Below are 142287 nucleotides of genomic sequence, written 5' to 3' on the forward strand. Positions count from 1 at the left end.
GGATCTGGAACAACACTCATAATATGTTATGAGACACGAAACTTATCTGTTGGATGAATTGAACGGAGGGTTTGCACAAGCACACTGCTCTATGAGAAACTCCTCAACAATACCCCATTCACAGCAGGGCAGAGGAGACTGAACAGTTGTCACCCCAGGCTTATTTCCTCCCCCTTTTAGCAGAGAACTAGCTCAGCTTGTCTGAATTAGTCCACATAAAACAGGCTGATGTCAGTGGCTAAGCTTCAGAGGCTTCTTTTTACAAGGGCACTTCCTGACCAGGAAGATTTCATAATTTCATAATTGTCCAAGTGTTTCCATTCGGCCTATAAAATGAAGGGCATTATAAGGGTGTGGTGCTTCTGGAACCTTCTCACATGTGCCCAGTCCATCTGTGCCAGGCCTGAGCCCACCTCTAGGTGTGCTCTGTGGCTTCTCTGCTGGTAATTTCTCCCTAATAAACATAATTGTATACGTATGCCCTGAGTCACTTTACTGATGGGTGGTCCCTGCCCCTTGTTCATGACAGTGGCCCCATTCAGATCCTCCCAGCCCCAGAAGGCTATCTTGGAGGACAGCTCCAGAGTCTACGGAAGACTTAGGACAAGAAGAGGGAGGGATACAAAGAAGGCAGAGAACGAACCGAGGGAAGTAAAACCCACAAACGAGAGAGATAGAATAGTTTTTTGGAAAGAATCATGCAAAGGGTTTAGAAGAATTTATTCCTGATCTGATACATCTGACTGACAGGCCAGCCAAATGCATTTCGTTTGATTCACACAGCAGTTAATTAAGCCAACTGTGAACGGGACCTCAAGCTGCAGGATGAAACTCTCCTACAGTATTGACTCAACCATGTACCCCAGGGTCCAGGATCCCACCAGCTGAACAAATCCCACCAACCATGACGGATTTGTACTCTAGAAAGCCAGGTGGCTTTCCCCTTAAGTCTCCATATTGACCTTTCCTCTTGGCCCGAGGCATTAATCCAGATGGGCAGGGTGTATTAGTGACTGCAGATCCCACTTTCTCCTGTAAGGAGGAAGCCTAGGCAGATTCTGTCATCCATAACAACCCTGGCCTGTGAGCTGAGGCTGCCCTGAATGCCTTCCAGAGCCGAGGTGGTGTCGTTGGTCACTTCAGCTGAAATCAGGGACAAATTTTCACACCACCTTTTCTAATTGGACGATTCCCATTGCGGGGAAAATGCCCTCAGGGTGCACATACATAGTGAGTCTGAGAAAACACCGGTAGCCTCATTTTGAAGAGCTCTTGGCAGTTGTCTGAGGGCTACAGGAGCCACTGGTGGTGTTTCTTTAAGCACTCAAAGGTCTCTTATGACACCCCCAAGATACAAGTCACCTACAGGCCTGATAGGATGGAGACAGGTGCCTGTATCCAATAGAACCATGAAAGATTAAGTCTTTCCCTTCTCTGAGTTTCCCCAGCATACTTGGAGAGGTGTGTATAGCCTTTGATCCCTGTTGGGGAAAGGGAGACCTCTGCCCCGCCCCTAAGAATCTTTCTCCTTAAAGGAGCTTCAGTGAGGACAGAGGGGGATGGAGGGATCAATATCATGTCTCACTGAAATGCAAATCAGAACTACTATGAGGTATCACCTCACACCAGTCAGAATGGCCATCATCAGAAAATCTACAAATAATAAATGCTGGAGAGGGTGTGGAGAAAAGGGAACCCTCTTACGCTGTTGGTGGGAATGTAAATGGATACAGCCACTATAAAGAACAGTATGGAGGGTCCTTAAAAAACTAAAAATAGAATTAGCATATAACCCAGCAATCCCACTACTGGGCATATACCCAAAGAAAACCATAATTCAAAAAGACACATGCACCCCAATGTTCATTGCAGCACTATTTACAATAGCCAGGTCATGGAAGCAACCTAAATGCCCATCGACAGACGAATGGATAAAGAAGTTGTGGTACATATATACAGCAGAATATTACTCAGCCATAAAAAGGAACGAAATTGGGTCATTTGTAGAGACGTGGATGGACCTAGAGACTGTCATACAGAGTGAAGTAAGTCAGAAAGAGAAAAACAAATATCGTATATTAAAGCATATTTGTGGAATCTAGAAAAATGGTACAGATGAACCAGTTTGCAAGGTAGAGAACAAACGTATGGACACCAAGGGGGGAAAAGGGGGATGGGATGAATTGGGAGATTGGGATTAACTTATATACACTAATATGCCTAAAACAGATAAATAATGAGAACCTGCTATATAGCACAGGGAATTCTACTTTGCTGTACAGTAGAAACTAACACAACATTGTAAAACAACTATACTCCACTTAAAAAAAAAAAAGCACGTCTCATTGATTTACTCCTGGTTTGCTGGTTTCCTGTGGTGGCAATCTTGGTGCTTTATTAACATTATTTTTGTAGACTTTTTAATTCTATCCTGTTTTCTGATGGATTCTTGGATGAAAGACTCAAGTAACATACACTGATTATCAAGTGCATAATTTATAAGCAGAAATTTAGGTGTATAACATGTAAGAGACACAAAGGACTTGAAGCAGTGTAGGTAGACAGATGTAAGTTAATAAAAGTGAGCCTGTCTTATTATGTCAGTTTATGACAGATAACATTAAAACCTGGAATAACTGTGTGCCTACTTTTAAAGGAATTTTGTGTTATTTTAACTCAGTGCTTAAATTTGGGGCTCTGGAATGAATTAACAATTTTCCGCTGAAATTAAACTTAATTATGCTTTTAACTTAGGAGAATTTGCCCCCAATGATGTTTATGGTTTTTTCCTCTTCTGATCTTTATGTTATAAGCATTTTCAAATTTAAAGTATAATGAATATGCGTAATTATGTGATCAAAATTTTAACTGCTAACATTTTGCCATGTTTGCTTCACTTATTACTGTTCCGCAAATGTTTTTGAAAGTGAATTACAGATATATTGACATTTCATTCCTTAGGTTTCTCTGAAAACTTCTCTGAAAATATGACATTTTCCCATATAACTAGTAAAAAATTATCACACTTAACAAAACCAACAGTCATTCCTTAAACTTATCTAATCCTCAGTAAAAACATGTTTCTCAAGAATAAATTACTCACCTAAGGTGGGGAAACATTGTTATCCGGGACATAACCTGAAGATATAATATTTATATCTCTAAGAATCTATAATAGTTTCCCTGTGAAAAGAAACAAAATAGCTCCCTTACACATAGGAAATGATAAGTGACAGAAGTTTTCATTTTTTCCAAAAACCTTTAGACAGCATCAATGGAAAATTGTAAATTTCATTGCTATTGTCTGAATGTGCATCAGGATGGACAATATGTCCAAAATTCCCAAAGGGGACTCCTTTTCTTGGGAATTAGTAGGAGTCCCTGAACTGGAGACACTGCACATCTTTTCTCTTCTTGTCAGATACACACCAGTGTGTGAGGTGTCCAGATCATCAGTACTCAAACCCAAATCAAAACCACTGTCTCCCAAAGAAAGTGACTTCCCTACCTTATCAAGACCCACTGAGGATGGCTCTGGCCTGCACTGCTCTGTGCTTCTCTGTTCTCACAGCTGTGGTCCTTGGGGTCTCTGGGAAGCACAGACACTCCCATCAAGGCCAACATCCAACCCACAGCTACCTCCCGCTCACCTCCCGCTTCCTGGGTTCCCTGTTTCTTACTCTCCATTGGCTTTCCCAACACAGGCATTTGCATACCTCAGCAAACAACATTTGCATCTGTGTTTACTGTGGCTATTTCTACTGTTTTGGGTAAAATCATTTCTGTGGTTTTGGCTTTCAAAACAAAGGGAAAAGGATGAGGCAGTGGTTGATATCAGGAGCACCTGACTCTGTCCTTCCCATCTGTGCCTTGATCCAAGTCACTATCTAGAACCAGATTGGGACTCTCTCCTCCTTTCATTGAAATAAACACACACTCTGACCCTACCCACATCACTGGTTGTATTAAGGGCTCTGTCACTGCCTTCTACTGTGTCCTGGGATATATGGGATCCTTGACCCTGGGGAGCACTGCTGTGGCTTTCTGGGCCAGGAATCTACCTGACACCTTCAATGAAGCCAAGTTCAAGCATGCTGGTGTTCTGCAGTGTCTGGGTCACATCCTTCCCTGTCTATCACAGCACCATGGTGGCCATGGAGATCTTTTCCATCTCGGCCTCCAGTGCAGGACTACTAGGCTGAATCTTTGCCCCCAAGTGCTATATTAGTCTTCTGCTGAGTCCTGATAAGACCATCTTGCCAGGGATAAGGAGTAAAACAGGTCCTAGAGCCAATAAGCATTCCAAAGATTTAACTCATGGCTCTCAAATAGACGAGTAACAGACACATGAAGATGAATCACCATTTTTATAACGACAGTGAATCAAAGCCAAATTTATAATTTCTCTTTCTCAATTAACAAAGATTTTTTTCTATGTTCTCTAGTATACCAGGGGCACAGCCATGCTCAGTCAGCAGTTCCTGAAACTTCAAGGTCATCTTGGATATTCTGCTCACCAACATTAAATCTATTATCTATTTATAAGAACTTCATTTTACCCTCCACTTCTTTTTTTTTTTTTTTTTTTTTCCGGTACGCGGGCCTCTCACTGTTGTGGCCTTTCCCGCTGCGGAGCACAGGCTCCGGACGCGCAGGCTCAGCGGCCATGGCTCACGGGCTCAGCCGCTCCGCGGCATGTGGTATCTTCCCGGATCGGGGAACGAACCCATGTCCCCCCCATCGGCAGGCGGACTCTCAACCACTGCGCCACCAGAGAAGCCCCACCCTCCACTTCTTGAATGAATTTTCTAGCCTATGCACTGATAGTTGGTACAGTCTGCCAGGTGGTCTACTATTTTAATTTGGTCCCCAAAACCATTAGGCAGCATCAACAGGAGTTCATGCTCATCCTTAACTAAAATGGTCTTTCACATACTAATTTGGGGACTTATTCTGCTATCTCTTCTTCTAATATATTTAGTTTTATTTTTACCTTTTAACTATTCAGTTTATCCGGTGCTTGTTTTTGTGGTCTGTGGAGGAAGCTACACCATCCCTTTTCATGAGAGAGAACTGGAGGGCATGTGGTTTGTTACCTGCCCTGAGTGAGTTGGGTCTACATGACCAGAAGGGTCTAAAGTGAAAGGCTGAAGAGGGTTTGGGGCCTAAAGCCCCAACTCTGGGGAGGCCCTACATGATGACAGGGTACTTTATAAGTTGAAGATGTCACAAGCAAGGAGGGAACAGAATCTCAGCTTCCTGGGAGCCTGGGAATCCTGTGGGGTCTGTGCCATCCAGGGGCCAGTTATAGGACACACAAGATTAGAGACACACAGAGGCTCATCAGAGGGAAGAATTTCCTGCATGTCAGAGCCACCCAGCATGAGAGATAGAGGTGGGAGAGATGGGATCTGCCCTGAGCTCACACTGCCCACCATCTGGAGTGACAGGAACATGCAGGACGTGAGGGAGTTGGAGGGAGTCTCTGAATTAGCCCAGGGCAGGGAGGATGAAACCTCACCAGTTACATTAACAAAGAGAATTTAATATAAAAGCATTAACCAGTTATGTGTTTTTTATTGCTGCGAGAGCAAATTGTCACAAATTTGGTCACTTCAAACAACACAAATGCATTCTCTTTCAGTTCTGTAGGTTAGAAATCCAACACGGCTCTCACTGGGCTGTGTTCCTTTCTGGAAGCTCTAGGAGAGAATCCATTTCTTTGCCTTTTCCAGTTTCTAGAGTCTCTCACATTCCCGTGCTCCAACACTGCCATCTCCCGGGCCATTCCTCGGTGGTCACATCTCCCTCTGATTCTCTTCTGCCTCCCTCCTCAACTTCTAAGAACCCACATAATTAGATTGAACCCACCCAGATAACCCAGGATCAGCTCCCCATTGCAAGGTCCTCTGCCATGTAAGGTGACCTATTCTCAGCTTCCAGGGATTAGGCTGTGGACATCTTCGGAGAACAATTATTCTGCCTACCACACCCAGCAACTGAAGAACTAAAAAGGCAAAAAAAAGAATGCTCGAACAGTTATATAAAGCAGCTTCCTCTCCCTAGGGCTGGAGGAAGAAATGGGGGAGGCTAAAGATATGAAAATATAGAAACTTGGAAGACGGGCCCTACAGGGAAGGAACCCAGAACTCTTGAGAAGGGGGTGCCTCCCTTGGGCAGCAAGAAAAGAATTGCTGTCCCTCACAAGGTGGAGGAACCTATGTTTCTGAGGCAGAAGCTATCACTGTGTGCTGGATTTGTAACTCCAGTCAGAAGGTTGTCTTAACAGGGAAATAAGGCACACTCCATGGGGCTGTGGCCCTATATGCTCCTGATGAGATCTCTGGCCACTCCTCTCCAGGCAAGGATAGTGCTTTAGGCTGTCCTTTTCAGGTTACAAAGGTGCCCTTTCAGCCAACACTGGCCCTACCACGTGCTTGAAACTAACCTGTGTTGTTTCATTTGGTGGACATTCCACACACCCAGGTAGCTGACCCTGCTGAATAATGCCTTGCGGAAATAGAGGTTTTAGGATGAGAACTACTTCTCCTTACTGTGAGGGACGCTGCCATTGGGGAAAGGCCACAGTCAGGACAATGACATTGGGACTGGTGCCCAACAGGTGCCCTCCAGGCTCCCCGGCCCAGCCACGTGGTAGCAGTAAAGAAGTTTAGAAGACAAGGGTGGACGGGGAAGGAGATCACCACACACCAACTAAAAAGCTGTGGACGCAGAAGTGCTTGAAGAAAGCAACCAGCAGGCTGTACAGACTGCCTCCCGCTCAGGCCAATTGTCCTAAAGAGCCTTTCCAATGACAGTGTGGGGGACTGAGATACGCAACCTGGAGCCTGGGGCAGAAGGAAGTTGACACGCAGCAAAGGCAACCCCTGGTGTTTTGAGTGGCAGTTGCCTGACAGTCACGGCTCAGCATACCCCATGTGAGGGCCAATTCACTTGGCTTCTAACTGGGCATAGGTGGACGATGAGAGACCAGCTCCCCTTGTGTTGCTCCTCCCTGGCACATGTGTTATGGGATAAAGTGGGCCCTGCCCAGCAAGCACCTGTTATTAAATGAAACTGGTACATCCAAGAAAGAAGTAAACCAGCCATCAATGGACTCTCTCACCTGCATGAATGGGTGAACCTCAGACGTGGGGTCTTCAGTACACCAAGGTACCAGAGGATGCCTGGGCCCGACGCACAGTCAGCCCAGTTATATTAAACGGTCCACTGTGGCTGGGCAGCCACAGGAAAAAGCCAAAGCATGTAGAAAGGAAAAAACTCTGCCCGTGGACAGAGATGCAGACAGGTGCTTGTCCTGGAAGACACCCACTGAACACATCTTGTTACATTTTCACCAACTTGCAGTCAGTAGCCAATGGACATCAGTGTAGCACCTGACAACCGAACAACCGGGATCGAATCCCAGCCCCTTAGGGACAAACACTGTGGCAGCAGACTGCACAGGACCCATGCACTCTGTCCATGACCCATGGAAAAGGATGCTTTGGCAACGAACATCATTGGAACCGACATGCTGACCAATTCTGCATCACACAGGTAAAGACCACAGCCACCTGGATACATCCTCACAAAGGGCATGGCAATGCCAGCACCTGAGGCCAAGGAAGCCTGGCTAATGTGCCTGACTGGCAGCTCCACCGGCAAGTGACAAAGGGAACTCTGGGGTGCACGGTCCAGTGCACTAGACCTGGCCAGTCCTGGCAAATAGACTCTAGAAACCCTTTACCCTTGTCCCAGGGGCACCACTGGGTGTTGACTACAGTGAGACCCTTTCTGGGTACAACACAACAATTCCCACTCGCAGAGCAAACGCAGGCCATACCATTTGAGAACTCCTAAATGTGCTGCTACATTTTTGAACTCCCTGAACACGTCCAGTCAGACGGTGATGCCACCCTCATGGTCACGCGTGCCAACAGCAGACAACTATCTGGCACTCATGGGACCTTTCACGTAACGAGCCTTCTCCCGCTTCCCTTTTCCCCTCCTGTGCCCCCCTTCAGCTCTGCTCTGCCCCCACAGGTCCCGTAGCCTGGTTTCCTGAAGGCAGTAGTGATGGTCTGGGACGAGGTTGCCAAAACATTCTGAGATGACAAGCCTGGGGCTTCCCTTACCTCATGCCTATGCTTGCTGGATCAGGCAATTGTGGACATCGCTGATAATGAGCATGAGTGTGAGGTGACAGCTCCTAAGGTGGTCCTGCCAGCATGGCCACCACGTTCAGGGATGCCACACAGCAATCTCCTAGGGATGAATCCAGCCGGAGTAGGAAATGGCGAGGACTTCTCAAAGCGTCAAGTCCCTGTGCTGCAGGGACAGGTCATACATATACTGACCGTGCGGCCGAGAAAGGACAGCTGCTCCGCTGGTGGGGAAGGGGCACCTCGGACTCCTGAAGGTCAGAGACGTTGGGGAGGGGGGCATTAGCGACTTGGCTCTCACCTGCAGGACACCTGGCCCAGCCTGTCATCTCAGAATGCTTTGGCAACCTCATCCCAGACCATCACCACTGCCTTCGATCCAAGTCCTGGACACCCGCTCTCGGGACACTCTGAACTGAGGACTATTGACTGGGGAGGCAGGATGGCCTCCACCAAAATGACAAAATAAGATTAATTTTCTAGATGCTGATATCATCTCCCTTAGTGTCATCTTATTACTGCTGGTGCCCTGTGGTCTCCCTCTACTGTCAGAACAAGAACAAAACCAAACTTCTCTTGTGTGCTTCCTACAGACCATAGCTAGTGCTCTACACTGAACTGATTGCTGGATCTGTCACCCCCCACCTGGTCCTGCTGACGGGACCACCTCCCCCTCTCCCGGTCTCTTGCCAGCCCTCCTTGGATCTGAGGGGGCAGGCCTCATCCAGGGGCACATGCAGAGGTGGCTTTGGGAGAGACTTGCCCATCTCGAAGCACCTCCTGTGCATGTGGGGAGAGGGGAGGTGGCCCCGACTCCTGGGCTCCAGCTCACCCCCCAGGTGGAGCTTGTGCTCTGGAGTGAGGCTGTCTAGGTTCGGTCCCCATCCTGACCTAGCCGCTTAGTCCTGTGTTTCTCCAGGAGCAGAACATATGCTCCTCCGCTCCAGGTCTCCTCCTCCTTCCTGGATGGCAGAACAATAGTGCCTAGCAGCAACCTTCCTTACACACAGCGCAGAGGACCCAGTTAGGGGAAGGACTTGACCGAGGTCATGGACAGATCAAGGCCTTGGCAGCCTGGTCCCCATCCCTGGTTCTTGCTCACGGTGAGATAAAAGCCAGAGCTCACTTCTGCACAACTCTTGACCAAGCCAACCAGGAAAGCCCCGACCTGCACTAGGACCCTGAGCTGACCTGAACCTGACCTTGACTCTCACTCTCACTTCAATCCTAACCCCTAACCCTAACCTGACACTGACCCTGACTCTGACCTTGACCCTAACCCTGAACTTATTCCTTCCCCAGTGCCCACAGGAGGGCAGTCCCTGCCATTCGCTGACCCCACAGTAAGCAGCCATCCCTCTGGGAGCCCCGACAGGTGTGGCCATGTGGCCCTCACTCAGGTCCCTGCTCGGGTTACATAGCGTTGCTCAGACTGCTCTCTCACCCCCCACCCCGACTCCTTCCAGCATCTCTGGGGCTGCAGTGGGCAAAGGGCCGCCCAGACTGTGCACTAGCTCCCAGCACCCTCAGGGGTTACTTGGTCAGAACTCGGATCCGCTCCCCATTCTCTCGGCCTAGCATGCACAGTGAGCCGTGTGCCTGGCGAACTGGGGGGAAGCAGGCACCCACCAGTCACACACCAGTAACGTGATGAGGCCAGGGAAGGGGCCCTGGAGAAGGGCTGGGGAACAGGGAGACTCCTGCCCCGGGACACGGGGCTTCATGAGAGCTGGGCCTGCGAGGATGGAGCAGCCTGGGACCCAGTGGAACTGGAGAAGGACATTTCTAGGGGACAGAACAAGGAGGGGCAGGAGCTGGAGAGCAGGAGGTGGCAGCAGATAGGTTTGACTGTTGAAGGGAAGTAAAGGGTGGGGGGGAAGCAGGGGTTGAGAGGTTGCATGAGCGACTGCATGCAGGACCAGGACTGCATTGGGGGAGAAAAGTGGGGGGTTGGGCCGTGTGACTCGGACACATCTGCTCACTGAGAGGCCATTTAATAACTCTCAGGTGTCTCTGTCTTTCTCAGCCCCAAGTCCAGGTCCTTGAGGGCAGGGCCAGTGTGGCTCTTTGTGGCCTGTCAGAACGCCGTCAGTGAAAAGCATCTCCCCTGGCCTCTCTCCTCTCTGGCCCTGGTGATCATGAAGTCCTGATTGAGATTGACTGTGAAGAATTTTACCACTTCCTCACGATCACTGCTGAAAGCAGAATTCTCATCCTGGAGAAGAGATGGGGACCAGAAAGACAGAGCGCAGAGGCTGCTTTTGACATCATCCGTATCACCCGAGGCGCTAGAGTTCCTGGTTCCCAACCAGACTCACAGAGTGGATACCAGTGCTCTCACTGCAGCGAAGGGGCTCCTGCAGCAGCCGGGGGAGGCCATCACTGGAGCGGGGACTCGCCTGCCCGCAGGTGGCCATCTCCATCAGCCTCCCCAGGCACCCACACGGCAGGGGGTTACCTGGCTCCAGGTATCTCTTCTGTAAATGAAGAACTGACCTCAGCTGTCAATTCGCTCACTGTCTAATTCGAAGGCCCCTGCTGGCTTTATGGTTGTGCTGAAAGGGTCTGACACAACAGCCCGAGCTGCCCCGGGAATCTCCTGAAGCCCTGTCCAGGGGCCCCAGTTCAGTAGGTGTTGGGGAGGCCCAGCAAGAGGATGGGTGAAAGGTCCTGGTGAATCTGCACTGCGGTGAGCGTGCACTGATCCTGATGGAGCCAGGGAGTGTGCGGTGCTCTCTGGAGTGAGGCTGCGGCATCGCACCAACTCAGGGCTGCCCTTGGGCAAGGCTGTTGTCACTTGTTAAGGGACAAGAACTACCTGACAACTGTTGGAGAGCTGCCATAGTCCTGGGTGAGGTGCATGCCCACGGCAGCCTGGATATCCTTACCCTTCCTCAGTTCAACCCTCTTCCAGGGACTCTGCGGGGACACCACAGGAGTGTCTGGCAAAACCAGAGCCCAGGACCTTCCTCCATTCAAGCTGCCACATTTGGCGGAACAGCCAGGGAAAGCTCACCCCCGCCCCTTCCTCTGGAGGCGGCAGTGCATGGAGGCAGCTGAGTCTCTCCACTCAATGCCCCACAGTATCTCTGAGGGTCCTTGGATTGCCCCCTGCTAAGTCCTTGGGGATTCGGCCTTGGGCCCAGGCTTTCTTGGAGCCTCCCTCAGGGTTTTTTTTATGGAAGGCACACCCAGAGCCAAGATGTATGACCCAATTTTCTTACAGTCCAAGGCATGGGCCTGGCAGCTAGGCCCAGCTTGTCCTCCAGGGCTACGCCCCTGCATAAATCCACCCTCTCCCCATGCTTTGCCCTTGGACCACTTCAGAACACAGTCACCCTGCCTACCGTCACACATCTCCTGTTAGGGCAGGGGGAGCCCCTGCAGGCCACCTGCCCCAAACTCCTCCATGTGGGGAGGAGAAACTGAGGCCCGGCAGGGATGAAGCTGCCCCAAGACCCAGTTCTGTGTTTTTTGGTTCCACATTAGAACCACTATTTAAATAAAGTCCTCCCCTCCCAAAGGCAAAGGAGCTCCCAATGCCTCCCTCCCCAACTCCTGTTGGGGTCCTGAGCCAGAGGTGCTTATCGGTCAGGGCATAGGCCAAGCTCGTGCCTCCGTTGTCCCTCCTGCACGCAGGCCCACAGAGGTCATAGGTGTGTAATTCCCTTGGCACCTGCTGGCAGTGAGGCAAGAAAGGTGTTTCCTCCCCTGCCCCCAGCCTGCTCCAGCATGGCCATGATATGCGGACTGTAGTTCAGAGACCCCCAAGCCCACGCTCTCAATTGCATACCCAGCAAGGGGAAGGGCCTTGCCAGAGGCCATCCAGCAGGTCAGGGCGGAGGTGGAGCTGTTCCTGCCTTGCAGCCCTGAGAGGCCAGCTCTGCCCTGGGGCAGTCGGGAAGAAGGCAGGTCCACAGGAGACAACTCATGGGAAAAAAGCCCAATAAACGGAGCTGTCACTAGCAGCTTGGCGCCTCTGACCAGGAGAGGAGAAATGGAATGACACCACCCGAGACATAAGAACTTCAGTTACAGCCCAACAGACCAAAGTCAGACTTACGGAAGGACGCCAGAAGTCAGCAAGATGGATGGATGGCCCTTTACAGACAATGTAGTCCACCATTTTACAGATGGCAACACTGAGGCCCAGAGAGGCTCAATAACTTGGAGGCAAGGATGAGGCAAGGAGAGGCCAGGAGCTCCTTGCCCCCAGTCCATGAGCTGCTGCTGGTCAAGAAGGTCATCCAAGGCTGGCCTAGAGAGTGGCAGGGGGAGGGGAAACCACCAGCTCTGGGGCCACACCCATCACCCTCACCCTCCTCCCAGTCAGGACAGCAGCAGCATCTCCCTGCGAGAAATTAAATGCTCATCTCCCCCAAGAGCCACCTCCAGGGCTCATCCTGCCTTCTGTCCTGTGGGCCACAAGGGCCAGAGTGGGCCACGCTCACTCCACGGGAATTCCACGGCAGCCCCTCTCAGCTCTGCAGTTTGTCCAGGAGAAGTTGAGCTACCACGGCTCCCTGGAGTTCTAGCGGCTGGGCAAGCGATGCAGCCTCATGTCCTCCTTCTGGATGTGCTCGTAACAGGACTGGCGGGAGAGAGGTGAGGCTGAAGCCAGCTGGCCTGCCCGCTTCAGCCACATGCACAGGCTCTAGGGCCTGACACTGGGGTGCACCCACCTCCCGGGCCTGGACCACTGTGTCTCCAACTCAGCCCTCAGCCACAGTCTGCAAGGAAATGGCTCCTTCCCTCTCCTATTGTGCTCAGGGATGCAGCCTGGAACACACTCAGCCCTGGGGATCCGAGGGCCGGGATGCACTGTGCCCACCTCCCCCCACCCAGCTCCTTTTAACAAGGGCAAGAGCAGTGGCTCTGTGAGGACCCTTCCCATGGAGACACACAGAAGCTGTGAATTTGAGCTCATCCCCGTGATGGTGTCTGGGGTGAAAGGGGTCTGCCCCAGTGGCCAGGGCATTTCTGCCTGGCCCACCGCCTCTGTCCCTCACCTCCAGGGCCGTGAGCAAGAAGTCATACAGGCCTCCTGTGTGGATAGGGGCCATCATATCACGGATCAGGTGGATCTCGGCTCCCAGGTGCTGGATTCTGGAGAACCACCGCCACCACAACGAGAGGGAAGAGGGGACCTATCAGGGACAGGCATCCAGCAGCTGGGAAGGAGCTCTGGCCTGGGTGGCTGGACACCTGGTCCCTGCTCTGAGTTTGGCACCCACAGGACCCTGGGTGGGCCTCTCTGGGCCTCAGCTTCCCCATGTGTACCAAGAAAGGCTGTGTCCATAAACCCCCATGTTCAAAGACTTTGGAGTATGTCTTGGTTGGGGGTGGGCAGGGTGGGAAGGGAACCTCCGGCAGCCCACCCCCAGCTGGGGCTTACTGGGCACGCGACACCACGTAGATGAGCAGCGGCAGCAGGTCGTCCATGGGCAGCTTGTGCTCCTGGCCGAGCATCCGCGACACAGTGGCCTCAATTTCCCCATATGTCCTCTCCAGCACCTCCAGCTTCTCCCGGGGGTCCACCGTGGTGCTGCAGCAGGGTAGCCGGCTCCAGATCAAGGCCCTCAGGTTCAGTCCCAACCAGGGGCCCCAACACTCCTGCCACCCACACCCACCCTCCCTGGGGTGTGGACTCACATCATCTTCTGCAGACATTCCGTGGCTGACAGGAAGCACTTGTCTCTGACTAGGGAGTATCTCTGCGTGGTTGGGGGAGTGGGTTAGATGAGGCCGCAGCCCCCCAGCTCCGTCACCTCCTCTTTCCCAGGGTCAGGGCTGGCCCCCGAGCCCCTCACCACCCACCCCCTTCCCCATCACTGGCTTCAGGACAGCTCTGCCCAGAGGGTTGAGTGACCCAGGGAAGGTCACAGATCCACTGTAAGCCTCAGTCTACTCAACTGTAAAGTGGGGTAAATGGTCTCCAGGAGGCTGGGAGGATCAAAATGGAAAAAGAAGATAAGAATCGTAACAGCCAATGGTCACTGGGTGCCGCCCAGTTCTATGTCAATGGTTCTTGAGCCCCAGGGCTTGTTGAAACACAAATTCCAAGTTCACTCCTTGAGTTTCTGACTCAGTAGGTCTGGGATGGGTTCAAGAAGCTGCTTTTCTAACAGGCTCCCAGACAACGCGGATGCTGCCGATCCAGCAAACACACAGAACCAACAACGCCCCTCGTGTTCTGGCCCACATCACCCGACAACAACCACAGGAGGTAGTGCTAGTACGCATCAGGGACTACTTCCACAGATGGGAAAGCTGAGGCACGGAGATCAAGCATCTCACCCAAGGTCGTACAGCCAGTACAAGGGTGGAACCTAAGCTTGAACCTGGTCACTGTGGCTGTACACTCATCCACATGGGAAATCAGAACAGTGCAGAAAGCCTGCCATATCCTCCCTCACCCGCCTATGCAGCTTCTGACCAGTGACCATGAGGCAGAGAGCTGCTCGGAAGCCTGGGCAAACCTGGGGGCCCAGCTCAGGCTCAGACCTCCCTCTCCTGGGCAGGTAATGGGCCCACACTCTCACCTGATTGGTCGTCAGCGTGAGGTCCTTGAGGGGCCACAGGTGCCTGAAATTAAAGCAAGGTGGGAAGCTCTGCCAGGACCAGGGTGCGGAGTCTGAGGTCAGAGGGCAAATTCCCTGCACCTCCATGTCCCCCAGGAGGGCTGAGCAGGGGAGAGGGGCAGGGGATGCACAATGGCATCTGGGAACGCTTGTGTGAAGCCCAGGCAAGAGGAGGGCAGGAGGGATTCCCTGAGAGGGCAGCCCTCCATGCAGCCCCAAAACACGAGTGGGACTGGAACACAATGAGGAGACAGAGGGGCAGTGCTGCAGGCCAGGGGACCCTCCTGGGCAAAGTCCTGGGGGTCAGGCCAGAGAGCTCAGTGGTAGAGACTGCTCCAGGGGCTCAGTGAGCGGGCCCAGGCTGGCGAGAAGTAGGGATGCCACGCAAGGCAAGTAGAGCCAATGGAGCAGGGAGACCAGCATGGAGGAGGCGGCACTGAGGCAGCAGGAGGGGTGGGGAGGAGGGACTCTTGCAAAGCCATGGACAACCAGGTCTCTGGGCTGGTGCCTGGTCAGATACAGGAAACATTCACCACATCGGAAGGGGAAACAAGGTTTTTCGGCAGGAAGGGGAATGGGAAGCGCCATCACCTTGAGACAAAGGAAACCAGGTGTGGGAGGAGAGAGTGCGTTCATGCCCTCAACACTGGTAGTATCAATGGATCAAAGGGGCATGAAGGAGAAAGAACATTTTGATGACTGAGGGCGGAAGGGAGGCTCTAACCTACTTCCGGAACAGTCCTCAGTTTCCCCTTGAGGATCTCCCCTCTCCCACTCTCAGTCCAAGAGCTGGGAGCAGGCGACCTTGCCCCAGCCCCAGTGGTAGACATTGAGGCCAGCCTGGCCAATCTGGGCCACAGCCAGCATTCAGGGGCACATTCAAGACCCCAGCCAAGCCAGGGAGGAACTTCAGAGGCTCTGCTGGAGCTGCTGGGAAGGAGACACCAGCTCCCTGTGGGGCCTGAGCTGGGAGAATATAAACCTCGAGTGGCTGGTACCATATTTGTCGCCATACGGGGGAGCCAGAGAGCCCAACAGAGAATGAGAGAAGTTGCTTCCTTTATCATGCAACTGGACACCCAGATCCAGCCACACCTGAATCTAGCCACACCTTAGAACTTCATGGGTACACGAGCCAATTAACCTCCCCGCTTTTTTGCTGAAGACAATTTGGGTTTGTACCCTCTGCTACACAAGAACTCTGGCAATCGTGGCATGGTAGGGAGGCTTACTTCTGTACATCCAGGAACTCAAGCAGCTTGGTGTCGGGGAAGAGGCTAAGGTTGGCAATGCCCTGGCTGTAGAGGCTGTCCTCCCTCTCATGAAGAAGCAGGTAGAGAGTGAAGAGCTCCGAGTAGAAGCTGGGCAGGACAAGGGGTAGCATCAATCTGTGCACCTGCAGGTCCCTGAGTGAGAGCCACCAGGACAGGTCAGGGTCAGCAGGGTGGGCTTGGGGATCTACTTGGGCTGCCCCTCAAAGAGTCCACAGAACTCCTCGTCCCACCACAGTGTTCCTGCCTCCAGCCTCCTCCATCCCGGAGAAAACTCTTCCCAGCCTGTTCTCAGTCATTTCACAACCAATTGTCATCTGTGACTACCTCACACTCTCACTTGACTTTGAGAACCAATAGGGCAGCTGAGGCAGAATTTTGATCCCCATTTAATTGAAAGGAAAACCAGGGCCTTGATAGATGAGTGACCTGCAGCAAAGCTCTCAGCAGCCGTTCCAAGCTAGTCCAGTTCTGCCTCCTAGTTTTCTGTGCTTCCTAGGACTCAGGGGGAAGTTCTCCCTAATGTCTAACCCCATTTCCCATGCCTCCTGCAATGCAGTAACAGAAAGACCTCTCTGATCAGGATCTCTGGGCCTGGAATCTGAAGGCAAATTGTAAGGTTTGGTCTCGGGGGACTGGGGAGACAGATTTAATGACCCACTTAATTCCTGCTCTGTGTGACCTCAGGCTCAGCCCCTGCCAGGCCTCAGTTTCCACATCTGTGCACAGGGAGAAGGAGGTGCCTGAGGCAGTGCTCACCCTCCATACACCCAAGAGATGAGGGTGGGATAACACGTTTAGAACAAAGATGCACTTGATGCACTGTGGCAGTGCCCCTCCCCAGGTTGCTCAAGGAAGAGAGGTCATGGATCATTCTGATTCTTGAATGGTCAATGAGCAATATTTGGTCAATAGCATGAACCCCTAACACTTCCCAAGAAATACCCTTTTCCCCCGAAGGAGGGCCCAGAAGCAAAGGTATACGGACTCCCAGGACCCGAGCCTGGCTGCTTTCACCAGGGCAGAGAACCCCACAGACCTAATGGGGGCAGTCACCTTGTCTCTGCATCTTGATCTTCCTCTGGGACCTGGCCCTTGCACTGTAAGGCAACCTGCAGCAGACCCCTGCAAACCAAAGGGAGGGGCAGCGTGGCTGCCATCTCCCACAGGATGGGAGTCACCAAAGGCCAGGCAGGTGGGCTCCACCCCCAGAACCATGGAGCCTGAGGACTGCAGAGCCCAGTGGCCCAAACCCCAGCAGTGAGGAGGTTGGGAGTACGGGATGTCTGCCTGAGTGTCCTGGAACCCTACCACAGCACTAACTGCAGCATCTAAGGTTTCAGTTTATAGCGTTTGACGAGGTCACAGCTCAGCTGGGACAGGACGGGAAATGGTGTCTGAGCCCAGGTCAGGCTCCATTTGCAGTGGGGTTAGAGTTCTCCTGGGGTCAGGGCTAGCCCAGGGCCTGGCTGGGGCTTGGACTCTGGCTGCAGTCAGGCCTTGCTATCACCTCCCCACCCTCTAACCCCTATGCTCACCAGCTGCATATTAACCAACCCACCCTCTGTTTCTTTCTCAATCCAGACCCAAGGCAAAGGCACCCCTCCTACCCAGGGCACCAGGCAGAGCTGATGCTTGGCAAGGGGAGAGCTTCCCCCACACCCCGCCCTGCAGTCACAGTGCAGTGCTTGTCCCCATGTACCACCAAGCTCACCTGTAGGCGGCCCAGAGTTCCTGGGCGTGCTGCTTCACCTCCTCCTGCGCCAGCCCCTGCAGGTGCTTGTTGGCCCCAATGCCTGAGTATGTGGCCTGGAAGGTCAGCATCAGAGTCCGGAGCAGCTTTCCCAGGGGATGCAGAGAGTTGCTCAGGGCCTGGGCAGGTGCAAAGGCAACAAAGAGATACTCAGCACCGTGGGCTGGAGCACAGCATGCCCACGCAGGACCCCACTTCTTCAGTGGGAGCACCGAGGCACTCTCAGCAAGGGCCCACAGGCAGGCCTGTCCCCTCTGGTCAGCACCCTCCCCTGGAGCCCTTACCTTCCTGAGGCACTGCTGCAGGGCCTCGGGCACCCGGTGCTGCAGCAGCTCCTCCAGGATGTCCTCCATTCTGCCTGCGTGGTCCTCGGGGTGGGTCCTGGGGCACCACACACACACACGTCTCTCACCCACGCCCAGGCCTGCCCTCTCTGGGAAGCCTTCCTCCCCTGGCCCACTCAGAGACCCACTGACCCCAACGCTGAGCTCTGGATGCCCTATGGGTACCCACGCCCACGCATGCCTGGGCCTCACCTCTCGCAGCACAGGTACTCCTGGGACTTGCGCAGCTCCCTTGAGCTCTGCACGTGGAAGCCCAGCAGGGCCTCCTGCAGGTCTCCAGGGCAGCCGGCTTGAACAAAGTCCTGGAAGGGGCCATAGACGCCCTGCCAGCGGCTCTCCACGGGGAAGACGCCCAGGCCCAGCTGCCTGCGATGGAGGCAGTGGGGGACATGGATAGGGATGGAGCCATGCTGGGCAGGACCCTGATCAGCCCTTGGAGAGGTGGGGATATCCAGCCTGGCCCAGAGTCAGGGCCCAGGTGGGGTGGGTGGAGTGGGGGATGCAGAGTGGCCTGACCTCCAAGGCTCCAGGAGGAGAAACGGGAGGCAGAGAAGGGTCAGAGAGAATCTACTCCACGGTAGAGAAAAGAGACAGGGGCACACAGAGCACTGGAAAAGAAACAGAAAGAGCTGGAGAGCTGAAGGCCAAGTCCAGAGAGTGGGGTCTTGGCCTAAGAGAGACCAGGGCCCAAATCCCAGGATGCCCTCGCCACGGGACCCCGCTCTCCCTCCTACCACACCTGGGTCCTTCCTGAGCTTGATCCTGTCTCAGCCAATAGGCTTAGGGGTCTGGCCGTGTGTGTGTCTGGTGCAGTGTCTAATGGAGCACTGCTCTCCCATGTCACGCTCATAGATTTTCCTACACCTGCACCCGACCCGGGCTCACACCCCTAGGGTTTGCCATCCACTTCTAGCTCCTGCTGTCAGGGAAAAGAAACACGCAGGGACAATGTGTCAAGTAAACAACATGTGAAATGCTGGCTGGCACCATTAGAACCACCACCCACACCTCAAAAGACATAGTAAGAGGCACCACTTGAACAATGGTTTTCCAAGGAAGAACTCTGTCCCCATAGGGAAGAAGTCCATCCTCTTCTCAAATACCCCATGATAGGGACAGTGATTCCACTTAGTAAGTTTCCTTCTTTACCCTGGCTGCCAGGGAACTCAGAGCCAGGCTAATGCTTGATTATAAGGCCTATCTGCACCTCCCTTTCTTGTAAGCTCAACTCACACTTTAATTTTCTATCTTATTCTTGTTTGTTTTGTTTCATAAACTGTCTTGTACCCTTCCTAGAATAAAAGCAGGGTCTAAGCAAAGCCTACACATAGTATTTTTCTCCAGTTTTGTGGCATATGGAGTTACCGTCACATAGCCCTTAATTCCAAGAGTCTCTGACAAGGGCTATGTGACCTGAGCTCTCTGAACTCTCCAAAGAGCTAAGAGGAGGTACAGAAAAGCCGTTCTAATGAGACCTGAGTCTTTAGGGTAGAAACATAGACACACACAGACACACCCCCCAGAAAGGCTTCAGAATACACAGGCCAGACGGTCAGTCTCTCACCTCTTGCGGGTACTGCCTGGATCTGGAGGGAGGGCAGCTGTGTCCAGCACACCCTGGGTATGCAGTCCTCTCCCTGCCCCACTGCCAAAAGAGCCCTCCAGGGTGAAGCCATTAGGGAAGGTGACCTTGCCCTGGAAGCCGGGAGACAGATGCAGGGATGTCTGTCCATCTATCTGTCCAGCTGCCCTTCCATCCCATCATGACAGGCCTCATGCTTGTCCATCCCGGGTCACAGAGGCTAGAAACTGATGGATGGCCTTCCCACCATCCATTCAATCTGCCCCACCCCAAGGGGCTCATAATCCTCCACCCCTGCAGGAGCCCCTGCCTGTGCCCACCACCAAGGGGCTCATCTCTGAGGCAGGAAACGGCAAAGGAGACAGAGAAGGGACTCACAGGTCAGAGTGGGGAGGACCACCACCGGGTCCAGAAGTAGGCAGAGGCCTCGGGAGGACATGAGGCATTGAGGAGGGGCAATTCCTTGCTGCATGCGGCTGTTCCATTCACAGCATTCCTAGTCTCCATCCACTAGATGCCATAGTACCCCCCAGTCAAACAGCCCCCACATTTCCAAAGGCCCCAGCAGGGATACAGAGGGATACCTTCTGTGAGGTCAGCTCAGGCAGAAACATACTGAAGGACAATGCCTCCAGGGGCACCTGCCCAAGGCACTGATGGTGGTGGTGGAGGGGGTGGATCCCTCTCTTGGGGGCCAGGAGGGGACACAGCCAGGAGACCACCAGCACCCTCTGCACCCAAGGCAAGCCTACCTATCCCCTCTTGACTCACACCCGATCAAATCATACCTCCGCAGCAGGGAATCGTCACTGTATCCACCCCCTAGATGTAGTGGAGATGGGAGAGGCCCTCCCTTACCTGCTCCACCTACCCTCAGCCCTAAATCCAAGCAGGGAGATTACAGGCCCCAGCCAAGGTCTCAGCAGGGAGTGGAATAAGGTCTCTGTGGCTCTCACCTTCCCCACGAAGGTCAGGTCCCTGGCGAAGGTGCCCTCATACAAGGAGTCATCTTCAGAGAGAAGGATCCCTGGGCCCTAGGGAAGGAAGCGGGGAGGGTAGGAGCAGTGGGTTAGGAAGGGCCAGAAGACTGGCGGTGGGGAGGGGAGGTGGGCAGTGACCCATGGGCAGAAGGGTCCTGAGCCCTGCCATACCTCCCAGGACTGTGCCTAGGTGGGATGCCAGCCCCTGGCCTTCTGAGCACTGAGCACAAGGCCCATGGACCTCGACCCTGGGTTACCTTGACCGACACCCTGGGACCTGGCTCCTCCCCTCCAGCAGCCTCGCTCAAGAAGCCTCCTGGGGGACCCTTCCTTCCCATCTACAGCTCAGGAAGTACTGGGCTTTTCCTGAACCATCCCCACTTCCCTGTCACTGACCCTGGGGACCGTGGAGCTGATCAGGCTCCTGTGCTGCACTGGCTGCCAGGAAGCTCAGAACCAAATGGGATACAATTCGTGTTCTACTTATTTCTGAATCTATCTTATGTGCCTATTCTTACCTTTTCTTCCTCCTTCAATCCTTTCCAGGACAAAGTATAGATAAACAAACAAGCCACAATATCAGTAACAGCCATCAGGCCAGAGCCGCACTATGAGCCAAGCACCTGGCAGGGTGTGGGTGAGGCAGGTGAGGGCTATGCCCGGGCACGGGAGACCTGCACTCAACAGAATGCGACAGTGGGCAGGTTCTCTGACCTCTCTGAGCCTCACGTTTATCACTTTTACACTAGAGACAATAACATGACCCCAGGGCTACTGGGAGGATCCCATGAGATCATGTTGGGAGGCTTAGCCCAGAGCTAGACACCCAGTTAGGGGTCTATAAACATGGGTGGTAGAGGCTGCTGGCATCCTCATTACTATGCACTTCATTGTTGCTATTTTAGTGAGTCGTTATGATAAGTAGTTCACCTGAGCTGCTGATGGGAAAACTGAGGCTGGGAGGGGCAGGGACTTGGCCAAGGCCAGGGTAGGTAGGTGGCAGAACTGGATTCCTGCCCAGGTTCTGGCTCCCTCCAGCACGTCGGAACCCCGCTTCCTGCTCCATCCACCCCTGACCAGTCTCAGTTCAGCTTTGGAGCCCCCAGAGCAGGGAAAGGGTAGCTCAGGACACACGTGGGTCACTGCACTCACCACTATCTTGTCTGCCTGGAAGGTCCCCTGGTAGCAGACACCCGCCTGGGTGACCACGACCCCTGGGCCATGGCGCTGGTCAGCCTGCCACATGCCAATATAGCGCTCACCCCTGGGGGAGGAGAGAGTAGGGCCAGAGTTGGATCAGAATTGTTCCCATGCACCTTCTGTGTGTTCTGCTGGCATGGGACTGGGGTGGGGGCAGGGGTCAGATAAGGAGCAATGACATGGCCTGAATCCACTCAAGTCAGACATAGGGCAGGTGAGGTGAGGACCTGCAGGAGGAACGAGGGTGGAGGAGGAAGGGAGCCTGCCTGGGGGAAGGCATCCTGGCAGGCTTCCCGGAAGAGGTGGCAGGAAGGACAGATGGAGTAAGTAAGGGTGCCATTTAACATATGCAAAGCCATTGAGGCAGGAGTGTACGATAGATACGTGGGGGCGTTCAGTGGTCTAAAAGGCTAGGGGGTACACAGGTGGCATGGCAGGCATGAGGTCAGAGGAGCAGGCAAGGCCTCAAATGTCAGGCCAAGGACACTGGGCTCTGTCTCAGCCCAGAGAGCCTGGAAGGGCTGTGATCCTTTGATAGGACCAGATCAGGGGGCCAGAAACTCCTCTCTGAAAGCGCAGGGAGGGGCCAGAGTTGGGGGGGCTCCTGCAGTCAAGGTCGGGGTCCCTCATCCTGAGCCTCAGCAACAACCGAGGGAATGGAAAGAAAGTGAGGGGCTTCAGAGAGACTCTGGGGGACAGACAGAACGGACCCAGTGACGACAGGGAACCCGGGCCCTGAGGCATTTGGCCTGTGAGGCCCCTCTGCCCCTCAATCCTGGTGCGGGGCTGCAGAGCACTCGCCTGTCGCCGTCGTCCTGGACGCCATAGCCACTCCTCTGGCCCCTCTCCCAGTGGCCCGTGTACCTGCAGGGCTGAGGGGTCTGCGGGGTGCTCTCAAGGACCCCAAATCCATGCCGCAGGCCTTCCTGAAAGTAGCCCTTGTACACCTCGCTGGTGCTGTACCTGCGGAGGGTCACCAATGGCTGGCCCTGCTTCCCAGAGGACGAGCCTGTCCCACGAGCCTGTCCTACCATCAGGCCAAGGGTCACTTACTCACAGATACCATAGCCGCACATGCTGCCTTCCCGCCAGTGGCACTTGTAACAGTCAAACTTATCCTCGGAGGCCTGGGGCACCAGGCGGATGCCAAAGCTGTCAGTGTGGGTGGGCAGGGAGGGAAGTCAGCACTGGGGCCACAGCCCTGGCCCAAGACACCTGTCACACCCCCTCCACGCCCAGGAGTGTCCCTGCTCTTCCAAGGGGCCTTCTCAGACGATGGGGAGAATCTGAGAGGTGCTGAGCCCCATCTTGTTCCCAAGGGCCCCTCAGGACACCTCATCTCCACCCCAACCCCCATGCACTCTGGGAGGGCCTTCTGGCCCTGGACCACTCCCTCCATGACCTGCCCCCCTCCTCAGGCCTAGTTTCCCCTTTAGGACAATGAGTGGAGCTGGACCACATGGCCTCCAAGTTTCTGCTTGAGGTTTGGGAGTGTAGGATGGGGCCCAGCTGGTGACAGTGGAGAGGGGTGGAAACCACTCCCTGCCTGCCCACCACACAGTCCTGTGTCAGCCCCAGCCTTACCCGTGCTCCAGGCCCTGGCAGAAGTCCCCCACGTGATTCCGCCCGTCTGGCCACTTCAGGGTTCCCCTGTAACACAGTCGAGGTCCACGGGCATCAGGTCCATGGGCATCAGACCCACCAGACCTTCAACACACACAAGACCCCCAGCCAACCTCCGCCGCAGACTCTCTCCGAGGCCTCGATCCCCCTTGGACTGGACTCTCTGCCCCAACTCGGTCTTCTTCTCCGAGCTTTATGACCCCACATGGGCTCTCAGCCCTTCTCTACTCCTGGCACAATGGCCCCAGCAGCCTCACAGAGTGTGCTCCACACCCAGCAGGGAGAGATCTGGAAGCATCCAGGTTGCCTTTTTCCCTTGACCAACAGGAAGCTCAGAGCTAACCTTCAAGCTCAAGCCAAGTGCTAGTTAGTGGGGTTTCTACCGTCCTTGTCTCCTCTTCTGACACAGCATTGCTTTTTCTGTGTTTTTGTTCACAAGCTTCCTCAAGCCCTTTCTGGAAGCAGGCAGGGTATCAGAAACGAGTGGAATGCTTGCAAGCGTAACCTTGGCGAGTCCTTTCTGCTTTCTGGGCCTTGGTTTCGCCAGCTGTAGCACAAGTTGGGGCCATGTTCTTCAAAAGCCTATCTGCCTGTGGGGTCGTGTCGACCTGCAACTGAGGCCAGGTTCACCCTAGAACCTGCCCTGAGGCCTGGGGAAAGTCATGCCAGTCTCTGGGCCTCAGCTTCTGCACCTATCACCTAAAGGGGGTGATAACACTCCCCCAGAGCATTCTTGTAAGGACTGATGAAGACAGAATGTCTGCAAAACATTTCTACCACCACCAGACAATGCTATGTAGACATGAGAGTTTTCTTCCACCCGCCTGAGAACAGAATGGTGACCGTGGGCCCTGCAGGTCAGCTTCCTGATGACTGCCCCACACTCGGTAGCCTCACTGCCATCAAGACTGTATCTGGCACAAACCTACAGTGGGCCAGGTCCTGTCCAAGAGGACTTAAGAGAGACTGTGGGGGACAAACAGATTTCACCACAGGCGGGTAACAGCCTTTGGTTCATGCCCCGAGGCAATTAGGTCCATACGGGTCCTGTCTGCCCCTCGGACTCCCAGGAGGATCCCTGCCTTGCTTGGCCCAGAGCCTCCTCGGTCACTCACTTGCCATGGGGCCTGCCACCGTACCACTCGCCCTCATAGGTGGCCTGGCTGAAGCGGCCCTCCGCACGGAAGGTGTATGCTCCACAGCGGCAGGTGGGGGGTTCAGAAGGCTCCAGGCCCGCCCCCAGCACCGGGAAGTCCTTCTTCCCACGCAAGGTCTGGCACACAGCCTGGGTGACCTTCCGCTGCCAGGCCACCTGCGGGGGTACAGGGAAACACAGGACAGGCCACTGTTGCTGGAGGCAGCCCCTCTAGGAAGCCTCCTGGGGCGGCATCAGGTATCACCCTACCCACACCCACTCTTATCACTTGCAGGGACCTCCAACGGCTCCCGTGCTGCTCCCTGGGGCCTCACTCAGACCTGAATACTTGTTTGCAGCTTCGGGCCTGCCCAGAGAGGCCAAACAGAACCTTCGAACAGGCCCCAACCCTGGCTTCACAGAGAAAAACACGTGTTCTCGTCGGCATTCTGATGCCTGAGCCTAGGCTGACCCCTGACTCACTCTGACCATGACTCCAGGGGCTTGACATTCCCAACGAGCCTCCCCTTACCCTCCTGTCGCCTTCCCTCACTCCCCTGACCCCACTCCCCGGACTCACAGTCCGCCCACACTCACCCGGCCCTGTGGGTCCTTGGAGCACAAGGAGAACTCTTCCTCAGGCGTGAGGAGGTGAAACATGCACCTAGACAGATGGAGCCAATGAGTGGGCTCCCGCTCTGTCCAGGAGGGTGCCGAGGGAGGGCCCAAGTCAGAGCCCCGGGGTGGGCAGGTTACACGGGGTAGAGGGAGGGAAGGCCTGGGGTGTCACTGGATGGGGGTGCTCACCCGTCCTGCCCAGGTTCCACCCACACCAGCTTCAGATCAAAGGTGTGGACACTGTGGCCCTGGAAGAAAAGGGGGCACAGGTGGGCAAGACGCTCACCTATTCTCTGGTCTGGCCTTGCTCCCAAGCAGCAGCTCGCTGGCACACCGCTGGGTGTCCCCAGCATGCTCAGTGCGGCACGCCCAGCACTGAGTCCCACACCACCCCTGCCGGCTCCCCATCTCCAGGGCAGGTCCTCCACCTCCCTTCCCACCCGAGGGCCTGGCCAGACACCCAGGACAAGCCTCCCGCACCCCCGACATTCTGCTCCATCAGGGCCCCCAGAGTGGTCTTCTGGAAATGCAGCATGGATCTTGTTAGCCCCTGCTGGAAACCTCTCTAAGGTCCCTACGGCTGAGCCTGACCCCTGAGACCACACAGACCACTCCCCTCCACTGCCTGGGCCTCCTCCAGTTTGCCACAAATTCTCCTCAGCCTGAACCTTTGCATGTGCTCTTCCTTCTACTTGGAATGTCATCCCTGCTCTGAGAGATAGACCAAACCTCCCTTCCTCTGGAAGCTTTTGCAGAGTGACCTTTCACCTGGCAACAGACACAGGTGGAAGCGGCACCAGGCCCAGGCCTGAGGGGGAGGAGGAGTGTGCCAGACACGGGCCAGGACAAGAGAGGGTCCAGCACAGACAACAGGACGTGCCAAGGTCCAGAGGTGGGAAAGGGCTCAGCACCTTTTAGTGACAGTATCTCGTCAGCATACCTGGAGCACAGAGGGTGAAATTGGGAGTGGAGGGAAACTCAAACTGAATCAAAACCCCAAAACCAGGCTTCAGGAGACACAGGTTTGGATGGGCAAGTAGCATCCCTTCTAGGCCTCAGCCTCCCTATCTGCAGGGGAGCTCCAGGCTGACACTCTAGGGGGATACAGAAGGCAGTGCTCTGGCTATCACAGCGGCAATATAAGTTCAGGGGGAACTAGGCACAGCCAAGGTTATGGGCCACATAACAAATCCCAAACCCTAGTACTGGCTCCCTCCTGACTTCTGTAATGCCGAGAGCCCGGGCACTGCTGCTACATGGAACTCCTCTCTAGAAGCCTTGCATGTGCCCTGAATGGTTCACGCAGCCCTCCTCAGCCACTACGGGCCACTTATGACCGTTGTCTGAGGTTCCTCTCCTGTTGGAGGAAGACAACTAGGAGTTGTCTGCCATCTGCTGAAGCACAAACTGACAAGTGTCCCACTTTACAGGTAACGAAACTGAGGGGAAGACATTTAACAGGGATACCAGCTGTGGAGAGTTGAGACTGGAAGAGCCCTGCTCCATAGCCCACACTCCTTCAGGGATGGCTCCACCTGCTGCCCCCACCCTAGCACTCTGCCTTTCTGCCCCCATCACCTCCCCAGGCCCAAGTTCTTGCTCCCAGCCACATGTCTCTTTCCTACTCCTTTTTTCAACCAGCCCTCAGACCCCCACTGTGACCCCACGACCTCTGGCCAGCCCCACCCTACCTGTAGCAGGACAAGGGCATCATCAAAGAGCAGCACACGCTCTGCCCTCAGCGGGGTGACCGTCACAGGTATGTCCTGGCTGTCTTGCAAGAGTCGGTGAGCGGGGGTACAGAGCACATCCTGGTGAGGCGAGGAGGGAGGTGCAAGGCTCAGGGACCTCTGTCCTGGATGCTGCTGGCCACTCCACGGCCCGCCTCTGCCCCAGGCACCTCCCCCAACACTCTGAGCATCTCCTGGAGGCTCCCAGGTCAGCGATGGGCACTGGGGCTCCAAGGTGGGGGGGTTCATTCCTGGCTATACCCAGAAGGACAGCACAACTTCTCTTGAAGCCTTACTTTGTCCTCCTCCAACCCATCTCAGGCCACGGCCCCAGTCAAGCCCCCATCAACTTTCACCCAGGGTTCTACAATCCCTGCCTCTCTCTGGCAATTCCTGTCCCCTTCACTTGTCCTCCTAATTCTCTGCTGCACTGGGCCCCAAGCCTGTCACGTCCTGTGAGAGCACAGGGGACTTTCCCTCCTGCAGGGGCAATACGGGCAGTGACTCGGGGGTGCAATCATTCAGTGACATCCCAGGAGACAGGGTCAATTCTGCTGACCACGCTTCCCCAGAGCCAGAAGCTCACATCCCAGGCCAGGAGGTGCTCAGCAAATGGATGAGGATGGCTGGACAGGGGAACGTCACAGACACCTGCTTTAGCCACTGCCCCCCGACCCAGGTGGGGAAGCTGAGGCATGGAGCAGGCAGCAGGCAGCTCAAGCTACCCAACGGGCCCCTGCCGGATGGCAACCCCTTCCCTCACTGCCCCTCAGGCCTCGAACTCACCCGTAGCCGGCTGCTCAGAGTGTGCCAGAGGGCCTGCGTGGCCATGGCCTGCTCCAGCTCCTGCCTCATGAAGGACTGCAAGTTCCCAAAGACGGTGGCTGCATGCACCAACAGCTCCCGGGTGGGGTGACTCTGTAGGGGACAGAGCAGCCGGGGTGGGGTATTATCAGAATCCTCTCCCACCCTGTGATGACTGCCCCAGCCCTGGCCTGGCCCCAGCCGGTCAGGAGGTCTGGGTCTAAGTCTAAGTTTTCCCTTTTCTCCCTGCCGGCCCCTCCTCTGGCAGTAGGAGGATGCTTCCAGGGGATTTAGGACCATTCGATGACTCCCCCAGCTGGGGCTGGGCCATGTGTCCTCACACCCAGTACATGATTCTACATTTGTTCTCTGGGTCTCTGCTGGCTCCACCAGGGCAGGGCCATGTACCTCAGATACCCCAGGGCAAGGACATATCCCTTCAACCCCCCCAGAGCAAGACCATGTCCCCAAGGCATGGCCAGGTCCTTCTCAAACCAGGGTTCCTGAGTAGGCAGGTTCCCTGAGCCAGAGGCCTGTTTCTCCCATCCCTCAGCTTCCCCACGGGAGACGGGCCTGATAACCAGCAATTACCCCCTACTCCCCATCACCCCTGCTACCTACCTCCCCGACAGTGTCCCTGAGGCTCAGCAGGAGGAGCACGCACTGCTGCACATGATGGGTGAGTGGCTGGCGGAGAGCCTGGACCAGCGCGGTGCCCACCGAGCCCTCTGAGCTCATGCCCGACAGGAACTGCTGCAGCGCCTTCCGCTGGCCCTGCCAGTACTCGCTGAGCGGAGGGAGGGCCGCACACCCCTTCACTCTCCCCTCCTCTGTTCCCACACCTGCCACCATTGCCCCCTTGCCCTGGCTAATCTCTCAGATCCCAGGACAGTCGCAGACCCCAAACCTCTCTCCCATCAGAAAAACAGTGGCTGAGTGACCCTGTTGGAGATTCGGTAGCAGTATCTCAGAGATGAAAGCCCACCCTGAGTAGCAATTAGGAATGCTCCCCCACCCCAGGGTCACTCCCGTGAGTTGGTATATGGATTCTGCTCACAGCCTCACTAGGCTTCCCTTCCTCTCTTCAGTGTGGAGCAGCATGCAATTGCTAGAGCCCGGATTGCTCAGGATGAGTCCCGGGCCGTGACACTCACTGCTCTGGGGACGTGGCTTCCCCAAGCCCTCCCTCCCAGACACCCCCAACTCAGAGGCCCACTGCAGTATTCCATGCTCACCTCCTCCTCTTTACTGCCTTCTGAAAGGCCTGCACTGCCACACAGCTTGTGTAGGACTCGATGTACCTGTAGGTAGCACAGGGGACACCCAGCAAGCCCAACGCTCAGCTCCAGACCCAAGCCCCTGCCCTTCTGGTGTCCCCAGATCCCACCCACTGAGTGGCTGCAGCCCTGAGGGCCTGGCTCTGGGCACTGGTGACCTTGAGTCTTAACTGACCCAACTAGACAATTCTAACTCAAAGTCTCTTTTCCCTGGGAGGCCACCAGGCTCAGATCTGGGGTGCCTGAGCCTGTCACCAGGCTAACATCCAAACCCAGGGCTGAACCCAAACCTTTGCCAAAGCCCTGACCCACGTGAGTCCCAGTGCCGGCCCCAGCCCCGCTTCGGCTATCTTACTCCAGGTGGACTTGCAAGACACGGTCAGCGCTGTGCAGCAGCAGCAGGGATTCCAGACTGATGGAGTCCGGGTGGCGCAGCCTCTCCTGCAGTGAGTGCAGGCTTTCCTCCGTCACCTCCCACAGCTGCTGGGAGCTCCTGTGCAGCTGCTGCAGGAGCTGTAGGCACTCTCTGCCCCAGGGATCTGAGGGCTCTGGAGCTGGGGCAGGAGCACAAGCACACTGTGAGGGGAACAGGGCCGCTCCACCTTCCAGGGAGCACGCAGAGGCCCTGGGTGGTCACCGGAGGGGCAGCAGCACCCCTAGCCCTGGAGCTGCAGCTAGGGTCTCACATCCCTGGGATCCTTGGGACAGAACTGGAAGCCCATGTGCCCCCTTGAGCTCAGCAAGGGATGGGCAGGCTACAGCAGTGGGCAGCACCCTTGTGGATTCAACAGGGGCACGTGTCCACCTCCTCACTAAACAGGGACAGCACTGATGACCTAGGGCCACCAAGTACAAGAATCCCCCCTGAGCTTCAGAGCTTCCTCAGGTCCAGAATGTGAAGCCCATAGGGTCCTGTAGTCTCCTGCCATTCACAGATGCACCAACAGAGCCCCCAAGAGGAAGGCACCTGCCCAAGGTCATTTTGTAAACCGGGCATCCTGCCTTCCAGTCATGCCCTGGGTGAAAGCAAGATGAGAATTCAGGCAGAGAATCCAGGCCTGTGCCCTGGGAGGGATGGAACATCGTCTCCGTTCACAGAAGGTCTGGGCTAGAATGGGGTTCACAGCCTGGTTCCCTGGGGTCCCTTTGAGAAGGAAGCAGCCAGCAACTGGGGGTGAGGGCCCTGGATCCATCCGAAGACACCCACACCAAACGTCACCGCTCCCATTTGCAGCGGAGAAAGCTGTAGCTCAGAAGGTCCAACAGGGAGGACTCCTGTCCCTAGGATGGTTCCTGCATCCCCCACCCTCCCCTCAACTCACCGGCCTCCAGAAGGGGCTGCAGGACAAAGCTGTTGATGCGTGCGAGTGTGGCTGAGAAGACCTCCTCCAGCCGCAGCAGGGCTGCCTCCTCAGGGCTGCACATGGCCAGGGTGCCAGACTCAGGGCCTGAGAACCAAGCAAGATTAGAGCGAATAGCAGCCATGGGAGCAGGGTGCCCTCTCAGGCTATATGCCCAAAAGGCCCATGACCACCCTACCTCAGAACTGAGCAAGGAGCCCATGTCACCCCAAAGGGGAGTTTCTGAACTGGCCAGTGACCCCTGCTCATGCTCCACTTGGGCCCAGCTGAGGGGAGCCTGAAGGAGTGGGAAAGAGGACTCAGAACTGCCAAGGGAAGCATCTATTTTTTACCCAAAAGGCAGATGCTCCTTAAGCCCTCTGGCCTGCTCATTCCTCTGCTCAAACACCCACCATGGCTCCCAAGAGCTCAGAGTAACATCTAGTAGTGCTCCAACCTAGTCCTCTCTCCACTGACTCTCTGGAAACAAGGACATACTCTCGGAGGAGCACAGCCTTTATCTCAAGGCCATGGCTCAGGACTCCCTGTCACCCAATAGGGCTATGTAGGAGGGGTCTGGGAGAAGTGGGAAATATCCTGCTGGAGCCATGAAGGATGGGCAAGAAATAAAGAGGCAGAGAGGAGGACAAGGCATGCAGGTGGGGGAACCATGAGAGCAAAGGCTCATGGGCATGAAGGCCCAGGCTCTGCAGGTGGCCCACCAAGAGCTCCCTAAGTGGCTAACAGAGAAGCCATGGAGGGCCTCAGAGTGGGGGAGTGATGGGATTCAAAGTCAGACTTGGGGACATGGACTTGGTGACAGTTTCAGAGGAGATGATACCAAGCCATGAGAGGGTGAGGTGAGTGTGGGCAGGAGCCAGACACTTCATGCCCCCCTGCAAGCTGCAGGACGGGTTCTACTCCAGAGGTGGGAGCCATGGGGGTGGGCAGGTCTTTGGACCTCCTTCCCTGGAGAGCGGGACCCTCCAAGAAAGCAGGATCACCTGAGAACGCAGCCTCCTGACTGGAGGGAGGGGGAGCAAGGGGCCTGGGTTCGAACCCATCCCCATAGCCAGGCTGCATCCTCCAATCAGACACAGCCCTCTCCTACCAGACCTGGCAAAGGAGGTCATCTGCCCAGATTACGTGACTGTACGTCTCAGGGTTGAGAATTAGAGAGTCTTTTAACCCCAGACCCTCAGACTCGGCCTCTCTCCGACTCTGACACTCTGAGGCTCTGAGTTGGTTGACCTCGGTGGGGCTGTAGACATAATATGAGGAGATACAGACAGACCCAAAGGATCAAATGAGAAGGGGTATCATCCCTCCCCACCCAACCCCAAAGACACCAAAGGGCATTCCAGGCTCCTGACAGAGCCTACAATTCCCAGAGAATTGGCTCTGGGGCAGAGTGAGATGAGTGCCTCAGATCTCTGGCCAAGGGCCCAGGCCCAGGACATTCCTGCCCCACCTTTCCTGCTGTTGTTGCTTCAGGAGGGCGAGGCCTTGGGAGGGAGAAGCAGGAAGGAGAAATGGCTGGACACCCAACTGCAGGCTTCTCTTTCTGCTGGCCCCCTGCAGCAGCCCCAGCCCCCTGTGGAGGACTGGGGTAGGGTTGCTCCAAGTCAGCTCAGAATACCAGGACAACACAGCCAAGGAGTCAGAGGTACAGCAAGTGCGGCCTGGGCCCATCTGACCCTCACCCATATCTCCAGAAACTGGTGGAATGGAAAGACCCTTTGGGAAGTGACCTTTCCACCCTCAGCTGGCAGTCTGTCGGGGTCTGAGCTGAGAGGTGAGGACACCAGCTAAAGGTGGAGGGGGGAGGGTGCAGCCAGGATGGGAGGTACAGACTAGGAACCAGATCAGGGTGAGCTGGGGACCTGCAGCAGATAACTCACTGTTGGGAGGCCTTGCACATCAGATCCCCGACACTTACCTGGGGCCCACCCCAACCAATGCCACACCCAGGGCACTCCTCTCCCCCTTAGGCTTCCTCCCCTTGCCCCCATGGGGCTGGCAGAAGCTCCCCTACCCTGGACCCATGGCTCACACCTCAGTAGCTCCCACAGGACCCCCTTCTGACCTCTGCCCAGCTATTCGGCCCTGGCCATGCCCCAGCTTATCCAGATCCCTGCTCTTCTCTGGGCTTCAATCACCTCCTCTGTGAAATGAAGGTCTGACTAAATCACAGCTTTTCAAACTATTTTAGTCCTCCCTAAAAAGCATAAACCGGTGGAGGGGAGCTCCTCTGGGTATGGGGACCTGCTCTTCAGTCTCCCTTATCTCTCAGTGCAGCCTGGGGCCCCTGACGATGAGTCTTACCGACACAAACTGGCAACACTGGCAACACAGACTGGCCAGGTCTGTGGCCCCAAAAGGATCTCTAACCCTAGGAAACCGAGTCACACTGCCCAGAGGAAAGGCCAGAGGTTAAACATGGCTGGTGAGACGGCGGGTGGGGAGAAGACTGCAGTTGAGGCTAGACATCTGGTCTGGTTGGCCCCGAGAGCCTCCGCTCCCAGGCTAGGGAGTTCTGGGGCTTCATCCCGCAGGCAGTGAGGAGAGTGTGAGGGCAGGGGCCAGGCCAGGCGTGAGTGCGCCTGAGTGTGTATACTGGCGAGGGAGGAGGAAGAGGTGCTGAACCTAACACCACAGGGACCCTGCAGGAGTCTCCCCTTTCAAACCCCAGTCCCACCTCCAACCCACTCCTCTCTGGTTAAGGGCATGGCTTCCTCACGCTCTCACTCCAACCAGCTCGAAGGTTCCTTAGTAGTAGACTGCACATGATGTACATATGGGGAAACTGAGGCCCAGAAGGGCATGGGAGGGCCCAGAAACACTAACTGTAGAGCGTGTACAGGGCTCAGACCCAGGCCTCTGGCTCCCAGTCCCACCAAGCTCACCTGAAAGGCTGCCACAGCAAGTACCTAGGCTTCCCAGGCAGGCTTCATGTTCACCATGGGGCGGGGTGAGGACAGACTGGCTAGTCTTGGCGTGTCCAGGTGAGTCAGCTGCCAGTCCCCGTGGCAATCTAACCAGCCGCCAGACCTGCTCTCTCTCTCACGCGCTCTCTCTCGCGCTCTCTCTCTTTCTCTCTCTTGCATTCTAGGCCTCTGTCCACGCTGGGTCCCTCTCTCCCTTGCCTCCTCCAAGGCCTGGCCCTTCAGGCCCCTGGGCCACACCCTGTCATGGTATTCACTCTGTTATTTCCTGGTCTGGACAGGCAAGGAAGTGCTGCTTGCTGTGGAGGCTTTTTCCTGGGCTGCCTTGGAACCCCTTTGATCATCCAGCAAACTCAGTGGTAGGCAGAGGAGGGAGGGGCTGCCCAAGGGAGGGGGGCGCTGAACTGTCACAGCTGACGGGTCCCAGCCTCCACCTGGGCCTCTCCCCCCACCCTACCCCGGCACCCTTCCTCTGCCCTTCCGTGGCTCCAGGCTTCTTGTCCTAGACCCCACCCCCACCTTCCCAATCTCTCTGGTCGCTCTTTTCACAGCTTTCCTTCCTCCTCCTAAGTAGTCACCGGAATTTCCCAAACATGGGATCCACTTCCCACCACCAGGCATTTGCCCATGCCTTCTCACTGCAAGCAATGCTAGCCGGCGTCACCTCCTCCTGGCAGTCTCTCAGGCTGGCTGAGGCCCCGCGGGGTCACCCCACAGCCCAGGCCAAGCCCCTGGGCACTGCCCACGTGTTTGTCTGCCCTCATGTCAGGCACGGGCCCAGGGAGGCTGTCCCGTGGTGACAGGGTGACCAAGGGGCAGGGAGGACGAAGCTGAACCCCGCTGGGAGGGAGGGACCTTCGGACAAACTCGGACGGCCCGGGTGTGAGTGCTGCCAGGGACCGAGGAGTCGTGGAGGGGCGGCGCGCGGCGGCCCGAGGGGACGCGGAGACTAAAGTCCCACCTGGAGCGAGGAGGGGCGGGGAGCAGAAGGGCTCTACCCCAGACCCGAGACCTCCAGCCCTCCCTTACCTGTGCGGCGCGGGGTCCCATGCCGGGAAAGCCGCCGCGGTAGCTCTCTCGCGGACGCCCGCCCCACGTCGGCCCCGCCCCTGCAGGCCCCACCCCGAAGGCCACTCCACCCCCACCCCCCCGTCCCCGCCTCGCCTCCGGGTACCGCTCCGAGTCAAGGGCGGGGGCCTGCCTGGAAGTAGGCGGGGCTTGGCGTCCCTCTGCCCCGTGCACTAGGGCTCTCCTGAAGTCTCAGTCTGCTGTCTTCCGGGGTCTGAAGTCTCCTGGGACACGGTGGGGGGCTGGGAGAAGGAGGAGAGGAGGTGGGAGCTTGACCCGCCCTTCGCTCCCCCCAACACACACACGCACACGCTCTTGCTCACGCCCAGGAGAGCCTGGGTGTGTCTAGGAAGCAGTCTTGGTTTCCTCGTCCCGGCGGGGTCTTTTCCAATCCCTCTCCCCTCCCCTCCCTTCCGCCCTCATTCTGACTCTCTGCAGGCCTAGGTAGAGCCCGGTAACCTTCCTCCGCCCGCACCAGTCACAGGGGCCGGCACAAGAGGAGCACCAGGTGGGTTCATGAAACCTGTGGCCGAGAGTAGGGTAAACCGAGGCTACCCGCGGTGGGCAGGGTGTCCGTGGCCAGCGGCCACTCCTGAGTGACCTTGGGGAAGTCCCCTGCCCGCACTCCTGAGTCTCAACATGGCCCAGTAGAGCGTGAAGCCAGCGGTTGTCTGCGCGCCAGGGCCTCCGACCTTGGCAAAGGTGGCGGAGAAGCCTTGTTCCAGCGGACCTCCCGCCAGGGGGAGGGCCCACGGTTCAAGCCTGTAACAAAGGAGTCTGCTGCCTGCCTCCGGTTCTCCATTCACTTACTGAGGCACGCGGATTCCAGGGAATGACCCACGTCACTTCCCCTTTCACGGCTGACAACACTGAGGCCGAAAGGCCCCATCCATAGACAGGCAGTGGAAATGCAGAAAGGATGGCCCACCAATGCTCTACTCAAGTCTGAGCTGGTGGGAGGCATGCCCCGTCCTGCCAGGCTGAAGAGAGATCCCCAGTGGAGTACACGGCGGGTTGCAAGCATTCCTTCACAGATGAGCAGGGTCTTGGCGGTTTTGTGAGTGGCCTGGCACATTGCGGTGGGCAGACAAGAGGTCTCTGGGCCTTGGGAGGAAGGGCCAAGGGCTGAAGAGTGCCCATAGCCACAGGTGGAGAGAGCAAGGTGATCCAGGAGCGTATGCTCCCACCACTTGGCAACAAACAGGGCAGGCAGGCCAGGCCCTGAGCAGGAGGGATCTAATCTTGTGCTGGGTGTCTCTGGGCCAGCCCTTCCCCCTCTCTGGGCCTCAGTTTCCTTATCTGTACCTGTAGCTGAGGGAAGGCAGTGCTGCCTGGGCTCAAGCAGGAAGAGAAGCGCCTTGTTGACTTCCTCCCCAGAGCCTAGATTTCCTGTTCAGCCACATCTAGGGGAATTGGAAGGCTGAGGGCTGGTCTTCCCTCACTCATTCCCCACTCACTGGGTAGCGTCACAGCCATTGCCAAGCCGTTTTACACCTGATAAATGGGGCATGACCTGCCCAGCCTCTCTCCCAGCGTTGTTGGTAATTTGTAGTGCCCGGTAGTGCCCAAAAGACAGCCTCCACTTGGTCCACCTGCCCTTGACCCCCTGCAGTACAGCCCAGGGCCCTTACCCAACCCCACCACAGATGTGCACACACCCACCTGCACCTCTCCTACACCCCCTGCACACATACATGACTCCACAGTCACAGGAATATGGTGGTGTGTACACTTACCTGTGTCACACGGACCCATCTGCTGTTGAACCCACTGGCAGGGCCTCCATATTGCATAACTTGGGTGGCAGCTCTGTACACGTGCATGTGTGCAGACTCACACTGCTCCATGGAGTGCGCACTGAGAGACCCAGGCATGCAGAGGCCAGTGCAGAGTGCATGTGTATTCCCACGTACTTGAGTGCCCTGGGACATAAACACATGCTGATGAACACACAGGTCTCACCCAGGCCCAGCTCAGCCCCAGAGCTATTCTGGGCCAGGCCCGAGGCCAACAAGGTCAGAGACTGCCAGCTCCCAACAGGCCCCAGCCACTGTGTCACAGGCCTAGGCCAGCCAGCCCCCAACCCCAGCCCAGGCTGAGTCCAAGATGCACTGGATCTCAGCCTGGCTCTGTGACTAGGGGGATCCTCGCTCCCTACCCCCTGCTTCCCCAGAGCTGAACCTTGAGCTCTGGGGTTTCAGGCTCCAGAAGAGAATGTCTACAGGATCCCCTGGCCCCTGCCAAATGACTCTGCCCACAGCTTCCAGCCCAGAGGCCCTGGAGGCTGGACTGGATCCCTACAGGAAACCCAAAGGAACTAAAAATAATACACAAGGGACAAACAGGATTCTGCAGGCCAGCGTTCATGCCACCATGCGTGGAGGGAACACTGTCTTCCAGGGAAGCCAGGCTGGAGAGCATGGGTGTCCAGCGCTCCGCCACCCCAGACCTGATGGGCCCAACTGGGAGTGGGGTGCAGGAATATATGGGGACCCTCATAAGAAGTAGAAACAGTACTGGACAGTGAGCAGAGCTCTGGGTTAGGAGCTGAAAACTGAGTTTGAGGCCCCAGTTCCTGAGTGACCTTAGGTAGGACACAACACCTCTCTGGGCCTCAATTCTTCACAAGTAAACAGGGGGAGGAATAAAAAGGTGGAAAAGGCTTTAGCTTTCAGGATGTCCCTCTCACTATGGTGTTTAACACTGGAAAACTGGAAACACGCAAATATTCGAGAATAAGGAACTGAATGAACCAAGTATAGTTGGGTTTCATACAATGTAATTTCACACTGCCTTTAACAACAGTGACAGCAATAATCATAACGACTTGCATTTACTGAAGGCTTGTAATGTGCAGGTGCCATGATACTGTAGTTATACCCATTTTACAGATGAGGGATTGAAGCTTGGAGAGGTTCAGTAGCCCACTAAGAGCTCACAGCTGTCAATATGACCATGACCCATAAGTCTCCATTTTCAGCTTTAATAACTTCATAAGTTATAAAGTATAAAACTACAAATTTACAAGAAACATAATTTGAAAGTTTCATTCCTTATATTTTCTTTATGCTAATTTCATCATGAATTTTGGATAACTTTAATTTTTTTCTGTCAAGTTTTGCCATCTCCAAAGGGCAAAAAAGGAAATTTAAATAATTAAACTTTCAAATGGTGTCTCTTGTAAGTTTGCAGTTTTATACGTCTGAGGTGATTAAAGCTTAAAACTGCACTAAGCCTTTTGGGCCATCTTGTTATTTTAAGTCAGTCTGACTCCAAAGCCTGCATGACAGTACTGTGTTTGGGGGATGTGGGGATCTAGGATGTTGTATTGGGAAAAAGCTCTGGGAAAAAGGTATATGATAAATAGCATACAGTGACATTGCAGCTGTGTTCAACAGCCTGCTGGGAGGTAAAGCACACTTGGAGCAGAGGCCACATCAGGGGACACTGCGGACACACATGATTGTATTCCCTTTCAGATTTCTTCACTGGGTTTTCCCTACCTTTTGGTTGGAAAGAAGCAACGACACCCTCCCCTCCTGGGCTGAGCTGTCCCATCAAGGAGAGCCAGCTTGTACTCATCACTCCCATAATCGTTAGATCATATAATCCTCCCATCAGCTCTGTGATGAGAGTCTTGCCCTCTGCATTCCATAGGTGAGGACATCAAAGCAGAGAGGAGTAATGGTTTACTCAAGGCCACTGTCAGGCTCACTAACCTCAGCCCAGTCCAGCCAGGCTTCTCTGACCCCATTGTCCCTGGCTGGTCAGTGTGGCTCTCCTAACAGATGGCCTGAAGAAATGGCGGGCAGAGAGCTGCAGCAAGTGGTTTGCCTGACGAGGGCAAGCCTGGGGAGTGTGGGGTGGCCCAGCCCACCCAGTCCCCATTGCCTGACGAGGGTAAGCCTGGGGAGTGTGGGGTGGCCCAGCCCACCCAGTCCCCAGACTGCCACCCACTGTCAAGGGTCTTCTCGATGGACCAGCTGTCCTTTGCCAGTGGTTTTCTCATTTTCCTGCCTGCCCTGTCATCTCCTAGCCCTGACGCCTGTAGGTATCCACAGCTGGCCCCCTCCTCTCTGCTGCAGCCTGCCTTGGTCCTTGCCCATCTACGGCACCACCAGGCAGGAGACGCAAAAGACTCTGGATCTACAGGGTCCCCAGTTCTGAGGGCAGGCCCAAGGCCCAAAGCACCCCAGCCTGCACAGGTCTCCACTGGTGCCCTTGGTGATGAGGAATGCAGGGGTCCAACACCTGGGCTGCTTCTCAGATTAATAATAATGGAAGGAAGGAAGGAAAGGAGAGAGGGGGAGGATGGATCAGAGGAGTCTCCCTATCGCAGGCCTCCCCACTCCTCTTCCAAAGTCCTCCCCAGGTCTCCACAGCTCCTCCGAGCCTCCCTCCCTCAGTCCCTGGGTTGTCAAGGCTCACTCTGAGGTCAGGACCAGAGTGCAGTGTGAGCCAGGTTCAGTGTGAGGTCAGGGTCATGGCTCAGACTGGAGTGAGAGTCAGAGCTCAGGCTGGAGCAGAGGCTGAGGATCAATCAGAAGCAGAACATGGTCCTCCAGCCCTTCCAGGGGGAGCCCACCCTGTCCTGTGGGGTCACAGATGCTGGCTCCTTCAGGAACCTTCCATCACACCCGCAGCTGGCTACTCTGACCATGCCATCCCCTGTTCCCCCTCTCCCTCCCCCCTGCTCTGGTGTCCAGGGTGACCAGAGCTGCCTCTGGGCAGGAAGCCAGCCCAGAAAGCGCAGGATATCCCCGAGCACCTGTCACCATGGCAACCTGCCTGCCATGCCATTCCCAACACCCCCAATCTGGGTCCAGTACAGTTTTTCAAATTCAGAACGTCAGAATGGGAAGGGCCTCCTAGATCAGCAGATTCCAGCCCCTCCCTTTTGTCCCAAATGAATAAACTGAGGCCGGAGTGGGGAAGGGAAGGTGGGACCTGTCGTTCAAGGACCTGACCCCATCCTGCCCTCCCTCCCACCCACTCCCGGCCCTATGTCGGTCTCGGTCGGGTTAGGGGAGTGCGGAGTCTGGAGTGTGATCTCCGCAGCGGGGCGGGCCCTCCACCCAGAGTGGTGTGGGAGCGGGCAGCACAGGAACCAGACACCGACAATGAATAAATGATGCCCACTCGCAGCCTGCCTGAGACCAGATCGCCACCGCCGAGCGCCGGCTGGCCCGGGGGTTAGTCACCGAGCCAAGGCGGCCCGGCAGGCATCCCTCGGCTCCCCTTGACCTGCTGCCGAGCTGCGCGGAGCGCGCGAAGATGGCGGGGCAGCGGCTAGGCGCGGGGCCGCTCTGGGCGCTGGGCGGCGCCGCCCTGGGGGTTTGCCTCGCGGGGGTCGCCGGGCAGCTGGTGGAGGTGAGGCGGGGCGGCGCGGAGGGGCTCGGGGTGGCTGTCACCCTCCAGGCAGAGGGTTGGGGGGCGCCTTACTGACCAGCAGCTGATTTTTCCCTTCCTCTTGCCCTAGAGGACCTGACTTAATGGGGAGACACAGCTCTATCCCACGTGCTTCCAGGCTGTGGAGGAGACCCAGCCCCCAATCTTAGTGTCCTTGGTCGGATGGGAGGGCACAGCCTCTGATTTCAGGAACATTATTCTGATGGGGGAGACTCACCCTGACCTTAGGGATTCCCGGTCTGATTGGAGATACAGCCGGGCATCAGCGAGTGTCTGATGGGGGACACTCAGCCCCTATTCTAATCTTTGGTCTAGTGAGGTCGAAGGTGGTGGGTGGGAGGCAGGAGGGTGAGGACATCCTTCCTAGAGCAGCCATGTGTTGAGTTAGACTCCATGCTGCACACTAGGCCCTGGAGGGGAGGGGCAAGCAGGGCAGGGCCCAAGGACTCAGGGTCTCACTTGGTCCTGGTGATAACTGGGAGCTAGCAAACGTTTCTGAGCGGGCAAGAGTCATGAGTCCTGGTTTGGAAGGAGAATAAATCAGAAGAGGGCACACAGTTGGGAGAACTGTAAGGAGCTGCTAAGATCGCCCGGGAAGAGGTGAGGAGGACGGCTGGGGGGTTGGCCAGGAGCCTGGCTGGGGCCAGGGAGGGAAGGGTGGGGGCCATCTGCAGCCTCCTTGGCTGGCCCCTCTGTACCCCATTCCTGCTAAGCCAGGAAGGGGAGTCAAAGAGGCTGACCAGACCCAAAATTCTGGAGCATTAGGCTGGAGGGAGAAGGCCCAAGAGGCAGGACAAGGGAGGAGTGGGGTCAGAGCCTTGTAGGCAGTGGCAGAGTGGAGACAGCAGGGAAACAGAAGTGTAAGAGACAGCCAAGCACCCAGGAGAGCCCTCAAGGGGCAGGTGCTGCGGGACAAGATGGGAGAGGGAGAACAGGGCACTTGTTCCGTGGGGTCTGAGGGGACACAGCCCTGAACTGGTGGGTCTGAGGTACATGGAGACAGAGCCCTGCACCCCCTGTTCCTGCTGCTGACCAGGGGGTGTGATCAGAAGGCTAGGCTGGAGTCAGATGTCAGCTCTAGTGTCCCTGTAAGGGGAGCCAGGCTGGCTTGAGCCCCATGGAGTGTACTTGGTCCCCTCACCAGCTGCCCTGAGGCCTCAGGCGCAGAAACTGAGCTGGTCTGGCTGTAGGAGAAGCCTGAGCGTGGGGGTCAACTCACTTCTGAGCCAAGGATTCTTCCCTCAGCCCCCAGGAAAACATCTTCTCCCAGCCCATCAAGGGAAACTGCATTTCAAGTCCATCTGCCTGCCATCTGCCTACAGCCTGAACGAGGCCCTGGCTGAGTCCAGGCGATCCAGGGAAGCACCAGAAAGATGAGCAGGGCTAGGGTCCATGGCACCACCCACCCCACCCACAGGTATCACCCTCCATCAGCCTGTGAGGTTCTGTTGGAGGCCAGGCCTCCAAGCTTGAGTTCAGACCCCTAGCAGTGCCCACAAAGAGATGCCCAACTGTTACCTGTTTCCCTCTACCCAAGACCCCTATCAGGGTGTCTTGAACAAAGCTGGAACAAGAATGTGTAAGAAGTGAGCTCTTGGCTGCCCAGGCTCTGAATCTGAGACCTTTACCGTGGCCCTCAGAATCTTCCAGTTATATAACCCAACTGGGCTAACACACTGAGCCTTAGTTTCAGGGAACCCTGCCACTGCCCAGACCTTGGCCCTGACTCTACAGATGGGTGCCCAACCACATGCATGTGTATCCAACCGCACGTGCCCTATACCCACAGTGCCCAGCCCTAACCCCATATGTGTGCCCCAACCCCACACACATGGGCCAGACCCCACAGACATGTGTCTGAGCCCGCAAATGGGTCCAGGCCCCTGGGATGATGCTGAGGAAGGATATCTTGTCAGTTTTACCACTCAGGTTGTGTAGAGAGCTTCCCAGACACTGCTGGAACCATCCCACTCAGATGGAGAAACCGAGGCCTAGAGAAAAGAAGTCTCCTACCCCAGTTTGCCTTGGTTAAGAGAAGAGCCAGGAATCATGTACCACTCCTGGGCACACAGATCCTCTGGGTTACCTGGGACAGGTTGCTGATCCTCTCCAAGTGTCCCCAATACATGCTGAAGGGTGGTGTCCATTAGATGAAGAAGTACCTGGCTTTTGGTAGGTGCCCCATCCATGCTTATGCACCAGAGGAAAGACTGGACAGATGGTTGAGCTGCGGGTTGCTTTTCCTTCCCAGAGAGCTGGAAGAGACTCCTCATGTCTGTCCTTATTTGGTTAATCAGGGGACAAGGCACTGCACAGATGCCCCAGAATCCCCTCTCCCTCCAAGTACTAACCCCCATCCACACCCCTCAGCCAAACTTGGTGACAGAGATAGGGTCATATCCCTCTCAGCCCCACAGGTCATGTATAGGTCTTGCTCCCACCCACCAGAGCAGGGCCATGTCCCCTCAGACTCCCAGGACAGGGTGGTGTCCTACTGGGAAGGTGGGAAGTGGCGCGCTGTGCTCTGCTCACGATTGCTCCAGCCGTGCTTACAGCTTTTGGCCTCCAGGTGTCGCTACTGCACTTCAGACATATTATCTAGACCCGTTTTGTGAGGATTCTGGCCTAGCCTGGTCAGAGGCGGTGACTCAGGTAGGACAGGTGACTGCTGAGGCCACCTGGTGGGAGTCCTGGTCAAGTAACAGAGTCACGGAGCCCTGACTCCAGTTCCACACCCCACCCCACACTGGAGGTACATGTGAACAAAGTCCCACAGAGACAAGGCCTTGTCTCTGGCCTTGGTCCTGAGACCCCATCTGCCAGTGTGGAGGAGCCCAGGGCCAGAGCAGGAGGAGAGAAGGGCCCTTGAACCTGACTGGGACAAGCCATCCACCTTTGCCCCTTGGGCTTTGGTTTCCTCAAGCATCAACCCTTGCACTCCAAGTTCCCAGCTCCATGGTTCTGGGGCTTTACCCTCTTCCCGTTCTAAATCTGGAACCTCCCAAGGTCTGAGGCATTGTTTATGAACGTCTAAGACACTTGCTTCTAGGAGATTCTGAAATGTTAGGACTGAGTGAGTGCTTGCTGAGACCTGGGCCTCTCTCGGCCCCGTCCCAGCCCCTGGCCTCTGCCTGGCTCATTCCACTCTCTCCTGACCCACAGCCCAGCACGGCCCCACCCAAGCCCAAGCCGCCCCCGCTGACCAAGGAGACGGTGGTGTTCTGGGATATGCGCCTGTGGCACGTGGTGGGCATCTTCTCGCTCTTCGTGTTGTCCATCAGTGAGTAGCTGCTCCCCCCATCACCGCCCCCTGCCGCTGCCACAACACAGCAGGAGCCCGGCACCGCCTCATCACCCCTCCACCCCCCCGCTCCACCCCCAGGGGCTCAGAGCAGCAATTCCGGGCAGTGCAGGCAGGCCAGGCGCCCACAGGAGGCCCGCTGTGGTTTCTGGCACCTCCTGATCCACATAAAGTCCCTGTGGAGGGCTGACAGGCCGGTGGTGACCTGAAGTATTCTGCCCGACCGGCGATGCAGCCACACGGCAATTATGGTAATTACAGGGGACTCCACTGAACCAGGACGAAGACGTGTCATTTTTCCCTATCGTTGGCCTCCTCATGCTTTTTCTGCAGTTTGGCCAGCTTAAAACACCCACACCCAGGGGCCCCAGCAAGGCCACCCTTGGCTGCAGCTCAGCCCAAAGGCTCCCCAGACACCCAGCAAATGTGGCTCCCAGGCTGCAAACCCTGCACTGTCAAATACCATTTCCCTGGAACGACTCACCTACCTCAGTCAAAAGGAGGAGACCCCCTTCCTCTCTCGGACCTGGGAGTTGCTTGATGCGAAGTCGCAACAGAAGCCGGTTTGGCATGCTCCCTTCAGTTGTCCTTCCAGAGTTGGGGTCTGGAGTTGGGGAAAAGGGGGCCGAGAAACGCCGACTGGATGGCAGAGGCCGCCAGGGTACACAGCAGAGTCTGACAGAGGTTCCTACAGGCCAAAGGGAGGAGTGGGGCACAGGCAGTAAAGAGAAAGAAAACACACTCCCCCAGCGAAGAGTTCATGGAGGAGGGGTCCTCCAAGCTGTAGATAGGTAGGATGGATGAGTGGTTTTGTGTTAGGCAGCTGGAAAGGCATTACAGGCAGAGGTACAGTGTGGGCAGAGGTGCAAGGAAATGGTCTCCACACAGGTCTCAGATAACCCCCATAAGACGTTTACTGAGTGCACCCGGGTCAGGGGCTAAAGGAGCATTTAAGTCCTAGCTGGAGCTAGCCTGGGGGCAGGGCTGACCAGAAGGGCCCATCCAGATGCGGGGGCTCCAGGGGAGGCAAGGACCTCTAATTTGCATGTGCTTCTCCTGGCACCAGAAGTGCCCTTCCACGCCCCCATGTCTTCCCGGCTGGAGTGGGAGCAAGAGCCTGCATTTTGTTCCTAGCCACGGCCAATGATCAGTCAGGCTTCTGAGTGGAGGCCCCACAGAGAAACAGCTGTGGCTGCAGCCCCAGCTCATGTGTCCAGAGAGGGGAATAACCCCCAGTACCAAGAGGCAGGGTTGGGGGAGGTATCTGCCCTGCAGGGGCCACAGGAGCAATCCAGGGTGCAGGTCCAAGGAGCAGCTCTGGGGCACCCCAAGAAGCAGGGATGAGGGCACCATGGGGCCTCAAGACACACAATGGTTTCTCCAGGGCTCTGCTTGGCCCTAGATGGTAGAAGTACCTGGGGCCACATAGGAAAGTTGCAGTGTCAGGCCCAAAAAGGCACTTGGACCTCAACCACACAGACTGACTTCCTCTCCTAAACCCATTTCCTAGAGAAAGGTAAGGGATAGTCCCAAAGGCCTCTGAGCAACAGTTTAGCATTTGTTACCCTCTATTCAGGGCTCTAGGGAGTAGGGAACGCCATCTCTTGGGGAGGAAACATCTTTCCCACTTCCCTGTCTGCTTGGGCCTAGGTGGTACAGCTGTTTGTGGAGCATCACCCCCAGAACCTTGTGGAGAGAGCTGGAGTTGGATGGGGTACCTCTTCGGGGTCCCCTCCAGCCTGGGGACTCCTATCCCAAGCCCCTGCCTGGGCCTGGAACTCGATCCAAGGAACTTTGTTTCTCTCCTCTTTGAAGAGAAGCAAACAGGCCAGGCTGGGTGGGGCAGGCCTGGAGTGAGGGGCGGTGCTGGAGTCCTGCTCTGACTGCCAATAGCTGTGGCTGAGCTCCCTTTAAAGCCCAGGCCTCCAGCCTTTGCAGAGAGCATGGGCATGGTCCTGAGGAGGCACCTGGTGGGGTAGCTGGAAGAGGTGGTCCAAGCCAGTAGGGTGGAGGTCCAACCTTGGACCTCTGGCATACAGGGGTCTGGAGAGGACCAGAACCCAGGTTTTTGGGTAAGAAAGGCAGACCTACTGCTGGGACCCTTGCACAACTAACCCCCCACCATGTGTTCCTGGATGCTGTTGACACCCCATCCATTTATTCAGGAGTCCAGTCCTGTCCTCAGCCACAAAGGCTTTGAAACCATCTCATTCATTTGTTTTCTCTCATTCTGTGAGTCTGGGGGAGACTCAGTGGGACCACAACATTGGCTGAAGGGGTTGCACAAGATGACCCCAAGGGGTGCTCCAGCCCAGGCCACATGGGTCTGATCTATCTTCCCCAAAATAGGCCTGACTTGTCTGCCTGGCCCTCCTGCCCCTAGGAGTCTGTCAGGAAGTTATGTCTGGTCATCTGATTTATAATAGGAAGCAGCTCCATCCCCTCCCCTGAGGCTGGGGCCAAGGTGGTCAGACTGTAGGGGCCTTAGAAAAATAAACTCAGTCCAGCCGGGTCCTGGCAGCCCTGCCCTGCCCATCCCTAGACAGGCCAGCTCCATGCCCTGGCCAGCTTGCATGGGCACAGCTGCCCTGAGCCAGAAAACCACTCCTGGAATAACCCTGTCTAAGGTGAACGCGCCGGGGCAAGGTCTGTGCCCTCTTTCACGCTCTCACAGCCAGGAGCAGCCCTGGCTTCTCCTCAGGGAGGTTGAGGAGGATGCAGCCATGTCCTCCAGGGTCTGAGGTGCTCTCAGGAGCCTGGGGAGGAAAAACTAGGATGCACAGGAGCCCAGAGGCCTGGGTTAGAAGCACAGGACACCCTCCAGGAGGCTGTAGCTTGAGTCATGGTCCAGCCCACTGCCTGCCCTCCAGGACCTCTCAGTCTAGTCAGAAAGACCCACCAGAACCAGGACTGGTAACACAATATACGGGGCCAGTGCAAAATGAAATTGTGAGCCCCTCTGTTCAAAAATCATTAAGAATTTCAAGGAAGTGACAGCAGAATAACAAACCAAGCACAAGGCCCTCCTGAAAGTGGGCCTACTATGTGAAGCCAGCCCGGCTCAGGAAAGATATTTTGAAAATCCCAGGGCCCACAGGGGTTTTGTCAAAATGTGGAGCCTCCTGAGAGGGTCTCTTGGGTGGGACACACATAGGTAGATGGAGACAGGCCTGAAATTTGGGAACCATTCCTGGGGTGTCTGAGCTCTGGCCCTTGCCAAGCCTGCTCTGTTTCCCCGTAGTTATCACTCTTTGCTGTGTCTTCAACTGCCGCGTGCCACGGACCCGGAAGGAGATTGAAGCCCGGTACCTACAGCGAAAGGCAGCCAAGATATACACGGACAAACTAGAGACTGTGCCACCCCTCGATGAGCTCACAGAAGTCCCTGGAGGTGAGCAGGCCTGGCCCCCAGCCCCGCCACCCTCCGACTCTGCCACACTGGCCAGTTCCTCCATCCTGCCACCCAGAGTTGCCCTATTCCTCCCCTCCACCTGGTTCAGGGAGGGGACCCAGCCCTGTTTTTGGAGACCAGAGCAAAGAAATGGGTCAGAGTGAGGCAGGGAAAACAAGGAGCTATTCTGCAGGTAGGAGAGGTTTGGAAGGAAGAAGGAATGAAGGGCTGGACTGGGAGGCTCTGGTGCAGGCCCTAGGACCCTGTCTCACTCCTGTTGCACCCTTTTTCCTCTGCTCCACAGGTGATAAGAAGAAGAAGAAGAAGGACAGTGTGGATACAGTGGCCATCAAGGTAGAGGAGGATGAGAAGAATGAGGCCAAGAAGAAGAAAGAAGAGAAATGAAGAGAGCTTCCTGGAGGTGGAGGCTGGGGCTAGCTGGCCCTGGGGCTCATAGTCCTGGCCAGAGTCCGGACATCTTAGACTCCAAGCTCATACATGGACCATAGAGGTTGCAGAACACCCTCTCCCTGCTCAGAGGGGGTTGCTGAGGCCCAGGACCCTGTCCTAGAGCCTACTGGGGCAAGGATATGACTTCACTAGGTGTGCTGCCTCCCAGCCTGGACTCCACTCCTGTCACCCCATCCAAGTGGCCACTCAGCAGAGGTGGTCTTGGGCCACTGTCCCTCTGTAGACCCAAAGTGGCCTCTACCCACCCATACATGCCTCTGTCCCCTCTTCTGCCAGGCACAGCAGTGGCTAAAGGGGTAATGGGATGTGGGTTTCCTTCTGGAAGGGGATGGCTGACCCGGATGGGCTAGATATGAGGCCACACCAGGCTGGCCATGAGGAGAGAGAGGGTCACTGGGGGAAGCAGGGGCAGCAGAAGGTTCTCGAACTTAGCTGGATAGCAGCTCTGGTGATGAGGGGGCTGCCCCAAGCCTGGCAGGGGTTCTGTCCCAGGGCAGTGAGCAGAGGGAGACCAGAAGCAGAACCCCCAGCATAGCAGATACCGAGCTCTAAGCAATGGGTACACTTGTCTTACATGCTGTGATGCAGCTGAGGCTGCTGGAGGGCCTAGCATGAGGCCCATGGGCTCAGGGCTAGGGGCTGCAGGGGTGCAGAAGGCTGAGGCCAGTGGGCCAGAGAGAGAAGGGCCCCATCTTGGGAATACAGGGAAAATTTGAGAAGCCAAGGGGGACTTTGGGTTTTTCTGCTGGCCCTTTCTAGGCTCAGCTGTGGTAGCAGGTGTCAGCACCCCAGGAGATCACCGCAGAGGGCAGTTAGGGATTGAGGTAGCAACCAGCCTTCCACGTGCTGAATATAACAGCCCAGAGCTTCCTCTTCCATTCTTAACAACGGTGCCTAAAAGAAGCACTGCTAGCCAGAAGGTGAAGGCTCAAACTTGACCTGGGGACTGAATCCTTGGGGAGGGGAGATGCAGAGAAGGGTTTCTAGATGGCAGCGAACATCCACTGAGGTACTCAGACCTGGGCCTGGAGACTAAGGAGACACCGGAGATCTCCGAGCCAGGGGGAGCTGCTGGCAAAGCTGACGCTGACTCTGCAGCCTGCAGAGATTTGTAAATAAAGCTGAGTGCCTTCTCATACCCGAGTGACCTGAGATGACCCCTCAGGATGCCCCATCCCTGGAGCACTTATGTGGAGGGTGATGCAGTGATCGATGATAGGTGGTGTAGGCCAGGCTGACGTTCCCTCTCCTGACTTTTCTCCCAGCCTGAATTCAGATGAGCTGGAGGGAGAGGTGGTGGCCAAGAGGCAGAGGGTCAGCTGCAGCCAGTGGGGCCTAGCCCTGAGGCAGGGCAGCAGGACCAGGGAGGAAGCTGCCTGCTCTCCACTTGCCTCTGCTCCACACCCTGGGTTTCAATAAGTGGGTGCTTGGGACACAGAGGAGTCAAACCTGGATTCTGATCTGGACCTGGACCATTATTACACAAGAAGAGGGAACCAGGCTGGCATGGGGGAAGGAGCATGGGGTCTTACAGCCATGAGGGAGCAGAGAGATTACAGAAGGCCCTGCTGTGGAAGCTGAGTACTCACTGCGCCACCAAGTGGGAACCCTGACTCTGCCCTTGGGCTCCAGCCTATGGGCTTCTCATACATATGGCTGTGGCAAAGATCATTCTACTCATACAAGCCAGAGCCCTCCTGTTGGCTGGGCAGCAGAAGCCCAGAGGAGCAGGAGCCACTATAAGTCAGAGAAGCAGCTGGTAATGCCTGGGGTAAGTCCAGGCCCGGGCTACATCTGCCCTGCCAGCTGCCTCCCTGACCTCTGACCTGGGCCTCCACTAGCCCTTTATGGACAGGCATGTCTGATGATGGTGGGGATAATATCTGATCCCAGTGGGCATCTGCCCCAGCCTCCAGACAGGGGACAGGGCTGGAAGGTCAAAGTCCACTACAGTGCTTCAGGGCAAAAACAGGGTATGTTCCAGCCACCGGCCAGAAGATGGGCCAAAGTCAAGGAGAACACACTTACCTCCCCAGCCCAGACAGAGCTGCACCCTTATTCCCAGCCTCACATTGCGTCCTGGCAGCTCCAGCTTCAGCCTGACTCTCCATCATCTGACCCCAGTATCTAGGCCCTCCATCATCGGACCCCAATATCATCCCTACACACTCCCTCCACCTTCTGTGGTAGCCACCCTGAACCTTTGGATGGAGGCGGATCCTGGGGCTCTGTACTTTTCAGTATAAACTGCCCATCCCACCCCTGTCTGGTTTTCTCATCTCCCACTGGAGCAGGCCCAGGAAGGAGGAAGCATGGGGAAGAGAAACATTTAATTGAGCACCTAGTCTCTGCCCTGCCTTATGAGGCTGTGAGAGCTGCACAGAGGGTGAGGAGGGGCCTGGGCAAGGGAGGGTGCACCCAGAGACAACGGCACGAGTGTCAGAGGACAGCGAGGAGGTTGAGGGGCAGCAGGAGTGCCAGGAGCAGGGCCCTGGATGGGGCTGGCAGCGTCTGCCCATTGAGGCGTTCCCACTACTGGCAGGAGGAGATGTGTAGGTAGATGGGCAGGGCCTTGCTCTTCTTGCAGCCTGGGCCCCAGCTCACCATTCCCACCAGGTACCATATGCTCTCCACAGGACAGGCCAAGGGCTCACCACTTATCTCTTGTGGGGAGGGGTGGGGGAAACAAAAAAAGGAGGCCAGATGTAGTCCAAGGGAGACTTAATCCAGCTCAGGAAGAAGCAGGGTGCCCTCACATCAGACCTTCCCTGCAGCCCCCGAGTGTCACATAGCTGAGGGGGTGCCCTTGAGGTCCTGACCCAGGAGACCTTCCTCAAAGGGCTCCACCTCCCATCTCTCTCTTGCCAGTTCTCCATCCCCCATCTCTTTAATACCCACCCTCCATCTTCCCACTGCCTCCCATTCTTCTCCCTCATCTCCAACCTCCATCCCCTCTGCCCATCTCTCTCACCCCAACCTTCATCTCTTTCCTCCCAATCTCCATTCCTCATCAAGTCTCCCCTCCCCCATCTTCCTATCTTCCCCCTCAGTCAGCCCTGCTCATCCCCATCCCCTTCCCCACCTCCCCGCAGGTCCTGGCTTCCCTGTTCCCCCAGCCCCATTCCTGGCCAGGTGCCCTTGGAGGCAAGTGAGCAAGGGGGAGAGATGCTCACATAGCACAACTGTTCCTGTTGACGTCCTTTGCAGAAATCACCTGGGAGTTGATGATCTGAATCAGAGGGGATTTTGGAGAACCTGTGGTAGAGGCTTTCACACTCCGTGCTGTTTAGGATAGTGACTTCCTTATCCTGGATGGTCCTGAACTGGGGCCACACACCTGTGGGACAGGGGCCCCCATTCAGGCTTGGCGGTTTCGCTCCTGCCCACTGCCGCCAGCTTTGTGTCCATCTTCCCTTTGTTCTTCGCCACTCCTCTAGCCCCTTCTCCTTGCCACACAGCAGCTCTGGAGATCTCTCCAGGCATAGGCCACCCACCACTCCAGTTGATGCCTCCCAAGGGCCCCTTGACATAGAGACCTTGGGAGCAGGCTACCCATGATCTGGCCTTGTTGGACCTGGTCTCACATCCTGCAGAGTACTATCCATTGAGTCCATTCTGATCTCAGCATCTTGGCTCTTGTGTTCCTTCTATCCCCAAAGCCTACCAGGCCCATCTAAGGTCCAAATCCTGCCTTTTCTTCAAGCTTTCCCCAAAGGCCTACTTCCTTCTCTAAGCTTCCCTAGACTCCCCTCCGTGGGTCTCAGGCACTCTTTACTCCCCTCCCTGTTCTCTCAATTGTATCTCTGTCCCTAGTCTGAGCTCCTAGGGGACAGGTGACTTCCAACCATTCCCAGCCATTCCTCAGATAGGCCATGGAAGGCATGACAAAAAGCCACCCCACCCTAGGCTGGAGACCCTGTGGGTGCTTTCAGGCAAGCTGGCTCTGTGAGGCCACAAGGAAGGGCGCCTCTCTTGTGGGAAAAGAATAGGGGTTCCCTGAAGGAAATGGACATTCCTAGGGCTCATAAGGAAATGGTCCCTTGGACGGCCCTGGGACAACACTCCCGTCCTGCCCTTCGGGCTCCTAAATTGGGATGATGAGGGATTGAGGGCCACTGCTGCAGGAGGGAGTCATGAGTGGACCCTCAGTGACTCCCACCTTCTGGGTGCAGATTGCCCTTAGCCAGCCACATGGGATCTTCTGGGGAGCCTTTTACAGACACAGAATCCTGCTCCTCTCACCTTGGCTGTTCTGCTTCAAGACACGGATGCCCTGGGATTGTGTGCAGACAGCAAGATACTACTCTGTGCCCCCTCTACCTTCAAGGAAGTCCTATTTACAACCCTGGCCTGGGTCTGAGGGTTCAAGGGCAATCTGGGTCCCCTAAGGCCTAAATGGCCATGATACATTCACTGCTGAGACCCTCAAAGGGAAAGAGACCTCAGAGATGAGAGCCTGATGGGGGTGGGGATGGGGTCCCTGGGGGAGGTGTCTCAGAAATATCTGCCCACGGTAGACCCTGGCCTGCACCCAGGTCCTCTCCCACACCACCCACCCTGCTGTGGGGAGGCTCCGACTCACCATCAACCCTGGGGAGTCCCCAGCCTGTCACAGTGCAGAGGGCGTGGTCCTTTAGCGCAGAGTCCAAGCCAGGCAGGCAGATGGGCCAGACATACTTGTTGTAGTTGAGTGGCCGCTCAAGCTTAAGGAGGGCAATGTCATTGGCCCGGCCGACCCCGGACCAGTACCGATGGGACCGATAATGGCTGTTCACGATGACATGCTGCGCCAGGACGTCGACAGTAGACTTGGATATCTGGTCAACCCATGGACTCCCCACCCACACTGAATAGGTAACATCACTCCTAGGGGAACAGCAAGGAGAGTCCTCCATCAGCTCCAAGAACCCCACCCCAGCCTGCACCCCCTTCCCTCCGCCACACTGTTGCACCCTGAGCAAATCCAGGTAGGCCACCCACCTGCTTCAAGCCCCAGAGCCCACTCCTCACAACAGATGTGAAGGGGGCCCTGCACACACACTGTGTGGTCCAGTCCTCACAACAACCCGTCATTTTATGGAGAGGGAAAATGGGGCTCAAGTGACTGACTCAAGGCTACACAGCTAAGAAGTGTGGAGCTGGGACGTGGACCCAGTTTTCTCTGGCTCCAAACTCTGGACTCTGTCCAGCATCCCATGCTGGGCCCTGGAAGTGACAGAGACCTTGTGCAATCAGCGCTGCCTTGCCCTCCAGCCTACTTTCTCAGCGTGTCCCTTAGGCTTGGAGCTCGCTTCTCCACTGGTCAGCCCTCATGGCCAGATGTGACCCTCAGGCCGCTCCCTGGCCCCAGAACATGGGCATGCCCACTCTCTCATTCCCACCCTGACCAGACTCCCCTGTGAGCATCTATCTTCTTGTCTGTCTTCCCCAGCAACCTGAGAGGAGTGGTGCAGCCCTTTTCTGCCCCCAGTGCCCAGGCCAGGCCTGGCTTCAAAGAGTGCCAAGGCTGTTGGCTGAATGAAGGAAGGAATGAGTAAGTGAAACAAAGGGTGTGGAGCAGAAGAATTAGGACATTCTTTCTGCGGATAGGAGGAAGGAGGCCTAGACAGTGGCTGCAAGCCTCCGTTTCCTATCTATGGAATGACTGCACAGGACTGGAGGGGGCCAGGTGAGGGGAGGAAACCCCCGGCTCCCAGGAAGGAATCTGCAGGACTCATCCCCCACCTGCTCAGAGCTAGGGTGAGGTGGGGCTAGGACTATGGTGTCTGCCACTGATGGGCCAGCTGGCAAGATGACTGGGGCCCTGGTGGCTCCAATGACTTTCCACCCATCCATCTAGGCCCCGACTCACTGGATCATGCAGTGGGCCACGGTCAGCACCCACTCGGAGGCAATGAGGGTGCCTGCACAGATATGTGCCATTGGCCCGCACACTGACCATCCACGGTCACCGCCGAGCCATGGCCTCCGGATCCCTGAGGGTGGTGTCCCGCTCATAGGAGAAGCCACAGGCTAAGGAGGAAAACGAAAGGAGCCTGATAACAAATGGGCCCTTCCAGCTACATCCCACAGCACCTCTCCCTCCTCCTCCCCTCAGCCTGATCTCCCACCTCTCTAGATGGCCTGCACCCATCCAATGATTCTCCTTCTTCATTGGTCATCACATAATGATGTTGTTCACATGAGGACTGGGGTCTCCAGCCTCAGAAGGGCCTCAGCACTCCCCAGGTATCCCTCTCTCTGGTCCCACAGCTTAGGCCCCAGGGCGTTCCCAGCTGACCAGCCTGGTGCGCCACTAGCTCCTTTGTCCTGGTCAAGCAGACATCAGCTCTGGCCAGGCCCTTCACAAACCCATCTGTGTTTCCATCTGGTTCCCTTACTTCAGCCAAGGAAGACCCCTCCCCCTCCTCTAGGATCCTTCTCCTGTGATTCAGTGAGAGAAAGGCAGGTGACCTAAGAGAAAAATGGGTAGTGTGCAAGAACACATACATCTGAGGACGAAACCCCAATAGCAAACAAATGCAGAAGCTCTTCAGCCCCATTAGTCCTCAGGGAAGTGTGGACTTAAGTCACAGTGAGGTTCTGCTCACCACCACCTGCCAGGCAAAACTAAATATCCCTGATAACAAGTGTTGGTGAGGAGCAGGGCCCCAGACTGTTCACTCACTGCTGGAGGGAAGGTCAATGGGTGCAGTCACCCTGGAAAAGATTTTACAGAAAAAGTTCTTTAAACTGAAGATGCACATATCTAACACCACAGCAGTCCCGCTCCTACGTGTTCCAAATGGACTAGAGGATCGTGAGATCAATGTAAGTGGGCTGTCACCAGCGGCTGTAAAGGCTAACGCAGGAGAGAGAATAGCACAGCAGGGTGCAGCTGGGTCCTGTGTGTGACTTTCTGCGACAGTTAAATTCTGTGCACTCAGTTCCAGGATGAGAAGTATTTCTTATGTGGGTCTTACTTCAACATGCTTGGAAGCCACTGATGGAGAGAATGCCTTGTGGGTGTGCCCCGAGACACACAAGGGAAGGCTCCCTGAAGCCATGCTGGAGACCCCCTAAGGCCTTGGCTGGGAGCCTGGATCAGGGACTGGGCCGGATGGAGAGGTGCTGTCCCCATAGACCATCAGGGAGGCAGGACATGAGCACACCCCAGGCTCCCCCCACCTTCCTTGCCTCCTACCTCGACAGCATGGGAGGCCTGGCCCACAACAGGTGCTCAATAAGCACTGGTAAAAGGAAGGTCCCCTCTCACTCTCCGTGCCCCTTCTTCCGCTGCCCCTTAAGGTCCTCAGGCTGCTTGGGCACCCTCCTCCCAGTACTCACGGGAAAGGAACTCATCCACGTCGGCTTTAGAAGCAGAGTATACTGCAGGGTCCTGGGCGGCTGGCTAGTGGCAGCCTGCCGGGGGAAGCGACGTCCGCCTGAGGGACAGGTGGTACTGGGGGCACAGGGGGCGTCAAGGTCGGTGGGGGCATCCGTGGACAGTGCCCCCGGCACTTTGCCAGCGCCCAAGCAACCTGTGGAAGGACGCAGAGGATCAGAGGTGGAGGCCAGGCCTGTGGGAGGAGCGGAGGGGCGGCACTCGCAGGCCGCAGCAGCAGCAGCAGTAACAGCAGTAGCATCAGCAGGAGCCCGGCGTGGGCAAGGGCGGACGTTCGGGGGCTGCGGGGGACTGCGCCAGCCGGCCAGCGCCCCACACCAGAGCTCCATCCCCGAGAAGCAGCGAATAAGCCTCAGCGCTCCTCTTGCGATGCCGCTCCCGGGGCTGGCCCCACGACGGCGCCCCCCATTGGCAGCCAGCGGCAGCTTCTTTGGTGTGGTGGGCGCGGGTGCTCCCGACCCCGTCCGCGCGGCGCCCCCCAGTGGCCCCCCCGCGATGGTGCTCCTGGTGTCCCAGCCGCCCTCTGTCTGGCTTGCTGGTGCTCAGGACTGCCTGGCTTCTGGCCACGCCTCTGCCCTCCTGGGACCCCGTGTCTCCCAGTCGGCCTGGCCCAGCAGTTTCCTGGAGTCCCTTAACCTCACCTCGGCCGGTTCTTGCACCTCCTCCTCCGGCAGCCCACTTCCATCCCTACCCGGTGAGATGAAGGCCCAACCCCTGGGGCTGGCATCCGGGATTTCCGAGCCGTCCCACCTGCCCTCCAGCCTGGTAATTACGGTGGGGCCTTGCCCCAGGGCACTGAAATTAAGCAGATTAAAATGTTTTCAATAATAATTTTTCAAGAGTGCATAATTTTAAGCACTGTCGCCATTCAGCACATGCCCTTCCCTTACAGATCCATCTGCTTAGAAAGATGACACAGGTGAGGTTTCCATAAACAGAGAAAGAGGGATAGTAACCATTGGGCCCTTCTGGAGCAGAAGGCCACTTGGTATGTTGGAATTTGGGGAACATTTTGATGGCTCAGTGACACAGGTGGATAATACAATTAAAAAGTAGTCTGGGGAAATCCTATGAGAAGCTTTGGTTCAAAGCTGTTGGAAAATTCTAGCCTAATAAAAGGTAAGGTGAAAGTTAAATCAAGCCAGGACAGTCTAACATTTGCCAGGTCCTGCTGTCTTGGGAGAGACGATAGGGCTGGCCATTCAGTACTCCAATCTCCTGCAAACCACACCTACTACACTCTGGACCCCAAGGGCAAGGGTAGCTGGCCACTGTGAACCTGAGGCCTACCAGGTCTGAGGGGGTGCCCATGCTACCTTCCACAAGGGTGGCAGAGCTCTGCCCTCTCAGTCTGGCTAGCTTGTGCCTGTCCTTCCTCTTCAGAGTATGATGGAGGTGACCAAGGCAGCTCAGGAGCTCAGGGTGCCGTCACCTCACACAGTCACCTAAGCAGGCACTCTGCCTTGCCCCCCTCCCTGCCCCCCATCATCACCCATCCCTGCCAGGGAGAGAGGAGGAACCAGTCAGTTTCTGTAGACTCCTAGGGTGATATGAGGGCTTGGGAGAGACCCACATGTTCTGGAACCAGGTCCACAAGTGCAGGTCTGGTCATTGTGAGTTTCTTGGGAAGAGGCCAACCCTCACAGTAAGGCCTGAGGGAAAACTGTTGGGTCAGAGACCCAGGAGAGAGTCATGGGGACTTGGGAATTGCTGGAGTGCTGGGATGACTAAGCAGGGAGTGAGATCACAAAGTCCAGCTCCATATTTGGCAGAAGAGGAAACTGTAGCCCAGAGAGGGGAACATGATGAGCACAAGTACAAGGAGGACTATCAGGGAGGCTCCCCTGAGAGGACAGCCAGGCCTCTTGGGAGAGGGGAGGCTTTGAAGGGTCTGGCCATAATCAAGAAGAAAGATGATGACTTCAGTGACACAAAGTTCAAGAGCATCTTCACTGAACAACTGAAAAAACAGTGGCTCTGGGACCCTCCCCCAGAGTACTCTGCCCTGATGTCCTGTGCTCCTCCAGCCTCCACTTCTCCTGAGGACAGACAGAGGGGAGGAAGAAGTGGCCTCCGGGAGGGACTGCCCTGGAAACATCACTCACAGGAGCCACGGGGAGCCCAAGGAAACCAGCAGAATGTAGCCAGTGAGGAAGACCAGGTTCAGGAAGCCTGGCCCGGCCCTACTGACGAACCTCACATCACTGATCTGTTTCTTGATCCAGTCGGTGAAGTGGGAGGTGCTGGTGTAGATGCCCGGGAAGCGGTGCCGGCTGCAGCTAAAGCTCCAGTTCAGCACCCCCACCTGAATCCAGGTGTGGTTCACTTGGCAGACAAGGGAACTGCCAGAGTTACCCTGTGGAGGGGAGGAAGGGAGGCATAAAGGAGGCAGCAGGAAGGCCTCCCTGCAAGTCCTGGACAAATAAACTTGCACCTTCCGGGGCCATATCCTTAGCACGAGCTGTGTTAGGCCCGTGCTGTCCCTGATATCAACGCATGGCTATGAACTTGCTCTGTGACATGGAAGCACTGCACTGGGGCCCAAGTTCAGGATCACAATGGGCTCTCTCTGCATTCCCCTGCTAACTCTCTGACCATAACTGCCGGTCCCCTCCTCTGCCTTCTCTTTAAATCGTGGTGGGCCTCCAAGGTGTTGCCCTTGACTTTCTTCTTTCCTACAATCCTGCTTACAGAATGAGCCATTTGAAATGCAAACCTGCCCCCTCTCTCTTTGTGCAAAGCAGGTGCATGTATAAGAATAATGTTTACAACAGCATACATCAAAAAGTAGTAGCTGTTATTTCTGCTGATGGTGGGTTTATGATTTTCTTAAAACTTTCTTACATTCTTCTGTATTGTTGAAAAGTTTTATAAATCTGAAAAACAGCTCATGCTCTCCCTCCCTCCCTCCCTCCCTCCCCCACATATATGTATATTTTTTCTTGTAGTGTAAACCAAGATTTATAAGACATAATCTAATGAAGAGTGCATAAAACATGTAAGGAAAAAATAATAAAACTATACTTAAGAACACAAAAGAAGACCCACATTAATGTACAGATATACCGTTGTTCTTAGATGAGGCAACTTAAAACAATGTAAAAAAGTCAGTTCTCAACATTTGGCTTCCTACAGTATGGAAGACTAGATCCCCTTTCCCACCTTGCTGAAGATAACTAAACCTGTGAGATTTTAAATGCATGGGTGAGCTAGCAAGAAAATAAAGACTCCTCAGAGTGCAAAACCCAAGGGAGGGCTAAAACACAGAGCCATCAGCAAAGCCCAGAAGATGACTTTTGCCCCAAAGCCATAGGCCAAACCCAGTGAAACTGAGCTTTGGTTTTCACAGCCTCATTCATGGGTGCAGAAGACGAAAGGCAAAACCCAGGGCCTGCCCAAGGAGGGGAGCCCAAGAGGAAACCTCCTGCAAAAAACTATACCTCCCAGAAAGGACCACACCTTCCGAGTGACGATAAACTAGGAACACCTGCCCTCATGTGAACTTGCAACTTTAATTCACACTGTCTGGGTGGTTAAAAAAACTTGAGCCAAGAATGTCATTTAAAGAGGTCCTGGGTTGGTTTTATGTCCAGGTACCTGGCAGAAGCAAATATAGATTCTGACTGAAGGAACCCACTTTCAAGCCATGCTTCAGCGAACTCCCACAAAAAAAACACTCTAAAGAACATGTCCTCTTAGAACATCACCCTGCACACAGGGAAGCTGAGGCACCAAGAGCAAATGCCAGCCAGCAGAGAAAAACCAAAGCAGCATCAGAGCCTTCCTGGTTTGAGATTCAGTAATTATCACGTGGAAGCCTCCAAGTTTCTGGTAATGCACTATTTTATAGGCTTGGTGCTGAGGGTATTGGTGTTGGTTGTGTTATTCTTTATTCTCCATACACATTTTATAAATATTCTTTTATCTGTATTCAACAGAGAGTGAAAGAGTCAAAAATTATAACAATGTCAGTTCCCCTGACATTAGAGGTTTCAGTTGACCTCTAAAGTTCAAGCGATTCCAAATAAAATGTCAGCAGGATTTTTTCAGGACCTTGACAATCTGATTCTAGAATTGATATTGAAGGATAATAGTCCATGAATTCTATGACAGGTTTGAGAAAAAAAGAGCAAATTGGAGAGGCTGGGGACTGGAGAAACATCTAAACAGAGTTAGATCTATTTCAGAGCTATAATTATAGAAACCACGGTACTAGCACAGAAACTGAAAAATAGACCAATGGGGCAATGGAGAGCCAGCCAGATGCCTGCAGGTGGAGGAAACTTGGCACATGCTCCAGAAAGTGTCATGACTGAGAAAGGAGGTCTCTGCTGTAGATGGTGGAGAAACTGATGGAGAAAAATGAAGTTGGACCCTGCCATAACAAAACTCCAGAGGAAATAAAATTCTAAATGTGAAAAGTGAGAAAGATAAAGCTAATTAAAAATGTAAGGCCATGACTTTATGACTTGGGATGAGGCACATGTTTTAAAATAAGATAAAACCCCACAAACCTGAAGAGGGCAAATGTGTTAGGCTTAATTACATCAAAGTTAAGACCATCTGTTCAATGAAAGACACCAAATCTCATTGAAGATAGATGATGAATTACGATAGGGCATTTTCTCTGTCTAAAACCAACTAGAGGTCAATTTTAGCCTATCTAAGGAAACCCTGAAAATTAACAAGCAGAGAAAGTGAGTTGAGGGAGACTTGAAGGTTTCCATGTCTAGGCTGACCCAGTTGTCAGCTCCCAGTGTCCAGACCCCCATGCTCCAGAGGAGGGAGATGGAGTAGGGCTTGGCGAAGTTTAAATCAAATTGACTTTTATGTATTCACTTATTTTTTGGTTGCATTGGGTCTTCATTGCTGCACGTAGGCTTTCTTTAGTTGCCGTGAGCAGGGGCCACGCTTCGTTGTGGTGCCTGGGCGTCTTATTGAGGTGGCTTCTCTTGTTGCAGAGCACCGGCTCTAGGCGCGTGGGCTTCAGTAGTTGTGGCACGCGGGCTCAGTAGTTTTGGCTCGCATGCTCTAGAGTGCAGGCTCAGTAGTTGTGGCACACAGACTTAGTTGCTCCGCGGCATGTGGGATCTGCCTGGAGCAGGGCTCGAACCCGTGTCCCCTGCATTGGCAGGCGGATTCTTAACCACTGTGCCACCAGGGAAGTTCCAATCAAATTGATTTTTAAATTGAGACTTATAATACGACAAGGTATTTAATAACTGAAAGTAACTGAAAATTATGAGCTCTGCCCAAAATGATGTTTGGAGAAGGGAAGAAGATTTGACACAGGGCATATGGGGGCAATGACTGGAAAGAATAAAACTATTTAATGTGGATTCTCGAACAAATTGAGATTCCTCAACAAACAAATACAGGAGAGGACTGCAGCACAACATCATTTATGCAAAGTAAAATATACACCTAGCAACACTACGCATTTTTCAAAGATACAGACTTCTTTAAAGACATGTATTAAACAGATTTCAGTAGGGGCCTTTTGTGGAGAGAGAAAATGGAAGATGAAGGGGAAACTCAAGCCAGTGATAATCAAGCTAGTGATAGAGATATGGTTGACTGGACTCTGGCAATCCAGAGAAAAAGAGAACTCAGAGGGAGAGAGAGAGAAAATAGAAGAGAGAGAGAAAGATCTTGTAAGTGGACATTCTCTTACCACAATGAAATTAAGCCAGACTCCAGTAACAAAATGTGAACCGCCCCCATCAAAGAAAAAAAAATTAACTTTCAAAAATGTTAAAGTAAAAACAGAACTAAAATCTACAGTTAGAGTGTAGAAAGATAAGAAGGCCATACATTGCAAAGCCCATGGGATGTGGGCCTGAATTTCACACAGAAGAGTCTTAGTCTAAATACTTTAATACCAAACAAGAGGGAATGAAAATAAATTATTTATTGTCATCATCAATTATTTATCACTGCACATTCAGCTGAAGACACTTGAAAAGGAATTAATAAAGACAAAAAGCAGGTGTCATGCATTAGAAAGCAAAAAAATCATAGACTTGAGGAATAAAATCAATAAATTGTACTTAAAAAACAACAACAAAATAAATATCTTGTAAGTCCTACCAAGAAAAACTCAAAGAGAAGGAAAATTCAAATACTTTGTGGTATAAGTAGAAAAGAGACTAGAATCAGACCCAGGGAAAATACACTTTCTAGTATCTGAAGACTATTTATAACTTTCTCTTTATGGATCTAAAATCTGGATGAAATGAATAATTTCTAAGAAAATCCAATAATCACGGACAAAACAACTTAAAGTATTGCTCAAGAACTACCCCTTCAAAGGAAAACAGGCCTATGTGGTTTCGCAAGCAACTTCTATCCGGCATTCAAGGAGCAGATAATTTATGTTATTTCAAATGTTCCAGAACATAGACTGTGCTTTCAAGTGAAGCATATTTGTGATTCTATAACTTGACAAAGGGGGTGCCTTCTTCAACACACCTTCGGTGGAGCCCAGCCTCACTGGAGGAAGACAAAACAAAACGCAAAGGCTGCGTGGATGGTGTCTCATAGGACTGCTGTTCCAGGGCCAGTACCTTTCCTGGGCCATGCACCAACACTATCCTGTGCCTGGCCCAGAGCCCAGCACGGGGTGTCTTGTTGGATGAACAAATAAATTAAATGTATTCTAAAAAACGATATTATAAATCTGAATCCAACAGATGAATGAAACCAAAGCACACCATGACCAGGGAGGGCTAATCCTGGCAGGCAGGGTAAATGGACATGAAGAATCTGTTCATGGAACTGACTCAGCACTCTAGATATGGAGTCCAGTCAACCATATCTCTAACTCACTCTAGCTGAGTTAGAGTGTAGAGTCATCGTGATAGCTGCACAAACCACATTTTACGAAGCATAGCATTCATTCCTGAAATAAAATGCCACAGTGAAACAAAGGAATGGCTCTCTCCTCGACAGATGATATGCCACGTTAGCAACATGCTTCATGATGAAGTGTGGGAAGAACTTCCAGGAAGGTAAGCAACAGGAAAAAGTAGAGCTACAATTCCAGGTTGCTTTTGGGGAGCAGTACCCAAAATAATGAAAAAAGTAAAAATCATGAAAACGAAAGAGGCAAAATCATCACTAATTGTAGCTCATATGGGCATAAACCTGGAAAGCCCAAGAGAGTGAATTAAAAACTCTTGGATATAATAGAAGGGTTCAGTGAGCTGAACTCCCAGATGTTTTCAACAAGATGAGTCTGGGGGATGGAAATGAGGCAAGTGAAAAGGAAGGCTCTTGTCCTGCTAAGGAGGAAGCAGTAGACATTGATTAACTCTAGGTGTTAAGTCAAGTTTAAATACATGTGTGGAAAATATCTGTAGTACAATGACGTTGAGATATGACAACTTTTAAACCACTACAGGGGAAAAGTGGAGTGGAAAAAGAAAATCAAACCAATACATAAAGTAGGGGGATAAAAAGAAACATTCTTCTTGGTAAATGAATTAAAGGAAAGCCTCCCAAATGTGTTGAAAAATATAGCACTGAGCATTACACTGTTTATTAAAAGACATACCTAAAACAAGATAACACAGTGTCTCCTGGAAGACAGAGCAATTGTTCTGGAATATGATTCTTGACATTGCAATAAACAAGAGAAAGAAGTAAGAGGCATACATATTGAAAAGTAAGAGACAAATTTACCATTGTTTGCAGATGGTATGTCTCAAAATTAAAGAGAATCCATTATATCCACTATATCTAGGAATTTTGCTTATTACAAAGTAAATACACAAAAAATCAATATATAATACAAATGGAAAATACACTGAAAAAAACATTTTATATTACAATAGAGATGTAATATAAAATATCTAGGAATAAAGTTAAGAAGCAGCATGCAGTAATTATATGGAGAAAGCTATATAAACTCCAGCTCTAGGGACACAAATAAAATAGAGCAAAATAGAGTCTATTTTCCCAAAATCACCACATGATTTTCCTTTTAGTATTATACTGAGATTGTTCAAAAGAAAATGGGAAAAAAAACCAAACACTTGGAGACTAAACAACATGCTACTAAAAAACCAATGGGTCGGGCTTTCCTGGTGGCAGAGTGGTTAAGAATCTGCCTGCCAACGTAGGGGACACGGGTTCCAGCCCTGGCTGGGGAAGATCCCACATGCTGTGGAGCAACTAAGCCCATGCACCACAACTACTGAAGCCCGCATGTCTAGAGCCCATGCTCCGCAACAAGAGAAGCCACTGCAATGAGAACCCCACGCACTGCAGTGACAAGTAGCCCCCGCTTGCCACAGCTAGAGAAAGTCCACGCACAGCAACAAAGACCCAATGCAGTAAAAAATAAATTAATTAATTAAAAAAAAAAAACACCAATGGGTCAACAATGAAATCAAAGAAAAAATCAGAAAATACCTCGAGACAAAGATTGTTCAATTAGAATGAACATGGGAGAAGAGCAAGGTAAATTCTTTAAAAGAAGAATAATGGATATGGGAACATATGTGTATGTATAACTGATTCACTTTGTTATAAAGCAGAAACTAACACACCATTGTAAAGCAATTATACCCCAATAAAGATGTTAAAAAAAAAAGAAAGAAGAAGAATGAAGGAGGACTTGCCTTACCACATACAGAAAGGAATTATAAAGCTACAATAATTTAAAAAGAGTGGTGGCACATGAATGAGACTGCAAAGGGCAGAAATACACAAAAATAAGATGGGAATGTATGATATAATAAAGAGGGCATTTCTAATTCACTGCCGAAAAAAAGTATTCAATAAAAATTATTGACATAACTGGCTACATTTGGAGAAAAATAAAACTGGTTTCCTCTCTCACCCTTCTAGATGAATCAAAATTAAAATATTTAAAGAAAAAATTAAGAACATGTATGAGTAAAGAATTTTATAATCTTAGGGTAGGAAAGATATTTCTAAGCACAGCACAAAAACTACAATCATTAAGGGAAATAACAATAAATATGAACATATGAAAATTTTAATAATTAACTCTATGGGAAGAAATCCACACGTAAAAAAGGTAAATCATGGACAAGTAGTGTAAAATATTGTAAAGCATTTCACAAAGGGTTAAAACTTCCGGTTCCTAAAGTTTTTTTTTTTAACTTTTTATTTTGAAATAATTTAAGACTTACAGAAAATATACAAGCATAATATTTTTACCCAGACTCACTAATTTAATGTTTAACCATATTTGTTTTATCTTCTCTCTCTCTCCATAAGTATGTGTGTATGTATACACCTATACTTATGAACCACTTAAAATTAAGTTGAAAAAGACATGATGTTTCTTTACCAATTACCACAGCATATAATATCTACAGTTTTTACAAATCAATAAAAAGAAAAGTAGTTTAACAGAAAAACATGGACAAAGGACAGGGAAAAGTGTAAATGGTACATTGAACACAAAAGGCATCTTCATTGGAATCCCCTTTGTCCCTTTAAAATGTATTTAAGGGGTGAGTTCTTTCTCTGATCCTGGGTAAAAACTGGGCAGAGTCAGAACGTTTTGCTCACTGTGATTAATGTAATCATAATCAGTATGATTACGCTGTCACATAAACATCTCAGTCCGGAAATCAGAATATCCATAGTCACGCAATAGTCACAAAGCTAGACTTGATTTAAAGTCAAACTTCTCAATAGATAACTAATTAGGACCTACTGTATAGCACAGGGAACTCTACTCAATATTCTGTAATGGCCTATATGGGAAAAGAATCTAAAAAAGAGTGGAGATATAGATACAGATATATCTGTATCTATATCTATATCTATATAGATAGATATATCTATCTATATCTATATAGACATAGATAACTGATTCACTTTGCTGTACACCTGAAACCAACACAACATTATAAATCAACCATCTTCCAATTCAGCCCCATTTACTTCATCACTCCCCTCCTTTGGGGCAAAAGCCCCAGTGCAGCAAGAAGGAAAAACACACACTTAAAGGGAACAGAGCTGGCTCAAGCCCGACCTCAGAGTTTCTGCTCTAGCAATGTGGGAGCAGACTCCACCCCTGACAGGACAGCCACAGCCAGGGAGCAGAGAGGAAGTCCCACCGCACACCCTGTTCAGGCTCTAGCTCCTCCATCACCAGCCACACCCTCTATCAAAGTGATAGTGGCCAGCACACCATGAGGAAAGACGTGGCTGGCATCTGCATCAAATTCGGCCCTCACACCAAAGACACTGGGCACACACAGTCTATGTAGGGACACTCCCACGTAAAAACACCACTTCAAGACCACAATAGATAACTGTTTCACCTAAATTCACAGAAACACAGAAAGTTAAGTAAAATGAAAAGAAAGAGGAACTACTCCCAGCTGAAAGAGCAAAAGAAAACCCTTGAAAAACCAAATAATGAAACAGATAATCAGTCTACCAGACGCTGACTTCAAAAAGTTGCTAATATCCATGTGCCATAACTACCGAAGCCCACACGCCTAGAGCCTGTGCTCAGCAACAAAAGAAGCCACTGCAATAAGAATCCTGTGCACGGCAACGGAGAGTAGCCCCTGCTCACCGCAACTAGAGAAAGCCCACGTGCAGCAACGAATACCCAATGCAGCCAAAAATAAATAAATAAAACAAATAAATTTATTTTTTAAAAAAAGAGGGGCTTCCCTGGTAGTGCAGTGGTTGAGAGTCCGCCTGCCGATGCAGGGGACGTGGGTTCGTGCCCCGGTCCGGGAAGATCCCACATGCCATGGAGTGGCTGGGCCCGTGAGCCATGGCCGCTGAGCCTGTGCATCCAGAACCTGTGCTCCACAACGGGAGAGGCCACAACAGTGAGAGGCCCACGTACTGCAAATAATAATAAATAAAAAATAAATTAAAAAATTTAAAAAAAAGAAAAGGGGGAAATTTCCAAAAAAAAGTTGCTAATAAAAATGCTAAGTGGGGGCTTCCCTGGTGGCGCAGTGGTTGAGAGTCTGCCTGCCAATGCAGGGACACAGGTTCGAGCCCTGGTCTGGGAAGATCCCACATGCCGCGGAGCAACTGGGCCCGTGAGCCACAATTACTGAGCCTGCGCGTCTGGAGCCTGTGCTCCGCAATAAGAGAGGCCGCGATAGTGAGAGGCCCGCGCACCTCGATGATGAGTGGCCCCCGCTTGCTGCAACTAGAGAAAGCCCTTGCACAGAAACGAAGACCCAACACAGCCAAAAATAAATAAATAAAAAATAAAAAAATAAAGGAATTCCTTTAAAAAAAAAAATTAAAAAAAAAAAAAAGAACAGTTTGGAATGAAGATAATTTAAAAAAAAAAAAAAAAATGCTAAGTGGGGCTTCCCTGGTGGCGCAGTGGTTGAGAGTCTGCCTGCCAATACAGGGGACATGGGTTCATGCCCCGGTCTGGGAAGATCCCACATGCCACAGAGTGGCTAGGCCCATAAGCCATGGCCGCTGAGCCTGCGTGTCTGGAGCCTGTGTTCCGCAATGGGAGAGGCTACAACAGTGAGAGGCCCACGTACCGCAAAAAAAAAAAAAAGTGCTAAGTGAATTAAGAAAGAGTATCAATATAAACACAGATGCTTTTTAACAAGGAACTAGAAACTATAAAGACCTAATCAAAAGTAGATAATTCAATTTCTGAGATAAAAAGCACTCTAGAAGCAATGAATAGCCAACTAAATAACAAAGAAGAACACATAAGAGATCTGGAAGATAGAATGATGGAAATAACCCAATCAGAACAGCAGACAGACAGACAAATGGAAAAAAAAAAAAAAAGAAAGCAAAATATGAGATCTATGGGATAATATAAAATGTGCCAACATATGCATAGTAAGGGTTCTGGAAGGAGAAGGGAGAGAGAAGGGGATTGAAAATGTATTTGAAGAAATTATGACTGAAAACTTCCTAAGCCTAAAGGAGGAAACAGATATCAAGGTACAGAAAGAACAGAGGATCCCAAACAAGATGAATCCAAACAGGCCCACACCAAGACATATCATAAGTTAAAATGTCAAAAGTTAAAGATAGACTCCTAAAAGCAGCAAGAGAAAAACAGAGTCATGTACAAGGGAACCCCCATAAAGCTATCAACTGATTTCTCCGCAAAAACTTTGCAGACGAGAAGGGAGTGACATGATATACTCAAACTCATGAAAAGGAAAAACCTGAAACCTAGGATAGTCTACCCAACAAGATTATAATTTAGAACAGAAAGAGAGAGAAATAATTTCTCAGACAAGCAAAACTAAAAGAATTCTGCAATACCAAACCTACCCTAAAAGAAATGTTGAAGGATATTCTCTAAATGGAAAAGAAGAAAGAATCTGTCCGAAAGGGAAAATCCCAATAGGAAAAACAAATATATAGTAAGGATTGAAGATAACTTAAGTAAGCCAGTACATAGAATAAAAAAACAAAAAATATTGTAAAAGCAACTATAACTACAATAAACAGTAAAGGGATAAGCATGAAGATATAAAACATGACATCAAAAACACAAAATCTGGAGGAGGGGAGTAAAAAATGTAGATCTTTTAGAATGTATTTGAACTTGAATGACTTCAGTTTAAAGCAAATAGATATAATTAGGGGTCAATATATATAAACCCCATGGTAACCACAAATCAAAAACCTACCTATTGTAGGTTTTGTATACACAAAAACCAAAAAGAAAGGACCTCAAGAATACTATGAAAGAAAATAATCAAACCACAATGGGAAAAACAAAAAAAAAAGAGGAAAGGAAAAAATAAGAACTACAAAAACACTGGAAAGCAAGGAATAAAATGGCAATAAGTACATACCTGTCAATAATTACTTTAAATGTCAATGGACTAAATCCTCTGATCAAAAGACATAGGGTGACTGATTGGATACAAACAAAACAAAACAAGACCCTTCATTATGCTGCCTACAAGGGACTCACTTCAGGGCAAAAGACACACACAGACTGAAAGTGAGGGGATAGAAAAAGATATCTCATGCAAATGTAAATGACAAGAAGGTGGGGGTAGCAATACTCATATTAGACAAACTAGACATTAAAACAAAGACCATAATGAAAGACAAAGAAGCATATTATATAATGATAAAGGGATCAATACAAGAAGAGGATATTACACTTGTTAATATATACACTCAATACAGGAGCAACTAAATATATAAAGCAAATACTAACAGACATAAAAGGAGAAATTAACAATAATACAATAACAGTAGGAGACTTTAACACCCTGCTGACCTCAATGGACAGATCATCCAGAAAGAAAAACAGTAAGGCAACAGAGTTCATAAGTGACACCAAACACCAGTTGGACTTAATTGATATCTGTAGGACACTACATCCAAAAAAGAAAAAAAAAAAGTAGAATACACACTCTTTTCAAGTGGGCATGAAATATTCTCCAGGTTAGATCACACACTAGGTCACAAAACCAGCCTCAACAAATTTAACAGGATAGAAATTACATCAAGCATGTTTCTGACCACAATGATGTAAAACTAGGAATTAACTACAGAAAGAAAAATAGGAAAAGAACAAACACGTGGAGACTAAACAACATGCTACTAAAAAACCAATGGGTCAATGATGAAATCAACGAGGAAATCAGAAAATACCTCAAGACAAATGAAAATGAAAACACAACTTTCCAAAATCTTCAGGATGTAGCAAAAGAGTTCTAAGAGGGAAGTTTATAGTGATACAGGCCTTCCTCAAGAAAAAAAGAAAAATCTCAAATAAACAACCTAACCTACCACCTAAAAGAATTAGAAAAAAAAAAAAACAAAGAAAGCCCAAAGTCGGCAGAAGGAAGGAAATCATAAAGACCAGAAAGGAAATAAGTAAAATAGAGAGTTAAAAGATATATATATATAAAAGAATGATGAAACCAAGAGCTGGTTTTTTGAAAAGATAAATGAAATTGATAAACCTTTATCCAGGCTCACGAAGAAGAAAAGAGGACCCAAATAAACAAAATAAGAAAGAAAGAGGAGAAATAACAACCAATATCACAGAGATACAAAAAATCATAAGAGAATACCATGAACAGTTATATGCTAACAAATTGGACAATACCAAGGAAATGGACAAATTTCTAGAAACATATAGCCTGCCAAGACTGAGTCAAGAAGAAACAGACAATTTGAACAGACTGATCACTACAAGTGAAATAGAATCTGTAAAACAAATAAACAAACAAACAAACAAAAAAACTCCCTGCAAACACAAGTCCAGGTCTGGACAGCTTCACTGGGGAATTCTACCAAGCATAGGAAGAACAGGTTACACCTATCCTCAAACTATTCCAAAAAATTGAAGAGGAGAGGACACTCCCAAATTCATTCTATGAGGCCACCATTACCCTGATACCAAAGCCAGAAAAAGACACTACCAAAAAAGAAAATTACAGGCCAATATCTTTGATGAATATAGATGCAAACATCCTCAATAAAATATTAGCAAACTGAATCCAACAATAAATAAAAAGGATCATACACCATGATCAACTTGGATTTATTCCAGGGTCCCATGGATGGTTTAACATACACAAATCAATCAATATGATACACCACATTAACAAAAGGAAAGACAAAAACCACATGATCATCTCAGTGGACACAGAAAAAGCCTTTGATAAAATTCAACATCCAATCATGATAAAAACCCTCATCAAAGTGGGTATCTCAACAACATATGGGAACATACCTCAACATAATAAAGTCCATTTATAACAAACCCAGGGCCAACATAATATTCAACAGTGAAAAGCTGAAAGCCTTCCTCCTAAATTCAGAAACAAGACAAGGATACCCACTCTTGTCACTGCTATTTAACATAGTATTGGGAGTCCTAGCCACAGCAATCAGACAAGGAAAATAAATAAAAGGTATCCAAATTGAAAGGGGAGAGGTAAAACTGTCACCTTTGCAGATGACATGATACTCTATATAGAGAACCCTAAAGTTTCCACCCAAAACTATTAGAACTAATAAATGAATTCAGTAACTTTGCAGGATACAAGTTGAATATACAGAAATTTGTTGCATTTTTATACTCTAATAATGAAATACCTGAAAGAGAAAGTTTTTAAAAATCCTGTTTAAAATAGTGTCAAAAACAAACAAACAAACAAAAAAACTAGGGTTAATCTTAACCAAGGAGGTGAAAGACCTATACACTAAGAACTATAAAACATTAATGAAGGAAACTGAAGAAGACTGAAAGAAATGCAAAGATATCCTGTGTTATTAGATTTCAAAATTAATATTATTAAGATGGCCATACTATTCAAAGCAATCTACAGATTTAATGCACTCCCTATAAAAATACCCAGGAGGGCTTCTCTGGTGGTGCAGTGGTTGAGAGTCCACCTGCCGATGCAGGAGACACGGGTTTGTGCCTCGGTCTGGGAAGACCCCACATGCCACGGAGCGGCTAGGCCCGTAAGCCATGGACACTGGGCCTGTGCGTCTGGAGCCTGTGCTCCACAACGGGAGAGGCCACAACAGTGAGAGGCCTGCATACCGCAAAAAACAAACTAACAAACAAAAAAATAACCCAGGAAATTTTTCACAGAACTAGGATAAATAATCCTAAAACTTATATGGAACCACAAAAGATATCAAATTGCCAAAGCAATCCTGAGAAAAAAGAACAAAACTGGAGATATAACTCTCCCAGACTTCAGACTATACTACAAAGCTACAGTAATCAAAACAGCATGGTATTGGCACAAAAATGGACACAGAGATCAATGGAACAGAAATAGAGCCCAGAGAGAAACCCACAAACCTACAGTCAATCTATGACAAAGGAGGCAAGAATATACAATGGAGAAAACACATTCTCTTCAACAAGTGGTACTGAGAAAACTTGACAGCCACATGTAAAACAATGACGTTACAACATTCCCTCACATCATATATAAGAATAAATTCAAAATGATTTAAAGACCTAAATGTAAGACATGAAACCATAAAACTCCTAGAAGAGAACATAGGTGAAACACTCTTTGACATAAATCAGAGCAATTTTATTCTTGGATCAGTCTCCTAAGGCAAAAGAAATAAAAGCAAAAATAAACAAATGGAACCTTATTAAACTTAAAAACTTTTACACAGCAAAGGAAACCTTGACAAAACAAAAAGACAACCTATGGAATGGGAGAAAATATTTGCAAATAATGTGACTGACAAAGGGTTAATATCCAAAATATACAAAGAGCTCATACAACTCAATATCACAAAAACAAATAATCCAATCAAAATGGGCAGAAGACCTGACTAGGCATTTTTCCAAAGAAGACAGGCACACGAAGAGATGTTCAACATTGCTAATTATTAGAGAAACACAAATCAAAACGACAATGAGGTATCACCTCACACCTGTCAGCAAGGCTATCATCAAAAAATCTACGAATAGATGGCGGCGGGGTCGAGGTGAGGCGTTGGCAGTAGAAAGGGGTTCGGGTGCGGGGGGCGGGGGAACGCGGAGAGATGGCCCGCGCCGGCTGCAGGGCCGGATGAGAAGCGGTCGCGCTGCGGGTGTAGGAGAGAGTAGGGTGCCCGGGCGCCACGAGAGTATGACGAGGGTGTACAAGCTGGTGTGGCGGGTGCTGCACGCTCTGCTCTGCCTGCACCGCATGCTCACCTCCTGGCTCCGTGTTTGGTCCGGCACCTGGAACTGGATCTGGTGGCGCTGCCGTCGGGCCGCCTCCGCCGCTGTCCTAGCGCCGCTCGGCTTCACGCTCCCCAAGCTCCTGGCTGTCGGCAGGAAAGGTAGGAACCGCCGTCACCACCGGCATCCACGCGGGGGGCCGACCCCGGCCGCCGACCACCCGCGGCTACGCTGGCGCGCGGACGGCAGTTCCCTGGAGAAGCTGCCTGTGCACATGGGCCTGGTGATCACCGAGGAGGAGCAGGAGCCCAGCTTCTCGGACATCGCAAGCCTCGTGGTGTGGTGTATGGCCGTGGGCGTTTCTTACATTAGCTTCTACGACCACCAAGGTATTCTCAAAAGAAATAATTCCAGATTGATGGATGAAATTTTAAAACAACAGCAGGAACTCCTGGGCTTAGATTGTTCCAAATACTCACCAGAGTTTGCAAATAGTAATGACAAAGATGATCAAGTTTTAAATTGCCAATCGGCAGTGAAGGTGCTGTCCCCAGAAGATGGAATAGTAGATATTGAGAGCTGCTCAAGACTTCTGCCAGTTAGTAGCTCAGCAGCAAAAGAAATGCACAGATTTGGATGTAGATATGTTAGACAGTTTACTTAGTTCAAATGGTTTCCCTGATCCTGATTTAGTATTGAAGTTTGGTCCTGTGGACAGCACACTAGGCTTTCTTCCCTGGCACATCAGGTTGACTGAGATTGTCTCTTTGCCTTCCCACCTGAACATCAGTTATGAGGACTTTTTCTCTGCCCTTTGTCAATATGCAGCCTGTGAACAGCGTCAGGGAAAGTAGCGATCCCTGGTTGTGTAATTTGATTTCAGGCTTTTGGAGAAAAGGACTCAAGTGACTCTGATGTTTACAAAACACCTATGAAACCCTGTACACATCTAGTTCATAATCCTCATAATTTATCAACACAAAAAAGTGTCTTACTTGAGAGTAAGAGTACATCTATGAGTGTGTATGTGTGCGTGTGTGCATGTGCATGCGTGTGTGGAAATAAACTTATAAATGGGGGAAGTATTGGAGGAGGAAATATGTGGACTTGCACCTTTGAGCAAATAGCAGCGATGTTTTAGGAGCTGAAATTTCAGATTTACACGCTTCAGCCCCAACTACTTCCCTTTTTTGTGGGGAGAGAAAGGGGTGATTAAAGCTGTTTTGTTGTTGTTTGGGGGGGGAGGGGAATAACTTTTGTTCAGTCTTTCCAAGTGACCAAACTTTAATTTTTAAGTATACTGATGTATTAAACGGAAGCATTCTGAGTTTGAGGGATCTCCAGAGGAATGAAGTTCTGTGTTGTTCACATGTTAAAAGTTTGCTCACCTTTGGAGCAAAGGGAATACATATTTTCAGACATCCGTCCATTTTCATCTCTTCGTTATTGTCAAAGTGTGACTTGAAAATGTCGCTCTGTTGTCTGTGTTCTGGGTTGTGAAGATCACTTGAAAAAGAACTCTTACAACATTGAAATGCAGAATTAAAAAAAATTTAAATATTGTATGAGGCAGTCATAAAAGGTGAAAAGGTTGTAATCTTAAAAGTAAAGGTGAAACTTTCCTGAATAAGGAAAGAAAGTTTTGATCTCCTTTTCTGTTTGGTGGGCAGTGGGCTAGATAGTACCCAAAGCTGGTTTAAAAAATTTCCATTAACTGTGTTTATTTAAATAAGCATTTGAGGGAAATTACCGAGGCAGCTCTTTTCCTCAAAAGTAACCTGTTCCTCTTTGGAATAGCACATTTAGGACCATGTTAGTACCCAGGATTTTTACTTAATAAATCCTGACGGTGACTTTGCGTAAAAATATGATCTTTAAGTAAGACTGAGGCCTGTGTAGGTAATAAAACATTACCAAAGTCTACAAAGTAATTTAATTTTGCATGTTCTCTTTCATGGCAGAGAACAGCACTGGTTCTGTTACTTTTTAAATGAAGAAATGATTTTTTGATAGGTGTTTAGTTTTTCTTCCCTCACTGCTGATACTCAGACAGAAACCATTATTCTTTATATTTGATGGGCTGTTTTCAGAAGAATCTTATTAACAAGTGCACAATAGTTATCCAAAATTGTATGTTTAGAATGGAGTAGTTTAAAAACTAGGGCTCAGACTCTGAAAAATAGCAAAGACTGGATTTGGAAAGCAAGGTCTGGAATTGCTTGCCAAATTCTGAGGCTACGAAGAATAAATGTTTTGACTTTGGATTCCAAAACCTCATTTATGATTTTAAAAAACAGTTGAAATAAAATGATTATAAACTAAAAAAAAAAATCTACGAATAACAAATGTTAGAGAGGATGTAGAGAAAAGGGAACCCTTGTACACTGTTGGTCGGAATGTAAATTGGTGCAGCCATTATGGAAAATAGTATGGAAGTTCCTTAAGAAACTAAAAGTAGAGCTACCATATAATCCAGTAATTCCACTCCTGGGTATATACTTGGAAAAAACAAAAACACTAATTTAAAAATATACATGCATCCCCAATATTCATAGCAGCCCTATTTACAATAGCCAAGACATGGAAGCAACCCAAGTGCCCACCCACAGACAATTGGCTTAAGAAGATGTGAGATATATATATATATAACAATGGAATATAACTCAGTCATAAAAAGAATGAAATACTGCCATCTGCAACATGGATGAACCTAGAGAATATTATGCTTAGTGAAATAAGTCAGATAAAGACAAATACTGCATGATATCACTTATATGTGGAATCTAAAAAATAATACAAATGAATGTATACGCAAAACAGAAACAGAGTCACGGATATAGAAAACAATCTTGTGGTTACCAAAGGGAAGAGGGAAGCAGGGAGGGACAAATTAGGGGTATGGGATTGACAGATACAAACTACTATTCAATATATATAAAATAGATAGGCAACAAGGATATATTGTAGAGCACAGAGAATTATACTGATTATCCTGTAATAACCTATAATGGAATATAATCTGCAAAAACACTGAATGACTACGCTATACACCTGAAACTAACACAATAAATCAACTATACTTCAATTTTAAAAACCACAAGAAATACTTGTCTTAAAAATGAAAAAAAATTTTTTGAAGGTGTCCAACTCAAGAAATTATCCCCTGTGTATACAGAAATTTGATTTATGAGAGAAGTGGTGACAGCCAGTACAGGAAAGGGTTTTTTCAGCGAACGACACTGGGACAACTGGTAGTCCATACACAAAATAAATAAAAATAGACCCCTAAATTACACCGTTCACAAAATGAATGCACATGGATTCAAGACCCAAATGTGGAAACCAAAATTCCCAAACTTTTAGGAAAAAGAAAACATAGGAAAATGTCCTTATAACCTCAGGAAAATGAAGGATTTCTTAAATAAGCATAAACCAAAAAGGAAAAAAGAAGATATGTTTGATTGAAATAAAATCTAAATTGCTATCACAACATTATGTCAACTATACTCCAATAAAAATTTGTTTTAAAAAATCTAAATTGCTGTTGAGCAAAGGAGAGTATATACAAGATCAAAAAGAAAGAAAATATTTGCAATATACACAATGAACACAAAATCAGTATCCCAAACATAAAAATACAATAAAAAGAAAATGGCAAACAACAGAAAAATGTGTAAACTATCTGAACAAGTGATTCACAGAAAAAGAATTATAAATGGTGAATAAACATATGAAAGGATGCACAGTTGCATTAGTAACTGGGACAGGTACATGCAACCGCAAAAGGATACTATTTCTCTAGTTCTCATCCTCAGAATGGAAAACATTTTACAGTCTGACCAATACCAAAAGTTGACAAGGATATGGAACAATGGAATTCTCAAACACTGCTGTAAGAATATAGATTAGGGGCTTCCCTGGTGGCGCAGTGGTTGGGAGTCCGCCTGCCGATGCAGGGGACATGGGTTCGTGCCCCGGTCCGGGAAGATCCTACATGCCGCGGAGTGGCTGGGCCCGTGAGCCATGGCTGCTGGGCCTGCGCATCCGGAGCCTGTGCTCTGCAACGGGAGAGGCCACAACAGTGAGAGGCCCGCACACCGCAAAAAAAAAAAAAAAAGAATATAGATTAATACAATCACTTTGGAAAACAATTTGGCAATGACTATTAAAGATGAAAGTATGCACAGCCTATGACCCATCAGTTCCTTGCAGGATGCACCATACTGAGAAATTCTAGAACATGTAAATAGGGAGATGTGTGTAAGAATATTCAGAGCAGCAGAGTATGCGATATGAAAAAATTAGAAGCTACCTCAATGTTTATAAACAGAGAATGAATAAACTGTGGAATATTCACAAAAGAGAATATTGTAGATAGAGCTATTAATGAATTACAGAGGCATGTATCAATATGGATAAATCTCAAAAACAATGTTGACTAGAAGATGCAAGAAGCAGAAGCTTGCTTACAGAATGATGCCATTTATGCTAAACTCGTTCCACCAGCATCTGGCCCAGATCTGGGCATGTGACTGATGTTCAGAAGTGCTCAAATAACCTGAGAAGTACTGCCATTATTAACCATAATTGTGGAGAGGAGTGAAAAGTATTTTCACCCTTATTTTACACATTGGGAAACTGAAGCCCAGGGAAAGGAGATTTTCATAAGGTCTCCCAGTGCCATGTGGAAAGGAATGCATGACCACTGAAAGTCGTCTTCTCGCCCGGGTCTAGACACTGTGCACCTGACAGGTGTCCATGCCCCACTGTAAGATGGCACAAATCATGTCATTCCCTATTAACTTTTTCTGGCCCTTCAAGAAGAGGAACTTGTACTGTTTGTTGATTGCAGATCTTGTTGTTTACAATCTTGACAGCCACCTCCTGAAGACTGTAGGAGGGCTGTGGGGTCTCTGAAGAGAGAGAGATCCTGCCTCGTCATCCCTTCAGCTCTTTGGCACATCTCCCTCTTGGAGCTATCCAGATTCGTAATGTGGGAGGCAGGGTCATTTCCTGGGATAGTGATGTATAAAGGCCCCAAACCACAATCTGACTTTTGAAAAAGCCCGAGCTCATTAAAAAGTCTCCCGAGGGGCTCAGACCAACATCCAAGCACTGAATGAAGCCAAGGAGAGATTACCCCAGTAATTCACATTCCATGAGGGTGAATGGTTGGGCACTGCTCCATGGCTACCTGCCAATGTGGCAAGACCCTAGAGTCCAGAGTGAGCCACCCGTTGGAGGGCAGGACCCCACAAAGGCTCCTCAATTCTAGGACCTCAGAATGACACCAACAAGGGACAGGAATTATTGGTGTTCAAGGTAACAAGTGTTTACAATGGCCACCCAATGCCTAGGTACCCCCCTGAGACCACAGTCCTTGTGCCACCTGCAGACAAAAAATCCCATTAATAGCCAAAGATTAATTTCCTTCCAGGCGGCAAGGTGAGAGCTTGACATTGGAGTTAACTTAACTTTGGGAACTGAGGTCCATACACGCCATGAGTGTCTTTTACACCAGGGCACTGTGTATATCCTCCTATCAACAGAGTTCAGGGCAACTTGCAGCACGTGTAGGTGCTCAGGAAATATTTGCTGACGGAATGAATGAGTGAATAAAGGAATGGATGGAGGAGCCCGTGGTGGAGTTATGTTCTGAAGAGGCAGGTGTCTTGGGACCTTGGCCTGCCTTCACTTACCTTGAGTATATGTTTGTCCCCACCCGATCATCCAGCACATGGATCCAAGAGATGGCTTGAGTTTAGGGTTAGGTAGACAGGCTGGATGAGGGGGGACCAGGAGACAGAGTCCCTGAGCTTCAGGAGGGCAATATCCTGGGACATGAGGCTGGTGAAATCCTCATGAATCACGATGCGAGTGACTGAGAGTTCGGTGCCATTTTCTGAGAGGCATTGAATTCCCATCTTCACGGAGTATGATCTGGGGTCCTTGGATCTGCAGGGTCACGGGTAGGAGGCAGATCACCAGCAGTGAGGTCAAACATGGAATGGTTGGAGAGACACAGGCTGAGCACAGGGCTACCCAGCCAGGCCCCTACTCCCGGATTCCCAGATTCAGCAGGGCCTCCTAGGCCAGAAAGCAAAGCCCCTGAGACTGGAGGGCCACCCTGACTGAACTCTGAAAGCAGTGCACAGCTGTAAGGACCCACTGGTGGTGGATGAGGGAGCCACTGCAGTTGTTCGCGCCCAAGAATAGGATGCTCACCTGCCATGGCCATTTGCCCGCCTCTACTAGCTTCCCCTTCACATTCTTGCAGGAGATGTTAGTCTGACCACAGGCCTGGAACCAGGACCCTTAGAAAAAAGGTAGAGAGGGGGCCATGACAGCCCCATGCAGACTCTCGGGCAGCAAAGGGCAGCCCTCAGACTTCCAGCCGTCACAAGCAGCCACTGCCACATGCACATGCGGGGAGGGGCTTTTCTCACCACCCCCAAAGTGGCAACCAAAGGCCCAGAGGCAGCAGGAGCCCCATGTTATAAAGACAGCCTCCAAACAACGGGGACCAGACAACCCCTCCAGGGCTTCTTACAATCCGTCAGCCCAGGATTCATCCCTTCTCCCTTGTTTACACAAGTGAAGGAGAAGAGAGAATCATCAGAGGGGTGAGTGTCAGTAAGCGCTAAGTGATGGGGCACAATGAGCAGGGCTGCTAGTCAGTTGTAGCCAGAAAGCAATGGACAGTGATGTCACATTGTACAACTCCAGGGCATGCCTCCATAGACCACCAGCCCTGGAGGTGCGCTCTCTGCGACCATACCAGGAAATGGTTAGAGATGCTTATCAATTTCCTCCTTGCCCCTCACTGGCTCCAACAGCAGGAATGGGAGCAGTGGGGGCTGCATTGAAATGGATAGGAGATTGAGATTCTGAACTGGACCACCTTGGACTGGTATTTAATAACTGAATATCACTGAGGACAGGAAAGGGAGAAATTCTACAGCAAAGGTTGGAGACCAAGACTAAAGACAAATTAAAAGGTTCCTTATGTATAGCCTGCTGTAAAGTTTGGGCTGCCCAAGAAGCTGTCACAGGCGGTTATGGACCTCCTCATACAGGCAAAGTTGGACATGTATTTACACTGTCTCAAGCAGACGTAGTTCCAGAAAGTGTTCCCTTCAGCAGTTCAGTGTGCAGTGCCAACCAGAGCTTCAGGGACTCAGCAGCAGCAAGCAAGGCTCGTCCTTGCCTGGGAACGGGGCGGGGGGCAAAGGGGGGCAGCAGGGGCGCGTTCCGTGGTGGTGGTGGAGAGGGTACAACAATCAACAGACCAGGCTAATAATCTATTGCAACTCATACACATTAGCAGAAACATCTACTGGGCTCTGCCTCATAGCAGTCCCTCAGAGGGTCCCAAACCATTGATGTTTGGTCTTGTTCCACCATGTCCCAGGGCTCCTGGTACTGCTATCAGATATGGATGGCTGGTCCCCTTGCCACACACTCCCATGGCTGCTCCCCCCAGGGATCCACAGGTACCTGCACAAGCCCCAACATCTCCATGGAGTTTCGTCTGCCTTGCCCTCTCATTGCTCCATTCTTGCCCATGTTTCTGTCCAATGGCTTGCTGTCTTATATTCTGTCTCCCCCAAGGGGGAGCCACATTTCCAGCCCTTCTCATATACTGTGGTGGGTTTATGGCTACCTTGTTTCAGATTACAGCCTGCTCCAATGGAGACTTTGGTAGGAAAGAGAGGGCTTCCAAAGCCTTGCCCTTGTCTCTCTCACAAAGCTTAGGCCCTGGAGACCCAGGGTCCCACAGAATGAACTTTGCTACTTAAAAAGTGACAGCTCTGGGCTTCCCTGGTGGCGCAGTGGTTGAGAATCTGCCTGCTAATGCAGGGGACATGGGTTCGAGCCCTGGTCTGGGAAGATCCCACATGCCGCGGAGCAACTTGGCCCATGAGCCACAACTACTGGGCCTGGGCGTCTGGAAGCTGTGCTCCGCAACAAGAGAGGCCGCAATAGTGAGAGGCCCACGCACCGTGATGAAGAGTGGCCCCCGCTTGCCGCAACTAGAGAAAGCCCTCGCACAGAAACGAAGACCCAACACAGCCAAAAATAAATAAATTAATTAAATTAAATTAAATTTAAAAAAAGTGACAGCTCTAAGAGGTAGGGTTGGGCTTTGCTTCTGTGCTCCACACCCTCAGTGGGTTCCTCAGTTTCAGAGAACAGTACTCCTCACAACTCACGTCCAGGACAACGCTGACTCTGATCTCCTTCCCCCAAACCTTATACAAGATGTGCAGGATTCAGCCTGGAGATGCCAGCACCAAGAACAGCAGCTGAATCTGGAGGGAGCCATGATGGATTAATTTGGGGGCATGAGGTGTTGCGGATCAATCTTGTCATAGACACAGTAATACCATTCCATATATGGGGGACACTCAGTGGCTCAAACAGATTCCACTGCGGACCACCTCTACCCCTTCTTGGAGTTCGAGTCCAAGCGCTCCCACTCACAAGCTGTATTCCGATGTCACCCCGTGCACTCACAGGTGGCAATGGGAATGTGTGTCTTGGCTCATGACCTCTGTCCCTACAAGGTCCCAGACCCTCACCCCCACATCATCACAGGCACAGCAGTTAGCTACAAGGAGCAGTGCACATCCTCACCACCCCCAGACGTCACAGATACCTGAGGACAGCACAGAGTAGGAGAGCACTCATTCACTCACTCACTCACTCAAGGAAGGGGAGTCACACAGTGAAGGAAAAGGACAAATTCCCTAAGGTGGGGAACACATCCCTACTAACAGATGCCACGCCAGCAAATTTTCTGCCAAGGGGCAGAATGGACAGCTGGCAGGTGACCTGAATCAGGGCTGCCACCACAAGATTACATGTGGTCAGTTAGGGTGGGAGCCCAGAGACCTTGTCACATGGGGTCCCACACTTTTTACCCCCAAAGAGTCTGCTGAAAACTGGTACTGAATACTGGCACCACAAGCACTTAGTTCTCTGGGCCTCAGGTTCCTATTGTGAAATGTGGATATTGGTAAAGCCCACTTCAGGGGGTGTTGAGATATAAGCCATGTGAATGATACCTTATGTGGGATGAGCAGTCACCCACATATCACATCGTCCTCATCACAAGTCCCAGTTCTCTGAGATTGTGCCTCCTAAATCCGTTCCATGGATATTACTTTGTTTCCATTTTTAATAAGGCTCTTTCCTCATGTTCATGGTCACTGGCAAACAGGAACTGCCTCGACACTGTCTGGGTCCCCAGGTTTGGCACACCATGCAGTCTGATGACGAGATGCCCATCAGGAACAAATGGAGGCCATGCAGGCATGAGGACAGTGGACATAGGCACCCAGGCAAACAAAGCCCTCCTGCCTCTCTCCCATGCTCCCAAAGCCCTACCTTGAACATAGAGATTATTCTCAGCCCTGGCAGAAGGAAATGGAGATGCGAGGCCCTGAAGATCTCCCTGCCCACATGCCACGGCAAGCAACTGCACGGCCCTCACTGGTCCTCGTTATGGGACTTGGAGGCAGGGTGGGGCAGGGCATCTCTATTGTGTGAGAATTCTAGAACTCATGGTTTGTTCATGCAGGGCAGCAGGGAGTGAGCCTCCGCCCCAGGGTTGGGGGCTCACCCAGCTGGGGCAGCAGCAGGAGGCTAAGTAGACAATGTGGCCTGCCAGAGCCATGATGTGATGCTGCTGCCAGACACCTCTCTGGAATGGTGCTGCTGATGCCTTGCCCTGAACCTGTGACAGCACGTGCTGTCTGGCCCGAGACACTGCCTCCTGGGCTCAGCCTTGGCCTTGACGGGGCCCCTGTATCCCTAACCCTAAGTCTGTGATAGCGCCAGGTATCTGGCTTGTGACAGTGCCTAGTGCCTGGCCTGTGAGGCACTCCCAGTGCCCAGTGCAAGTTCCTTTATGAAGCCCTTCTCATGGCTCCCCTGGAGGTATGGAAACTGAGGCTCTGAGAGGGGGACGGCTAGTTCCTTGCTGTGACTGATTGAGCTGGAACTGAAGTTTTCCTTTTTCCCACTTTGCATTTTTAAGAGAACAGCTCATGGGTAGAGGCTAGGTGTTTCGGGCCTGGGAGGTGAATTCCTGAGAGGAAGCAGCTTGCAAGCCTGGGTCTTCATGAATCAGCAGAATAAATGACATTTTGGGACCCCTCTCCACCACTCCACTGAAGTCCCCACCCCAAGAATCCCCTGAGGGACTGTCCATGAGGACGGCTCACTCCTGCTCCGCACCGTTGCCAGTGTTGTCAAGATCATGGGTAATGAGACTGCTGCTCATTACGCTGCTAGAGGAGATGGACTGGGGCCAGCACTGTGGAAAACTTCGGAATCATTTAGCAAAGCAGAAAATGTGCCTACCTCACAACCTGCAGTTCCACTCCTGGTTGTGAGCCCTAGAAACATCATACATGTATGCAGGAGGAAAGACACATGAGACTGTTGGCAGCAGCACTGTTGGGTAGAGCCCCAACTAGAAACTACCCAGCTGCCATCAAAGGCAGGATGAATGCACGGAATACTCGAGCAATGAGAACAGACCACTACATGTAGTGACATGGGAATCTCATAAAACATATTGCTGAGTGAAAGAATTCAGACACCAAATGGTACATATTGCATGAAATTCAAAAACAGGCAACACAAACTATTTTTAGGGATACATGGTAGAAAATCAGATTTCCTACAATCAGATTGCCTCTGGGGGAAAGAGAGAGAAAGAGGGAGGGAGAGAGAGAAGAAAGAAAATCCAGAGAAGCAAAACTCTCTCTACTCTTCTGCCTTTGTGGAAAGTAATGTTTTGCGGGGGGAATGATGAACCAATAAAACCAAGATAATTGAATAAAGACCAAGCATATCCGTTATCACTGCCAACGTGAATACAAAGAAAAACCTCTACTTTTACAAGTCAGAGATTCTTATATTGGGTAGAAAAAAATCTACTCACATGCTACTCAATAGAGACTCACCTAAAACAAAGTGATATGAAGCAGTTGAAAGTAAAAGATGGGCAAAAATATGTTAAGTATATGTAAGCAAAAATAGAAATGACAATATTAATCTCTAGAGATGTAATTCAGGACAAAAGCTTTAAACAGAAAAATAAAATTACTTTCTGTTGAAAAAAGATAAAAATTATAATGACTATGTAACATTAAAGCTGGTCATCAGTAACAACATCAAACAGTGATACACGAGAAATGGAAAAACTTCACTTGCAGTGGGAGAGTCTTCTCCAGCTTTGTCTATCTTTGAGGGATTGAACATCTATAAAAATCAACTGCACACTAGACTACTAAGAAAACCACAATAATTTCCCTATAAGTGGAACTAGTTTAGGCCACATATTTTACGATGATGCAATGAAACAAAGATTTAATAAGAATGAGTAAGTGAAATAAAACAAATGACTTGAAAATTTTAAAAATAAAGTTGGTTAACTTATTTCAAGGAAATAAAAACATTCTGTAAACTATTTAGAAAATACTAATAATTAGAGCAATGCATTAAAAAAACTTTTTGAGTGTGGTCAAGGCAAATCTATAACCTTAAAGGTATTTATTATCGAATAACAAAGAATGAAAATAAATGAATTAAATGTTCAAAGCAAGAAACTGTAAAAGGTACAAAATAACCCCAAGGAAAATCTGTAAGAAACATGTACAAAATATAAAATTATACCCTAACCAATTATTACAGCAGAGTTAGGAATGAACTCTACGATCTGGATCTTTGTAAAAAGAAATAATATTAAATAGGACAACGGGCATATTTTACACTGATAGGGTATAACCCATCAAGATGGTACAGCAGGCATGAACCTTGCACTCCTAACAACACAGCTTTCAAACATGAAGCAAGAATTGTTAGAACTGCAGGAAGAAATAGACAAACTCTGAATTCTCATGATAAACCGCTCAGGAATCAACAGATTTATAGATATAAAATATTTGAAGTGTTAGAGGATTTGAATAACACAATCAACAAGCCTGATCCAGTCAGTTCTAGCTAGAACTCTGTTTCAAAACACACACTTTTACTTCAAACGCACATGAAATATTCAATAAAACTGACCAAATACTAGGCACAAAGAAAACCTCAACACATTCCAGAATGTGGAAATAATTAAATCCATATTGATATAATTTTTAATAGAGAAAAAGGAGAAGCCCCTGTCCCTCCCCCAAACTATCCGTCAGAAGATTAAATAACACCCATATAGTACTCTTGGGTTAAGTAAGAAATACAGTGTGAAATAAAAAACAATATAGAATGAATGGCAATGAGGTCAGTACATATAAAATCCTGTGAAATACGGCCAAAGTGAGACTCACAGGAAATTTTATGGAATTAGTGAAAATATTAGAAATGAAAAAAGTCTATAATAATGAACTAAGCATACTACTCAAGAAGTTAGAAAAAGAACAATAAAGTAAATCTCCCCAAAGGAGAAGATTGAATTACTAAAGCTAAAAGAACTTTCATGAAATAAAATAAACAAAAAGAAGCATATTTGATCACTAAAATCAAAAGGTAGTTTGTACCATTTAGGAGTTGACAAGTAAGAGAAACTTCCACTCAAACAGGCTTAAAATTTCTGTCTCCTCTCTTCAGTGATGGTGGCTTCATTCTGAGTTGATCCCCTTATTGAAAAATGGTTGCCAGCATCCTTCTGCCTCCTCATCCACATTAAGAGAGACAGTATGGGGACTTCCCTGGTGGTGCAGTGGTTAAGAATCCGCCTGCCAATGCAGGGGACACGGGTTCGAGCCCTGGTCCAGGAAGATTCCCACATGCCGCGGAGCAACTAAGCCCGTGTGCCACAGCTACTGAGCCTGTATGCCTAGAGTTCACGCTCTGCAACAAGAGAAGCCACCGCAATGAGAAGCCCGCACACCACAAGGAAGAGTAGCCCCCGCTCACCACAACTAGAGAAAGCCCTCGTGCAACGAGGACCAAACGCAGCCAAAAATAAATAAATAAATAAAAATTTAAAAAAAAGAGAGACAGTATGCATTTCTCTCCTCTAACCATACCTTATGCTTATTGGGATAACCTAACTGGGGTCAGGTGGCCGGGCACTGGACTATGCTAATTAGATCAAGCCAATGAGCCACCCACTTGGGAGCTGGGAGTGTGACAGCTTCTTCCTGAAGATGATGAGCAACATGGCAGACAGTGTGGACTAATGACTAGGACCTGTAGTAATATGAGGGAAGGATGGATACCATAAAGCTAACCAATAACAGTACATCAGGTGTTTTTTTGGAAAATACCTATGAAATAGACAAAAATTTGGCAATTTTAATCTTTAATAATTAGGAAACGTGAAAGAGTACACATGTAAATAATATTAAAAATAGGAAAGGAGCCATAGGTTCAAATTTTACGTATCAGTTAAAAATTTTAAAATCTAAGCTAAATTGATTTATTTTACTAAAATTAATGCAAAAAGAGGTGGGAAACCCAACTAAGCCAATAACTATGAAAGTTTTTTTTTTAAATAGTCAAAGATTTGTCCCCTAAAAAAGGCATCAGGCCCAATAAGTTTTATGTGCACAATCTACCAAACGTAAGGAACAGATAATGCTGGTGTTATATAAACTGCTCTAAGGCACAGGAAAAGACTAGAAAGCTCCTCAACATGTTTTAAGATGCTAGCATAGCAATGGCACCAAGGGTGGAACAGAAAGGAAAATTGTAGGCCAATCCAATATTGGAACAAAAATTCTAAACAAAACGGAAGAAATTTAATCCAGAGTGTATTACAGGATTTACCTAAGAAATCTACCGGAGATCTAGTCATGTGTTTCACTAAGTAAACAAATTAAATAAGAATAATCATCTTAACAGTTCACAACTGTGTCACCTGGGCCCAAAACAGTGCCTGACACAGAGGAAATTCCAAGTATCTGGGGAATGAACGAAAGAATGAAGTCAGGGTCAGTACATGTACCCTCACCATTATTGCTACTATTTCATATTGTGCTGGAGTCTCCAGCAATGAGATAGCAAAAGAAATAAATGGTGTGACTTTCAAAAAGGACAAAAGGGAGCTGTCACCATTTTAGGTGATGTGATTACCCCAAAATAAGCCAAGAGAATCAACTGAAAAACTACTGAATTTAATACACAGTTTTGCAAGATGACCAGGAATCAAGATCACTGTTTTTTTTTTAAATCCATCAACAGCTTTAAAATACCTAATATGCAGAATTAGAAAAAGTGTAATGGGAAAAGATACCACCAATAACAGACATAATCAAAATCTGTAAACTACTTAGAAACAAACTCAATGGTTTTCCAGACATCCATGAATAGAAGAGCTGAATGAATAGACATATACCATATTCCTGGTTAGGAACTCAACACTGTAAAAATGACGGTTCTCCCCAAATTATTCTGTGTATTTAATTTCAGTTAAAATACCAATAACATTTTTAATGAAAACCGACAAACTGATTCTAAAGTTTATATGGAAGGCAAACTTTGTAGATTAGGCAATTTTTTTTTTTTAAAGAAGAGGAGAGCTTTTGCTACCATTTAACAAAACATAACATGAAGCTGATTGAAACAGTACAGCACTAGCCCAGGGACAGACAAACAGATTAGTGGGAAATAATAAAGGTTTCAAAACCACACCCACAAATATATTAGGATTTCATTATTATAAATGTGGACATTCAAATCAGCAGGAAAGGATGGACTCTATAAGAAATGTCAACCAAGTTGGTTCTCCAGTTGAAAACAGAGTTAGCGCCTGACTCACACTATATATAACAGAAATTTCAAAAGGATTACAGTTACACATAAAAAATAAATTTATCAAAATATTAAAAGAAATATGTGAAGATAGTTTTATAATCTGGAGATGGAGAAGGCCAAGTTAAGCAAGCCACAAAATCCATAAAGAAAGTAAACACTGACTGACTTCATTCAATAATAATTTTTAAAGTCTTTACAGGAAAATTACCCATATATTCCACATATTTGTAAAAGATAAGTGACAACAACTGGAGAAAATATTTGTAAAATAATTGACAAAAGCTTAATATTCAGAAAAGATAAAGACCTTCCATGAGAAAAAGATAAACAACCTAATTTCTAAAATAAGCATACATATGAACGGAGGATTTACTAGTGAAAAGGTAAACCTTTTTTCCAATAAACACATGAAAAGACATTTTTCCAATCAAGAAAATGCAAATTAAAACAGCAATGATATAACTTTCTACCACTGGATGGGCAAAATTTTTGAAGATTAATAATACCCATTTTTAGCAAAAAGGAGAAGCGTTCATTCTTGTATACGGTAGGTGTGAATGTATACTGGTTCAGCTTTTGGGAGGAGTAAATTATATTCATCCAAAATTACTAAATTTGTGTCTACTCTGATGGTCCTCCCCTGAATCCACTCCTAGGAAGACCGCTGCAGAAATGCTTCAGACTGTGCTCTCCCCCACCCCACCCCCGAGCACGCAGGAATATGCTCATGGCAGCACTGTCACAATGCTGACAAGTCAGAAACAGCCTAAAACCTGGTGCTGGTTAAATAACATACATTACATCCACCCGGTACACATGCAATAATGTAAAATTATGAATAGCTCTAGGTACTGACATAGGTTTTCAAGGCATATAGTTCTTTTTAATGTAGGTTATTAATAATACATATATAAGATTCTATTTATTTAAAAAACCATAAAGATATTTTATTTAAGGATGCCAACAATGATTACTTCTGGGGAGGGGAGCAGCATTGGTGGTGGGGGTGAATGAGCAAGGGAGAATCTTTACATGTATTTCTGAATTTTTTTGGTAAATCACAACAAAAATTCAGACATCGCTTTTAATTGTTTTTAATTTTTAAAAAATGTAGGGGGGGGCTTCCCTGGTGGTGCAGTGGTTGAGAGTCCGCCTGCCGATGCAGGGGACACGGGTTCGTGCCCCGGTCCGGGAAGATCCCATATGCCACGGAGCGGCTGGGCCCGTGAGCCATGGCCGCTGAGCCTGTGCGTCCGGAGCCTGTGCTCCGCGACGGGAGAGGCCACAACAGTGAGAGGCCCATGTACCGCAAAAAAAAAAAAAAAAAAAAAAATGTAGGAGGGGAACTTTTATAATCAGTTTTTTTTTTTTTAATGCCATTTTTAAAAAAAAAAGAAAGCTGATTTTGGAGCACGATATGTGGGTCCTTCCTACTGTCACCTACAGTGCATGTCTCAACTGCTCTCTTACAGCATGCCCAATTTCCAGTTGAGGAAACTGATGCCTCAGGCCCAGGCCCTTTCCCAAAGCCCCAGCACAAGTGATATAGCAAAAACCATCAGTCCCCACTCTGAAGAGCCTGCTGGCAGAATTAATTCCAGGAGGCCTTACCCACGCACCAACCCCCAACACCCGGGGGCCACCCAGAAAAGAGAACAGAGCCAGCTCATGTTTGCACAGATATAATCCCTGCTATCCTGGTCCCCAATTCCAAAGCCCTTCTAGGCCACAATTTCCTTCTCCTGGTCACTCAAAGCCTAGTCATCCACCACATCCTCCCCACTAGGAGGTCAAAGCAGGACCCAGTCTCCCAGGGGCCACTCTTTTCCCACCTTGATCTTTGTTGATTACAGACCCATGACCTTGATCTAACCTTGATCTGGCCCCATTTGGCAAAGGCAAAGCACAGAGAAGAAAGGAGAAGGGAGATCAGGGGCCATCTGGGGCTGCAGCAGCCAGGACAGGAGTAGGAGCCAGGAGGAGGTGCAGAGGACTGAGAGAACCCCATTGCTTATTTGCTTCTTGATCCATTTGCTGTATTTGGTGATACGGGTGTACACTCCTGGATTATGTACTTGGGCTCAGGCCTTTTCCCAGGACAACACCCCAGCAAGAATCCATCTATCCTCGACTTCACAAGCCAACGGACCCCCAGGGTCCCCCCTAGGCAAAGAGAGAGGAGTGATGGAGGCTCTGGACCCAGCTGGGACCCAAGGGATTGGGGGACCCAGAATGCCCACCCTCTGAGTTCTGCTTGGAAGCTTCTTTCATTCCTTGAGGATCTCACTACCTGGAGTCCTCCTTCACTCCTCAGTTGGGGATCCCATCCCAGAATATCAGGCAAAATCAAAGTCACGGGGAAGGCAGATGGGAGCAGAGCACTACCTGATGATGATGACAAAGAGGGAGGCCAAGCAAACCTCCCCCTGGGGAAATGCCCCCACCTGGGGTCATCCCAACCGAAGGAGAGCTGCCAGAACCTCCCAGAAACTCACATAGCACAAGTTTTCTCCATAATTGGTGGCACAGATCATGTCCCCCAGGACAAGGGGGACAACGCGGGGGATGAGGGACTTCTTGCGGTAAATCCGGTCACAAATCTTGTTGTCCATGATAAACACCTCGGCCTCCCGCAACGCTGGGGTCAGTGTGGAGTTGGCTGTGGAGGAGTCCAGTGGGGTGAGAACTGACTCCTCACTCTACTCAGCCCTGCCTATTCCCAGGGTCTTGTCACCTCCATCCTCAGGACTCAGCCACACCCCTTCACACCTCCATGCCCTCCTTCACTTGGCCCTTCCCCCTGTGGTGTGGACCATGTTGGGCAAGCACCTTGCCCTCTAAGGCTCTATTTCAGGATCCCTTTCTCTGGGAATCTTTTGCTCCTGAACCAAGCAGGCTACAATCCAAGTTTCAATGCAACCACTCAGAAATTGAGAGCCCACCCCCATGCTGCTTCTCTCCAGCCTCTGAACTCTATACTGGCTGTGCCCTCTGCCACCTGATTGACATTCACTCTTCCTTCAGGCATCTCAGGCAGACTCTCTGCCAGAGCTCATTCCAGATCCCTCCCGACTTGCTCTCAAGATCACCTGACAAAGTCTTTGCCTCTTTCCTTGTTAATCTGTGCTTCCACCCATACTCAGTTATGAGTTCCCTAGAGGCAGGGCATGCATTACCAGTGACAAGGGTTTGGCATGTGGCAGATGCCTGAACATCGAAGTTTCTCAGATGAACAAATCAGTGAGTGAGTGAATTTATGAATCCCTGACTCTGAGCTTCCGTAAGAGGCAAATGATCAGGTTTTCCTAGGACTAAATGAAGTGTCCATAGCACATGCAATGGTGTAAACCATGGCAACAGTTCCCATGTGAGGAGCAATCCTAACACATCCAAAGAACCAGGGGCCAGAGGTAACAGCCACAAGCTTCCTGAGAGGCACCATGAGGGGGCTCATCAGGAGAGGCCCCAGAGGAAAGGAGTGTACCCTCTGGGGTACCACATGTCACCCCGACCCCATCCTCCTCACCTGAGAAGCACTGTTTAACCTGGCCCCAGCCAGTCACCCAGCACTGCGTCCCAACCTTCAGGTTGTAGTTGGGCTCCGGGAGGCAGATGGGCTGCACGTACTTGCTGACGACGACAGGAGTGTGAAGCTGGAGGAGGGCAACATCACCCGCGATGAAGTTCTGGCCCCAGTACTTGGGGTGCGTAATGAGGTCCCTCACAGGGATCAAGAGGGCCCTCGTGGAGTCCGTGGGCTTCAGCTTGAAGGTGCCGAGAATCACTGAATACTCTTGTGCTACAGGAGACACAGAGCCCCACCTGGTAGATGTCAGGTTCTCAAGCAACACTATGCTCCTACCTCCGCCAAGGACGCTCCCCTTAGCAGAAGTCCTGCCTGATTTGCCCGGCTCACTCCATCCTGCTCATCTACCCAGGGGGCCCTTGGAGTCCGAGATATGACTGCCTCCTCATTCATCAGTCAAGCTGATTCAAGTGGCCTGGTCTATGTGCTGTGGATTTGAGTGTGCAGCTATTAGCATGCACGCGTGTTCTAATGTGTGTGAGGGGTGGGGTGTATACGGGGTGCATGCGGTTGCCCTGGTTAGGATATAGTCTTTGTTGCTTGGGGCTCCTGCCCAAGCTCAGTCCCCGGCCTCTGTGAGATCATGAGCATGACTCTTCCCTGTTCTGGACATCCCTTCCCACTCCGCCCCACGTCCCCCACTGCCACGTTGTTTCATAGAGGAAATGAGGAGTCTAGGCTGGGCCCGCTGCAGCCCTGGGTCTCCGTGGGCCACACTCACCCTTGGATGCAGTGGGCAGCAGTCACTACCCAGTCGAGATCAATGAGGGCTCCTCCACACACATGCTCATTTTCCACTCGGAGGCTCACCTCCCAGGGCCAATGGCGTGTCCAAATTCTTCGGCCACCAGGGTTTGCCACAAGCTTCAGGAACAAGCGTGACAGGGAGATACAGTGGCCGCATAGAGGAGGATAAGAATGACTGTGACCAAGATGCCCTCCAGGGTAATTTGCATGAGGCTGTAAACTCGGGGGCTTGCTTCCATTTCAAAGAAGGGGAGACCGAAGGTGAGAGAAGAGCAGTGGCCTGCCCAAAGGCACTGAGCTGACAGAAAGTGACAATGACAGAGATAAAAAGCATCAAGACAGAAACACAGAGACATGACAGAAGGAGGAGAGAGATACTGAGACACACAGGGAGCAAGCAGCACAGAACCTCAAAACAAGGGAGAAGCATAGAAGGAGCCCCAGGACAGGAAATGTATTTTCTTGTGTCAGGGTAAGTCCCTAGGCCACGTTCCTGAAAGGCTATAAAGCTTTCTGCATCTCTTAGATGCAAAAGGCCTCTGTCCCCACACTACTCAGAGTCAAGAAAAGCTCCAGACTTCTAGGTCAGAAGTCTTCACAGACCGTTCAAGAAAAAGTCCCAGCATGGAGCCAACAGAGGCCTCCCACTCTGTGTAACAGCTGACACACTATCAGTTTGCAAGTAGTTCCAACAATCAAGTTGTATGACTGCATGAATATGGACACAGATGCAGAAATTGTAAATAAAATATTAGCCAATATTATATTTTTTAAAATTATGCACCATGATCATGTAGAGATTGTCCTGGGGTACAAGGGTGGTCCCACAATGGAAGCAGTCTCTGTGTATTCCCCACATAAACAGTTATTTTTCTCTAAAAGAACTGTGCTTTTCTCAATAGACACAGAAAAAGGTATTTGAAAAAATCAACACAGATTTACGACTAAAAAACAGAACACTCTTAGTAAACTGGGAACAGAAAGAAAATACTTATTTATACAAGTTATATGCCACAAACCTACAGCAAACATCATATAACATTAAGAAACAGGCCAAAAATTTATACTTTCTGAAGCCAGGAATAATGATACTTTGTGGGAGGAGGACAAAGGAAGTAACTGGGAGGACATAAGAGAGCTTCTGGGTGCTGGTACTGCTCTACTTTCTGACCTCGGTGGAGACTGCACAGGTGCGTTCACTGTGTGATAATTTCTTGAGCTGGACACAAAATTTGTGCACTTTTTTGGTGTATGTATGTAATACTTCAGTAACTGACTTTTGAAATCAATAACATTTCTCTATGCCAACCAACCTGAGTATAGCACAACTATATTCAAAATAAGATACAGTTTATAGCTAAAAATTATAAAATACCCTGGAATTAAAGTATCCAACACTAAGCAAGATTTTTGCAGTAATACATTTTAAACTCTAATGAAGGACACTGAAAATGACTAGCATAAATGGAGAAAGATCTATTGCTTTTAAATAGAATAACTAAATATTTCAGGTGTAATTTTTCCTAAAATTAATCTATAAAGTCACTTACCCAGTTAGAATTTTTAAGAAATTTGATAAACTTACTCTAAAATTGAAATAGAAAAACAAAGGTCCATAAATAGTTCCATCTTTGACAAAGCAAAGGGACACTGGTCCTAGCAGATATTAAGGCACACATCAAAGCCATAGTGACAAAAACAGTGTGGTATTGACAAGGACAGACAAGTGGACCAAAAAAAAAAGGAATAGAGAGCTTGAGATTGTTTCAGAGAATACAGGAACTTAATGTAAATAAAGGAGCCACCACAATCAGTGAGTAAAGGATGGATTGTTGAGTAGATGGTGCTGGGAAAACTCGCTCACTATAAAAGAAATAAGAAAAACAAAACTGGATTCCTCTCTAGTAGTACTTGAAGACCTAAACGTGAAAGGTAAAACCATAAAGTTAACAGCCAACCATGTGGCATGGGGTGGGAAAGGACTCTTTAAACAAAACCTCAAACCACAATCCATAAAGCATTAAACTGATTAACTTGATTACATCAAAATCAAGGATTTTTGACCCCAGGAACAAAGTTAACCGTCAGATGACAGATTAGGAGGTAATATTTGCAATATCTAAAATCAATACAAGACTTTTATTAGGAATATACAAGGAACTCCAGGAAATCAACAAGAAAAAAGAATAGACAATATGCAAAGGATAAAGACAGTCAATTTATTAGAAGAGGAAACTCAAGAAGCCAACAGCACATTGAGACATGTTCAAACTCATTAGTAATGAGAAAAATGTCAGTTAAACTAAGAAGTCGGCCTTTTCTCACCTTCTGAGATGGCCCACACTCTGTCTGGGGAGTGTGTTTCTCTCTAAATAAATCCACTTCTTACCTATCACTTTGTCTCTCACTGAATTCTTTCTGCAATGAGACATCAAGAACCTGAGCTTCATTGAGTCCTGAAACCAGCGCTGTTTACAATAGCCAAGTCATGGAAGCAACCTAAATGTCCATCAACAGATGAATGGATAAAGATGTGGTACATATATACAATGGAATATTACTCAGCCATTAAAAAGAATGAAATAATGCCATTTGCAGCAACATGGATGAACCTGGAGATTATCATACTGAGTGAAAAAGGAAGACGTTTTATTTATAAGCAAGTCAAGAGAATTGATTGTGAAGATTCCTGAGGAGGAGAAAAGGGGAATGGGATCTAAAGCTCAAGTGGAAGGACAAGACATCATCTGAATGCTGATAAATGCCCTGGAAGGAGCTTAACACCAAAACATCCCCAGCAACCAACCAGGCAGCTGGCCCAGAGGAAAAGGGGAGAGCTGGCAATGCCGAGAAGGCTGAGGAGGAGGAGGAGATTGACATTGATCTGACAGCACCAGAAACAGAGAAGGCTGCCCTTGCTATTCAGGGCAAGTTCCAGCGATTCCAGAAAAAGAAAAAGGATCCCAGTTCCTGAATAACCAGCCTTACCCTTCACCTTGCTCCCTTCCCTCCCCTTCTCCACAGCTCTGACTCCCATGTATCTTTGTCTCTTTGTCCCTCAAGCTTCTCATTGAGGCAAGTTCAACACTTATATATTATTTTCTCTGGCCCCTCACGCCATCACAGCTGCAGAGGCACAAGGAACACAGGGAAGATGAAGAATTCAACAGGCAGCCACTTGCTTAAGGGTGAAACATTTTCTCCTTGGGATACAGCTCCTTGATCAGTACCTGTGCCTGCCCTATGAGGTTGAAGAGCAAGAGGATTTGAGGTTGAGAGAGGGACCCCTAACAATGTGGGAATGAGGGAAAAGCCTTCAGAGTAGGGTGCCCGAGGGTGGGGCATATGCCCTGTTCCACTGGTTACAACATTCACACTTCAGGTAGTATTTTTTACCTTCACATCCTTCTCATCAGGACCTCAACTTCCCTCCTATGAGCTAAGCCACAGTGGGGACTGGAGCCTCCCTTTCCCCTGGGCAGACCTAAATCAAACTGCTCCCATGTTAGTGCATGCTCAGTAGATTAGTTCCAAGGAAGGCCGACTGGGACTGGTAGAGACAAGGAAAAGTTTCCTTCATCGTCTAGTCTAGAACCATAAAGGGCAGAAGTGGAAGAGGTTCAAGGGGCCACAGGCAGGGAAATGGGAAGATTTGGGAAGGAAATTGCCAGTTGATTTGGGAAGAAAAGAAAAATGAAGGAGGAGGAGATGTCTAAGGACACAAGTTACTGCTGGTAAAGGTGTACCATATGAAGGATTCTTGGGGCTTTGTTAACCTGCCTACCTCTAACTCCTCATGCCTAGCCACCCTCAGAGGCCACAAAAACCAAGTGACCCTTGTAGCTCTCACCTGCCCCACTGTGGAGTCAGAGCAGAAGTGGAACAGCCACTCTATGTGATTTTAGCATGTTTAATAATTATGAAAGCAATAAACAAAATCCTCAAGTGGGAAAAAAAAACAAAAAACTAAGAAGTCATTTTTTTGTCTATTAGATAGGCAAAAAATGTAAAAGCTGGATCATGCCAAGGGGTGGGAGGTCTGTAGCAATATATACACCTTCACAAACTGCTGGTAGGAATGCAGAGGGCTGACTCAACTGGAATATGGGCGATAGATTAAAATATGCTATCAATGTAAATTTTTGAAACTGATAACTTGTACTGTGGTTATCTAAGAGAATATTCTTAGAAAACACACACCAGAGTATTTAAAGAGCCATGCTGTATGTTACCCTCAACTGATTCTGAAAAAAATTTTGTGTGTGTGCATGTTCCTTGTACTATTTTTGGAGTCTTTTTTGTAAGTTTAAAATTATTTCCAAATAAAATGTTTTTTTAAATGGGACTGAATGAAAAGAGGAGGAAACAGAAAGAGATCTAGAGAACATGCTATTTGCGTAAGTTAGAAATACATGCACACAAAACCACAATATGTATTTTTACAAAAACACACACAAACAGAAAGATACACATCAAATATACAAGAAAGGCTGGGAGAAGGGTGAAGAGGGGGAATAGGGGTGGGGCATGGACACAAGCAGAAATAACTAACTTAACCAAACAATCCATAACAAATTAGGGTGCACCTGTGACAAAGGAAGCCCGCGAACAAGCAGGAGCAACCCAACCCTCCACCCCTGAGGTCTAAGGAAAATGACAGGAAGACCCCAGAAGACACTGCCACAGGGCCCAAGAGGCTCCATTTGCAAATGAACAGTTTAGAGCTCAAAATGTTTCTATGTGGAAAAGGATCTGCATCAGCCTCCTGGACGTGTTCCCTGATGGGATGCAGCCTGGGTTCAACTTTAAGAGGTTCTGCATTCCCACAGGAGGCCCAAATACTCTTTTAATGTGCACTGTTGAGTCTGTACGTCCTGAACAGCACAGGCTGTTCTTTAGAAGGCAGGCCATTTAGACTGAATTTCTGCTTCCTATAGACCCAGAAACACTATCTCTGTGACCCTCTTCAGAACATACCCTCCCAGGATCCAAGCTTTTCTTGAAGCAGGGGCTCACTTACCCACCTGGTTTGGTGTTGTCTCCTTTGTAACCTGGAGGAGAAAGGGGGACAGAGATGAAGTAAGAGGTTGTAACAGGATGACAGTGAAGAGGTGCATTCTTCATTAATTAGTTCATTCATTCATTCACCAAATATTTCCCCACCTCCCACTCTGTTCCCAGCCTGGAGCCCAAGGCCAGGGGGCTGGGGGCAGGGCGCAGGGGTGTACAGAGGTGTATCAGACAGATACATCCTGTATTTGCCCTTGAAGAGCAGGTTGCCCAGCAGAGGAGACATAAGTAAACACACAATCACCCATGTGCGATCAATGTGGGGACAAGGCCACAGGTGTCAGGTAAGCCCAGAAGAAGTGGTGGACAGGGAGGCTTCTAGGAAGAGGGGTTATTGTGCCAGATCTTAAGGATGAGAAGGTAAAACAGCAATGAAAAGTGATGACATTCCTTATGAAAGAAACACCACGGCGTAAGCTGGAGACTCCAGAGGATAAAGGGCAAGGCCCACGATGACAAGAAATGATGCCCGGGGAAGAAAGTCAGGGGTCATCATGAGTGCCTTCATAAGCCAGGCCAAGAAGCCTGAGTGAGACACTCTGGGAGGAGGGAGGCCAATGGAGGTGTGACATGGTCAGACTTGTATTGTGAAGGCAGTATGGAGAATAGATAGGAAGGTAACAAGACTGAACGCAGTAAGATCCCACCATAGGCTCTGCAGAACCCAGGCAAGAAATGAGGGCTGAATGAAGAAGTGGCAGTGAGAACACACTTGGTGAGCTGGATGTGGGACTGAGGGAGAAGGCTGAATCTAGGATGACCCCCCAGTTTCTGATTTTAGAGAAGAGTGACTACTATCCACTGAGTAAGAGAACCCAGTTTATAGGAAGAAGAGGGCCTCAACTTTGGAACCCAAGGAGTTGAGATGGTTCTAGGTCATCCAGGTACAGATGTCCAGTAGGTGGCTGCACATCCATGCACATTGTTTTGCGAGGCAGCATCACATACATGGCAGCTAAATGCCTAGAGCAAGTGAGCTCACCCAGGGAGCAGTGAAGAAGGAACCCAGACAGCATCTTAGGGAACACCAATACGTCAGGGATGAACAGAGCATGGGTGGCCTGGGAGGGACACAGAAGGGCAAGGGAGTCACCCTGAGGTAGAGGAGAATTAGGAGGCATGGCCTGAGAGAAGCCAAGGGACTAGAGAAAATGAAAAAAGAGGGAGGAGCAGAAAGGTTAGGGATGTTAGGACAGAGGCATGCCAGGAATGGGCTAAGGGTTAAGTGAAAAGTGAGGAAGCACCTGAAGGAAACATGAAGTGAAAACTTATTTTGAGAAATGTGGCAGTGAGGGGAAGAGATAGGGTGAAGAAACACAGCAAATAGAAAGGGAGAGGATAGAGATCGATGAGAGCACAGGAAGGGCCCAGAGTCCAGAGCAGGGATGAGCAGCCTGACCTTGAACAGGAGGTCTGTCTCTGATTCCTAAGGAAAGGGGAGCGGGTGGCACTGAGTTGTCAGGTTTGGAGGGGTCCCCGGGCTGAGGGAGTCAAGGGGACAGCGCCTGAGGGCATGCGTTTCCTGAGGGAAGGAAGCCGCTGCTAGAGAGGCACCCTCGGTAGGAGCTGAGGGTCTGGGAAGCAAGTGAGGTGAGGAACATTCGTCTAAGTGTTTGGAGACCATGAGTTTGGCCCGACCGCCTACCTGGAGCGGGGTCTCCAGCACTGCCCTGCTGCGTGGGAAGATGAGCCCTGAGGATGCTGTCAAGAGGGTGGTTCGGGTCTCAGCCGCGACATCCACGCCTCCAGGAGGAAACGCAGGGATGCGCCCCGCACCACAAGGCCCCAGGAGGCTACAGGGCTAGCGGGTCTCAGGGTGGAAGCTGAGAGCGCAGGAGTCTGGGATCCCCGGAACCGCCCTGGGAGATGCCCGGAGGGGTAGCAGAGGAGAAGGGGCTGCGGGTGGGCGCTGCGGGGCCTGTCCCGGCCTCGAGTGTGGGTTTTGGCGCGGGGGGGAGGGTGGTGGCGGCGTCGGGGAAGAAGGACCCAGAACGGGAGCGGCGCAGAGCAGGCGCCGCCTCACCAGAGTTCAGCAGCATCAGCACCAGGAGGTGGCAGCTCCGGCCCGAGGGCCTCGAGGCTGCAGGCCCATCGCTGAGCCAGGTCAACGATGCGGCCATGAGGCCCCTGAGGCGTCCGCTAGCGGCAGCAGGGACGGCTCGCTCGCAGTAGCCCCGGACGCCACGACTACGTCTCCCGCACATGACGCACGTGACGGAGTTCCGGCACGTGACAGCCCCTCCGGCACGTGATGACGTCGCGGACCTGTGACGGTGCCCCTGGAACGCTGAACGTTCCTCTGCACTTACCCCACCTCGTGCGGGTTCCTTGAAGATGACTGCAGAGCCTGGGGCTTGTCATTGCCTCCGTGGTGGCCAGTCCCATGGAAGTACCCCCAAGTGCCTTAAGTGGGTGACTGTCCCCCAAAACCTGGCCGGTGAAGGCACATCCAAATCCCTGGACTAGTGTTGGCACCTTGTCGCCCAGCCTCTGATCATAACCTTGTGTCCCTGGGCTTCGTGCATTGGAGAGCTTCATAATTTATATTGATTTGAGAATCTGAAAAGGTGTAGAAAGCACAAGGAAAGAACAGTAAGGCTAGGGAATCAGGGAGGATGTCTTTACAAAAGTGACATTTAAGCTGGACCTAAGATGAACAAAGAGTCTTGGGGGAGAACTCAAAGGAAAGGCATTTATCTTCTTCCACAAACCGTCAGTGGGATGGTGGAAACTGAAAGAAATAGTGGCAAAACCCACCATTTCTTGGGCTTTCACAGGGTTTTTGTAGAAGAATGTGGTCTTTGGATCTGCTCAGTGTGTCCAAGATTGGGAGATGACAACCAAGATTCCTGCTGCTCCTGTCCAGTGTGAGGGATCCAGATCTGGGGACCACATTCCCCACCCTAGCACCTAAAGTGGTCCAGATGATGAGTTGCACCAATAGGAGGTGAGGAGAGGTTACAGATGCCACTTCCATGCCAAGGCAGTAGAGAGGAGGTTCACTTCTCTACTTGTGTTAATGCAGAGCAATGGTTCTCAAAGTGTGGTCTGCAGAGCAGCACCAGCATCACCTGGGAACTTGTTAGAGTTGTACATTCTCAGGACCCACCCCAGACTTATAGGATTGAAAACTCTGGGAGTAGAATCAGTTATCTGTAGTTTAAAAAGCCCTCCAGGGAATTCTGAGGTAGGTAAGCATGAACCACAGGGTTGAGGAGAAAAGCCACCTGCTGATCAAGAACACCTGATAGGGATGATACAGGAACAAGAAGTTAAATTTATTTTTAACCCATAAATACTCAGTGGCTTCTTTTTTAAACATTTATTTTATTGAAGTATAGTCGATTTACAATGTTGTGTTAGTTTCTACAGTACAGCAAAGTGATTCAGTTATATAGGTATAGATATTCTTTTTCACATTCTTTTCCATTATGGTTTATCACAGTATATTGAATATAGTTCCCTGTGCTATACAATAGGATCTTATTGTTTATCCATTCTATATATAATAGTTGGCATCTGCTAATCCCAAACTCCCAATCCATCCCCCCCCCCCACCTGGGCAACCACAAGTCTGTTCTCTATGTCTGTGAGCCTGTTTCTGTTTCGTAGATAAGTTCATTTGTGTCATATTTTAGATTCCACATATAACTGATATCATATGGTATTTGTCTTTCTCTTTCTGACTCACTTCACTTAGTATGATAACCTCTAGGTCCATCCATGTTGCTGCAAATGGCATTGTTCCATTCTTTTTTATGGCTGAGTGGTATTCCTTTATATATATGTACCACATCTTTATCCATTCATCTGTCAATGGATATTTAGGTTGTTTCCATGTCTTGCCTATTGTGAATAGTGCTGCTCGTAACATAGGGGGTGCGTGTATCTTTTTTTTTTTTTGGCTGCATTGGGTCTTCATTGCTGCATGCAGGCTTTCTCTAGTTGCAGCAAGCGGAGGCTACTCTTCGTTGCAGTGCACGGGCTTCTCATTGTGGTGGTTTGTCTTGTTGCAGAGCACAGGCTCTAGGCACACGGGCTTCAGTAGTTGTGGTACGTGGGCTCAGTAGTTGTGGCTCATGGGCTCTAGAGCACAGGCTCAGTAGTTGCGGCACACGGGTTTAGTTGCTCCATTGCATGTGGGATCTTTCCGGACCAGGGATCGAACCCATGTCCCCTGCAACGGCAGGCGGATTCTTAACCACTGTACCACCAGGGAAGTCCGCATGTATCTTTTTGAATTATAGTTTTGTCCAGATATATGTCCAGAAGTGGGACTGCTGAATGATATGGTAACTCTATTTTTAGCTTTTTGAGGAATCTCCGTACTGTTTTCCATAGTGGCTGCACCAATTTACATTCCCACCAACAGTGTAGGAGGGTTCCCTTTTCTCTACACCCTCTCCAGCATTTGTTATTTGTAGATTTTTTGATGATCGCCATTCTGGCTGGTGTGAGGTGATACCTCATTGTAGTTCTGATTTGCACTTCTATACTAATTAGTGATGTTGAGCATCTTTTCATGTGCCTGTTGGCCATCTGTATGTCTTCTTTGGAGAAATGTCTATTTAGGTCTTCTGCCCGTTTTTCGATTGGGTTGTTCGTTTTTTTGCTGTTGAGTTGTATGAGCTGTTCTTATATTTTTGTAATTAAGCCCTTGTCGGTCGCATCATTTCCAAATATATTCTCCCAGTCACTAGGTCCTCTTTTCCTTTGTTTATGGTTTCCTTTGCTGTACAAAAACTTGTAAATTTGATTAGGTCCCATTTGTTTATTTTTGTTTTTATTTCTATTGCCTTGGGAGACTGACCTAAGTAAAAGTTGGTATGATTTATGTCAGAAAGTTTTGCCTATTTTCTCTTCTAGGAGTTTTATGGTGTCATGTCTTATATTTAAGTCTTTAAGCCATATTTTTAAAGATTATTTATTTATTTTTGGCCTCGTCAGGTCTTAGTTGCGGTACATGGGATCTTTGTTGAGGTATGTGGGATCTTTCACAGCAGCACGTAGGCTTCTCTCTAGTTGTGGCACACAGGCTCCAAGGAACGTGGGCTCTGTAGTTGTGGCGTGTGGGTTCCAGAGTGCATGGGCTCTCTGTAGTTTGTGGCACACAGACTCTCTAGTTGAAGCACGCAAGCTCGGTAGTTGTGGCGCAAGGGCTTAGTTGCCCCACTGCATGTGGGATCTTAGTTCCCTGACCAGGGATCGAATCCACATCTCCTGCATTGGAAGGCGGATTCTTTACACTGGACTACCAGGGAAGTCCCTTTAAGCCATTTTGCATTTATTTTTGTGTATAGTGTGAGGGTGTGTTCTAACTTCATTGATTTACATGCGGCTGTCCAACTTTCCCAACACAACTTGCTGAAGAGACTGTCTCTTTCCCATTGTATATTCTTGCCTCTTTTGTCGAAGAATACATGTGTGGGTTTGTTTCTGGGCTCTCTATACTGTTCCATTGATCCATATGTCTCTTTTTGTGCCCCTACCACACTGTTTTGATTTTCAGTGGCTTCTTAAAGCAGCTGGCTCGATACTTATTAAGAGACTGTATTTCATGTAAGTTCCCAGTCTCTCAACCCCAGCCTTCCTCGGGCAACACATGAGACAGACTGCACTCTGAAGCCCATGGATATCTGGGAGCTGAAATGCTGACCCCTGGAAGGGCAGGTGACAGGAGATTGAGAGGGAATAAATCACCAGCAAGACACAGAGACTCTGGGATACTCTGTCCTGGAAAAATGGTAAAGAGCCAGTACCTAATATAGGGAATCTCTCATATAATTCTCCCTGTGGAAATGCAATCTTTGGTAAGAGTGGAGGTGAGCAGCAAGTAGAAGCAGGGGAGGAGGAATAATATTGCTCATGCCCTAATTTTACTTACTCCTAGTTCCAGTCTATCTTGATTCTCTACTCTGAGCTATAAAGGCTACGAAATTAGGCTACAAATCTCCCCGCAGACATGCTGATGACTATAACAGGAGTACAGGGAGCAGGACCCAGCTGGCTAAAACCATCCTTAGACTCACAAATGAGCAGGTTTAGACTCACCTCTCCCTCTAGGGCTTAATAAGAACCATGAATAGTTTCTAAGCCAAATGAGAAAACTGCTTTCTACAGAGCATGTTATATGCAACCCCACGGTCCCAAGGAGAGCAGACCATAAGAACACAAAAGAACAAACCAAACATTTATTCAGTTGACATCAGAAATCTCCATACTCCATAACTGCCTCAACACAACTTGGGGTGAGCCTGAATGTGGCCACTGGAGCACTGGGAAGGGGATTCCTAGACTGAGTTGCCCCAGCAGGGCTTGTGTGGCAGACGCTGGACATTTACAGATGCATCCGCGCTGGGCAGCCGGGGACCTTCTCCCAACCCAGACAGCTGAGTCAGATGTGGACATAGTGATGCCTCCTCACTCTCTCCCAACAATCACCAAGTGGACTGGTTTGATAAAGTGTCAGGTCTAACGCGGTTTCACCAGTGATGATGTCCCTTCTTTGCTAGATGTTCTCCAAGATGTGGCTGAAGCATCACCTGGCAAGTCACTGGCCATCCAGTTGGGATGGTTTCACCCACTTGTTTCCAGCATGTAGAGCACAGTCATGGTGTAGGTGTGGATGAGTCCGGTTCCTTGAGCACCAGACTGGAAAACTCCCAGGGTTCCTTTCTTGCTGCCACTCTCTGTCATGTGGATCTCCACAGGGTCAGTGAATCCCAAACAGGTTTGAGGAAAGTGCATTGAGTAGGAGTGGAAGGTCAGATGCACGGCTAGTGTGAGACTCATAAACAGGAGGGAGTGTGGGCCAGGGTGATCACGGGGTCACCAGGATGCCCAGAGGCAGCACCAGACACAGCGTTAGGATAAAGAACCCTGCTGAGCCACAAGAGGACACCTTAATGATGTGATCAATGACCCAGTCTTTGTAGTAACTAACTTCTGTATAAACTGCAGGCAATTCTATGTGACCACAGTGAACACCCCAGCTCACAATCCCCACCTGGACCCATAAGTCAGTAAACTGACAGACCAGGGGACCTCCAGAATCTCCCTGGAGAAAAAGAAGAAACAAACACAGGAATGGAAGGGGATCATCATCAGAGCAGGCTGATTGCTAGCAAGGCACTAGGGAGATAGGCACCTAGGTCCTTTCCCAGGTACCCACCAGGCCCAGGTTTCTGTGAATGAGATTTGAGAGTTGGAAACTTTAACATCATCTGAGAAATACTACTCCTTCCCAGGTGCTCAGGGACCACAGGAGCTATAAAGCCAGTAAGCCCTGTACATCAGTCCTGCCAGGATATACTCAAATTCTCTTTCAGTGACCCTAATCCTTCACTGCCTGACCCCTTCCCCATGACCCTCTCCAAACCTCCCAACAGCCAGCAACTAAAGGGGCATCCCCTGGCACTGTGTGCAGCTTCCAGAGCCCCTCTCCAACTCTAAGGTCAGAGTCAATTCCAACTAGTCAGTCCTAGGCCTCCACAGCGGTAAAATACTTTGAGTATCATTTCTGCATGGGGACTCAAAATCATCACATCTACCCTGAAATCTCTCCCTGCCCCTAAACCCACATAGCCAATAGCATCCTCTCACCAGTTCCCCCTCTCTCCAAACACAACCAGTCATGCTAAACCCCACCTCACACACGCTGCACATCCTTTCCCAAAATTGTTCTGGTGGCCCCCCATCTACCAGCTCAGTCAGAAACTCAGAGTCCTCCTCAAGCTCTCCCTCACCCGCACCCTCACAGGCAGTCAGTCACCAAGAACTGATGACTCAACCTCAAACACAACCCCTTCACCTCCCCACCAGCCCAGGTCCTGCCTGGGGCTCAACACCATTGCCTACATGGTGAAAACAAACTCCTGGCCTACAGTCCCACATGGACAGGAACGCGAAACATAGCACAGCATTGCAGGCCACACATATTCTGATTCCAATCACCTTCTCTGGCTGTGTGTATATATATATATATATATATAGTGTGTGTGTGTGTGTGTGGTACGCGGGCCTCTCACCGTTGTGGCCTCTCCCGTTGCGGAGCACAGGCTCTGGGCGCCCAGGCTCAGCGGCCATGGCTCATGGGCCCAGCCGCTCTGCGGCATGTGGGATCTTCCCGGACCAGGGCACGAACCAGTGTCCCCTGCATCAGCAGGTGGACTCTCAACCACTGTGCCACCAGGGAAGCCCCTCTGGCCATATTTGCCACCTCATTGCTCCAGACCTGAAACACATTCCCTAAACGTGACACGTTCTTCAGAACTCTGAGCCTCTGTATTTGCTGTTCCCTCTCCCAACAGTGATGTTCTCCTCTTTCCAGGACTCCAAATACTCATCCTCTAAGACCTGGCTCAGATGCCCCCTGCTCAGAAAGGCTGCTTGGTGCAAAGGGGAGACTGTGGGCCCAGGCACTCCCAGGGGGACCTTGAGCTCATGTCTTTTAGGGACCACGTCTGTATAATAATATGTATAATTATGTTGCAGGGTTGTGAGCTGGGTAACTGAGCTAATGTGGGTGAATGCTCACACTGGCACAGTAAGTCGCCATAGAGGGAACTCAATTATAGGAACTTACATTATTATCATCATCACCCCCAACTTCACCACACCCTGGCAGCACGCCCAGGATGCGAGGGCTGCTCCCTATTGAAGGAACAGGCCAGGCCAGCTCAGGGGCATCCTGAGGGGTTCTCCCCTGAATATCCTTAATTAAAGGCTGAAAGAGAAGGGGGCAAATAACCCAGGCTCCGCCACTGGGGAATGAGGAAACTTTGAGGGAACAACCTCATGGCAGAGGTGGCCAGGGACCCATGAACTCACCTTGCAGGGACTTTTAATCTTTTCGTGATAGCCACAGATCATCCCTCTTCCAACTACTTGGCGATGGACTCCTAACTGTGTCTGTATCTTCTGATTACATTCCTTGTGGTGAAGAATGATTTGCTCAGTCTCCTGAAGAACACGTGGCAGTGATGTGGCTACAGGGAGACAACTCAAGTAAAAGGATTGCATGAGTAGAATAGAACAGGCGCCCCCAGATCCCATTCTGGGTCTTTTTATTTTTTTAACTTTTGTTTGTTTGTTTGTTTTTTGGCCACACCGCGCAGCACGCGGGATCTTAGTTCCCCAACCAGGGATCGAACCCGCACCCCCTGCAGTGGATGCGTGGAGTCTTAACCACTGAACCACCAAGGAAGTCCTGTATTCTGGGTCTTGATCAGCACATTCACACTCTGTTGCCCCCTTAGAGAAAGGAAGGACAGCGGGTATTGTCTCATTTGACAAAGAAGGACCTGAGGCCAAATGCTGACATGGGGAACAGAGGAGGTAAGAAGCAAAGTCAAGTCAAAAGGAGGAACACATCAGGACAGAAAGAGGCAAGGGCTTACCAGCCTGATACAAAAGCAAGTGTCTGTCACTCCGAGTATCAATAGTAACAGTGACAGGTGCCTGTACAGGGAAGGGTCACAGACTCCAGGACAGGTAGTGCCCAAAGGTACCCAACCAGCCTCTTCCCACACAGGAGGCCTTACAGACTCACCAACAGGCCTGCTCTGGCTAGACCTACATCCCGGGTACAAGAAGCTCCCTGCCCCCTGCCAGGTAATTCCAGAGAAGGACAGCTCTGAGTGGCAGACAGCTCATCACCCTGGAGCTGAAATCCACCCTGGAGAGAACCCATAATACCTGGACCCAAGCCTCCAGGTCCTAACATAACAATAGAAATCCCTACTGCACTTCAATCACTCCCAGGCAGCATCCTCTCCACCTGCCCCCTTGCCCACCTGTTAGAGAATCAGCCTCCCTGTCCCTCCCTGCAGCCTGCAGGCCAACCCCACGGCACCAGGCTGCCCCCCTCAGATTCTGCCTGCCAGTCTCACCGAATTCTAAAGTTCAGCCCCATCCAGTTGCCCAGCACTGTGTCCCAGCTTTCACGTCAAACTTCTTTTCAGGGAGGCACACTGGCTGAATGTACGAAGAATAATTCACAGAGTTGGCCAGCTGAAGAAGGGCAATGTCGTTAGTGATAAGGCTCGCATTAAAATCCCTATGCCAAATGATGTCTTGAACTGGAACGACCACTGCACTTAGGCAATCCGAATATAAAAATGTGTTTCCCATCTTCACTGTAAGGTCCTTATAGCTGTGGGAAGACAACATGCACCTGAGAGAGATGCTGGAGGGTCTACACTCCCCTCCACCCCTTCCAGGTTCTTCCCAGCCTGTGCCCATCTCCTACACCAGCCATCAGCCATTTTCTCCCACTAAACCACATCCCCTCCACAGACCCCTAACCACTCGAGCTAGTGCTTCTCCAAGTGAGGTCCCAGGACCACCAGAGCAGTACCTGGGACCTTGGTAGAAATGCAAAACTCATGTTTCATTCGCAGTGAGCACAAACCAGGGGCTTTGGCCTTGTTTTAAGGTGAGGAAAGGAAAGCTCAGGTAGGGAGACAGGCTGACCAGCAGCCCAATCCCACCACCCCAAATTCTCACCCTTTTACACAGTGAGCTGCAATCAGCACCCACGGTGGGGTAATGAGGGAACCTCAACATTTCTGGACATTTCTGATCTGCAGGCTCACCGGCCAGGGCCACTTTCTCTCTGGGGCTGCCATTCCATCAACTATCCTAATACTCTGATGGGCATATGCTCCTTGCCTCAGTAAAAAGAGGACTGGAGGTGAAGCTGCCACCTCCCTTCCACTACCTCCCCCACCGCCACCTCCTCCTCCACCTCCGCCTCCTCTACCAGCACCTCCACCACCTCCACCTCCACTAGCCCCACGTACACCAACTCCACCCTGCCCCAGGGCAGAGCCAGGTTTACTCTCAATTCCACCAGGATAGTCTGAACCTTCAACCCCCCAGCCAGGCCGTGTTCCCCATTAGATCCCAGGCGGGCCTGTACAGTCCCGTACAGAAGCAGTACCTTGAGGAGGCAAGCATCCAAATACAGGGTCCTGTAATGATTTCAAAGTGTCTCCCACTGGGGGTGTGGGCGGCACAAGAGACACAGTGGGTACTGGAATCTTCAGGGATTTTAGGTGTCCTAAAGCTGAGGGGGCCTCCTGGATTGCTGGGCTCACTGCAGGATCCTCCTTGGGTCCGTCACCCTCACCTGGATAAGATGAAAGAACAATGAGAAGAGGAGCTGACTGAACTGCACCCCGCACATCACTGGCCTCTTCCCATCGCACCCTACTCACCCTCAAACCCCACCTTGCATCCCCCAAGACCCACCTGCCAAACCCCATTACCCACAACCCCCCCCCCCCTCCACCCCAGACAAGCAGCCCAGCCCAGCCTTCTCTTTTTGCTACTTGCCCGGGCCTCACTGAGCAGAGGCTGAAGGACCAGGAGCCAGACCAGGAGGCCCAGGGATCGGCCGCCGCTGTGGGGTACGCCCGGGGACGCCATGGCACCTCTGGTCGCCTCCATGCTCTGCGGCGCCCCCTCGCCACGGCTCCGTGCCTGCCCTCCTGTTGGCAGGAACACTGGGCCAGGGACGAATCCCAAGATCTTCACCTCATGCATATTCAACCAAACCTATTCTAGGTCATGTTCTTAAGGCCCTTGAACTTGTAAGTAATTTCTCCACTTGGTAGTAGAGATATTCTGGATTATATACCTCAGCATGATCTAATCACTGGAGCCCTTAAATATATATATATAAATAAAAGAAAAAGAAATGCAATCTGCCCAATGAAAGATAAAAGAAAAACAAAGGAAAGTATGGTAAATAGAAAATACAGGACAAAACGGCAGTAGCATCTGCAATAAGCCCGAATGAGTTGAACATACCAAACAACATAAGGACTTTCATGTTGGACGAAAAGGCAAAGTCCAGAAATAGACTCTCTGAAGAGACAAATTTACAACAGAGAGATACAGATACATGGGAAATAAAGGAATTTAAAGTGAAATGCCAGGTCACACTGGTGCAAAAATAAAGCTAGGATTGCAATTTGGTTATTAAATCATAGCATTTAAAGCAAAGATTGTATAAGGGACAGAAGAAGTTAGATAGAGTAAGAAGAAGACATGAAGGAGAAAATGCAATGACAAGGCTTTAAAGGTAAAAGCAAAGAGGACCAATTTATGGGAAACTGGAGTTTCTGATGTGCTCTTCTTAGGAAGCTGACAACTTATATAGGCAAAATTAAGCAAAAATATAGACTATTTGACTCTCACACCTGATCATCTACACCTAACAGCACTATGATGAATTTTACAACTACCAACAGAAAACACTCATTGAACACACAGGGAACTTTTAGAATCAAGGCCCTAAGGAAAACCAATATCTCAAGTAATCAATGTGATACACATTCTGTTCATGAGCTGCAAGTCAATAACATTAAAATCAACTTTGGGGATTTCCCTGGTGGCCCAGTGGTTAAGACTCCGCCTGTCAATGCAAGGGACATGGGTTCGAGCCCTGGTCCAGGAAGATCCCACATGCCGCAGAGCAACTAAACCCGTGCACCACAACGGCTAAGCCTGCACTCTAGAGCCCATGAGCCACAACTTCTGAGCCCACAAGCAACTACTGAGCCACAGCTACTGAATCCTGTGTGCCTAGAGCCCATGCTCTGCAAGAAGAGAAGCCGCCGCAATGAGAAGCCCACGCACCACAACGAAGACCCAACGCAGCCATAAATAAATAAATAAATATATTAGAAAAAAGAACAACTTTTTAAAAATCCCATTTTTCTGAAACAAAGCCAAAACCCTAGACAATGGTCCTCCTTTAAAAAGGAAATCATGTGACTTCCCTGGTGGTGCAGTGGTTAAGACTTCGCCATCCAATGCATGGGGTGCAGCTTTGTGTGTGTGTGTGTGTGTGTGTGTGTGTGTGTGTTAGTTTCTGCTTTATAACAAAGTGAATCAGCTATACATATACATATGTTCCCATATCTCTTCCCTCTTGCGTCTCCCTCCCTCCCACCTTCCCTATCCCACCCCTCCAGGCGGTCACAAAGCACCGAGCTGATCTCCCTGTGCTATGCGGCTGCTTCCCACTAGCTATCTACCTTACGTTTGTTAGTGTATATATGTCCATGCCTCTCTCTCGCTTTGTCACAGCTCACCCTTCCCCCTCCCCATATCCTCAAGTCCGTTCTCCAGTAGGTCTGTGTCTTTATTCCTGTCTTACCCCTATGGGATACAGCTTTGATTCCTGGTCAGACAGCTAAGATCCCACATGCTTTGCAGCCAAGAATCCAAAATATAAAACATAAGCAATATTGTAACAAATTCAATAAAGACTTTAAAAATGGTCCACATCAAAAAAATCTTTAAAAAAAAGGAAATCATGAGGGAAATATGACTTTTTAGAGATCAATGCCAATGAAAGCACTACCTATGAAATTGTACCTGATACAGCCATAGTAGTCCCAGAAAGTAATTTATAGCTTTGACTATATCAGAAAATAAAGAAAACTGATAAAAAATGAGTTCAACTCAAAATGTAGAAAAGATAATGGAGTAAACTCAATGAAAGAGTTTGGGAGAAAGGAGGAAATAATGGGAAACATGAGCAGGAATCAATAAAATAGAGAAAGATTAGAGAGAGGATTGACATAATCTGAACTGTGGTCTTTGAAAAGTTTAATAAGAGACATTTTAGGAAGACTGAATAAAATGCTACAAAAGAAAAACCAAATTACAGAATGAAAAAAGGGAAGCAACTTAAAGATATGACAGACATTTTTAATTTTTTTTTTAAGATTTTTTGATGTGGACCATTTTTAAAGTCTTTATTGAATTTGTTACAATACTGCTTCTGTTTTATGTTTTGGTTTTTTGGCCACGAGGCATGGAGGATCTTAGCCCCCCGACCAGGGATGGAACCCACACCCCCTGCATTGGAAGGCAAAGTCTTAACCACTGGACCACCAGGGAAGTCCCTCAGGCTTTTTTTTTTAGTTCTTAAAGAATCCTATTAACTGCATATGCTGACTTCTCCTATGGCCAAGATAGACTAATAGGCATTGCCCTTCCTACCTGAAACAACCAAAACTGACAAAAGTATGAAACAACACTTTTGAAGACACTGGACACCAGGCCACAAAGGACAGACTGTTGATTGACTGAGTGAGCCCTACTTTTGCCTCTGCTTACTGCCTGAGAGGGTTTCGAGGCTGCAGTGCAGAGAGAGAGGGCCTAGGCAGAACCCAGCAGGCCCCCTGAGGCGAGCAGGTGAAGCTGAGAGGCTGCGCACACCAAGGCAGCTTTTCAGACAATACAGGAGTGGGAAGTTACACAGAGAGAGAACTCCAGAGATCAGTGGAGGTGCCCCCTTGAGTGCTGGACTGAGCACTGATCAGTACATGTATGCGAAGAAGCTACCTGAATGAATACTATCAAACAGTTAGAGAACAGCTAACACCTATCCTTCTCAAACTCTTCCAAAACAGAGCAGAGGGAGGAACACTCCCAAACTCATTCTACGAGGCCACCATCACCCTGATACCAAAGACAGACAAAGATGCCACAAAGAAAGAAAACTACAGGCCAATATCACTGATGACCACAGATGTAAAAATCCTCAACAAAATACTACCAAACAGAATCCAACAGCATATTAAAAGGATCATACACCATGATCAAGTGGGGTTTATCCCAGGAATGCAAGGATTCTTCAATATACACAAATCAAACAATGTGATAAACCATATTAACAAATCAAAGGAGAAAAACCATATGATCATCTCAATAGATGCAGAAAAAGCTTTTGAAAAAGTTCAACACCTATTTATAATAAAAACCCTCCAGAAAGTAGGCATAGAGGGAACTTACCTCAACATAATAAAGGCCATATATGACAAACCCACAGCCAACATCATTCTCAATGGTGAAAAACTGAAACCATTTCCTATAAGACCAGGAGCAAGACAAGGCTGTCCACTCCCACCACTGTTATTCAACATAGTTTTGGGAGTTTTAGCCACAGTAATCTGAGAAGAAAAAGAAATAAAAGGAATACAAATCAGAAAACAAGTAAAGCTGTCACTGTTTGCAGATGACACGATACTATACATAGAGAATCCTAGAGATGCTACCAGAAAACTACTACAGCTAATCAATGAATTTGGTAAACTAGCAGGATACAAAATTAATGCAGAGGGGCTTCCCTGGTGGCACAGTGGTTGAGAGTCCGCCTGCTGATACAGAGGACACGGGTTTGTGCCCCGGTCCGGGAAGATCCCACACCGCAGCTGGGCCCGTGAGCCATGGCCACTGGGCCTGCGCGTCCAGAGCCTGTGCTCCGCAACGGGAGAGGCCACAACAGTGAGAGGCCCGCATACCGCCAAAAAAAAAAAAAAAAAAAAATTAATGCACAGAAATCTCTTGCATTCCTATATACTAATGATGAAAATACTGAAAGAGAAATTAAGGAAACACTCCCATTTACCATGGCAACAAAAAGAATAAAATACCTAGGAATAAACCTACCTAAGGAGACAAAAGACCTGTATGCAGAAAACTATAAGACACAGATGAAAGAAGTTAAAGATGATACAAACAGATGGAGAGATATACCACGTTCTTGGATTGGAAGAATCAACATTGTGAAAATGACTATACGACCCAAAGCAATCTACAGATACAACGCAATCGCTATCAAACTACCAATGGCATTTTTCACAGAACTAGAACGGAAAAATTTACAATTTGTATGGAAACACAAAAGACCCCGAATAGCCAAAGCGATCTTGAGAAAGAAAAATGGAGCTGGAGGAATCAGGCTCCCTGACTTCAGACTATACTACAAAGCTACAGTAATCAAGACAGTATGGGGACTTCCCTGGTGGTGCAGTGGTTAAGAATCCGCCTGCCAATGCAGGGGACATGGGTTCAAGCCCTGGTCTGGGAAGATTCCACATGCCGCGGAGCAGCTAAGCCCGTGAGTCACAACTACTGAGCCCGCGTGCCACAACTACTGAAGCCTGCGTGCCTAGAGCCCGTGCTCCACAACAAGAGAAGCCACCTCAACGAGAAGCCCGTGCACGGCAACGAAGAGTAGCCCCCGCTCGCCACAACTAGAGAAAGCCCATGCACAGCAATGAAGACCAAATGCAGTCAAAAATAAATAAGTTAAATAATTTTTTTAAAAAGAGAATATATAAAAGAAGAAAAAGAGACAGTATGGTACTGACACAAAAACAGAAATATAGATCAATGGAACAGGATAGAAAGCCCAGAGATAAACCCATGCACATATGGTCACCTCATCTTTGATAAAGGAGGCAAGAATATAGAATGGAGAAAGGACAGCCTCTTCAATAAGCAGTGCTGGGAAAACTGGACAGCTACATGTAAAAGAATGAAATTAGAACACTTCCTAACATCGTACACAAAAATAAACTCAGAATGGATTAAAGACCTAAATGTAAGGCCAGACACTATAAAACTCTTAGAGGAAAACATAGGCAGAACACTCAGTGACATAAATCACAGCAAGATCCTTTTTGACCCACCTCCTAGAGAAATGGAAATAAAAACAAAAATTAACAAATGGGACCTAATGAAACTTAAAAGCTTTTGCACAGCAAAGGAAACCATAAACAAGACGAAAAGACATCCCTCAGAATGGGAGAAAATATTTGCAAATGAAGCAACTGACAAAGGATTAATCTCCAAAATATACAAGCAGCTCATACAGCTCAATATCAAAAAAATAAACAACCCAATCCAAAAATGGGCAGAAGACCTAAATAGACATTTTTCCAAAGAAGACATACAGATGGCAACAAACACATGAAAGGATGCTCAACATCACTAATCATTAGAGAAATGCAAATCAAGGACAGGAATAAAGATGCAGATGTAGAGAATGGACTTGAGGACACAGGGAGGGAGAAGGGTAAGCTGAGATGAAGTGAGACAGTAGCATTGACATATATACACTACTGAATGTAAAATAGATAGCTAGTGGGAAGCAGCTGCATAGCACACGGAGATTGGCTTGGTGCTTTGTGACCACCTAGAGGGGTGGGATAGGGAGGGTGAGAGGGAGATGCAAGAGGGAGGGGATATGAGGATATATGTATACATATAGTTGATTCACTTTGTTATACAGCAGAAACTAACACAACATTGTAAAGCTATTATACTCCAATAAAGATGTTAAAAAAAAAAAAACCCAACACAGTGAGGTATCACCTCACACCAGTCAGAATGGCCATAATCAAAAAATCTACAAACAATAAATGCTGGAGAGGGCGTGGAGAAAAGGAAACCTTCTTGCACTGTTGGTGGGAATGTAAATTGATACAGCCATTATGGAGAACAGTATGGAGGTTCCTTAAAAAAATAAAAATAGAACCACCATACGACCCAGCAATCCCACTGCTGGGCATATACCTTGAGAAAATCATAATTCAAAAAGAGACATGTACCACAATGTTCACTGCAGCATTGTTTACAATAACCAGGACATGGAAGCAACCTAAGTGTCCATCGACAGGTGAATGGATAAAGAAGATGGGGCACATATATACAATGGAATATTAGCCATAAAAAGAAAGGAAATTGAGTTATTTGTAGTGAGGTGGATGGACCTAGAGTCTGTCATACAGAGTGAAGTAAGTCAGAAAGAGAAAAACAAATGCCGTATGCTAACACATATATATATGGAATCTAAAAAAAAAAAAATGGTTTTGATGGACCTAGGGGCAGGACAGGAATAAAGATGCAGACGTAGAGGATGGACTTGAGGACACCAGGAGGGGGTAGGGTAAGCTGGGACAAAGTGAGAGAGTAGCATTGACATATATACACTACCAAATGTAAAATAGATAGCTAGTGGGAAGCAGCTGCATAGCACAGGGAGATCAGCTTGGTGCTTTGTGACCACCTAGAGGGGTGGGATAGAGAGGGTGGGAGGGAGACGCAAGAGGGAGGGGATATGGGGATATATGTATACATATAGCTGATTCACTTTGTTATACAGCAGAAACTAACACAACATTGTAAAGCAATTATACTCCAATAAAGACGTCAAGAAAAAAAAAAAGAAGATACCTGAAGCCAGAGAAACAACTTCTTGAAAGGATTAGAGGATTATCTAATCTAAGAGGATTATCTAAAGGATTATCTAATCACTAATAACCACCATTCAAGAAGCATGAAAATACAACCCATAAAGCGAATAATCAGTCAATCACAATTAACCCAGAACTGACACAAATGTTAAATGCACAGGCAAGAATAGTAAAACAGCCATTAGAACTGCAGTCATACATACACACTCAAACATTAAGTAGACATACTGAAGATGTAGAAGGAGCCCAATCAAACTCTAGATATGAAAACTACCATGTGTGAGATGAGAAACATATACTGATGATGGGATTAACACTATAATAAACATTTAGAAGAAGTGATTAGGGAACTCAAAGACATGACAATTTTTTTTTTAAAAAATCCAAAATGAAATACAGGTAAGAGAGCATAAAGAAACAGAGAATTGTGAGCTGGGGCCTAATATATATGTCACTGGACTTCCAAAGTGTTGCAGGGCAGAAGGGACAAAAATATTTAAAGAAAAATGGCAAATATTTTCCAAATTTGATAAAAACTGTAACTCCAGAGACCCAATAAGCTCAATGAACACCAAACAAAGAAATATGAAGAAAATGAGACCAAAGTATAAGGTAATCAAATTGCTCAAAACCAACGAAAAAGTAAGAGGAGGAAGATAAAAACGACAGGACATTTCTCAGTAGAAACAATGCAAGCAATTTTCTCAGCTGAGATCAGAGAAGATGTTGCTGCGCCTTCTCGTTTCAGCTCTCATATTGTAAACAGATGTCCTATTCCCAGTCTATTCAGTGCCATATTTTTGCACTTCTGTGCTTTTTGTTGGTCATTTCACTGCTTAAAAAGGCCCCACGCATATTGCTGGAGTGCTGTCTAGCGCTCCTGAGGACTCCAGCCTGGGATGCGCGTTGCAGAGAAAACAGATGGGTTAGGTCTGCTTCTTACAGGCATGAATTACACTGCTGTTGGCCATGAGTTCAATGATACTGAATCAACAGAGTACATTAAATAAGGTGTTTTTAACCAAAAAGAAACATAAAATAAGGTTCCATATTGATCACTTGATGAAAATGTTGTGATCAGAGGTTCCCAGGAGTCTAATCCTGCATTTCCCTGAGAAGCAACTGTTCAGTGTCAGCTAATCAGTGCTCAGAGCTACTTCATAGAACATATCAACCACAAGAAACCCTGGTGATTTTGGCCACCAGGTCTTAGGGTGGTTTGTCACACAGCAATAGGTAAGAAACACTTACTGAAAGTCAGACTGTCTTACCTTGGCCAGGCCAAGTGTCATAGATTGGTTCCCTGGAAACAGACTCTGAGAGAGACCTGTATGCAAGGGTTTGTTGAGGAGTGCTCTTGGGAGGACTCCCACCTGGCAGGGAGCATGTGAGGCAGAACTTGGCAATGGGAGAAGCTGAGCTGCCATGCAGTTGCAACTGCGGTCTCAGCTGACCCTAAAGAAGCCCTTCCAAGTCACCCCAAAAGGAGGCAAAGAGGCTGGGCCTTCCTATCCCTGCTTGCCAGTCATTTACTATGGGCTACTCCCTGTGAAGGGGTGTCATCTTGAGTGAATCTGTTTCTGCAGCTGAGTTTTTGCAAGCAAGGTAGCTGTGAGTCGGTATTCATAGATGCTGGGGAATAGGTGTGACTTTTCTGCAAGTGGGATTTAGCAGAAATGCCACACTTCACTACAGGGTACCTGTACCACTCAGCCCCTGAGTCCTTTTGACACGATCCTAGTCATTTGGAGCACTTCCTCACCATCTGGTGTGACAGGAAATTTCAGGCTGAATTTATACATTTCCTGGCCCACACCTGGACATTTTTCAAGCTGGTTCTCCAAGAAGCCCTGGTTTCTTTGGGTGGAAAATCATATTTCAAACCACAATTTGGGCATTAGAAACTCACACTGGCACGCCTCACTACTCCTTATGACTTGAAACCCCCAGCGTTTTTTGTTGGGCTTTGTGTCCTTGTCCTTTGAAGGCCAGTATTTTTACTAGAACGCACTGCCTGCCTCTCGACCTCCTCCTCTCCCTGTGTTACCTAGCTCTTTCAGAGGGCAGTTCTACCCAGCCTCCAAGCCCCTCACCAGAGGGTCATCCTAATGACCACTTCTGCCCTCCCACCTGAGCTCCACATCTTTACGGCCACAGCCCAGTGCCCCATTCACAAAAAGTACTCCATAAATATTGGCCGGAGAGGATAAAAATGGCTACCATTCAGTTGGAGGTTGCTGTTCGGGCTTCTGAGAGGCCAGGCCTGACTTTTCTGGGAGCCAGAGGCTAATTCTCAATATCTAAGCTGCTTGAACTCAAATCCTTTCCCCCACCACAAAAAGCACGTTCAAGTATCAGCACACCAAAGTGCACCCAGGCTAGCACCATGAACTTCCCAAAGCTTGGGACTTCTCCTACAGCAGGGGCTGTAACACCTGCTTCCCAGGTGGGATTTTCCCTCCTGGACAAGTCAACCTGGAAAGTAAAAGGGGCCAGAGCAATGAGCTGAGAGGGCCCTGAGAGAAAGGAGTAAGGTGACAGAGGAGATGTGAGTATTCACTTTTCCATTCATTCACTCATTCACCAAATATTTCCTGAAATCATGCTCTATCCCAAACCTGGAGCTGGAGGGGGGAAGGTAGAGAATGATGACACAGAGTCTCTTAACCTTGAGTACAAAATGTCACCCAGTGGAAACAAGAGACAGGAACCGGCCCAGGACCAACAGAGTCAGGGGGGCCCAGAGAAAGCACATTACACAGGCCAGGGTAGTCCACAGGAGACGCTCTGGGGAGGACTCAATGCTGATACTGAGTCTTGGTCAGTGAGGAGGAAGAGAAAGGGAAATGAGAAGCCATACTGACATTCTCAGCAAGAGAACATCACAGAAAAGAACAAGGTAGCTTGTTCTGAAAGAAAGCTGCACGTGAGAGTGGTATGTAGCCAAACTCCGGCCTCCAAGTCTGCCCAACTGTGCATTTCTGTAAAAGGACGGTACTAGACTTTACTAGGATTAACTATAACCAGCTGGGGCGTGAAAAGCAGAGTGTCCCGCCCCAGCCTCCCTCAGGCAGCACGTGGGACTATCACACATGGCTCTCTGAGGTCCACTGATATCTGGAAGCCTGAACACTGACCAAGGAAGGATGGGTGGGCAGGAGGCAGAGGCTGGGGGAAGATCAGCAACCAGTCCAGGTGACTATGGGACACTAGGTCTACTGATAGGGACAAAGAAGCAACACACACACACACACACACACACACAGCCAGGCCCTTCCTCCTACCCTCCCCTGTGGGACCTCAGCTCTTTGGGCTCTAAGTGTCTTGACACCAAGCCCATGGGGTCTCCTCCAGGCATTCCTGTTACGGGGCAGCACGAGAGGTACGAGGCTGTGTGAGTGGGCCATGCCCCAGTCTCTGCCCTCTTGTTCCCCTGTTCTTGTCTACAGAGGCTGCCAGACTCAACTGCAATGCCCCCAGTTATAGCGATGCTGATACCTACAAGAGGAGCACAGGCCGCTGGACCCACTGCCTAAGACATCCATCAGACTTCTATCCAGATAGACAGGCTCCTCATCTCACACTTTCTAGAGAGTAATGGAATCCTTGCAAGCTCCCTCGGCTAAGTGGAAAACTAGTTCTCTAGAGTATGTTATGTGCAACCCCATAACCGCCAGGAGAGCAGAGCTTCAGAACACACAAGAGACTCTCCAAGCATTTATTCAGTTGACATCTGAAATCTCCACACTCCTTAATGCCTCAACACAACTTGAGCCTTAATGTGGACACTGGAGCACTGGGAAGGGGATTCCTAGACTGAGTTGCCCCAGGAGGGCTTGTGTGGCAGAGGCTGGACACTCAGATGCATCCGCACTGGGCAGCAGGGGACCTTCTGCCAAGCCAGACAGCTGAGTCAGATGTGGACATGGTGATGCCTCCTCACTCTCTCCCAACAATCACCAAGCGGACTGGTTTGATAAAGTGTCAGGTCTAACGCTGTTTCACCGGTGATGATGTCCCTTCTTTGCTAGGTGTTCTCCAAGATGTGGCTGAAGCATCATGAAGCATCACCTGGCAGGTCACTGGCCATCCAGTTTCACCCACTTTTTCCCGGCAGGCAGAGCACAGCCAAGGCATAGGTGTGGACAACACAGGTTCCTGGAGCACCAGGCCGGGAAACTTCCAGGGTTCCTTTCTTGCTGCCACTCTGTCCTGTGGATCTCCACAGGGTCAGTGGATCAAACAAAATTGAGGAAAGGGCATTGAGTAGAAGTGGGAGGTCAGAGGCAGGGCTAGTGTGAGACTCAGAAACAGAAGGGGGTGTGGGCCAGGGTGATCACGGGGTCGGCAGGACGCCCAGAGGCAGCACCAGACACAGCGTTAGGCTGAAGTAGCCTGCTGAGTCTATATGAGAAGCCTGACTGATTTTAGCAACGACCCAATCCTTGTAGAAACTCACTTCTGTAAAAACTCCTGGATACCCTCTGCGACCACAGCCAATGCCCCAGCTCACTATCCCCACCTGGACCCATGAGTCATTAAGTTGACAGACCAGGGGACCCCCAGAATCTCCCTAGAGAAAGAGAAAGAAACAAACACAGTGATGGAAGAGAATCAACATCATAACAGGCTCAATGCACTGCAAGATGCTGGGAAATTGGAATGCATGGGGCTCCCCAGGCTCCACTAAGGCTCCACCAAGGCTCCACCAGCCCTAGGTTTCCATGAATCTGACACGTGAGAGTTGAAAAAATTTTACAAACAAAATTTGTATATGTCATCAATAAATTGTATACAAAAAATTGAATATTCTCAAAGAAAATGTATGTACTCTGAGATATTAATAATGAATAAAGTCCTTACTTGTATACATTTCCTGTCACTTGACTTGTATTATTGGTATTTCATGCCTGAATCTCCCCTCCTCCCCTGTCTCCCTCTAGGCAGTATCAGATCCTCTCTACTGAAGGATCAGGTCAGGCCAGCCTGGCAGAGCCTTGGTGGCTTGTCCCCTTTAATCCTCTTAACTTGAAGACAGGTGAATGGAGGTGCTGCCGGATAACGTAGGTCCTACTGCTTGTGGATGAGGAACATCTGAGAGGACAACCAAAATGCAGAGGCAGCAAAGGGCCCATGAACTGACCTGGCAGGCATCCTTCCCTGTGGGGCTGGTACCACAGATAGCCCTCTTCTTGACCATGTCAAATCGACCTTCCATGTTTTCTTTGAGCACCTCATTACATCTGTCATAGTGAAGAATGCTTAGCTCAGCCTCCTGAAGCAGTAGTGTAGATGCTTGTGATGGTTCTGTAGAGAGAATTTAGGAGTAGGTGGATCTGCCTAGTGGGACAAAACAGGAGCCCCTGGTACCCACTCTGGGTCTCAATACAGTGTGTTCACACACAGATGCCCTCTTAGGGTAGTGGATATTGTCCCCATTTGACACTAGAGGAAATGAAGCCCAGAGTTGACATGGTGAGAGGAAGTGGTAAGAATCAAAACCAAGACAGGTAAAGAAGAACAGATCAGGAAAGGAAGAGGCAACCTGAGAAGTCAAAACCAAGTGTCTGTCACTCTGAGTATCATCAGTAATAGTGACAGGTGTCCTGTACCTCAGAAAAGCATCTTTAGTTTAGAGCGGGATCAGAATCTCAGACAGGCAATGCCCCAAAGGTACCAAATCCAGTCTCGCCCCAGGGATAGGAGGCTCCACAGTTTTCATCCAGGAGTTCTCTGGACTCTTCTCACTCACAGAAAGCTCCCTATCCACCGAGGCAGGTACTTTCAGTTTGGGACAGCTCAGATTAGCAGACAAATCAACACCTCCTGAGTTTAAATCCACCCTAGAGAGAACCCACTTTGCTTGTCACTCAAGCCCCCAGGTCCTGACATACTAATAAAAATTTGTAAAACCATCAAATTACTCCCACCAGCATCTTCTCCACCCTCCTCCCTTACCCACTTGCTAGAAAATTGCCTCCCTGTCTCTCCCTTTAGCTTGTAGGCCAACACCAGGGCACCAGGCAGCCCCTTCCCTGGCCCGAGTTTGCTGCCATCTTGCTTCACAGTCTCACCTCTTTCACCTAGTTTTCCCCAGCCAGTCACCCAGCACTCTGTACCAGCTTGGACCATGAAAGCCTTTTCAGGGAGGCACACAGTTTGGATGTTCGAGGAGAAATTCACAGGGAAGGCAAGCAGAGCAAGGGCAACGTCATTTCCCACTGTTCCAATAGGATTAAAATATTTGTGGATAACCATGTCTCGGACTGGGACCTTGATTGCCATTTTGGAGGTATGCATCAAGCGTATGTCTCCCATCTTCACTGTGTATTCCACATGGCTGCAGAGAGATCTTCGAGGCTCTACACTCCCCTTCCACATCTTCTAGGTTCTTCCCAGCCTGGTCCTATCTCCAAAGCCACTTATTGGTCACTTCCCTCCCTCCCTCCCGACCACATCCCTTCCTGGACCCCTGGCCACTCTATCCAGTGATTCTCAACGTTTGGTCCCCAGATGAGCAGCATCAACGTCAGCTGGGAGCTTGTCAGAGATGCAAATTCTCAGGTCCCACTCCTGACCTACTGAATCAGAAACTCTGCGGTTGGGGATGGGCAATTATTGTTTTAACAAGCTCTGCAGGTGTTCCCATGCTCACTAAAGTTTGAGACCACTGAGCTAGCCAAATTGGTCAGCTACATTCTATTCCCCGTAAATATTCCCTCTTACAAGTCTCTGCCCACACACTGTTTCCCAACTTGCATCTCTCCCCGCTTCTTGCCACTTGGCTTGAAGGCTACTCAGCACAGGGTTAAAAAAAAGTAGTTTTGAACTTGATTTTGCATTTTGACTTTCCAGGCTACCAAGGGCCCTAATATCACCTACCTCTGACTGTACCCTGAAGAGCTATAGTCAGGGACTGTGACCCTCTTTTTCAGATGAGGAAGAGGAAGCTCAGGAAGAGGTCAGGACTGGCTCCAGGTCACACAGCCTGACCAGAAGCCCAAGCCTGGAACCCCGAAAACTCACCCAAATACGCAGTGAGCCGTGGTCAGCACCCACCAACTGGCAATGAGGGAGCCTCCGCATATGTGTTTATCATTGATCTGCAGGCTGACTTGCCAAGGCCACTTCCTCTCTGGGGCCGGCCTTCCGCCAACTACCCTTGAAGTCCAATGGCCACACACTAGAGCAGGTCAATGAAGGGACAGGACTGAAAGTAAAGCCGCTGACGCCACCACGACCAGAGCCAGATAATCCTCAGAAGTCTCAGAACCCTCAGAGCAATGCCATGTCCCCTCCGACCCCCAGGGCAGGTCTGTATCCCCTAAGACTCCTCAGAAAACGGTCATGTCCTCTCAGATCTCAAGGACAGGGTTGGGTCCACTCAGACCCCCCCAGGGAAAATTCGTGTCCCCCTGAGAGCCTCCTCCCCCAGGGCTGGGGCCCATGCCCCTCAGACCAGGCCAGTTCTCTGCCGCAGGGCTTGGCCCGGAAACATCACCTGAAGGAAAGAGCTGTGGTCGTTTGGTCCCTCCTGGTGCTGGTGTATGTGGAGGTGTCAGAGCCTTGTAAGAATCAGAGTCACCTAGGGTAAACGCCACCAAATCGGGGGCTGCTGCAGTCATACGGGATTCCGTGGCCCCCGAAGTTCCCGGAAGCCCTCGAGGAGGCAGCTTCCACGGGCGTGCCCTGGCGTCCTCGCGGCCTCCCCGCGAGATGGGTGGAGAGCCTGAGGTCAGCGCCGACCAGCCCTGCGCCCCCTCCCCGCCCGCCCGGGCCTCACTGAGCCGAGGTTGAAGGACCAGGAGCCAGACCAGGAGGCCCAGGGATCCGCCGCCGCTGCGGAGGACGCCCCGGGACGCCATGGTACCTCTGGTCGCCTCCGCGCTCTGCAGCGGCCCCTCGCGGCGGCTCCGCGCCTGCCCTCCTGTTGGCGGGAAACGGCTGGGCGGGAAAACTGGTCCCCGGCGCCTGTGGGGTCATCTGAGGTTCAGGGCCTGGACCGGACGGGGCCTCGGAGCGCTGGCCACAGAGAGTGGCAGCCGCGCCACCGCCGCACAGAGATGTACCCGGAACTCCCTGTAGGGCTGCATCAGGCCTTTACCGGCGTTTCCCTCCCCTTCTTGTTGGCAGTAAAAATTTTAATTCCTCAATATGAATGTTGCGCTGAACGTTACTAACCACTGAGTTAGAAATGATACCGTCATCTTTTAAAAAATCAGCATCCACGTGAAAAGAGCCATTAGTGGAATGCAAATTAAAACCACAGTGAAATATCACCACACATCTAACAGGCTAGCTAAAATTTAAAAATAATGACAACACCGATAATGACACAGATGCAGAGATATTGGATCACTCATACACCGTGGTAGGAATATAAAATATTACAGCCACTTTGGAAAACGGATCAACAGTTTCTTATAAAACAAAACATACAATTACTGTATGACTCAGTAATTGTACTCCTGGGCATTTATCCCAGAGAAATAAAGATTTATGTACACACACACATGCACAAACACACACACACAAATACATTTACAAATGTTTACAGTGGCTAAATTCATGAGAGCCAACATTTGGAAACAACCTTGTAGTAGACAGAATAATGGCTTCCCAAAGAAATCCACATTCTGATCCCTGGAACCTGTGACTATATTACCTTACATCGCAAAAAAAGAATGGGATAAAATTTTTTAATCTTGAGAAAAGGAGACTAACCTAGATGACATACATAAAAGTAGCCACAATGTTTTGCAGTTTCTCCGTCAAGAGACAAAGTCAGACTGTGATATAAGCAGCCATGTCACTAGGTCTATATGACCTGGCAAATCCTATGGTGCTAGAGTTTGCTGTGGTGAATTAAAATGCTGTAAGGAGTCTGCTATGTCCTAATTAGAGAGTCACAGTATAGATCCCTACAGTTCTGGAGCACGACCATACTCTCTGCTGCAAAGAAACTGTATATCCTTTGAAAAGCAATTACTGGCACACTACTGAATCCTAAAAAGAAACTAAATGCCAGACCATGGGACATTAAATGACTAAGAGACCAGCACCTCCTATCATAAGATGGAAATTTAGCCAAATTCACTAAGTCGTAAACTCAGTTGGAAAAAGCAACTCATGACCCACTGGAAGTGATACATTTGGGATTGGATCATGGCAATCTTGAAGACACAAGTAAGTTGTGCAGAGAAAAGGCCTAGACCCCCATGTCACTTATTTGTATTGAATTGAAACAATTCTCCATCAGTTCACACCCATAGCCTGATAGGGTGTATCCTATGACCAACGGATGAAAGAAGAAAAAACCTGGCCCTGGCTCACAGATGGGCTCAAAATCTTGGTGCCGGCTGAAAGTAGACTACTGTTGCGCTAGTTATTCAGGGGTTATATATACACACTCAGGGGTTATATATACACATATATATTCTATATATAGCTAGCATTGCCTGCCTATAATGCCTTTGTTGACACCACTATCAGTGGACTCATGGAAGGTCTGACTTACCATCATGGAATCCTGAGTAACATCACCTTAGACATAAGGACCTGCTTTTTGGTCAGGAAGGTGCAAAGTAGGTACATGATTAAAAGACTCACCGGAACTATCATGAACTTCATTATACAGAAGCTAGAGGCTTTATCACATATGGGAATGGCCTCTGTATTAGTTTTCTCTGCTTTGTAACAAATAATCACAAATTCAGGGGCTTAAAAGAAACAGACGTTTATTATCTCACAGTTCCTGGGGGCCAGGAGTCAAGGTACAGCTTACCTGGGTCTTCTGTAAGGCTGCAATCAAGGTGTCAGCCAGGGCTGGGTTCTCATCCACCAGGAGACTCGACTAGAGAAGAGTTTGCTTCCAAGCTCGATCAGTGGTTGCCTGAATTCGTTTCCTTTGGCTGTAGGACTCATGGCAGCTTGCTTCTTCAAAGCTAGCAAGGAGAGGAAGACACACAGAGTGAGTCTTCCAGCCAGACAGTCTTACATATTGTAGCATAATGACAAGGGTGATATCCCACTCCTGGAATCAATCAGTCCAAATTCACTTTTCAAATGTCCTTGATGGAGAAGTAAAAATTATTAATTTTATTAAGTACTGACCCTTTAATCCACATTTAAGATTGTGTGTAATGAAATGACAATTATGCACAAAGCACTGCTGCTGTATAAAGAAGTTGGATGTTAACTCAAGCAAGCTGTACAATTGTCTGAGCTGTGAGCTGAATTAGCTGCTTTCATCATGGGACATCATGGTCCTTCACAAGAGTGACTAATAAACTGCAGTTATTTAGACGCATATTTGGCAGACATATTCTCAAAAATAAAGTTAGAGTCTGCAACTTTGAAGAAAACAACTGACAGTACTTGTTGGCAATGATAAAATTTGAGCTTAGAGGTGAGAATTTGAATTTTGGAAAATTTATATTTGCTACCATGAGCTCAACAGCTTTCCGATAATTAAATACTTTTCTGACAACAGTAGTTGTAATATGAGTGAATGTGATTTTCTGATACTGTGTAATGAAATGTGTCAACATTTGGAAACTCTGCATAACTAAGTGAACCAATATTTTTCAATGATTTACAAAATTATGCATAGCTTCAAAAGATCCATTTGGAGTGAAAGGTAGACCAATGGATTTCAATGTAGTAAGTACAAAAAGTTCAAAAAGTTTCATATTCCACATTGCAAAAAACTACCACTTGTCAAGTTTTGGTGTATTATAAAATGATTTTTTTAAATCCTCAATTACTTGAAAAGTTTATTAAAATACTCCTCCCTTTTCCAGCTGTATATTTATGTGAGACTAGGTTTTTTCATATACTTCAACCAGAAAAGTACATTTTGGAAGAGAATGATAACCCAGCTGTCTTCTGTTAAGTGTGCCTTTACTCTAGGTTTACCTCAGCCTTAATACTAAGGTGTGAGCCTTGCAGGGTCTCTACTGATAACCTGAGTAGACAGTGAAGTCCCTGCCCTCTGGATGGATGAAACTGGAATGTTTCCTAGTGCCTTGTGGGCTCTGAGGCTGGTTCACCTTATAGTTCCCTGGCAGATGTTCTTTGTTCTTTTGCCTAGCCTCCTGGAAATTTAACCTACGTGTGTACAGATCAGTATTCAGCCAAAGACTAAAGGGGATTGTTCTGCAGGTTTCTGGAGCTCTTTCTCTGCATATCTCCATCCTACCCAGCAGGGATTGGCAAACTTTCTCTGTAAAGAGACAAACAGTAAATATTTTAGGCTTTGCAGGCCACACATGGACTCTGCCATATATTCTTTTCTTTAAACTTTTTAAAAGTGTGTAAATCTCGGCTTCCCTGGTGGCGCAGTGGTTGAGAGTCCGCCTGCCGATGCAGGGGACATGGGTTCGTGCCCCGGTCCGGGAAGATCCCACATGCCGCGGAGCGGCTGGGCCCGTGAGCCATGGCCGCTGAGCCTGAGCGTCCAGAGCCTGTGCTCCGCAACGGGAGAGGCCACAACAGTGAGAGGCCCGTGTACCGGGAAAAAAAAAAAGGGTGTAAATCATCCTTAGGTCAGTACAAAAACAGGCTATGTCTGGAACTGGCCCATAAACCATAGTTTACCAACACTTCTCTACAGTATTCTGACCTGCAAACTCCAGATACCTAGCCTTCCTGAACACCAATCTCTTGTCTCCTTAACTTCGTGATACCATCATGTTCTGTTCGGGTTTCTCTCCCTGTGCCATCTGAAAATTGCTTCTGCTTGGGAATCCAGGACAATTACACGGTTTGTCTCACTCGTTTCCTTCTCTCCAGGATCACTGTGCTAATGCTGCCTATTGTCCTGATGTCTGAAAAATCGTTTCTTTTACTCCATCTAGTTTTCTAGCTGTTTATAATGGGAAATCAAACTCCACACTGGATATTTCTTCATTGCCCTACAATATAACTTTGAGTTTCTTTTTTTAAATAGATAACAGAAAGCTTAGACTGATCTCTAGGTCTCTTGGTGTCCTGAAACGTTCACCTCAGTTTTTTGGTTTTTTTAAAAAAATGCTTAGGGCTTCCCTGGTGGCACAGTGGTTGAGAGTCCGCCTGCCGATGCAGGGGACGCGGGTTCGTGCCCCAGTCTGGGAAGATCCCACGTGCCGCAGAGTGGCTGGGCCCGTGAGCCATGGCCGCTGAGCCTGCGCGTCCGGAGCCTGTGCTCCGCAACGGGAGAGGCCACGGCAGTGAGAGGCCCGCGTACCGCAAAAAAAAAAAAAAAAAGCTTAATTCGAAGCCTGGGGTTGGCCCAGGTTTTGACAAATTCCTAAAAAATCTGGTAATGGAGTTGGAATCTGACTCCTTGGTGACTCCCTCCTCTTCCTATCTTGCTTGCTCTGGGAATCCTGACTTCTTAGAGAGGCAGTCACTTAGAAATGTAGGCAAGGAAAAAGGTTGGAGAGTTTGGGAGTCTTCATCCTTTCCTTCTCATTACTACTCTGGCTACTTAAGACATAAGTGCTTGGTAGTTTTGAGTTGAAAATTCTCTCTGCTTTGCAACTGGAAACCTGCAGGGAGGTAAAAAGTGTCTGAAAAGTTAAGGCAGCTTTTAAAGCTCATACTGTTGTTGACCTACGGGAGGAATCTTAAAGGCCATCGAATGAAGACACAGCGCCTGCATCAAAGAAGTCACAAAGGACTAATGTGTGGAGAGGGACAGTTCCCCACCAGCATTAAGAAAGTCCAAAATTGTTCTCCTAACTGGGAAGATTGCTTACCAGTCTAAATTGAGAGAGGTACCTCATTGGGCCTTTAAAGTGATCAAGAATTCTGATCTGAAAGGAGAAACTATTAAATACCTGCTGAGGATGTTAGATGTAGGAGGGTTAAGAGTGTAGCTGAGAGAAATGCTAACTCTTAACAATTCCAGTCTTTCAAAAAAGTAGAACAACTGGTTTGCTATACATACTCATGGTATATTTTCACTTTTGATTAGGAGTCCTCTGTTTCAATGTGTGTCTTTTGAATTACCTGTGTCTTCTGAGTTATGACCTTCGATGTCAACGATTCATGTGTAAATATGTTCATTTGTATTTTTTAGTTTATAATGCCAATTTTCAAAGTAGTTTTACCAAATTACACTCCCACTATCAGTGTGACTCTTCCTATTATCCCCATTCTTCTCAACAGTTATTCCCACAGTTATTAGCTTTTCCCACATGATGGGCATAAAATTAATCTTTTTATGGTTTTAATTTGCATTTCCCTGAAGTTGAGTATATTTTCATATCTTTACTTATCATTTGTGCCTTCTTTCTATAAAATGTTTGTTCATAACATCTACTCAATTTTACATTTGAGCTGCTTTTAAAGTATTTTTTGTTCAGTTTTTTTATGTATACTAATCCTTTGTTGGTAATGTGTGTTTCAAATATCATTTCACAATCATGATTTGTCTTTTCACTTTATTGTACTCTTTCAGGTCTGGCTTCTTTCACTCAACATAATGTTTTTGAATTCATTCATGTTCCTGTGTATAACAGCAGTTTATTCTTTTTGATTGCCAAGTAGTATTTCAGTGGCTATCATTTATCTGCTGACAAACATTTGAGTTGTTTCTAGATTCAAGCTATTATGGATAAAGACGCCATGAACATTCATATATAAGTCTTTGAGTAGCCATTGTTGCTACTTTCTTCCAGTCTGTGGCTTTTATTTTCATTTTCTTAACAGTGTCTTTCAAAGAACAGAAGATTTTCGTTTTGATATAACCTTTTTCTTTTTTCTTGTATGGTTCATGCTTTTTGCATCCTATATAAAGAATCTTTGCCTACTCAAGGGCATTTAGTTCTATAATCCATTTTGAGTATTTTTTCTAAATAATGCAAGGTAAGGATTGAGTCACTTTATTTTATTTTTGTATACAAATGTCCCATTGTTCCAGCATCATTTACTAAAAAGACTATCCTATCTCCAGTTGAATTATCTTGGCACCTTTGTTAAAATCAACTGGCCATATACATGTGGATCTATTTCTGGACTCTCTATCCTGTTCCACTGATATATATGTCTGCCCTTATGCCAATACCACACTGTCTTGATTGCTATACCTTTATACTAAGTCTTGACATCCAGTAGTTCTTTATTTCAGTTATTCTAGGTCCTTTGCTTTTCCATACATATTTTAGAATCAGCTTGTCAATTTTTACAAAAAAAGATCCAGATTGAAAAACATGAACAAATTTGGAGGTATAACACTATCAAATTTCAAGACTAACTACAAAGCTGTAATAACTAGGACACTGTGAAGTTGACGTAAGAATATACAAATAGATAAGGAACTGAATAGAGTCCAGAAAGATGCACATATATACTGCCAATTAATTTTTACCAAAGTACCAATGCAAATCAATGTGAAAATAAAGGTATTTTCAACAAATGGAACTGGATAAAAATTAAAGATAGAGAAAACTACACCTTGTTCCCTATCTCACTCTGCGCCCCAAAATCTGTAGGCCATAGACCTAAATGTAAAAGCTAAAATTATAAGGCTCATAGGAGAAAAAATAGAAGAAAAATTTTGCAACCTCAAGTTAAAAAGTGAAAAAAGCACATCACAGACTTAGGACTCTAATCAGAATCTACTTACAACCCAGCAATAAAAAGACAAGCATCTTGATTTAAAATGAGCAAAAGAATTGAAAAGATGATTCACAAAAGAAGATATACATATGAGCATTAGTATATGAAAAGGTGCTTGATACCATTAGTTACAGGGAAATACAAAATTAAAACCTCGGTGAGATACCATTTCATACCTATTAGAACTGGGAATCCCCATCAACTACCGATGAGGATGTGGATCAAGTCGAAGTCTCATTTATTGCTAGTAGGAGTATAAAACGGTACAACTAATTTGGAAAACTTTGGAAATTTCTAATAAAGTTAACCATACATCTATTCTATGAACCAGCAGTTCCACTCCTAGGTTTATTCCCAATAGAAGCAAAAGCATATAGGCACAATAAGTCCTGTACTAGAATGTTTATCAGCAGCTGTATTCATAATAACACCAAACGAGAAACAACCCAAATGTCCATCAACAGGAGAATAAACAAACCGTGGAAAATTCACATAATGGGTAACTATTCTGCAATAAAAAGGAATGAACTGATGATACACATGACAACATGGATGAATCTCAAAAACAATATGTGGAATTCGATGAAGGCAGTCAAAAGGTACAAACTTCCAGTTATAAGATAAATAAGTGAGCTCCCCTGGTGGCACAGTGGTTAAGAATCCGCCTGCCAATGCAGGGGACAGCGGTTCGAGCCCTGGTCCAGAAAGATTCCACATGCCGTGGAGTAACTAAGCCCATGTGCCACAACTACTGAGCCTGCACTCTACAACCCACAAGCCACAACTACTGAACCCACATGCCACAACTACTGAAGCTCACGTGCCTAGAGCCCATGCTCCAAGACAAGAGAAGCCACCTCAATGAGAAGCCTGCGCACCTCAACGAAGAGTAGCCCCCGCTCGCCACAACTAGAGAAAGCCCGCGCGCAGCAACAAAGACCCAACACAGCCAAAATAAATAAATAAATGAATAAAATAAATACATTTTTGAAAAAAGATAAAGTACTAGGGATGTAATGTACAACATGATATGTATAATTAACACTGTTGTATGCTATATGTGAAAGTTGTTGAGAGCTAATCGTAAGAGTTCTCACAAAGAAAGCTATTTTGCTATTTCCTTAATTTTGTGTTTATATGAGATGATGGATGTTCACCAAACTTACTGTGGTAATCATTTCATGATGTATATAGGTCAAATCATTATGCTGTATCCCTTAAACTTATACAGTGCTATATGTCAATTATATCTCAATAAAACTGAAAGAAAAAAGAAGACAAAAACTTTCCCTACCTATGTTGAAGGTAGACCCAAAAGAACACTTACTGTATGATTCCATTAATGTGAGATGCAATAACCTGCAAATCTAATCTGACAGTAAACAGAACAAAGGTTGCCTCTGGGAGGAGATGATAGAAGGGAATATAAGGGAACACCCTGGATTGATGGAAATGTTCTCTATCACGATTTGGGTGATGTTAGCATGGGTATACATTTGTTAAAACTCATAAAATTGTACAGTGCAATGTGTGCATTGTACTATTAATAAATTATACCTCAATAAAGAAAATAATACAGAAATGCATTGAGATAATACAGTCATTTATCAATATAAAGTTTTAACCTTACCAATTTTAAAATATGAATAGAGGGGCTTCCCTGGTGGCGCAGTGGTTGAGAGTCCGCCTGCCGATGCAGGGGACACGGGTTCATGCCCCAGTCCGGGAAGATCCCACATGCCGCGGAGCGGCTAGGCCCATGGCTGCTGAGCCTGTGCGTCTGGAGCCTGTGCTCCGCAATGGGAGAGGCCACAGCAGTGAGAAGCCCGCGTACCACAAAAATAAATAAATAAATAAATATGAATAGAGAAGGAAGCAATGGCATACAGCCAAGTAGGAATAAAGAAGAATTTAGTCTAAATAAGAAATGACTTTAAAAACTTATATTCCTAACAATCCAGAAATAAAGCTCCAGATAATATCAACTGAATTAGTTAGATTGAGGTTTTTCTGTGAGCAAGTGAGACTGAAGGTGATGGTGGCTTAATTAAAAGAGAAGTTTATTTCTCTCTTGCATAAAGAGCTGTGATGGCAGCCCTATAAAATCCAAGGAGTCAAGCTCCTTCTGAATTTCTGTTCCATACCCTTAACATCTTCCTCATGTCCCAAGATAGCTGCGCAAGCTCCAGTCACCATGTATACATTCTAGCCAGGAAAGAAGAAGGTGATGAAGGGCTTGTTCTCCTTTTAAGGATATTTTCCAAAATTCATACCCAACATTTCTGTTTATACTTTATTGGCCAGAACTTATTGCCAAACTTAGATACGTGGGAACGTTGGAAATGTACTCTTTATTCTGATCCACTATATGCCCAGAAGGAAGGGGATGAAAGGTGCCACAAGAGAGGATTATCAAGCTTTACCCCAGTCCACTTTTTTATTCACCTAACTATTCACTTGCACCTCTTCCCATATGCAAAATGCGCTAATCCTCTCCTAAAAAAAGGCAACCTCAAACTTTCACGAAAGAAATCAAGGAAAAGTGAAGTGCTCTGCATCATGACAAAGAGCTAATTTGGGACGATATGGTAATGAAGGAAATAAGCCAGCACAGACACAGTAAGCACCCCAACCTGTCCCCTCCCTGAGTCTCAGTGTCGTTCTCCATAGCCTGGCCAAGGCAGTCTGGTGCTCAAGACTCTATTTACCAAGAAGGGGAGCAGCAGAAACACACAGAAAAAGGGCTTGATGTTTGGGCCCAATGCCCTGACCCCTCTCTTGCTTCCAGTCTCTCTCACTTCCTCCTTCCCAGATGCATTGGCTAGGAAACTCATCCACAAAGTTCCCTGCAGAGATGCTAATGGCTATGAGGAACACAGCAGTAGGACCCAACTGCTAAAGCTACCTGTCAACTCACATCACATCACATCACTCCAGGGTTTAAAAAGGATCACAAACACTTTCCTAAGCTAAATGTAAGCTCTCTTCAGTGATCCCAGACCAGTAGAGAACACACACACGACTCTTCAAACATTTATTCAGTTGACATCAGAAATCTCTGCACTCCTTGACGCCTCAACACAACTTGCAGTGAGCCTGGATGTGGCCGCTGGAGCACTGGGAAGGGGGTTCCTAGACTGAGTTGCCCCAGGAGGGCTTGTGTGGCAGAGGCTGGACACTCACAGATGCATCCACACTGGGCAGCAGGGGACCTTCTCCCAAGCCAGACAGCTGAGTCAGATGTGGACATAGTGATGCCTCCTCACTCTCTCCCAACAATCACCAAGCGGACTGGTTTGATAAAGTGTCAGGTCTAACGCTGTTTCACTGGAGATGATGTCGCTCCTTTGCTAGATGTTCTCCAAGATGTGGCTGAAGCATCATGAAGCATCACCTGGCAGGTCACTGGCCATCAGCTGGGATGGTTTCACCCACTTCTTCCTGGCAGGCAGAGCACAGCCAAGGTGTAGGTGTGGATGAGGCAGGTTCCTGGAGCACCAGGCCGGGAAACTTCCAGGGTTCCTTTCCTGCTGCCACTCTCTGTCATGTGGATCTCCACAGGGTCAGTGGATCCCAAACGAAATTGAGGAAAGGGCATTGAGTAGAAGTGGGAGGTCAGAGGCAGGGCTAGTGTGAGTCTCAGAAACAGAAGGGGGTGTGGGCCAGGGTGATCACAGGGTCGCCAGGATGCCCAGAGGCAGCACCAGACACACCAGGAGGATGAGGAGCACCACTGGATACAAAGAGGTAGCCTGGTTCACCACTGCAACTAGCCACTTAGTGTAGAAGGCAGTATCCGTAAAAACTCCAGGTGAAATTTTACAACCACAGCTGACACCCCAGCTCACAATCCCTATCTGGACCCATGTGGTATTATACTGACAGACCAGAGGGTCCCCAGAATCTCCCTGGAAAAAGAGAAAGAAGCAAACCGCAGGAATGGAAGAGCACCCACTTCAGGGCAGGCTGATTGCACTGCAAGGTGCTGAAAGACAGGCACCTGTGGGCCTTCCCCAGCCATCTCCCAGGCCCAGATTTCTTGATTTTGAGAACTGAGAACTGAATAGTCAATTGGAAAACTTTAGTATCCTCTGAGGATATTATGGCTGGTCATTTCCTATACCACAGTGGTTGTTAAACACTTTGAATACCCCCTTTGCATGGAGCCTCCCAAATCCTTACACCTAGCCTAAAGTTTCTCTAGAGCTCCTGACCACATAACCAGCTCCCTCCATATTCTAAGCTACACTCTCAGACATCCCACATAGTCACCCCAGCTCACGCAAACACTGCACATCCTTTGCTAAAACTGCTCTGGTGGCCCCCCATCTACCAGCTCAGTCAGAAACTCAGAGTCCTCCTCAAGCTCTCCCTCACCCGCACCCTCACAGGCAGTCAGTCACCAAGAACTGATGACTCAACCTCAAACACAACCCCTTCACCTCCCCACCAGCCCAGGTCCTGCCTGGGGCTCAACACCATTGCCTACATGGTGAAAACAAACTCCTGGCCTACAGTCCCGCATGGACAGGAACGAGAAACATAGCACAGCATTGCAGGCCACACATATTCTGATTCCAATCACCTTCTCTGGCCATATTTGCCACCTCATTGCTCCAGACCTGAAACACATTCCCTAAACGTGACACGTTCTTCAGAACTCTGAGCCTCTGTATTTGCTGTTCCCTCTCCCAACAGTGACGTTCTCCTCTTTCCAGGACTCCAAATACTCATCCTCTAAGACCTGGCTCAGATGCCCCCTGCTCAGAAAGGCTGCTTGGTGCAAAGGGGAGACTGTGGGCCCAGGCACTCCCAGGGGGACCTTGAGCTCATGTCTTTTAGGGACCACGTCTGTATAATAATATGTATAATTATGCTGCAGGGTTGTGAGCTGGGTAACTGAGCTAATGTGGGTGAATGCTCACACTGGCACAGTAAGTCGCCATAGAGGGAACTCAATTATAGGAACTTACATTATTATCATCATCACCCCCAACTTCACCACACCCTGGCAGCACGCCCAGGATGCGAGGGCTGCTCCCTATTGAAGGAACGGGCCAGGCCAGCTCAGGGGCATCCTGAGGGGTTCTCCCCTGAATATCCTTAATTAAAGGCTGAAAGAGGAGGTGGCAAATAACCCAGGCCCTGCCACTGGGGAATGAGGAAACTTTGAGGGGACAACCTCAATGCGGAGGTGGCAAGAGACCCATGAACTTAACTGACGAGAATCGTTTCCTATACTATTATAGCCACACAGCATTCCTTCCAGTACTACATCCTTATCTCATGGCATGGCCTTCTGGATCATCCCATTACATTCTTCATAGTAGATGATATATTGGTCCATCTCCCAGAGAAAGACTGAGACACATGGGCCACCTACAAACAAAGAAACTCAGCAGTGGGTAGATCTGCACAGGGGGACAGTAAGCCCCCAAACACCTTGAATCCCCCTTGAAGAAGGCAGCACAGAGGATATTGTCCCCATTTGACAGCAGAGGAAACTGAAGCCCAAAGCTGACGTGGGGAGAAGAGAAGGTAGGAACCAAAACCAGGACAAGAGAAGGAAGAACAGATCAGGACAGGAAGAGGCGAGGCCTTACCAGCCTGAGAAATGATAACCACGCATCTGTCACTCTGTGCATCAATACTAATAATGAAAGGTGTCCAGTGCATCAGCAAAGTGTCTTTACTTTAAAGCAGAATCACAGACTCTCAGACAGGTAGTACCCAAAGGAACAATCCAGCCTCTTCCCAGAGACAGGAGGCCCTATAGCCTCACCAACTGGGGCCCACGGGCTCTGCCAACATTTCCAAGGACAGGAAAGTCCCTGGGCACCAAGGCAGGTACCTCCAGCGAGGGACAGCTCGGCCTGGCAGACAGCTCATCACCCCCTGAGCAGAAATCCACCCTGGAGAGAACTCCAGAGCATCTGGCTCTGTCCCCAGGGAACCTAAAAATGCCCCCAAACCAACCAGGCACAGTTCCCCACAAATCTGCAGGAGACTTCACCCATGTACTTCTTCTTCTCCTGAGCAGCTCTAGGTCCCAGGACTGGTGCCTTGCTTAAACGGCTGCCATCAAATATTTGTGTGGCAACAAAAGATCTCAACCAATTTCTGGGCTCAAGCCAACCGGGAACCATTAGCCTGGCTGCCCCCTAACCCACCTGCCAGGTGGTGTGCTTCCCTACCCCTCCCTTTAGTGTTGTCGCCTACTCCAGGGATAAGGCTACCTCCCTCTGCCCAAGGTTACTTCCTGCCTCACAGTCTCACCGAATTCTTGTTGCTTGCCCCATCCAGTCACCCAGCACCTGGTCCCAGCTTCCACCTGGAAAGTCTTCTCAGGGATGCATATAGGCTGGATGACCCCAGTGAAATTTACAGGGTAGAAGAGCCGGAGAAGAGCAAGGTCATATTTAACAGTTCCACGTGTTGAGAACTGAGGGTGAACAACGACTTGGCTGATAGGAACCACCAACCCTGAGATTTCACCACAGACACTCCGATCTCCCATCATGACACTGCAGCGGTAACAGCTGTGGGAGGAGGACATGTCCCTCACAGAGACCCTGGGAAGCATCCCTTGTGCCTTTCCACACATATCAGCTGTTTCCCAATGGGGCCCCAACCTCTCTCACCACTCTCGCTACGACCCTATCACCAAAAAACCCTCCTAATGACTCTCAAAATTGGCTTGCTCACTAGAGGGGTGGGATGGGGAGGGTGGGAGGGAGGGAGACACAAGAGGGAAGCGATACGGGAACATATGTATATGTATAACTGATTTACTTTGTTATAAAGCAGAAACTAACACACCATTGTAAAGCAATTATACTCCAATAAAGATGTAAAAAAAAAAAAAAATTGGTTTGCTCTCCCAAACAATTGGTTTTGTTCACCAAACTAGTATTCCTAGTAACAAGACTACCAGCGCAGAATCCCTCCCACTTTTATTGTGTGTGCTTTGGTTTGGGTTGGGTTTTTATCAACTTGCAGGGCAGCAGAAACTAGTGGGTATCTGAGGAGGGCAGGACTGACTCCAGAACTCTCACATCTCCACTTGTCATTACTCACCTTAAAATACAGTGGGCTGCAGTCAGCAGCCACTGAGCTGAGATGAGGGAACCTCCGCACACGTCTGCCACTGACCCTCAGGCTCACCTGCCAGGGCCACTTCCCTTCTTTCACTCTGATTTCCTCCCACGATTTTCAGGAACACTTGGCCACACGATGGGGTGAGGACAGGTAGCAAGGAGAACCTCAAAGAAACAGGCCCTGTCTCCCTGGAGCCCCTCGGACAGCCGAGAAGGCCATGTCCTCCTAGGCTCCAGGGCAGCGCTTCCAAGTCTGCAGGCCATGGACCCACAGACGAGGCACGTCTCCCTCAGGCTCCACAGCAGGGCTGCACTAATTCAGACCCCGATCCCCTCAAACTCCCAGGGAACACCGGCCCCCACCCTGACGCCTCAGCCCGCCCCTCCGGAAGGCCAATGCGAAGAGTCACCTGACCTAAACTCCACCAACTTGGGGGCTCCCGGAGCCCCAGGGGACCTGGGGTTCCCAGGGGCTCCCTGAGCCCCCTCCAGGGTTTGGCTGGTCCGCCGTGGGGTCCTCGAGGCCGCCTCCCGAGAGGGGTGAAGTGGGCGAGGACGTCGCTGACCTACCCGCTGGGGCCTCCCTGAGCCAGCGCTGAAGGAGCAGAAGCCAGACCAGGAGGCTGCAGGGGCTGCCCGGGGATGCCACGGGCTCGGCGACGGCCTCAGCGCTCTGCGTGCCCCTGCCCACGAAGTCTCCTGCCTGAGAGTGCAGGGTTGCGCTCTCAGATCCTCACGCCAGACTGTGTCCAGCCAGAACACTGCCCAGGTCCGAGGGGTAAGGTACATCTGAGGAGACTGTCCTTGCTAGGGACCTTCCAATTTAACGTTGGCTCTAAAAGGCGGGCGCTTTCTGACGCCCCTGCCCTTCTTGGTGTGGTACCTGGCCTGGAGCTGGTGAGGATGGGCATCCTGGGAACTAGCTGAGGAGCCTTAATTCTCCATAACGGTTCCACAAGGCAGGGCCTCATTCACCAAACCTAGATTCGCGGGGAGGGGGACTACAGATGAAGTGGATGTGGGTTGGACAAAGGAGCTGGCTGCTATGCAATTTCAGTCACGGGGACGCCTGTAAAAATGAGCCACCACCAAAGAGACCCGCAGGTCAATCCATTCTTATTAGCTCTATGCCCCTGATGTCTATTTGTCTTTGTTGCATAAGTGCTTCTACCAGGCCTCTGCCTCTCTGGGTTTCATCATCCCTGTTGAAGTCAGGGGAAAAACAACAATAACAACTTTTGAGTTCCAGTACTTCCCACTTTTCCCCAGCCAAAAGAGGACAGCCAGTTACAGTGTTTTTCGAGGATATGGGTGTTCCCCTCACAATTTATTTTTCAATGTCTTGATGAAGGGCTTATTCTCTAAAGCCCTCTCTCTTTGCATTCCTTTCTCCACATTAGGCCAAGGAATTTCTGACATATCAATCTCCTTTAGTGTGGTCCACTACTGCGTTCAGGTTTAAAACAACCCAGTAAACATGTAGAATCATTCCCACCTGCCTGAACCAGCAAACTGAATTCCAAATTTCTAGCAAGTGTACTGTTGATATATTTGGGACTAAGCCTTCCCAATCAAGAATCCTTTGAATCCCATCCCATATATATATACCCCTTGTTCCTTCCAATGTAGATCAGCAAAATCTTGCAGTTCTTTTTGTAAGGAAGCCTTCTACCCCTGGGTTATACTTTGCACCTGTCCTAGAGCGTGCTGGGATCTTACTCTAGTTATTAGGTCTAGAGGCAGTGAAGACGGGGGTGATTCAGGCAGAGAATTGGTATGCCCTTATAATGTAATTTACTCACATGAAGTCATTGCAGTGTCTCTAAGGTGGAGATGGCCGGCCTTATCAAATGGGAGGAGGCGCTGTTTCTGTTAGCAAGAGTGGTTCAACGTGGCTGGGGGTAAGGGTGTCCTAAATCTATCCAAATGTATTCCCATGTAAACTTTCAGGGTCTCACTCCCAATCAATGCCCTAACTTTTTTGTAAGAGTTCTGATGAAGCTCTTAATTAAATTTATGTTGAAATTCAGTGAGCCAAAAGATCAGATACTACATCTTATTATCAACTACATCAACTACATCAACCCTGCAGTTATAAGGCATATGAAAATATTTTAGGAAAGTCAAGGAAGTTTTTAAACTGAGAAGTTAAAATTGTAAGCCTTGGGGCTTCCCTGGTGACGCAGTGGTTGGGAGTCCACCTGCCAGTGCAGGGTACACAGGTTCGAGCCCTGGTCCGGGAAGATCCCACATGCTGCGGAGCAGCAGGGCCCGTGCGCCACAACTACTGAGCCTGTGCTCTAGAGCCCGTGAGCCAGAACTACTGAGCCCACGCACTGCAACTACTGAAGCCCATGCGCCTAGAGCCTGTGCTCCACAGCAGGGGGGGCTGCCGCAGTGAGAAGCCCACGTACTGCAGCAAAGAGTGGCCCCCGCTCGCCGCAACTGGGGAAAGCCCGCGTGCAGCACCGGAGACCCAACACAGCCATAAATTAATTAATTAATTTAAAAAAATTGTAAGCCTTAATTACAGTGCAGTCTTTGGAGAGGTAAGCAGGAATCACTATGGGAAAGGTATGAAGTCTGGGCTGGGTCCTTCTATACTGTTTCCTTTCCCCCTGTGCTGCCAAAGAAGAAGGAGAAGGAGGAGAAGGAGGAGGAAGAGGAGGAGATGCTGCCTTATGCAACTAGGGGAAGGGCATAAAACTGTAATTTTCAGGACACAGTTTAAAGCCTACTGTAGCTGGGTGAAGAGAACATAAAATAACCTCTATCCCTGGGGGAGGAGCAGGAAACTCTCCTGGACCAGACTTATAGAGATCTGCTATACAGCGAGAGGGTCAAGGTCAATGAGAAGGCCTCTTCTCTGAGAGCCAAGAATATAGCACCTGCCTAAGAGGGAGGCTGAATCAGGACAACAAAGAATGCCCCACCTCCTCCCTCCACTAGCAAGTGTCCAGGAACAAGTAACAGCAGTCTATTGCTAGAAGAGAGAGTAAAAGCATGGAGAGACATCTTCTGTGAGACACAGGCACAAAGAGAGGACAGACAGGTGAGAGTGGAGAAGACACTGAGAAAAACTCTCCAACAAATCAGCTACCACTCTAAGCAAAAAATAACACTAGAAGAGTTTGAAGCCTGCTGCATATTGAGGGTAACCATAGCAACAACAAAAATCAGAGACAATCAGGACACAATTATGTCAACACTCCCTACTAAAGAAAAGACATACCCATTTCTGGACATAAATAGTATTGCTTAAGTCTCTACTATTCTACACAAGATGGCTAACTTTCAACCAAAAATAACAAGACACACAATAAAACAAACAAACAAACAAAAAATAAACAACACTCTTTCAAGAGACAAACCAATCAACAGAACTAGAGTAAGACATAACATGGATTTTGGAACTATCACACGGGGAATTTTAAATGCTATGATGAATATATTTGAAGGCTTTAGTCCAGAGGTCCATAAACACTTTCTATAAAGGGCCAGATAGCAAATATTTTAGAATTTGCCAACCATAAGATAAAATTAAGGATATTATGTAGGTTTTCTTATAAGAAGGAACCATTTCCTCAAAAACAGTAATAATACGAATTGGATATAATATTTTATAATATAAATCTACTAATGAGAAGACTGAAAATTTGGAGAGGGGAGGAATAACATTTTACTTAATTGGGGTTCAAAGTTAGCATTCTCTATCATCAAAATCAATTGTAAATGTTCTGTTAATGGTGAACTGTAATGATATTGGGTTGGCCAGAACTTTTTGGCCAACCCTATATTTTATGCTTTCATCTTTTTTTTTTTGGCTGCGTCAGGTCTTAGTTGTAGCACACGGGATCTTTGTTGAGGCATGCAGGATCTTTTCATTATCCCGTGCATTCTGCTCAGGCTTCTCTCTAGTTGCGGCGGGCAGACCTCTCTGGTTGTGGCATGCGGGTTTTTTCCTTCTCTAGTTGTGGGGCGCAGGCTGCAGGGTGCGTGGGCTCTGTAGTTTGCTGTACGCAGGCTCTAGTTGAGGTGCACGAGCTCAGTAGTTGTGGCACGCAGGCTTAGTTGCCCTGCGGCATGTGGGATCTTAGTTCCCCGACCAGGGATCGAACCCGCGTCCCCTGCATTGGAAGCCAGGTTCTTTACCACTGGACCACCAGGGAAGTCCCTATGCTTTTCATCTTTTTTTTTTTTTTTTTTTTTCCTGCGGTACGCGGGCCTCTCACTGTTGTGGCCTCTCCCGTTGCAGAGCACAGACTCCGGACGTGCAGGCTCAGCAGCCATGGCTCACGGGCCCAGCCGCTCTGCGGCATGTGGGATCTTCCCGGACCGGGGCACGAACCCGTGTCCCCTGCCTCGGCAGGCGGGCTCTCAACCACTGCGCCACCAGGGAAGCCCATATGCTTTTCACCTTTAAGAGTGTCTTTTCATGCAGATAAGTGCCATCATCAAATGCTGCTATTAATCTATGAACATATGGCTTTGAGCAAAAAAAAAATCTTCACTTGGAAGGCATTTATTGAGTTCTTTTGGATTTTTCTCTTGATATGTGCCTTTTATCCTGTCATTACATTGCAAATTAATCACTTCATTGAAGTTTAGGTGGAAGCTCCTCAACTGCAATGTTAAGTGGATTTTTGAAATATGTAAATGTCCTTTGCATAAGGTCCAAGAACTGCTTAAGGTAGGTTAAAACTGCTTAATTAAGGTCCAAAAACTGCTTCTCGAACTGTAGCAGAAAGCTCAGAAAATATATCTACTCCAAATGTGTGTTGAAATGCATGTCTTCCGCCTTGTTTTAATTTTGGACGGCACAGGGACTTTTTTTAAGTAGCTTGATATAACTTGTGATTCAAAAAACGTTACTTATCATCAAAGTGATTTTACCATAGTATAGATAGCAATAGAAAACTAATAAAGGATGGGAGATATTGTTATAAGGCCCTTGCACTACCTAAAAAACTAATCCTGTTATTTGAAGAAAGAGGACAATTAACTAAAGATATTCACTGTAAACTCAAGGGAAACTAGAGAAAAGTTAAAAAACTATAATAAGTAAGACAATAGTGAGGATAAAAAATACTCCATGGGCTTCCCTGGTGGCGCAGTGGTTGAGAATCTGCCTGCCAATGCAGGGGACACGGGTTTGAGCCCTGGTCTGGGAGGATCCCACATGCCGCAGAGCAACTAGGCCCGTGAGCCACAACTACTGAGCCTGCGCGTCTGGAGCCTGTGCTCCTCAACAAGAGAGGCCGCGATAGTGAAGAGGCCCGCGCACCGCGATGAAGAGTGGCCCCCGCTTGCCGCAACTGGAGAAAGCCCTCGCACAGAAACGAAGACCCAACACAGCCAAAAATAAATAAATAAATAAATATAGAATTATTCTAAAAAAAAAAAAAACTCCATTAATTTAAAGAAAAGCAGAGAGGAAAAGAGAAACAAGAGATGGGACAAATAGAAAACAACTAGCAAGATGGTAGATTTTAATCCAACAATAACAATACTTACACCAAAGGTAAATGAATCTATTAGATGAATTAGCGATTCTATTAATTCACATTCATGTTGTATTATATGAGTTAAGACAGACTGTCAGACAGGATATTTTTTAAAAAGCACAACTATTTACCCACATTAAATATAGATGGGTAATGGGGGAAAGTATAGAATATGATATATGATGCAAACACTAATCAAAAGAGGAAATGGCTAGATTACTATCAGGCAAAGTCAACACCAGAACAAAGAATATTGTCAGGGATAAATAAAGACATTAATTGCATAATGATAAACAAAATCCTAAATATGTTAGGATCCTAAATGGAGCTAACAACAGATCTTCAAAATTTACAGAGCAAGCAGAAAAAGACATTCTAACCACAATTAGAATTTGGAACTTTAACATGTCTTTCATAATTGATAGAACAAGTATACAGAGAGCTACTAAGTATATATAAGCTCTGTAAAACACTATCAATGAGTTAGACCTAACTGACATTTATAGAATACTATATCCTAGCAACAACACAATATACCTTTTTTTGAGTGTACATGGAGCATACACCAAAATAGAGCATATTACAGGGCCATTAAACAAATAATAGCAAATTTGAAAGAATTAAAATTGTACAGAATATGTCTTCTGTACAATATGTCTTCTGTACATACATATATTACAGAATATGTCTTCTGTAATATAACAGTATTAAACTAGAAACCAATAATAGAAAAATATCTTGAAAATTGCCAAATGTTTGGACAGACTTTAAAACTTTTATTTTGGACTTCTAGAATGGCTGCATGAGGAACTCGGTTGATTCTCTCTCCAGAGAGAAAGCTATTTATCTGGTGAAAATTATTTTTTAAAAAATAACTATTTAAGTTCTATGGAAATTGTCCTAAGGGCATACAGAAAATTGAGAAATACTTATGCAAGAAAATCTAACAATTCTTGGTAAGAACCAAGAGTTCTTGGCGAGAGTCTGTGGTATTTGAGCCACGACCAGCTCCCATCCCTACTCCTTAGCTTCATATTATGGAACTCTGTTCTGGGCAAGTGGCCAAGACAATGGTGTCTCCCTCTCCCCCAGCTATGGTTTCACCCCAGGAGAAGCAGATAGCTGGTGTCTTTCATTCTCCCAAGACCATTTTGCAGAAGCTCTGTTCTAGAAGGCATGACCAAGAGGACTAGAGCTTCCTTCCCTCACTTAGCCCCTACTCATAGAGCAGGAGCTCTACCCCAGGCACAGCAGGCTAAGAATACTGGGTCTTCAATTGTCCCATCCCAGCTCACTCATAGAGCAGAAGTTCCATGGGAGGGGCAAGTGAGATACCAACTCTCTCCCCATTACCCACTAATAGAACAGGAGTTTCATTCCAGGAGAAACAGGCTGCCATCCCCATCCCTAGCTCTGGTACAATAGCACAAACATTCTGCCCAGGATAGGCAGGCTGAAAGAAATGCTCTGCAACTCTGCTTGAAATAGCTGAATTTATTTGGAACAGAGGGTGGAGAAATTCATGCCTAATGGAGTTGTTAAGAACAACAGAGATCTTCCTGGTGAGCAGTTAAGAGAGGGTCAGTAGCTCCATGATACTAGCAACAAAAAGTGAAACAGCAGACTAACCAGAAGTTTAACAGAGAAAACCAGTGAAAGAAGCAGCCAAGAAGAGTTCTCCTGGGATCACACTCATCCCCAGGGGTCTTAAAACACTGTGCATGCACTAGGCTACACCAACTCAGGAACAATAAGAGCAGGAAGTAGAGCAAATTTAAATGTATTTTCCAAACCAAACACAGATCAGCAAAGTGCAGAAACCTTGCTAGTGCAGTGGATTTAAGCACAACCTCTG

At 48.9% G+C, this 142287-nt stretch overlaps 6 protein-coding genes, 2 long non-coding RNA genes and 1 pseudogene across 20 annotated transcripts; 3 read left to right on the plus strand and 6 right to left on the minus strand.

The window, feature by feature from the left end:
* Positions 1–12253: 12253 nt before the first annotated feature.
* ALS2CL (ALS2 C-terminal like) lies at positions 12254–34438 on the minus strand. Of its 12 annotated transcripts, none has more exons than XM_067754125.1 (27): positions 34378–34438; positions 30386–30511; positions 29419–29617; positions 29022–29087; positions 28408–28573; positions 27769–27900; positions 26944–27063; positions 25442–25500; positions 25232–25298; positions 24615–24811; positions 23461–23526; positions 22930–23028; positions 22678–22839; positions 21829–21940; positions 20653–20730; positions 19679–19809; positions 18307–18480; positions 18055–18151; positions 17732–17889; positions 17074–17142; positions 15979–16152; positions 14708–14750; positions 14079–14108; positions 13818–13879; positions 13561–13710; positions 13175–13271; positions 12254–12756 (listed from the first exon to the last, which is right to left on the minus strand). In XM_067754125.1, exons 2-27 carry the CDS (start codon positions 30486–30488, stop codon positions 12697–12699), a joined length of 2871 nt encoding a protein of 956 aa, XP_067610226.1. In that variant the 5' UTR covers positions 30489–30511; positions 34378–34438; the 3' UTR covers positions 12254–12696. The 12 variants fall into 12 exon arrangements, with proteins under 12 accessions (XP_067610226.1, XP_067610228.1, XP_067610230.1 ...); XM_067754127.1 differs by lacking the exon at positions 34378–34438 and adding an exon at positions 33606–33745 and having other exon boundaries at positions 29419–29611; XM_067754129.1 differs by lacking the exon at positions 34378–34438 and adding an exon at positions 33606–33745 and having other exon boundaries at positions 15979–16107.
* A 69-nt stretch (positions 34439–34507) lies between these two features.
* On the minus strand, positions 34508–43559 carry LOC137232360 (uncharacterized). The gene is made up of 3 exons (XR_010946996.1): positions 41912–43559; positions 36153–36338; positions 34508–34658 (listed from the first exon to the last, which is right to left on the minus strand). It is a non-coding gene; the product is annotated as an uncharacterized lncRNA (long non-coding RNA).
* Positions 39203–48124, plus strand: TMIE (transmembrane inner ear). 2 transcript variants are annotated; one of them, XM_067754139.1, is made up of 4 exons: positions 39203–39786; positions 42988–43105; positions 46368–46517; positions 46822–48124. In XM_067754139.1, exons 1-4 carry the CDS (start codon positions 39691–39693, stop codon positions 46920–46922), a joined length of 465 nt encoding a protein of 154 aa, XP_067610240.1. In that variant the 5' UTR covers positions 39203–39690; the 3' UTR covers positions 46923–48124. The 2 variants fall into 2 exon arrangements, with proteins under 2 accessions (XP_067610240.1, XP_067610239.1); XM_067754138.1 differs by lacking the exon at positions 39203–39786 and having other exon boundaries at positions 42871–43105.
* On the minus strand, positions 43577–54781 carry PRSS50 (serine protease 50). The gene is given in 6 exon segments (XM_067754137.1): positions 43577–43730; positions 50162–50325; positions 51571–51854; positions 52840–53000; positions 54315–54353; positions 54356–54781. Coding segments are annotated over 6 exon segments (1185 nt in total). The 3' UTR covers positions 43577–43619.
* Positions 54782–70868: 16087 nt separating this feature from the next.
* Positions 70869–72098, plus strand: LOC137232357 (dehydrodolichyl diphosphate synthase complex subunit NUS1 pseudogene; annotated as a pseudogene).
* Positions 72099–92856: 20758 nt separating this feature from the next.
* LOC137232919 (Purkinje cell protein 4-like protein 1) lies at positions 92857–93429 on the plus strand. Its single transcript, XM_067755763.1, has one exon. The coding sequence runs from the start codon at positions 92857–92859 to the stop codon at positions 93067–93069; it is 213 nt and encodes a 70-aa protein (XP_067611864.1). The 3' UTR covers positions 93070–93429.
* A 1643-nt stretch (positions 93430–95072) lies between these two features.
* LOC137232359 (uncharacterized) lies at positions 95073–110208 on the minus strand. The gene is made up of 6 exons (XR_010946995.1): positions 109980–110208; positions 106108–106296; positions 105056–105318; positions 103995–104152; positions 97475–97724; positions 95073–95146 (listed from the first exon to the last, which is right to left on the minus strand). It is a non-coding gene; the product is annotated as an uncharacterized lncRNA (long non-coding RNA).
* Positions 110209–117481: 7273 nt separating this feature from the next.
* LOC137232920 (serine protease 44-like) lies at positions 117482–121092 on the minus strand. Its single transcript, XM_067755764.1, has 5 exons — positions 120813–121092; positions 120254–120410; positions 119311–119567; positions 118371–118534; positions 117482–117800 (listed from the first exon to the last, which is right to left on the minus strand). Exons 1-5 carry the CDS (start codon positions 121090–121092, stop codon positions 117564–117566), a joined length of 1095 nt encoding a protein of 364 aa, XP_067611865.1. The 3' UTR covers positions 117482–117563.
* Positions 121093–131502: 10410 nt separating this feature from the next.
* On the minus strand, positions 131503–135839 carry LOC137231693 (putative serine protease 42). The gene is given in 8 exon segments (XM_067752228.1): positions 131503–131739; positions 133038–133210; positions 134108–134370; positions 134909–134971; positions 134973–135016; positions 135018–135181; positions 135499–135627; positions 135812–135839. Coding segments are annotated over 8 exon segments (1101 nt in total).
* Positions 135840–142287: the final 6448 nt, after the last annotated feature.

Source organism: Pseudorca crassidens, chromosome 10 (assembly GCF_039906515.1).
Source record: "Pseudorca crassidens isolate mPseCra1 chromosome 10, mPseCra1.hap1, whole genome shotgun sequence".
In the NCBI taxonomy this organism is placed as follows: Eukaryota; Metazoa; Chordata; class Mammalia; order Artiodactyla; family Delphinidae; genus Pseudorca; species Pseudorca crassidens.

Excerpts from the sequence above, each read along its gene's own strand:
- ALS2CL (XM_067754125.1), bottom strand. The coding sequence starts at position 30,488 with ATGTGCAGCCCTGAGGAGGCAGCCCTGCTGCGGCTGGAGGAGGTCTTC. Across the intron at positions 27,064-27,768 it reads CTCTGAGCAGCCGGCTACGG|GATGTGCTCTGTACCCCCGC; the intron begins GTGAGTTCGAGG and ends TCGCCTCACCAG. Across the intron at positions 13,711-13,817 it reads GAATGTCTGCAGAAGATGAT|CACCACGGTGGACCCCCGGG; the intron begins GTGAGTCCACAC and ends ACCCTGCTGCAG.
- TMIE (XM_067754138.1), top strand. The coding sequence starts at position 42,886 with ATGTTAGGACTGAGTGAGTGCTTGCTGAGACCTGGGCCTCTCTCGGCC. Across the intron at positions 43,106-46,367 it reads GCTCTTCGTGTTGTCCATCA|TTATCACTCTTTGCTGTGTC; the intron begins GTGAGTAGCTGC and ends GTTTCCCCGTAG. Across the intron at positions 46,518-46,821 it reads GCTCACAGAAGTCCCTGGAG|GTGATAAGAAGAAGAAGAAG; the intron begins GTGAGCAGGCCT and ends TCTGCTCCACAG.
- LOC137232919 (XM_067755763.1), top strand. The coding sequence starts at position 92,857 with ATGCCCTGGAAGGAGCTTAACACCAAAACATCCCCAGCAACCAACCAG.
- LOC137232920 (XM_067755764.1), bottom strand. The coding sequence starts at position 121,092 with ATGGCGTCCCGGGGCGTCCTCCGCAGCGGCGGCGGATCCCTGGGCCTC. Across the intron at positions 118,535-119,310 it reads GACTGGCTGGGGAAAACTAG|AACCATCACAAGCATCTACA; the intron begins GTGAAAGAGGTG and ends TTCTCTCTACAG. Across the intron at positions 117,801-118,370 it reads CAGGGAAGGATGCCTGCCAG|GGAGATTCTGGGGGTCCCCT; the intron begins GTCAGTTCATGG and ends CTCTTTCTCTAG.